The sequence below is a fragment of the Phocoena phocoena genome, chromosome 14 (genome assembly GCF_963924675.1).
Source record: "Phocoena phocoena chromosome 14, mPhoPho1.1, whole genome shotgun sequence".
In the NCBI taxonomy this organism is placed as follows: Eukaryota; Metazoa; Chordata; class Mammalia; order Artiodactyla; family Phocoenidae; genus Phocoena; species Phocoena phocoena.
In genome coordinates this window covers 59,080,533-59,224,711 of record NC_089232.1, presented here as the reverse complement: position 1 = coordinate 59,224,711, position 144,179 = coordinate 59,080,533, and the positions used below count along the sequence as shown (strand labels likewise).

Here is a 144,179-nt window from a genome sequence, read left to right as displayed (position 1 = left end):
CATTTTCACAATGTTGATTCTACCAATCCAAGAACATGGTATATCTCTCCATCTGTTTGTATCATCTTTAATTTCTTTCATCTGTGTCTTATAATTTTCTGCATACAGGTCTTTTGTCTCCTTAGGTAGGTTTATTCCTAGGTATTTTATTCTTTTTGTTGCAATGGTAAATGGGAGTGTTTCCTTAATTTCTCTTTCAGATGATTCATCATTAGTGTATAGGAATACAAGAGATTTCTGTGCATTTATTTTGTATCCTGCTACTTTACCAAATTCATTGTTAGCTCTAACAGTTTTCTGGTAGCATCTGTAGGATTCTCTATGTATAGTATCATGTCATCTGCAAACAGTGACAGTTTTACTTCTACTTTTCTGATTTGGATTCCTTTTATTTCTTTTTCTTCTCTGATTGCTGTGGCTAAAACTTCCAAAACTTTGTTGAATAATAGTGGTGAGAGTGGACAACCTTATCTTGGTCCTGATCTTAGTGGAAATGGTTTCAGTTTTTCACAATTGAGAACAATGTTGGCTATGGGTTTGTCATATATGGCCTTTGTTATGTTGAGGTAAGTTCCCTCTATGCCTACTTTCTGGAGAGTTTTTATCATAAATGGGTGTTGAATTTTGTCAAAAGCTTTTTCTGCACCTATTGAGATGATATATGGTTTTTATCCTTCAATTTATTAATGTGGTTATCACATCGATTGATATGCGTATATTGGAGAATCCTTGCATTCCTGGGATAAACCCCACTTGATCATGGTGTATGATCCTTTTAATGTGCTGCTGGATTCTGTTTGCTAGTATTTTGTTGAGGATTTTCACATCTGTGTTCATCAGTGATATTGGCCTGTAGTTTTCTTTTTTTGTGACATCTTTGTCTGGTTTTGGTATCAGGGTGATGGTGACATTGTAGAATGAGTTTGGGAGTGTTCCTCCCTCTGCTGTATTTTGGAAGAGTTTGAGAAGGATAGGTGTTAGCTCTTCTCTAAATGTTTGATAGAATTTGCCTGTGAATCCATCTGGTCCTGAGCTTTTGTTTGTTGGAAGATTTTTAATCACAGTTTCAATTTCAGTGCTTGTGATTGGTCTGTTTATATTTTCTGTTTCTTCCTGGTTCAGTCTTGGAAGGTTGTGCTTTTCTAAGAAATTGTCCATATCTTCCAGGTTGTCCATTTTATTGGCATAGAGTTGCTTGTAATAATCTCTCATGATTCTTTGTATTTCTGCAGTGTCATTTGTTGCTTCTCCTTTTTCATTTCTAATTCTGTTGATTTGAGTCTTCTCCCTTTTTTTCTTGATGAGTCTGTCTAATGGTTTATCAATTTTGTTTATCTTCTCAAAGAACCAGCTTTTAGTTTTGTTGATCTTTACTATTGTTTTCATTGTTCCTATTTCATTTATTTATGCTCTAATCTTTATGATTTCTTTTCTTCTACTAAGTTTGGGTTTTGTTTGTTTTTTTTCTGTAGTTCCTTTAGGTGTTAATGTTAGATTTTTTTATTTGAGATTTTTCTTGTTTCTTGAGGTAGGATTGCATTGCTATAAACTTCCCTCTTAAAACTGCTTTTGCTGCATCCATATGTTTTGGGCCATTGTGTTTTCATTGTCATTTGTTTATAGGTATTTTTTGATTCCTCTTTGATTTATTCAGTGATCTCTTGGTTATTTGGTAGTGTATTGTTTAGCCTCCATGTGTTTGTATTTTTTACAGTTTGTTTCCTGTAACTGATATCTAGTCCCATAGCGTTGTGGTCAGAAAAGATACTTGATACAATTTCAATTTTCTTAAATTTACCAAGGCTTGATTTGTGACCCTAGATATGATTTATCCTGGAGAATGTTCCATGAGCACTTGAGAAGGAAGTATATTCTGTTGTTTTTGGATGGAATTAGACCTCAGTTTTTTGACCTTTGTTGTCTTTAGCTTTCTTGGCCTGGCAATGTCTTTCATTCTAGACATGTTAGGGGATATTTTAATCAAAGAGAACAGGTTTTAAACAGAATTGTATAACTTTCTCTTGTTGCTATATACTTTTCCAAACCATTGCAGCACTTTCCCCACCCCCACCACTAAGACCAGAAAATTAATAGGCCACCTTTATTTTATGACAGAAGAAAATGGTCTTGCCCATGCATCTTATATTTATTTATTTTTTTGATAACCACAAGTTAGCTATTGGGTTTGGCCTAGACGTGTGCTCTCCATCACGGTGACCACTAGTCACACATGGCTATTTAAATTAATTTAAATGAAATAAAATGTAAAATTTAGATTCTGAGTCACACTAGCCACACTTGTGATCTATGGCCACATATACAACTGGCTGCTGCTTTGGACAGTGCTGGACTGAACTGTAACATAGGGGATGACTGTATCTCATTCATCTTGGTGTCTTCAAAACCTAAAACACTGCCTGGTACATAGGAGGCCCTAACTAGACACTTCTTGATCTAGATCAAGCTTCTCTTTTGCATAGCTCAGGAAAAAGAAGCGCATAAAATAAAGCATGTGAACATGGCAAATTATGACTACATAGGTGTCTCAAAGACTGAACTGTAATTTGATTTGCTCCTTACCCATATTTGAAATGAGATCATTTGTAAGATATAATTCTGTTTTTCACACAACTAAACAAATATAGCTCATTTTGTACACTGAATGTACCAAAATGTGTATTATTTAAATTTGTAAATCAACAATTGTATTAAATGTGAGAGAGAGGCACGTTTAATGAAAGATTTCCTACTGTGAATATTTTTCAAAAGTGAAAATTCCTTTCCCAAAGTGAGTAGTCACTCTCTGATTTATCTTTAAGAACACCTTTATATGAAAATCAGAATTTGCACTGAATTGAGAATTAGGCAAACAAAAATAGTTGTCTTTAAAGGTGCTATCATAAGCATCCAATGTTGAAAACTTTGTAGGATAAAGTTACTATTATTACTAATTATAAATAACCAGCACTGTGTAGCCCTGTACAATGTACAAAGCAGTTTCACATACTTTGCCTCATTTGATTCTCACAGAAACCTTATGAGGTAGGGTAGGTCCTTTCTGCCTTCATTTGTTAGACGAAGTTTGGAAAGACTAATCTTTTGTCTCTAAATTCTCATCATCTTTTCTTTCTTTCTTTTTTTTAATATTTATTTATTTATTTGGTTGTGTATGGTCTTAGTTGCGGCAGTCGGGCTCCTTAGTTGTGGCTCCTGGGCTCCTTAGTTGTGGCATGCGAACTCTTAGTTGCAGCATGCATGCGGGATCTCTAGTTCCCTGACCGGGGATCGAACCTGGGCCCCTGCATTGGGAGCGCAGAGTCTTATTCACTGTGCCACCAGGGAAGTCCCCCCATCATCTTTTCATTATACCAATGAGGACATATGAACTATCCATGGTGTTTAGATTGGAAACGGAACTTTTGATTTTTTTGCTCTATTTGGATGGAACTACTTTGCTGGAAATATAATTTTTAAAGCAGCATGTAATTTGTGTGAACTAAAACTATTGTTTTACACATCTGAAAAAATATATATATTTAATATGTATCTCAACACTTGTTCAGAGAAGGCCCTCAATAAATATTTGCTAAATAAATCAATGAAAAATGAGTGGTCCTGAAACCATATTGAGCAGACTATATCAGTCAAAGTTTGGTTGCAGAGAACAGAATATACTCCAGTTAGTTTTAGCTGGAAGTAAATTCTCAACACCACACCTCAGAACTAAGATACCAAAAGAGCTGTGCTCTTCCTCATTGAGAACCTGACATCTTCAGAACTATGGCACCACAGCCACTGTCTGGAAGCTACCAGAATCAAGAAGCTGCCACTTCCACAGCCAGCTCCAGAATCACACCTTACCAACTGGTAAAATGGATGCACCACCCATGCTTCTTGATGTCCACAAAGCTAATGACTGAACAATGAGAACTCTGTTATCTCTGATACAGAAAAAAAAATTTTCTCCACAGCTATGCCTATCAGAGAAACAGACTTCCAGATCTTACAGGAAAGTGTTTGTTTGTTGAAACCTACATACTTCCATAAAACTAGCTGCAACAGAGTCTGGAGAATGTGATTTTTGGCTTACCAGTCCTCTGCCCTACAGGAAGCGTACTTGAAGCTTGAAGGAGGATGAAGTGGCTGTTAGGTGCAAGCCTGTTTATGTTCCATACTCACCTAACAAAATGAATGTTTGGTTTAAGTAGAGCACGCATTTTGTGCTGCACATTTATAGAATACTGAAATTATACTTATATGTAATATATGTATATATAATTTATATACATATAAAGCTCCATGATGACAGCAAAGTTATATGATCAAATCTCAGATCCCAGGCAGGCCATTTTAGCACAACTTCTTGCAAGGGAAAAAACATTTTAATGATTGGCTATTTTGCCTCCCATCTATCTAGTATTATTACCCACTATTTTCTAGATCGGTGCTCTCAAACTTTAATGTGCACATAAATCACCTGGGGATCTTATGATAATGCAGATTCTGATTCAGTAAATTGGAATAGAGCCTGTGATTCTGCATTTCTAACAAGCTCCCAGGTGAAGCTGATGCTACTGATGTGAAGACCACATTTTGAATAGCATTTTATAAGCCCTCTCCAACCAGGTTGCCCAATGAATGGAGTATGCTGAGATAATGATTCCCTTCAACACTTGGGGCAGTTAGGTTAGGCCAGGTGCAGGCAGAGCCTCCAGACCAGATGGCTCCATCTTACATCAGTGTGCAATATTAATATTTTCTACCTGTGCTGTGATGTGGGAAGCGTTTGAATAAATATGTCCATTATTGAGTCTTGGTCAAGTATTGGCCAGTATATATGCTCTTTTTGGAATCTTTTATTAGTCACAGATTTTTTTTTAATATTAAGTATTCTTTCAACAAATTAAGAGAACTAAAAATAGGAATAATCAACTTACATATCACCAAATTAACTGTTGTGATAAAAATTTTTTTATTGAAGTATAGTTGATTTACATCTTGTAATAAAGATGTACAGTGAGAAAAGAAAGTACTAAGACAGTATGTTATCTCATTCTGAAAGCAAATCTTAAGATGGCTTCAGCTGTTCTGCCAATGACACCAGAATGACCATAGGAAGGGAGAAGAAAGTCAATCTGCTTGATTGTTTCCATAGTGCAATGCTTTTGAAAAGCAAAGTGAAAAGAAGTGAAAATTTACAAAAATGGTATTTGGAAATGTTTCTGCATAAATACCAATGTGTTCCTCTACAATTCAGACATCTTAATAGATAGATAAATAGATAGATGTGTGTTTGTGTATAAATATATGTTTGGGAGGGTTGTGGGGGTTTTTTGGTTTTGGTTTTTTGGTTTTGTTTTGGTTTTTATTTGGTTTTGTCCTGGAAACAGTAAGACAAACTCAAGTCATTTTAAACTAGGTAAGGCAACAGTTCTACCTAATCAAATTGAGTTCTTTTCACAAGTGGTGACATTTCGACCACTCCTTAAACCCCTTTTATACCCCCCATTTCTCAATACTATCAACCAGCTGGAGGTGGAATACTAAGGGGGTGATTGTCAGGTGAGCAAAGAAGAGAATTTTGTAACCACAGCCTTACATGGAGAGCAGTCTTGGATGTACTATGGTGTGGGGTTCTGAATGGTCATGGCACCTTGGGTATTGTATGTCAAGGGAAGGAGGGCAAGGAAAGCTAAGATCACCAGAGATAAATTTCACCTACTTCACAACTTTAAAAGATTAACTCTGCCAGGTGTTGTAGTGGAGAAGGAAGATTGGATTGCCAGTGACCTCTAGACTATCATGCCCCAGTCTTAGAGGTTCAAATATAAGAAAGAGAAGAATGGGTTAAAGAAGACAATCTAGAAATGAACTGTATTGAATCATCAAGTCTCTGTTGATTGCTGTTTACTTTATCTCCCGGTATTTTTGAGAGATATAGTTGTGACATGCCAGACTTCACAGTTCACTACTGGGACAGATTCAATGATTCATAATCCAGTTGACACCGTTGCCACATTATGAAAGGATTCTTATTTATAGACCCCCATATCTACAAATTAAGCTCTCTTCTGCATTTTCAGCTAGGCATACAGCCACCCAGCTAAAAACTTCATTCCCCAGCCTCCCTTGCAGTTGGCATGGCCATATAAAAAAGTTCTTGCCAATGGAATATAAGTAGAAATGACAGTGCAACTTCTGCACCATTTGCTTAAAAAGAAATTGTTTGATTTCCATGACCTTTCTTTCCCTTCCTGATCCTGGAGTACAGATGTGGCGCTGAGTTAGCTTCCACCATGTGCAACACTAAAAGGGAGAGCAGAATAGCAAGATTGAAGGCACCAGATCCTGGGATGATGTTTATGGAGCAGCGCCATCCCCATGTACTTCCAGACTGTTACATGAGAGATGAACTTCTATTTTGCCTGTGTGCCTTATTTGGGGACCTGTTGTTTATGGCAGTTTCTAGCCTATACCTAGCATATCCATGTTAGTCCCTCCAGAGAGGGAAACTAGATTGCTGGAAATCCCAGTTTGAAAAAAACTTGATACATTCTCTTATACTTTTCAGCTTTTGTGCCATGTGTATGTGTTCCCTAGTTATTAAAAATTCATCAGTCGGGCTTCCCTGGTGGTGCAGTGGTTGAGAGTCCGCCTGCCGATGCAGGAGACACGGGTTCGTGCCCCGGTAAGGGAGGATCCCATATACCGTGGAGTGGCTAGGCCCGTGAGCCATGGCCGCTGAGCCTGTGCGTCCGGAGCCTGTTCTCCGCAACGGGAGAGGCCACAACAGTGAGAGGCCCGCGTACCGCAAAAAAAAAAAAAATTCATCAATCAGTTCATTAATTTTTAATGCCTTGTGTCCCTGTTAAATTAAACAAAAACCAATATTATCTTGCTAGAGAGTGCTTTTTCATGCTGGCTGAGAGAAAGAGCCATGTGTCTGTTCCCAGACCTTTAATATCTTGGCTTCTACCACCACCCTTAGGAGATATTTCTAGGAGAGTATGATAGCAAGAGCAACAATTCTTAAATCATTAAGTATAATGATAACTATAAGAACCAGTCACAACATGAATGCTAATGGTTTTATGGGAACACAAAGCACAAGGATCTTAGTTCCCCAACCAGGGATCGAACCCACACCCCCTGCAGTGGAAGCGCGGAGTCTTAACCACTTGACCGCCAGGGAATTCCCTGTATTTATGTTTTAAAGGAGGCTAAGGCACATGGTTACCTTCCCCCCCCGACACACAGACTCAAGTGAGATTTCAAAAAATAGTGGGGAACATAAAAATGGATAAAGAGATATCCTCTGCTCCTGAAATCACATTGCCTATTCAAAAAGCTAAAACTGTCATACATAATCCTCCCCCAGCACCATTACTTCCCACTTACAAAGTTATAGCATTAGAAACAGTAATTAAAGGCAAACTTTATTTCTCTTTAATAAGCAATTAATAATGAATGTGTTTTGCCCAAGTTAATGTTTATAAGGTCCCTATACCAAGTTTGAGCAATAAAAGGATAATACCATTTATCAAAGTAATTTTGCTCATGAGAATTTAAGTTTAATTCAAACTAATTTAGAAGCTGTATGTATGAAGATGTTCATAACATTATCTACATCTGAGAGAGGGGAAATTATTAGATAAATTATGATTGTCAAATAGATAAAGTAAGGGATAATTACAAGAATCTTGTTATAAAAAAGGATGTATTAATAAAGTTTTAAAAAGCGTAAAAAAAGCGTAATACAAAAAAAAGCATAATACAAATGTGTGTGTATGAGGGTTTCTTAATCTTGGCACTGTTGACATTTTGGATTGGATAATTCTTTTTTTGAGAGGGGGCTATACATTGTAGTATGTTTAGCAGCATTCTTGGCTTCTACTCACAAGATGCCAGTAGTGCACTCCTGCCCCTATTAGGGACAATCAAAAATGTCTCCAGACGTTTCCAACTGTCTGGGGGGGGGGTGGCGGGGGGAATCACCCCTGTTTGAGAATCCTCATTAGATGAACTACATATATAGTGTATATTCTGTGATCACAGTTATATAAAATATATGCACGTATAGACAAAGCTGGAAGGAAATTTGGAAAAAATTTTAAAGGCTTTTCTTTTTCCTCTTTTTTTGGCCACGCTGTGCGACATGTGGGACCTTAGTTCCCCAACCAGGGATCGAACGCGTGCCTCCTGCAGTGGAAGCATGGAGCCCTAACCACAAGGGTTAAAATAAAATTAAGTACTGTTATGATTCACAAACTCTTCTAAGGAGTTTTAATCTTTAAAGATTATTATACATTTCATTATTAGAGATAATTTTAATCTCCCCACTATAAGCATATCATCAAAAGAAACTTTATTTAGGTGGTTACAAAATCATTTTTTAAAAACCCATAAAGCCAAATTGATATGTGATTCAGATAAGGAAGAAGGACAGGATGACTCATTAGTACTGGATGTGATTCTTATTCTGCAGAATGCTTCTTGGACTTAGCCCACATTCAGAATTGCCACTGATTTCAAAGGAAAGAAGCTTCATACAAGAAAAAAATGGATTCAGAATTATTTCATGACCAATCCCCATCACTGGATTTGAGTAAGAACTTATTGTATGTTTGGCTTCAATGGGAAAGTTACTGAAAACATTTTGACAATGCCCAATTTTGTTAAGAATGTATTAGGGATTACAGCATCTAACATTTGCAGGATACTTTACAGCATTCATTCTCTCATTTAATGGAAGTGAGCACAAGAAATAGAACTTCAGTTATGAACATGTGGTGAGTAACACAGCTAGTATAGAATATAGGACAAAGAAGAGTGTAGGCTACTCTACCACTGTAGGATTAAGAAAGAATAAAACCATTGTCAACATTTATATAGCCATTCTGTCCCCTGATCCATTAGTACAGATGATTAAAAGCTATTTTTTAAAGTTTTGATGACATTATTCTGAAAAGCAATCTATCTGAGAAGCAGATGATCCAGTGGATCAACTTTGTCAGAGAGGGCAATGGTTGACATACACGGTCTCCTGTTCTGGGGCCTATATTTGAATCTGTAAACAAACACAGGGGTGTTGACTCAGAGAGTTATGCATGGAGGCTTGGGGGATTTGAAAGCTGAGGAAGAAAGGAAAAGAGAGTTGACTGTGAACAAGAATCTAGAAAGAGTAGAGTGGAAGGCATGGCCTCTCACCCCTCCACCTCTACTCCACCCTGAGCCACTAGGTCCCTCAAAGAAGAGTCTGAATCTGAAACTGAAGAAACTTTCTGATGATATTTTGTCAGACTTGGCATGTACAGTATTATTTTGAGACCCAAGTAGTAAAGAACAGAGTGGGCTGGGGGTATCGTCTTCATTTCTGAATGGGTGGAGCAAAGCAAGTACAGCAAGTGCTATGTAGGATTCTGCAGCAGAAAAGCAGAACTTACCTGGTGGGTCCCAGCAACAGGGTTGGTGCCTCCTTCAAACAGATTTTGAACAAAGGACTTCTACCAGGACATTGGACCACCACAGGAACATGAGCGGGTTTGTTCCTAAGCACATGCAAGAAACCCACTCACAGCTCCCGAATTAACTGGTGAAGATTTTGTGAGCAGAAGTTATTGAAGTCTTTTAGGTGAGCATGTATTGTTGATGTGACATTTTCGGTTCCCACGGGCTAACTAGGTGTGAGAACATTCAGACTACATCTGATTTACAAAAAATACCTTGCCATTTCCCAGTTTTATATTTCCTAGGCAGTCCTCACGTTACAAAATATTTCAGAAAAGTTGACTATTTTCTGATAGGCAAAACTCTATTTTCTCATAGGTGGCCATTTTTGGGTATCATTTACATACACGGAACCATTACATTCTTTTCTAGTCAGGAAAAAATTGGATTAAAAACTTGATAAAGAAGAGCATTGAGGGACTCCCTGGTGGCACAATGGATAAGACTCCACGCTCCCAATGCATGGGGCCCAGGTTTGATCCCCGGTCAGGGAACTAGATCCCACATGCATGCTGCAACTAAGAATTCACGTGCCACAACTAAGGAGTCCTAGAGCCGCAGCTAAGGAGCCCGCCTGCCACAACTAAGACCAAATATTTTTTTTAAAAAAACAAGAGCTTTTTTTTTTATATCCTCAAGGTTTTCATTAATTAATTAATTAATTTTTGGCTGTGTTGAGTCTTCGTTGCTGCGTGCAGACTTTCTCTAGTTGAGGTGAGTGGGGGCTACTCTTCATTGCAGTGTGCGGGCTTCTCATCGCAGTGGCTTCTCTTTGTTGCAGAGTACGGGCTCTAGGAGCGTGGGCTTCAGTAGTTTTGGCTCGCAGGCTCTAGAGCGCAGGCTCAGTAGTTGTGGCTCACGGGCTTAGTTGCTCCGCGGCATGTGGGATCTTCCCGGACCAGGGCTCAAACCCGTGTCCCCTGCATTGGCAGGAGGATTCTTTTTTATAAATTTATTTATTTTATTTTACTTTTATTTTTTTATTTTTTTGGCTGTGTTGGGTCTTCGTTGTTTGTGCGGGTTTTCTCTAGCTGCGGTGAGTGGGGGCTACTCTTCGTTGCAGTTTGCGGGCTTCTCATTGCGGTGGCTTCTCTTGTTGCAGAGCACGGGCTCTAGGTGCACGCGCTTCAGTAGTTGTGGCTTACGGGCTCTAGAGGGCAGGCTCAGTAGTTGTGATGCATGGGATTAGTTGCTCCGCGGCATGTGGGATCTTCCCGGACCAGGGCTTGAATCCGTGTCCCCTGCATTGGCTGGCGGATTCCTAACCACTGTGCCACCAGGGAAGCCCTGGTAGGAGGATTCTTAACCACTGCACCACCAGGGAAGTCCCCAAAGAAGAGCATTAAGATGGAGGCTAGGTTGGAGAAGTCTGGGCATTGTCAAGCCAACAGGGACACATCCCCTACTCTGAAATTATTCCTCCACTGTTAGCCACTGCCATGGTCTCCATGTTCACAGCTACCAATTTTTTAAGCTCATACTTATGAAGCCTAAAGAATGAGGCTATCGCATCATTTCTGCAGGTACTATGATTGTCACACTAAATTAAAATTTACTTAATATTACTTAGAACAAGTTAATTCCCTATTTATTCTAAAAGCTTAGAACGTTTTATATCAAATGATGTAATCTCTGTTAGGGACCACACTGGCTAGCACACAGGATAAGATTCTACTCCATCAGTGACAAATGAACCTCTAAGGGACATATCTTGTTTTTAACAGTCTGGTTCCTCCCCCTTATAATAGAGCTCTTCTTTCCTGTGAGGAACCTAATCCGGGTATCTTAGTTGGGGCTGAACTTTCCCTCAGGGCCACATGATCATCATCACAAGAGCACACTAGTGGCCAGACCAGGCCAACCAGAGTTCCCCATTTCCTTAGTGTCATTGCTTGTTTCATAGATGTGTAGGTGACCTAGCAGAACATACCAGAATCACCTTCAGGAGTTTATTGTCAGAACTACTGGGAAAGGCTGCTCTTTTTGCTGGATTTTCTAAGCTGGGAGCATAAGCATCTGGGACTTGAGAAACCCAGAATGAAACTGCAAGAGAGAAGGAGAGCTAGGAGATAGGGAAACAGCCCTGATGACATCATTTGAGCCCCTGGATCCAGTTATTCCTAACTCCTTTTAACTCCATGTTAACTCATTTTTTCTCCTACCATCTGCTTTGGAGCAGTAGGCTCAATTCCTCCAGTCCCAGACTAATTTACTCAGCTCACCAGGAGTAGAAACTCCCACTATTTCCCAGTCCTGGATTCCTAGGGTTTCCTTCAGGCATTGGTGCCAATGAAACAACTGGTGAGACAATAAGAATATGCAAGCACATGATTTGTTGTCTTCGTTAACTTTGACCAAAGTCAGGGAGAAAAATAACAGGTTGGAAGTACCTAGAAGCTCTCTCAAGCCCACAGGGTCTAGATAATCCTTTTTACAAACAAATTATTTTCATGATATTACTCTTTTATCTGTGGTCAGATCACTTCCAAAAACTCCTCTCTAAATAGTCCCCCAAGGAGGCTTCCCTGGTGGCGCAGTGGTTGAGAGTCTGCCTGCCGATGCAGGGGACACGGGTTCGTGCCCTGGTCCGGGAAGATACCACATGCCGCGGAGCACCTGGGCCCATGAGCCATGGCCGCTGAGCCTGCGCGTCCAGAGCCCGTGCTCCGCAACGGGAGAGGCCACAACATTGAGAGGCCCGCGTACCGAAAAAAAAAAAATAATAATAATAAATAATAAATAGTCCCTCAAGGTTCAGTTAGCTGGACTACCTATGACTTGCCCCTACTAGTTATTTACTTCATTTGCATGTGGTCTTTTTCATTATTGTAAAGAGAATGTCCTATTGCCAGAACAACTGTGGGGAAAGAGCACGCATATCACAATTGAGTGAACCACACCAGATTCAATTTCCACTGTGTTCTTCACTGCCCTTGCTTTTGTGTTCACAAAAATATAGGCATTCTGCATTTCCTACCCATTTCTCTTCTCGTTTTGTCTCTTTCCAAAACTTCTAGCTGACATGTTCACTTTGTCCTGAATTTATTAATTTAACTTATTTTACTTACACTAATTAACATAGATAGCTTGTGTTCCTCCTACATAATAGATTATTTCTCTGAATTTCTCTTTTAGACCAAAGTTGTTCATTCAATCCTCTGAACCTCCCAACTTGCATGAGCCAATTAGTTCTCCTTTTGCTTGAGCCTGTTTGCACAGGGTTTCTTTCACTAAAAGGTGACTCAAAACCTTTCTCTGGGGACTTCCCCGGTGGTGCAGTGGATAGGACTCTGCACTCCCAATGCAGGGGGTGCAGGTTTGATCCCTGGTCAGGGAACTGGATCCCACATGCATGCCACAGCTAAGAGTTCACATGCCACAACTAGGGAGCCTGTGTGCCACAACTAAGGAGCCCACCTGCCGCAACTAAGGAGCCCACGTGCTGCAAGCAAGACCCGGAGCAACCAAATAAATAAAACCTTTCTCTGGGGTTTTTATTCCTACAGCCAATTATTGGGAACGCTCACTACCATAATTCCTGGGATTCAAAATCAAGTTAACTAGGTAAAGGAAGAAAGACTTGGCGGAGTGATCACATGTCTGTTCTTCCTCTCAAGCACCAATAAAATAAAAGTAAAGGAATATACAATAAAAAGGCACTACCCCCAACAACACTGGAAAGGAAACAGAAACAAAGAATATTCAACAGACTATGGAAGATGGAAAGTAAATGAAGTTATAACTAACTTAATAGAACAGAGGAAGGTGAAATCTAAGCATCTCAGAGGGGAATTCCAGTGAATGAGCCAGAAACTGAAAGTCTCAGTGTTTGGAGGCAGCAAGTACCACAAAAGGTAGAAATGAAGATGTGACTCTAAAATTAGTGGGATTGGTGACTATATGTGTGGAAAATGGTTGGACCTCTAGTCCTAGGTCCCCGTCTAACGCTAAGCAGCCAGATAAATATTCCCCTCTCTACTCACCACTGCACAGGAGAATGGAAGTTCAAACTCTGGAGAAATCAACCCAAAAGGCTCTGGACTTGGAGACTAAGCCACATGCAGGGCAAGGATAAGTCATAAAGTTGAAAACTGGTATATTATGTAAGAAGATATATACTGAACTATGGAAGCTCCAGGCATGTCCCTTTCCTGCTCCCAGAATGTCAGTAACCAAGCATATACCTAGCCCCAACCCTTGCCCAATCAGAGATTCTCCTGTAGGGGAAGTAGACAGTCCCAAAGAAGAGACCTCCAGACACTGACAGTAGAGGATCCCCCAATAATAAGACTAGTTCACTACCCAGTCATTCTACAGCAAAGTCTTTCAGGCAACAAATCTTGTCAATGTACCCAGACCTTGTATATTTCAGGGATTAATCCTTTGTCAGTTGCTTCATTTGCAAATATTTTCTACCATTCTGAGGGTTGTCTTTTCGTCTCGTTTATCGTTTCCTTTGCTGTGCAGAAGCTTTTAAGTTTCATTAGGTCCCATTTGTTTATTTTTGTTTTTATTTCCATTTCTCTAGGAGGTGGGTCAAAAAGGATCTTGCTGTGATTTATGTCATAGAGTGTTCTACCTATGTTTCCATCTAACAGTTTTATAGTGTCTGGCCTTATATTTCGGTGTTTAATCCATTTTGAGTTTATTTTTTGTGTAGGGTGTCAGGAAGTGTTCTAACTTCATTCTTTTACATGTAACTGTACAGTTTTCCCAGCACCACTTATTGAAGAGGCTGTCTTTTCTCCATTGTATTCTCTTGCCTCTTTTGTCATAGATTAGTTGACCATAGGTGTGCGGGTTTATCTCTGGGCTTTCTATCCTGTTCCATTGATCTATATTTCTGTTTTTGTGCCAGTACCGTATTGTCTTGATTACTGTAGCTTTGTAGTATAGTCTGAAGTCAGGGAGTCTGATTCCTCCAGCTCTGTTTTTTTCCCTCAAGATTGCTTTGGGTAAAATAGATAGCTAGTGGGAAGCAGCCACATAGCACAGGGAGACCAGCTCGGTGCTTTGCGACCACCTAGAGGGGTGGGATAGGGAGGGTGGGAGGGAGACGCAAGAGGGAGGAGATATGGGGATCTATGTATATGTATAGCTGATTCACTTTGTTATAAAGCAGAAACTAACACACCATTGTAAAACAATTATACTCCAATAAAGATATTTAAAAAAAAAAGATTGCTTTGGCTATTTGGGGTCTTTTGTGTCTCCATACAAATTTTAAGATTTTTTGTTCTAGTTCTGTAAAAAATGCCACTGGTAATTTGATAGGGATTGCATTGAATCTGTAGACTCTTTTGGGTAGTATAGTCATTTCCACAATATTGATTCTTCCAATCCAAGAACATGGTATATCTCTCCATCTGTTTGTCTCATCTTTGATTTCTTTCATCAGTGTCTTATAGTTTTTTGAGTACAGGTCTTTTACCTCCTTAGGTAGGTTTATTCCTAGGTATTTTATTCTTTTTGTTGAAATGGTGAATGTGATTGTTTCCTTAATTTCTCTTTCTGATCTTTCATTGTTAGTGTATAGGAATGCAAGAGATTTCTGTGCATTATTTTTTTTTTTTTTTTTTTTTTTATGGTACGCGGGCCTCTCACTGTTGTGGCCTCTCCCGTTGCGGAGCACAGGCTCCGGACGTGCAGGCTCAGCGGCCATGGCACATGGGCCCAGCTGCTCCGCAGCATGTGGGATCTTCCCGGACTGGGGTACGAACCCATGTCCCCTGCATCGACAGGCAGACTCTCAACCACTGCGCCACCAGGGAAGCCCTGTGCATTAATTTTGTATTCTGCAACTTTATTAAATCCATTGATTAGCGTAGTAGTTTTCAGGTGGCATCTTTAAGATTATCTATGTATAATATCATGTCATCTGCAAACAGTGACAGTTTTACTTCTTCTTTTCCAATTTGTATTCCTTTTGTTTCTTTTTCTTCTCTGATTGCCATGGCTAGGACTTCCAAAACTATGTTGAATAATAGTGGCAAGAGTGGACATCCTTGTCTTGTTCCTGATCTTAGAGGAAATGCTTTCAGTTTTTCACCATTGAGAATGATGTTTGCTGTGGGTTTGTCGTAGATGGCCTTTATTATGTTGAGGTAGGTTCCCTCTATGCCCACTTTCTGGAGAGTTTTTATTATAAATAAGTGCTGAATTTTGTCAAAAGCTTTTTCTGAATCTATTGAGATGATCATATGGTTTTTATTCTTCAATTTGTTAATATGGTGTATCACCTTGATTGATTTGCATATATTGAAGAATCCTTGCATTCCTGGGATAAATCCCACTTGATCATGGTGTATGATCCTTTTAGTGTGTTGTTGGATTCTGTTTGCTAGTATTTTGTTGAGGATTTTTACATCTATATTCATCAGTGATATTTGTCTGTAATTTTCTTTTTTTGTAGTATCTTTGTCTGGTTTTGGTATCAGGGTGATGGTGGCCTTGTAGAATGAGTTTGGAAGTGTTCCTTCATCTGCAATTTTTTGGAAGAGTTTGAGAAGGATGGGTGTTAGCTCTTCTGTAAATGTTTGATAGAATTCACCTGTGAAGCCGTCTGGTCCTGACTTTTGTCATAGAGTTGCTTGTAGTAGTCTCTTAGGATGCTTTGTATTTCTGCGGTGTCTGTTGTAACTTATCCTTTTTCATTTCTAATTTTGTTGATTTGAGTCCTCTCTCTCTTTTTCTTGATGAGTCTGGCTAAAGGTTTATCAATTTGGTTTATCTTCTCAATGAACCAGCTTTTAGTTTTGTTGATCTTTGCTATTGTTTTCTTTGTTTCTATTTCATTTATTTCTGCTGTGATCTTTATGATTTCTTTCCTTCTACTAACTTTGGGTTTGGTTTCCTTCTACTAACTTCTTCTTTCTCTAGTTCCTTTAGGCGGAAGGTTAGATTTTTTATTTGAGATTTTTCTTGTTTCTTGAGGAATGATTGTATTGCTATAAACTTCCCTCTTAGAACTGCTTTTGCTGCATGCCAAAGGTTTTGGGTCATCATGTTTTCATTGTCATTTGTCTCTAGATATTTTTTGATTTCCTCTTTGATTTCTTCAGTGATCTCTTGGTTATTTAATAAAGTATTGTTTAGCCTCCATGTGTTTGTGTTTTTTATGCTTTTTTCCTTATAATTGATTTGTAATCTTATAGTGTTGTGGTCGGAAAACATGCTTGATATGATTTCAATTTTCCTAAATTTACCAAGGCTTGATTTGTGACCCAAGATGTGATCTACCCTGGAGAATGTTCCATGTGCACTTGAGAAGAAAGTGTAATCTGCTGTTTTTGGATGGAATGTCCTATAAATATCAATTAAATCTATCTGGTCTATTGTGTTATTTAAAGCTTGTGTTTCCTTACTAATTTTCTGTCTGGATGATCTCTCCATTGGTGTAAGTGAGGTGTTAAAGTCCCCCACTATTATTGTGTTACTGTCAATTTCCTCTTTTATAGTTGTTAGCATTTGCCTTATGTATTGAGGGGCTCCTATGTTGGGTGCATATATATTTATAATTGTTATATCTTCTTCTTGGATAGATCCCTTGATCATTATGTAGTGTCCTTCCTTGTCTCTTGTAACAGTCTTTATTTTATTTTTTTTAATTTTTTTTTTTTTTTTGTGGTACGCAGGCCTTTCACTTTTGTGGCCTCTCCGGTTGCGGAGCACAGGCTCCGGACACGCAGGCTCAGCGGCCATGGCTCACGGGCCCAGCCGCTCCTTTAAGAACTCAACAGTAGAGTTCTTAAAGATTATTTTATTTAATGTTTTGTACCAGTATACAAATAATTGCACAATTATTAAAATTATGATATAATCTTTATTATTCTGACTTGTATTATTATTTTCATAAGGATTTACATTTGTTGACTCAATATAAATCTATTGTTCTTCCTACAACAATCTAGCAAATGCACTCTTAATAGTTATATTAAATGTCCATCTATTTCCCTATTTATTTAACTATTGAAAAGTTCTTAATAATTTTCATATAAAATTAACATATTTCATAATCATCAATTATTCTGGCATATTCCTCTTGCAATAATAAATACATATTTTTACTTCAGAGACTGATAGAATTTCAACATACAAAAGCATACATAGAGATTTTTCACTCCAACTTGTATCTAGAAAGCTAAATTATATTTGAAAAGGAATTTCCAGATATTAACAATAAATCCAAATTACACGTCTTGTTCAAGTAATTTGTTATAGCTGCACTGATTAGCTATAAAGTTAACTACAAGATCATGTGATCATTGGTCATGCCTTGATCCCTGAACTGGGTGCCAGAGATGATCTTGAAGCAGGATTCAGCTATCTGGCCTTCCCAAAGCCAAAGCTGCTGCCAGAATTATAGTGCTTCCTTCACTCTGAAAAGTTTAAAATATGCAGAAAACCTGATTTTGTTTAAGGATGTTAGAGAACAAAATTCAACTGAATAAATTTTAAGGATATTATTGGCTGTATTCAATGATTCATGAATCAGGCAGCATCCAATCTAGCAGATAGAAAAGAGCTCCAAGGAGTGGTACAAAATGAATGACTTTTATAGGTAGAAGGGAGCAGGTACAAGGAAGTTGTACTTGGCAAAAAGGCAGATTGGTTATTGCAAGGTTATTTTCCTTTAGGAGATGACAGGGGTTCTGTCAGGCAGATTACCTAACTAGTGCTGATTCCTAATTGACTGGTTTACGATTTCATTTCTGGGGGAGCCAAACTGTAGTTAAGTCTCAATTGAGAAACTGAGGGCTTAGCTTAAGTGACTCCATTTTGGGCCTATTGTCTTGTTTTTAACAAGGATTACATGGATATGTATCACAATTATAAAGGCGTGTCTGAGAGTAAAAACCAAATTCAGGTATGAATTTTCTTCTTTTGTGGGAAAAGTGAGGAATGCACTAGGTGAAGAATACACAGAAGGGCCGATTGTATTTGCAAAGTTTTATTTCTTAAGCAAGATTTGAAACTTGACTGTTTATTATATTTTTCTCTATTTTTTTTTGCATGCTTCAAAATTTTAAGCAGAGAATTAAAAACTGTGCTTATGAAGAAATCGTACTGTTCTAGAAACCAGAAATATTACTTTCCCATTTATGAACTTATTTTTGTTTTTTTTTTTGGCTGTGCCACGCAGCATGCGGGATCTTAGTTCCCCAACCAGGGATCAAACCCATGCCCCCTGCAGTGGAAGTGCAGAGTCTTAACAACTGGACCACCAGGGAAGTTCTATGAACTTTATAAATTGGAAAAAGATTTTAAAATAGGGATTTATCTTTTCTTCAGAGGTGAAATTATTGGTTATTAAAGCATCCACGCAGCTGTTGATTTATTTAAATCTCAAAAAAATAAGATAAAAATAAACAGAAAGCTAACTTAACTGTACACCATTTTTAATGGCAAACTGGTACAAAATGTCTTCCTGCTATAGTGATAGTAATTAAAGGCAAAGGAAAAATGTAGCTAAGAGGAAAAGAAACTCGATAGTTTGAGTGTATCTGAAACCAAATGAACAACATTCAAATCTGCAGTCTTCAGGGGTAAGATCTCTACCTTAAGTGGAATGTAACCCAATATCAAAATCTGTCTCATTGAAATGTTCCTTCACTTCTGTTTGGGCACAGTTTTTCTTTTCTCAATATTATCTGGCACAAATTTTCTGTTTCCAAAGTTCCTCAGACCTCTGGTCAGAAAGCCCTGGTTCTAGACCTCTCTGGTGATAGTTGTTTGCTCAGTACCTGCCTCATTTCCTGTTTTCTCTCTCATCTAGATACATACAACAGGTATGAAGTAGAGCAGGATATGACAGTTAGAGGGAATGCTGCAAACAATAATGAAAGTAATTACTCTGAGTCTTAGGCCCATTTGCTCATTTTCATTTCAGTAGATAAAAGATATTCTCTCTTGCAAATAACACAAAGAGGTACCAGGGGAGAAGAAAGGCACCTGGCTCAGTTATCACTTTCAATCAGCAAATGTTTGGCCCCTTCAGGCCTTAGGGTTTTTTTTTTTCTTTTCTTTTTTTTAATTAAAGGCTTCCCACTAATGAGATTTTGTATTTGAATTTTGAGTTTTGTAACTTTATATCTAATTTATGTCCTTATAAATCTCACTTACTTTTAAGAAAGGCTGAAATATAAGAGACAAGATTTAGAAAACAGCATGATTCTATAGGACAAAATGAGGAAAGAGATGAGGTGCTTAAAAGTTCTGCTTTCATTGGGTGCAGTACTGCATCATCAGTTCCTTCACACACACACACACACACACACACACACACACACACAACACACAAAACTCTACTACAGCAGATGAATTGCCTTCCATGATATATTTACATCCAATTACCTACCCACAAAGCTCATTTTTGTAGTGCTTCCTACTGACTTTCCAGCAGAAAATCACTCTTTTAAAAATGTGTGCTCAAAGTAAATTAGTGGTTGCCTAGGCTTGTGGGGCTAGGGGTGGGGATAAGAGTGACTGCTACTGGGTAGGGGGTTATTTTCTAGGATAGTAAAAAGGTTCTGAACTTAGATTTGGATGGTGGTTGCACAACTCTGTGACTATACTAACGCCATTGAATTGTACACTTTAAATGGATGAATTTTATGGTTTGCAGATTATTTCAATAGAGATTTTTTTAAAATCTGTTCTGCAGGAGGAATCTGAAAGAGAAGAGTGCCATAAAGAGAAGTCTCTTGGATTTGAGTAATCTCTTTGCCAAAGCTTTAAGGCCAGGAAACAAAGGTCAGACCTGAGGTTTTTGATTCAATATATCCTAATATTCCACCATTTTCTCTCCCTACCTTCCATCAAGATCCTTCTTTATAATTTATCACATGAATAATATAACCCAGTGGAGCCCTGTGATAGACTTCAGGGATTGGCAACCCAAAAGCCATTCACAATGTCCTCTTCTCCCACCCTTTTCCACTATAGGGGCTAGAGAGCAAAATACAGTTGGCCCTCTGTATTTATCCACGGATTTAGCATTCATGGATTCAACCAACCTCAGATTGAAAATATTCAAAGCAAAAAAAGAGTCTAGAAAGTTCCAAAGAGCAAAACTTGAATTTGCCACATGCTGGCAACTACTTACATAGCATTTACACTGTATGTACAGCTATTAGCATAGCATTTGCATTTATTAGGTATTATAAGTAATCTAGAGAGGATTTAAAGTATAAGGGAGCATATGAGTAGGTTATGTGCAAATACTACACCATTTTGTATAAGGGATTTGAGCATCCACAGTTTGGTATCTGAAGGGGTCCTGGAACCAATCCCCCAACGACTATATTTCTTTTTCCATTTTTGCTGCTGGAAGCAGCTGTATGACTTCATTCTGGTCAATAGAATGTAAGCAGAACTCTCTCAGATGAGATTTCCAGGGAAGTTTTATTTACAGATTAAAAGGGGTAATCACAACTGGCAGAGCCCTTTTGTTCCTTTGTCTCTTCCTCCTTTTTCCTGCCTAGAAAGCAGGCATGAGGCCTGGAGATGCAACAGCCAGCTGGTGACATGAGAGGACAAGCATGAGAATAAAAGCCCATAAGCTAATGAAGGTGGAGCAGAAAGACTTGGTCCTTGTCAGCATTTCTCAGCAGCTGTACCAGTGCTGGACTGCTCAGCTCTGGATTTCTCATTATGTGAGAAAAAGAAAACTCTTTTTTGTTAACCTACTATGACTTGCTGTTGCAAACAAGTATCCTATTACTTGCAACCACAAGCACTTTTAACAAGCCAATTATGAGACTTTTATATTTAAAAATTATCTAAATATGTCAATGTCAAAGTGGGTTTACTTTAATGTCCAGGGGCTGCTTGTTGTACACAGAAAAGACCATTTATAGTTAATCTGGGTTCAAATTGTTATATAATTTATTGAAGACACAAATTTTCCTTAAGCCTTTAAGTTTAATTTAAAATATTTTATCTTCCTTAAAGATCTAATAAGTGCCATAATAGAGATCTACTCAAAGGTGAAGAAAAAGAAAACGTTGTTTCACAGAAACACGTTTGAGCTAGGCCTTAAAGAATGTAGAGAAAGGAAAATTCCAGACAGAAGAATACATAAACTCAGAAGCATGAAAGGGCATGATGTGTTAAGTGGGCGTGGGAGGCTGGAGAAGGGGAGATGAGGCTGGAAAGCAAATTGAAGTCAAATTGTTCAGTCTTATATACCAGACTAAGCACACTAAAGTTTAAACTTTATCCTACAGCAAACTGGAAGCTCTTAGAAGTTTTGAAGGAAGGGAGTGACGTGATTATGTGGGTGTTTCAGAAAGAAAAAGAGATTGGAGGAGGCCATAGAGGCTATTTGGAGAATATTGCAGTAGAACTAATGAGAGAGGATAAAGGTCATTAAGAAAACCCCACTGCAGACGCTGCAGGGGACCCCCAGGGCAGCAGGCCAATGGAGGATGAAGCAGAGGCTCACAGTCAGAGGAAGCTGAGTGGAGGCCAAGTCTGCAAGGGAGAAGGGGGGTCAGCATTCCTAGGAAGCATTGCCAAGGCTGTTAAGAGCCACGTGTTAATTGCAGCAGGCTGCAGCTTTGGAAACCCATGAGGCCCATAGCAAACAAATGAATGTGGGGGCAGAGGAGGCAAGGGACCCCCAGCCGAGGACCCTGGCTCTTCCTGCTGTGACATGTACTCATAAGCGATACCCCTCCCTCTTCTCAACACCTGCTCAACAAGTTAGAAAAAGAAGCAGGGAGAGGGGCGGTTATCTGAGAGTTTGGATTTTTTTGTTGTTGCTTTTTTGGGGGGGAGGGGGATTTGTTTTCTGTTTTTTTAATGCAAGAGAAACTGAACATACCTGTTAAATTAATTCAACAAGGAGGCCATTAAACTGAGGTGGCTCTAATGCCATGGGGGCCTATGTAAGCAAACCAAAATCTAAGCCTGTCAATGCCTCAAGTTTAGGAAATTGAAACCTAAGGACAACGAGTCACAAATAGCCAACTGGGCTTTAAGATACAGCCAATCAGGAACTCCCTGGTGGTCCAGTGGTTAGGGCTCCTCACTGTCACTGTCAAGGGCCTGGGTTCGATCCCTGGTTGGGGAACTAAGATCCCACAGTCTGCACAGCACAGCCAAAAATATATATATATATATATCCAATCAATAATTTCCTTACTTTGCTTCCACTTTCTTTCTATAAAAGTGTCTCTCCAGGCTCCTGTTAGTGGAGAGCTCCTGACTACTTCCAGTTTGGTGGTGCCCTATGCCAATCCATTTTTGCTCAAACAAACTCTTAAAAAGTTTTAAATGCCTCACTGTATCTTTTAACATACTTAAAGGGCTCATTTCAATTATCAGCATTACCATGCTTTAAACCAGTTGGGACGTTTGGCTAATCATCACCACCACAAACAACTAACCAGTAGGTAGGAGCTCAAGAGAAGACCACATCAGTTATGGACAAAATAATAGGAAAATCCATTTTCTCTGCACAACAAAGTTGAGTTATACACTCTGAATCAGAAGCACACAAAAAAAGCCAAATCGAAAATACAAACATTGGCTGGTTATATGCCGCACCCACCATGGGAGGCACTGAATCGTGGGGCATCAGCAATCCAGTCATCAGAGACAACTCCCACTTACGAGCAAGTACATTTTGGGGGGCCTAGCCCTGGCCCAAACTCTCCAGCTTTCTGCTCCAATCCATGCTTATCAAATGGTCCTTGATTATTAATCCATCATCACTAGTTCTTCAATACTAGAGGCTGGCAGTGGAAAAGGATAACCTCCCTTTAAGGAAATAGAATGGGCTTTTATTTTATACATCAGTCTCATAAGAGTGTAGCTGGTATTAGTCGCCCTAAGCAGGACTCATCCTGGGGCTCTAACAAGACGGCGTTTCCTTAACACAACATCATAATTCAACTGTACTTCAATAGGGAGTTCCCTGGTGGCCTACTGGTTAGGATTCCAGGCTTTCACTACCGCGGCCTGGGTTCAATCCCTGGCTAGGGAACAGAGATCCCGCAAGCCGTGTGGCACAGCCAAAAAACTCCAAAAAGTACTTGAAAAAGTAAATTAAAAAAAAAAATGGACTGAGTTTCTTGCCTGAAAGGCCGAGGACTAGACTCTGGGCTCATGGGTGAATCCAAATCCTGGTAATCGCTTAGCCAGTTTCTCCTGGTGACACCAGTATTTCCCTGTCCTGCCCCTTCTATCAATGTCATGTCACACTGTGGACTCCAATTGAGAAGGAGAAGAACCTACATGGAAGCAGAACAGAATCTGGCCAGATCCACATATTTCTTCTAAGGTCCTATGCCTGCCCCATGACACACTCCAGGTGTGGTGGCCAAGCTGTCCACTCAGTGACTCATCCCTGAACCACTCCCCATCACCTGGTCTACTTCCTTCTGACTAACTAAAAAATTCTGGCTGCTGACTTTTATAGTCCTTCTCCTACTTATTTCCCCACTGCTCCCATTGGATTTGACCTTGGCTAACTCAAAAAGCCTTGGGTGACACCTTTCCTGTTTCAGCCTGTCTCCTTCTACCCCAGCCATGAACTGAAGGGCTACTCTCCCACTGGCCTGCCCTGGCCCTGCTGACAGAACTTAGATGCACAGAACTCTCCAGGGCACACTCCTCCTGTCAGAAGAGGAACAACTTAGACTCAACCACGCTGGACTCAACCAGATTCAGCCCAAGATGTGATGATCCCAGCAATTTCCAGAACCATTGGCTGGGCTCTCCTACCACAGGGATTTGAGTTCAGCAAAAAGACAGGAAAACATTCAGCAGGACTGGTGTTTTCCCAGGGAGGCTCTGAGAAAGTAGCTTTTCAGTAAGTAGCATTTGTAGGCCAAAGCTTTTCCTACTTGGCAGCCCAGTGCTGCCATGTCAGCGCTGCCATTTCCATAGCAGTGATTATGGAGTGACTGACATTCGGTACTGTGGCTGCAGCGACTCCAGCCCACAGTTAAGTCACACCAGCTCAGCATGTTCCCTTTTAATTACTTACCATTCTGAGGTAGGTATTGGAGCCAGGCAGGCCTGAGTTTGAATACCGGCCATACATAGTTGGCCACATCTTCTCTGAGTCTCGGTTTTCCCAGCCATGAAATAATAACAGCTATACCTTCCTCACAGATAAACCACATGAAAACGCCTAGCATGCACATCCCTGACACAGCAGACACTGACCAGTGTTAATTCTGATTCCTTTTGCTGAGATTCTGATTCCAACCTGAGGCAGAATCTCCAGGATCCTAAAGATCTGCTTCACCTGGGAGTCCTTTGTACTCAATTGTAATTCTTCCTCGTCTTTAAGTCAGGGGAAGGTGGTAACCTACAATCAGACTTGGAGCTCTGACTGGACAAGCTTATAGAAAGGAATAGTTTTGGGGTTGGGTGTAAGACTAAAGGAAATGCTCACTCCCTGGCTTTCAACCTTCAGCGAGCATGGGAATCATTTAGTGAGTTTACTAAAAATACAGGGACTTCCCCGGGTGTCCAGGGGCTAAGACTGTGTGCTTCCACTGCAGGGGGCACAGGTTCTTTCCCTGATTGGGGAACTAAGATTGTGCATGCCAAGCGGCCAAAAATAATAACAATTAATAAATAAAAATTTAAAAATAAATAAAAATACAGATACTCAGGTTCCTCTCTCAGTGACTGTCACTGAGTCACTGACAGTCAGACCCAAGAATCTACATTTTAAATAAGTTTCCGAGGGCTTCCCTGGTGGCGCAGTGGTTGAGAGTCCGCCTGCCGATGCAGGGGACATGGGATCGTGCCCCGGTCCGGGAAGATCCCACATGCCGCAAAGCAGCTGGGCCCGTGAGCCGTGGCCGCTGAGCCTGCGCGTCTGGAGCCTGTGCTCCGCAACAGGAGAGGCCACAACAGTGAGAGGCCTGCGTACCTCAAAAAAAATAAAAATAAGTTTCCAAGATTATTCTAATGTGCACCAAAGTATGAGAATCACTGCCCTGTCTGGAAGTTTCCCTCTTCTCCTCCTTGACCTGGTTATTCTGGTAGACAGAGTGGGTGGTGGGGCCCAGTTGAGGGCTGTGGTAATAATAAAAAATTATTTGGTCTTTGTCTCCAGTTCCTGGCACAAAGCTCCCAAATCCTTGGACTCTCTTGAGTGATGAGTGTCTTATGCTAATGTGGTAACCCTTAGGGGGGTTAAGTGGGGGGGACCCACACTAGATAGCTTCAGGATGGGGACTGGTCACAAGAAAAACCAACCAAGTGATGAAAGGGCTAGACTTTCAGCCCCAGTCCCTGACCTCCGCAGGGAGGGAGAGAGGTGGAGACTAAGTTCAATCACCAATGGCCAGTAATTTAATTAATCATGCCTAGCTAATAAACCCTTGATTAAAAACCTAAAAAATAAGTTCCATGGGCTTGCAAGTTGGTGAGCACATTCATGTGCTGGGAAGATGGCACGACAGGAGAGAGCATGGAAGCTCTGTGCCAATCCCCACTCCCCACCCCCATCCCCTATAACTGGCTCTATGCATCTGTAGGGGAGCAAAATTTGCCACCCCAAAATATCCCTTGACATGCAGATTATTCTGAACTGAAAACTATCAAGGCCCAAAAGACTTAGGAAGAACTTTTGACCTTCCCCCTAACTGCCTAAAGAATGTAGAGGCCCTGTTCTGGGAAGGGAGCTATCACCATAGATAACTATAGTATGAACTAAGTATGACTGGCAGAGAGGAACCTAGCAAAGTCTGTTTGTTAAAATTCCTCTCTGTGTCCCACTGTCTCTGCATGGCCCAGCAAACATTTGTTTACCAACAAACATTTGCTTTTCCACCTCATGTTAATTGCCTTCCTCCCCTTTAGAGTCCCAAACCACTACCCCCAACATCCTCTTTTGTCTCTAACTGAAGATGGTGTTTAAGGTGAGGGTTCTGGCCATTTTGGTGAGTTACTCAGTTTTCCTTGGCCTCTCCCATGTATACATGTTATTAAATTTTTGTTTGATTTTCTCTTGTTAATCTTTCTCATGTCAATTTAATTCTTAGACCAACCAGAAGAACCTAGAAGGGTAAGGGAAATTTCTTTTCTTCTCTGACACATGTCTTCCATTTGGTTGTTCCTGAGTTATATCCTTTATAAGGAACTGGTAGATGTAAGTAAAGTGTTTTTCCTGAGTTTTATGAGTCATTCTAGAATATTATCAAACCTGAGGGGATGGACACCAAGGGGGAAAAGTGGCGGGGGTGTTGGTGGTGGGATGAATTGGGAGATTGGGATTGACATGTATACACTAATATGTATAAGATAGATAACTAATAAGAGCCTGCTGTATAAAAAAATAAATAAATAAAATTCAAAAAAAAAAAAAACCTGAGGGGAGCTCGTGGGAACTCCCAAATCTGTAGTTAGCCAGGCAGAAGAGTGGGTAGCCTGCGTACCCCATTTGCAGCTGGTCTGAAGTAGGGGCAGTCATGTGGGAGTGAGCCCCTTAACTCATGGGACCTTACCCTAATTCTAGGTAGATAGTGTCAGAATTGAATTGAATTGTTGGGCACTCAATTAGTGTCATAGAATTGGTTGGTATGTGGAAAAACAGCACACATTTCGTATCAGAAGTGGTGTCAGAAAAAAAACACTACACAGGGGCCTGTCACATTCTGTCTCCTCTTGACTTCACCTGCCCCTTGTATAACCACACTTCTTTATAGAATGTGGTTGAGCCCAGAAGAAACAGCCAATTCCGCTGCAATTCTCTGACCTAAATTCAGTGTTGACCTTTTGAAGAGGAATAGAAGTAGGGCTAAAATTTTCCCTGTTCAAGCCTACCCAAAAGGAGGGCAGAATTTGCCTATAGGCTTCTGACTTGCTGACTGTAATCCACAGCACACCCAGAAGACAGTCTCCAACAAACCAAGGAGCAAAAGGCCTGCTTTACAGTAGGGTACAAGCTCATTTACTGGCATCATCTATGGACTAGCTGACTGCCTTGACTCTGGCTGGACCCTGCCTGAGCTGCCCGGTAACCTTTTGAGCCTGGTCATTAGTGTTTGCCAGGCCCCTTCCCTCTAGCTAGATTCTCTGCCTCTGTTCCTCTTGGCTATTTATCAGTGCCCCAAAGTTGCTGCAATAAACTCACATAGCAATTTCCACTGGAATGTGCCCCAGGAGTCCAGGTAAAGTCTTTTCTGATAAGCCTTCCTATCGTGGCCTCACATCTGATAGGCCTCCTGTGCCCCCAGCGTTTGCTGTTAAAATGCTATCCCCTCACTTCCTTGCCTTCTCTGCTCTCTCTCTCTTCCTAGAGAAGCCACATAGTTTCATCAATCAATGCCACGCATCTTGGTATATCTGCTGATGTACCTGAGACCATTCTAAAGGCCTCATTCTTAGTCTTTTTTTTTTTTTTTTTAATATGTGATAATTTTTGACAAGGATTTCTTCTGCCAGAACCCTGTTCAGGACAAAGTTAACCTGGTCGATAATTGTCTTACCCACCTTCAGGAAGAGAGACACAGTCAATTTGGTAAGAGATGGTACAAAATCAAGGGAGATGACTGAGGTAATGTGCTGAAGTCCAAGTAGAATGAACTCGCCAAATGCTTCTACTTTGAGCAGAGGCTCAAGTGTTCCATGAAGGAGAAGCTTCCCCGAGACTAGAAGGCCAGAGCCACCACTAACTAGTAGAGAACACCTGCCAACTACAAGGTCATCCCACGGACCTCAGCTGGGTACTACTTAGGGTAGTGCCCCAAGCAACTCCCAGTCAGCTGGCCTTGGGAAATTCCTTACTGTAACTATACTGGGTCAACACTGACGCTTGGAAATCCCTCCCTCCAACTGTGGTTTTGTCTCCTCTTCCATGACAGAAATAGCCCTTGTCCTGGGCTGACTGACTTGGAGTTCTCCACATCTTTTACAGGATCCACTTATGTGAGGGTTGGGGGGAAATCCTGTGTGGCTTGGGCTCTTGAAAATGGTTCCCAAGCTGCACCACCCACCTTCTGGGCATAATAAACTTCTCCAAGTAGAGCTCTTCCAGACCTTGCAACTTTGATCCTTGGAGTCTCTAGCACCATACTCACAAACACACCATCATCTGGAGTAAAATCTCTGTCATTTTCCAGATCCTTGGAAGTCATATGATTCCTCTGTGTTCTCACTTTGGGCAATGCCTGTAGAGTATCTGATACCTGTAGTCCCATCCCGAGTGTGTACTCATAGATATCCGGCTGCGACCAGTACCCACCCAAGCCACAGGATCAGATTCTCATTATGTACAAAGAATGGGAGGAACAAAGTGGTGATTAGCAACCCTCTAAGGTCCCTGGAAAGTATTTATTTAAATACCACCAACTTTTAGTAAAGAATGTGGCAGAGTGCCACTTATTCTCCAATGTCTTCTCCTTTATACTACATTAATAGAATATCTAGAATAAAGATTATACATTTCCCAACATACCCTGAACTTTGATATGGTTATGTGAATACACTGTGGCCAATGGGAGATGAAGGGAAGTGAAGTATAGAACTTTCAGGATGTGTTCTTAAAGGGAGGGGGGCTGCCCTTTCTCCAACAGTTCCTCTCCCTGTCTCCTCTCCTCCACCCGGTTCCTCTAATTGCAGACATGGTAGCATATCTCCTTGGCCAAGTGGACTTTAGGCCACACCCTACAGATGATGAAGCAACAAGTTAGAGGGAGCCTAGGTCCCAGATGACCATATTGAGCAGAGCTGCCATCCCAACCTCGGACCACCTGTTGAAACAAGCAGTGGTGAGCCTGAGCATCCCTGAACATCCCTTTTGGGTATGCCAGCAATGCAAGACCTTGACTGCTTTTAGCCAGTCATTTCTCAGAGTTGAGTTTGCAATCAACAGGCTCAAGAGATAATGTAACGTCTTCTCCCAGACAAAGAGCAGGCTTGCTTACCAGCCACTGTAAAAGTGGTAGATTTCAGTTGAAATGCAAACCCACTATATGTACAGTGTCCATCTTTGTCCCTCCATGGGTTTTTTTTTGGCTGCACCACGCAGCATGCGGGATCTTAATTCCCCGACCAGGGATTGAACCCGTGCCCCCTGCACTGGGAGCATGGAGTCTTAACCACTGGACCGCCAGGGAAGTACCCCTCCGTGGGTTTTGAAAGGCATGAGGAACCAGCACCAACATGATGCCCATGATGCTTGGATGCAGTGAGTAATAAAATTTTTTGTCTCAGACCTAGGAATCTTGTATCTTCAGCCAGCATCCGTGAAACAGCAATTTATTAGCTTGCAAGTAAAGTAAACCCCCAGAACTTCACATACCTACCACTGGACTGTTTTTAGGAAAGAAATCAACTTGTATCTCTTTTAAGCCACTATTATTTTGGATGTCTGTTACAGACAGCCAAATATAATTCTAACGAATCAAAGAGTAATTTTTTGAAGTTCTGATTTGGCAAAAAAAACTGCTTATTACATCTTGTCAGAAATTTATCATTCAAGCTGAGCCAAATGTTATCCATTCAAAAGCAGGAAATTATAAAAGTGTTGGGACCTCTTGAACAAGTGACATAGCATATAGGAATTAAGGAATTAAGATCACACTATGACTGGTTCCCATGGTTAGCAGATATGGAACGGACTGAATCAAAGCTTACTGAATCAGGCAGGCAAGATCATGAGAGCGAATGCTCCACATTTATTTGAGTAAGATATCTTAAAAAAAATTTTTTTTTTTGGTCCATGCAGCGTGGCATCTTAATTCCCCCCTATCAGGGATTGGGCCTGTGCCTCCTGCAGTGGAAGCGTGGAGTCTTAACCACTGGACCACCAGGGAAGTCCCTTAAAATGTTTTTTGAATGCTATTTTATGCCAAGAATTATATTCACCCATGATTTTTGATATGTTTCCATATTATGAGGGATGGAGTTCAGATAAACTTGGAGAGCAATTCCTTGATCCACCTTGTCTTCAGACAAGGCAAAGATTAATGTGCTTCAGACTAGACTGAAGCTAACATTCTTTCTAGAATGTTGGTGGCTCTTGTCCTTTGAAAAACCGAAGGGTAATTGAAAAATGTTGAGAAAGGTTTGAGCAAGTTTGCGTCAGTACCACATTAGTCAAGAGACCAAGGCAAAAGTAAAACAAGAATAGAAATGAGGATGTGGCAACACCTGCTACTGAAAGCACTGACAAAATGTTGAAAGCTCTTCATGAGACACAGGTATTCTGATGTGTCAAAATATTCTAAATGCTTGAACTCTCTATAAGAATTCCCTGTGTAGTTTTTTTTGGGTTTTTTTTTTTTTTTTTTTTGCGGTATGTGGGCCTCACACTGTTGTGGCCTCTCCCATTGCGGAGCACAGGCTCCGGACGCGCAGGCCCAACGGCCCTGGCTCACGGGCCCAGCTGCTCCGCGGCATGTGGGTTCTTCCCGGATCGGGGCACAAACCCATGTCCCCTGCATCGGCAGGCGGACTCTCAACCACTGCACCACCAGGGAAGCCCTGTAGTTATCTTTTTAAATTAATTTTTATTGGAGTATGGTTGCTTTACAATGTTGTGTTAGCTTCCACTGCACAACAAAATGAATCAGCCATATACATAAAGGATAGCCCCTCCCTTTTGGACTTCCCTCCCATTTAGGTTACTGCAGTGCACTAGGTGAGTTCCCTGTGCTATACAGCATGTTCCCATCAGTTGTCCATTTTATACATAGTATCAATAATGTATATGTGTCAGTCCCAGTCTCCCAATTCCTCCCACCCCACCCCTTTCCCCTTTGGTATCCATACATTTGTTCTCTACGTCTGCATCTCTATTTCTGCTTTGCAACTAAGATCATCTATACCATTTTTCTAGATTCCACATATGTGCGTTATTATACAATATTTGCTTTTCTCTTTCTGACTTACTTCACTCTGTATGACACTCTCCAAGTCCATCCACATCTCTGCAAATGACCCGATTACATTCCTTTTTATGACTGAGTAATATTCCATTGTATATATGTACCACATCTTCTTTATCCATTCCTCTGTCAATGGGCATTTAGGTTGCTTCCATGTCCTAGCTATTGTAAATAATGCTGCTATGAACACTGGAGTGCATATCCTTTTTTTTGAATTATGGTTTTCTCTGGGTATATGCCCAGTAGTGGGATTGCTGGGTCATATGCTAGTTCTACTTTTAGTTTTTTAAGGAACCTCCATACTGTTTTCCATAAGGGCTGTATCAATTTACATTCTTCCCTGTGTAGTTATTTTTTATTTCCAACTTCTAACACTCTAATGACATTACTCTTTTTGGTGGACACACATTGTTTTTGCCTGATCAGCATCCATTTTCTCTTTGGGAATAGCATTCAGATTTTTCCTTGGGGAATTACCTTCCCCCTCCCACCCCCGGACTTTCCTAGTCCATATTGTTGGGTCAGCCTGACTTCACCCTACCAAGCAGCAGGTAATTGGTTTAGAAGAGCACATGACCAAGTGAGATTCAGTACTGGGACTTTTATTGATATTATTGGGAATGTGAAGTTTGATTTATTTTAAGATTGCTATCATAGGATAATATAAGACTGGGGATGCTAGAAATCATATATAGAAAAAGCAGTCCTGGAAATAGGGCCAATGCAGTGGAAACAGAACCAAGAGGAAGAGAAATACCAAGTCCTACTGACATAGTTTTAACCCAGATCCAACCATGCCTGAACATGCCTGAACATCTCTAGACTTTTCGTTATCTTTAGCCAATAAATTCCCTTTTTTGCCTAAGCCAGGCTTGAGGTGGTTTATACCTTGAGAAATAAAAGAGTTTTGACTCTTGAAGGTATTGCTGTCACAAAAGCTACCTAGAAGTGGCTATCTAGTCTGTATAAAAGCAAAGAATGTGCTCAGGCTAGCTGTGGCTCCAGAATTTATATAAATAGGTGCTACAATCAAGCCAGAGGTAATGGATGAGGGACTTGTTCTAAAGCTGCTTTACATAATTTTGCTTAAACATCTATTATTCATATCAAAGAATGAGGAGAAGAAAATACCTCACCCTCCAGGCCAGTCGCTTGGCACCACAACTGACTCAAGCTAAGAAAAGATCAATCAGTAAGGTTGCCAGAGCTCTGTGAAGGTCTAATCCATATCTGCCTTTCAGTGTTTACCAGAAGCATTTTGATATAATGGAAAGTGCTCTGGGTTCAGATCCTAGCTGTACAACTTACCAAGCTAAATGACCCTGGACTAATGGCTCAGATTCTGGGAGATCTAGTTTGTTTTACAAATTTTTGTATTTGATATAAATGATATATCTGCATCCTTCTGCCAGTGATTTATTTCTCCCGTAACATCATAAATATGAAATTCATGCTTGAGGTCCTGTGGAGCCCTAGTGCATTCGTTTTCCTGTTATGTTATATTCCATTACATAGATCTACCGCAATATATTTTTTTTAATATTTATTTATTTATTTATTTACTTTGGCTGCGTCAGGTCTTAGTTGCAGCTCAGGTCTTTTGTTGCAGCGTGCGGGCTCTCAGTTGTGGTGCGCGGGCTTCTCTCTAGTTGTGGCTTGCAGGCTCCAGAGCACGTGGGCTCAGTAGTTGCGGCGAGTGAGGGCTTAGCTGCCCTGGGGCATGTGGGATCATAGTTCCCTGACCAGGGATCGAACCAGCGTCCCCTGCATTGCAAGACCTATTCTTAACCACTGGACCACCAGGGAAGTCCCCTACCACAATATTTTTTACTCACTTTTCAATTGATGGACCTTAGGTTGTTTCCAAATTTTTATTCTTTTTTTTTTTAACCAAATTTTCATTCTTATGCATACTACTGCCATAAATATTGTTGTTGTTGTTTTTGCGGTACGCCGGCCTCTCACTGTTGTGGCCTCTCCTGTTGTGGAGCACAGGCTCTGGACACGCAGGTTCAGCAGCCATGGCTCAAGGGCCTAGCTGCTGCGCGGCATGTGGGATCTTCCCAGACTGGGGCACGAACTCGTGTCCCCTGCATCAGCAGGTGGACTCTCAACCACTGCACCACCAGGGAAACCCTGCCATAAATATTCTTATGCCTATATGCAAAAGATCATCTACGGTATATTCCAAGGAATATAATTGCTTGGTTATGGACCATTGCTGAGTTATATGTACTTTGACTTTACTAGATATTGACAAGCTGTCCTCCAGAGTTTTATCACTTGAGACTTTCACCAGCTTTGTAAAAGAGATGCTTCACGTCCTTTCTAGCACTCAAACATTCACTAAACAAATAGTTTTTTAGTCATCTACTAATCTGTTCTAGGTACTGGGATGCAGCAGTGAAATTTCCAGCTCTCTTGGAGCTTCATTTTCTTGGCAGGAGACATAATAACAAATAAAAAATGAATATATAATAGGTCCAGAGGTGACGAGTGTCTAGTTTCCAGAGTCTTTGGGTGCCAAGGACTAGTTCTTCTCCTTGGGTCCTTTTTACCTACAGTAAGTGAATACAATGCCCTCTTGAACCCAATGTGACCTAATTCCAGAAACTGATTTTTTAAAACTTGCAGTTACCATAAAATTAGAAGATGTTTTAGTATTTTAGTGTGATGTTTTAGTATTCAGTTAGTGCTTTGGAATCCACGTTCTCAGTTGACCACAATTCTAGGCAGCATATAAGGAAGAGGTTAAATGATCCTATCTCTGCAGTCCAGCAGCCCGGGGTCAAATCTTGGTTTCCTGACTTACTAACCATGTGATTTTGAACAAGTTACTTAATCTCTCTAAGTCTCAATTTCTGTATAAGGTAATAGTGTCTGACTCATAGGGGTGCTTATCACGGTGCTCAGTAAATTTTTAGTACTTAATATTTACTAGTGATCAATTAACAATTGGATGGGTCAAACATGTGATATTATTCCCATTTCATAGATGAGGAAACTGAGGTCCAAAGTGGTTGAACAAATTGCCCAGACAGTAAGTTCTGTTGCCTCATGAACCTGGGTTTTCTGGCACCAGAACCAATTCTCCACTAGAAAATTGTATATATAAATGTGTGATGTATTTGTTGAATAATTATTTATTGAACATCTAAAATTGCCTGTCACTGTTCTTGGTGCTAGGGAATTCTAAAATATTCCCAATATGGCTGATCATCTTTGGGCAAGCCTGAAATTATAGCTATCTTGAGGCCAGTCCCAGTACTTTGTTTCATCTAGCATTGACTGTGAATTGAATTTTGAAGATTTTACTGAAGTTTTTATGGAGGATAGAGATGAACATTATATCACTTTAGACTGTAAACATCTTGAAGGCAAAGATCATGTTTTACCTACCAGTGTACAACCAGCACTTAGCACAGTGCCTGGCATATACTTATTGACTATTTGATAAATGAACATGTCATACAGCAAAACTTAATCTATCTTCCTCAGCAACTTCTCACCTGTCCCCATAATACCTTCCCCAGCAGCTCCTTCAAAACTGTTGATGAAATGGAGATGAACTGTGAAGAATCCTACCTCTCATGAACCTGATTGCATTCTCCCAAGTATGCCTGGCTTCCAGATACAAGTAGTTTTCATCTGAAACCAAATATAGTCTTGTTTGGGTTATAAAACATATATGTAAAAAAATTGAGTCAGGGAGCCAATAGTTGAATAAACAATAACAACAACAAAATGTATTCATGGAAAGATAAGGGATGATCTGAGACAGTGCATACTGAGCACCTGATAAAGAGAACTGACAGTAAACATCACTGGAGTTCTGAGCAAAGAGAAAGGAAACAGGAGGATGGTAATGTATCAACCTGACTGAAGAGAATCTATTCTAGGTCTCTTTATTGACAAACTGTGAGGTATTGTGAGTTGGTTTTATTATTATAGCTCAGAGAGTTTACTATTATTATATCTCAGAGAGTTTGCTCTGTGTAGCAGGCTGTCAATAGCTTAAGGTTTGGGAGACATCTTTATGGGCTTAGGGTCTAATGGGTCCTAGGAACAGCCCACCTGCAGTTTCTGTGTAGAAAGAGGAGGTGGAGCCCAGGGAGGAAGGGCCTTGATTCCTCATTCCTGACTCTCCTAGCATTCAGCTTTGGGGACTAACTTCCAGCTGAGAAGAAAAACAGACCTTATTCTTGACCTGTCCACCCTGATACCTCACTCTCTGGTTGAAAGAAAAGGTATCCACTTTAAGTAACTCCTCTTTGACTTAAATGTCACAGTTCCTACTCCCTTTGCCTCATAACCTTACCCTCAGCCCCTATCCCCCACATAAAAGTAAATACCCCCTAAAATTTGACAATGCTTCATTCTCATCATTCTCAAGATTACTACCTTGCTTTTAACCCAATCCAACATTTGGGATGGAGAATATTTCCTTAGATTTCAGCTTCTTCTCCTCCTCCTTCTTCCTCTCCTTTTTTTTTTTTTTTTTTTTTTGCGGTACGTGGGCCTCTCACCGTTGTGGCCTCTCCCATTTGCAGAGCACAGGCTCCGGACGCGCAGGCTCAGCGGCCATGACTCATGCTCTGCAGCATGTGGGATCTTCCCGGACCAGGGCACGAACCCACGTCCCCAGCATCGGCAGATGGACTCTCAACCACTGCGCCACCAGGGAAGCCCTCTTCTCCTTTTTAAGTGCACAGATATTCCTTTAAGTTAGCATTGTGAGATTAAGAAAATAAGATATTTTGGTAAGAAAAATCAAGATTTGTGCCTGACACCTGACTTAGCACAAAGTAGTCCTATTGGGGACAATATGTTAAACCCTTCAAAGCTAAAGGAAAATGAAATCAAGAAGTGTAGCTCTTAGAGAGACATCATGGTATGTTTCATTTTCCAACAAGCCAAGCTACAAGACACCCACTGGTGACACTTGGCTTTGGCCATCCAGATGCATTTATTTATTTCTGTGACAACATGAGCTTGGCAGAACATTGAAAACTGGTGGCCGAGAAAAGAAAATTCGGTCTTCCTGCTCACAGAAGAGATTCTAAGACATCCTTGCTAATACAGCATTGCAGAAAGGGCTTGTGTATGAGTCAGCATACACATAAATGTTAAGTGGGCTGAGGAGGGTGGCAGAGTTTATGGGAATTTCTGATGAAGCAGCACCAAGAGTGCCTACCCGTTATTGTATGAGTGCAGTGCAGTCTATAATTTGACTTGTTTGGGTCTTTTTGTTATTATATGTTATGCTTCACTGAAGCTTGCTGCAAGCTCTCTTTTTCCTTTGCTATCAGAATTCCCCTGATTCATGAATGAGAATTGAGGCTTTGTGGCAAGAATGTTAAGTATTCCTTCAAACTACACAGACAGGGCTGAGAGACTGTTATGTTTTATTAGCATCTGATTCCAGGAATGGGATCCCAATTCTCCTAATTTCCGTCATACACGCATTTTGGCGTTCACCACAGTCTAGCTGGATCCCCTCTGAAGTATCTAGTAACCAAATCAAAAGCAGTGTCAAGCAAAGTTGAGCTGAGTATACAGATGGTCAAGTAAAACATGTCGTCAGGCTTCCAGGATCCTCCCCCTTCCTAGGCCCAGTACTGTCTGGACAGATTTAGCAAAGAAATAACCCAGGCCCCTGTATTTTATCTGGCAATCCTATTAAGGCTTTTGATAGCTCTATCTTAGTCCTCTGCCATCAGAGGGGAAAAAAATCTGAGATTAGCCATCAAAACCTGGAGCAATATTTCTCAAAGTCTGGTCGCAGATAAACTGCATAAGAATAACCTGAGGAACCTGTGAAAAAAGCAGATTCCTGAGTTTCACCCTAGACTCACAGAATCCATAATTCCAGGTATGGGCCTGGGGATATGCATTTTAAAAAATCTCTGTGGATAATTCTGAGGCACATCAAAGCATAACTATTATTTATGACCTCTGTGTCTTTTCTCTTCTAGCAGTGCATACTTAAAGCCTTTTGTTGTTGTTGCTGTTGGCCACGCCCCACAGCATGCAGGATCTTAGTTCCCAGACCAGGGATCAAACCCACATCCCCTGCATTGGAAGCACAGAGTCTTAGCCACTGGACTGCCAGGGAAGTCCCACTTAAAGCCTTTTTCTGCTTATGGAAAGCAGATAATAAAAGTACAGTATATGACATTAATACATATTTATCCTTAATCCCTTCTTAAAGGAACTTTGGATTTCAGGAACAAGAAGGGGTATATACCCAAGGTCCTTTCCCGGTTCCCTGAAGAAAAGAAAGTCAGAGATTGCCTTCATATAAACTAGGCCCTAATCACCTACACGTGACCCTGTCCAGGCTGTTGGCAGTGGCTCCAGCAGAAACATGTTCAGAGTTGTTTGTGCGGGACAAACAGAATGGATCTTCAGTCAGTGTGCAGAGAAACCTGCAATTATTTACCCCTTCTCTAAATTACCTCCATACTTCTTTCCGGTCTGGATCAAAGAGTTAACTTAAAAACCAAAATTTCCCCCAATTTTTCCTTCCCTCACTATTCCTAATTCTGATCTCTTCATTAATCAGCGTTTTATCTGAAAGTTAGCCACCATTAATGAACAGATCATTGCATATTGAGAGCCTCGTGTCAGCGAAGGCAATAGAACCCTGCAGATTCAGGATTTGGGTTTAGAAAGACTACAAGCCCCAAGATGCAATTTCATCTTCCAAGGACTACCATTCCCAACATGCAATGCAGTCAGCGTTAGTAAAGGAAAGGAACTAGCTGGAAATTGCCAGGGTGGCTGGAAACTTTGCCTGCGTGCCAGCCTCAGGCAAAGGAATGATTTAGAAAGCTCCCAGAGGATATTTTTTGCAGGAGCGGTCACTCCCTAAATCCAGGCAAGAAAAGGGAGGAGTCTGAGCCGTGTCCCGCCCCTTCTCCAGTAAACTTCTGCCGTTCCAGGTTTGGCGGCGGGAGTTCGAAGGACCTGGAGAAGCTGCACACCCCTGGCTTTCCCCATGGTTTCGGTGACCAGAGCCGTTTTTGGAGACCTGCCCTTGGGGGCAGGGACGGTGGAGAAGTTCCAGCTGCAGTCAGACCAGCTGAGAGTAGACATCATCTCCTGGGGCTGCACCATCACGGCCCTGGAGGTTAAAGACAGGCAGGGCAGAGCCTCAGACTTGGTGCTCGGCTTTGCTGAGTTGGAAGGTGGGTTGAATTCCGCCCCGGGCTGCGGACGGGCCCCAGTTCCACCTGGCACACTGCCTCACACAGCCTGCCCGGGATGCAGGGATGCAGGGGAAGTACGGAGCTTGTGACCATCAGGAGTACTTGGATCCGGCTAACTCACTGTGTTGCCATCCAGTGTTTGGAAAAAGACAAAATGAATAGAAACTGACGTAGGACTGGGCCTCTGGTTATACATTTAGGCTTTGTCTTATTTAAAAAGTCAGTTGAGGGTAAGATAAACTCCAGCAACACTGGAGCGATCTTTGAGCTGCCGGATCTTTGTAAGGGGGGGAGGGGAAAGTGCAGGCCAGAGGGGGTGTGGCCCCCTGCTCTTCCTCCTGCCGTTTCTGAAGAAGGAAAATGATCAAAGACGTGCGTCTTCTACTTCCTTTCTCCTTGATTAGATTCTCTTTGAGGTCTGGTTGTTTCAGAAATGCTCCATAAGGTAAGCTTAGTGGGTGCAGAAGTTTATCCGCTTTGGTCTGTGATCACCCCCAGGCTGATCAATAACTATGTGCTGAAAGAATGAGGAAGACCAACTTACTGTCGAGAAACGAGTCTCCTTATAGCTAGGGTGGACTTTGTTCTGTGGGAATCCGTAGACAATTAAGAACATGTATTAATTCCTGCATTCAAACACTGTTGATCCAACTGTCTCATTCAATGAGACAGGTCCCCATCATTATGCAGCTTGCAGCGTAGATGTGGAGATAGACCTTAGCCAAATATTTGCGTAAATAAATAACTCACAGTGCAGTTTGATTGGGGCAAAAGAAAATGTACATAGTGCTTGCTATCTCTTGGCACACCCGAGTAGCTAGACAGAAAATGAGGTTGAAATAAAGTTAGCAGAAGGCAACTGCTTGAGAATTAATTCTCTCTGCTCAGTGGTAGGGGCATGGACAAAATCTGTTAAGAGGGGCTTCCCTGGTGGCGCAGTGGTTGAGAGTCCAACTGCCGATGCAGGGGACACGGGTTCGTGTCCCGGTCCGGGAAGATCCCACATGCCGCCGAGCGGCTGGGCCCGTGAGCCATGGCCACCGAGCCTGCGCATCCGGAGCCTGCGCATCCGGAGCCTGTGCTCCACAACGGGAGAAATCTGTTAAGAGGAGGCTTGAGGTTTTCCTTTAGGTGTCTGTTTTTCTGTCTGTTTGGTTCTTTAGATATGTAACATAGCTCATTGTTGGAGGTCAAGAAACCTGAGAGTATTGGTTTTCCCTTAGGAGGATAAAACTGGCTCATTTCCTTAGCAAAATGTATTATAAAAATATTTCTGAGGATCCTATTCCTTGCCCTCTGGTTGCTTGTCTTTAGCTCCTTTGGAGCCTCCACAGCTTGGCTCGGAGAAGGAGGTAGGTAACCCTCAGCAGAATTTCTTTGATGATTTCAGCGAGTCTATTATAGGAGACTCACTGGTAGGAAGGTGCAGGGGCTGGGGGAAATCAGCTCCACTTACCCTTGCTCTCCACGCCCCCTTCTACTTCAGGGGGTGGTGTTCCTATCTTCTGTCTTCAGAGTCAGAAAGCAAGAGAGTTGACAAGTGACAAAAGAGGATTCTTTAGAATCACTTTTGCTGAGCCACCTCTCTCTGTTAGTAGCATAACCATTTGCTAGGCTGAACCAGAATCACAAAGAGATAACTTGACTGGTGCAAAATTGCCCAGTGGAGTCCAAGGAGAATTGGATAGATGACCTAGAATTTCGGAGCCAGTAAAGCACTGGAGTTGATAAGCGGTGAGCATCTGCTTTAATCACCCCATTTCCATCTCTTCTTTCTCACCATTCAGGAGGTAACTACCCCCCCCTCCTCCCACTCATACACACACTCACTTCTTACTAATTTTAGTTCTCATATAAGAGTCACATGGACCTTAAAGCACAAGGCATCTTTATGGAATTCATAATGAAACGTGTGCCATGATGATGTGGCACCTGGGAAGCACCAGTTTCTTAGCAGGCATAGAAGTGCCTATTTTGTGAGGGCAATAATACAGTCATCTCTGTGAGTCTATGAATCTTGTGGGAGTCTAGGCGGAAGAAAGTATTATCCCCAAATGGTCTTAAAAGGGAGAAAAAAAATAGACCCCCCCCTTCAGATTACAATGATCTAGCTTGTATTGACTATTGTTCCCCATGTTATTAACATCTCTTGAGAAAGTTAAATAGCATTCTCTTATCAGGATGTGTCACAGGCACCACAAAATGCCAGGTCGAATCAAAGCATCTAAAGTATTCTAGGTGCTGGGAATTCCCTGGTGGTCCAGTGGTTAGGACTCCAAGCTTCCACTGCAGGGAGCACAGGTTCCATCCCTGGTCGTGGAACTAAGATCCGGCAAGCCGCGTAGTAGCGTGGCCAAAAAAAAAAAAAAAAAAAAAGTAAAATATTCTAGGTGCTAGATCAAGATAGACATTTTCAATCCTATGCTATAATTTAGATAATTTAATTACTTATTTAAAAAGGAGAGCAAGCTATTTTCAAAAGATAAAGAAGCATTTAGAATATCAAGTGAGGCTTTCTGATATGTTTAGCCATCTTCGAGGTTGAACTTCATATATGTCATTACAGGAAGCATAACTGCCTCAATCAGAATAGTGTGAAATGGCGGTCTGCTACTATTTTGATCAATTCTAGTGTATTAAAACCCATGTTAAGAAATTGGCGACAGAGGATGTCTTTAAGAAGGGACTCTGGGTAGCTGGGGTACAGAGACAGGAAGGAGGCTAGATTTTCACTGTACAGTCTTTTAGAACATCTGAGTATGTAAGTATTATATAAACAAACTGAGGCAAATAATTTAAAGCAATAAGATGTGACAGAGTGAGTAAGGGGTTATCCTCATATTACCATGTTCCAAAAATGTTTTGAGCCAGGGTGAAGAGCTAAGCATGGATAATTCCATGAGACACGGTCCTTTTGTAATTGCCAGGTTAGACGTGAACTACCTCTAATTTCCCAGATAGATTTTATAAGCTACTTGGCTGATGGCCATGACTGGAGGTCAGAATAGTTCAAATTCTCCCTCGGAAAATAAGATCTTTCTTCTGTAGAATTCTAAAGAGGTAAATCATATGATCTTTTAGTTATAGGCTAGAAAAATCAGTAATGCCTCCTGTGAAGTATTTTTTCTGCCATTTTTTGGATTAAAAATATTTTTTAATGTTTTTCATCTGCAACTCCCACCTGCAGTCATTATGACTTCTTTCAAAACCCGTGATGAGGATATTTCCTATAAGCCAGAGGTGTAAATAACCTACTCATGCAATCAATGCTATTCCTCCCCCTTCATCTTCCGCCCAGTTGCCACCAACACCCAGCTATTACTGCCATGAGAGCCATTATGGAAAGCTTAGAAAAAAATAAACTTAGTGCTCTTAGAAAACCTGCGTTTATAAGAGGGGGTGGGAGGAAAAGAGACCAGTTTAGAGGTTGCAGTTTAATATTACAGATGCCCAAGAGTGTCCTTGTAGGAGCTTTGAGGATTCCTAGTTTAAAATCTCTGCTTTGTCCCTTAAAGCTGTGTGACCTTGGGCAAGTTATTTAACCTCTCTAGATCTGTTTCCTCACTTGAACCAAGTGGATTAAAATGCTATTGGCTGTGATCATGTTTGACTATAGTGAACAATTAATCATTTTAATCTCCTCTCCTTCCTTTGCCCCCAAATATCTTCCCTCTTACTCCTTGAACTTTTTAATTTCACTTTGTTAACTGTGCACAAAATGGCATGGAGATTCCTCTGGGACAACCAGCAGCCATCTAAAAATATATAAAATATTTGGGATGCTAAAAGTGCTTGTCAATTAAACTAGTGTTTATTTTCCTTAGAAAGCGGAAAGAAAGTCACTCAGGTGTGGAGTTTTTGACTGAGAATCCTGAGTGATTTTATTTGAGATTTGGGGCACTCCTGCTGAAGTTTGGGCTGTCTGAGGTGGGTGTCATAGCTGGGATCCTTGGGATATTTGAGGAGTGGACAGGGCCATACCCCATGGTTAAGCATTTATTAATATATTCTGGCCAGTCCCTTGCCCAGAAAAAGGGACAAACTTTTTGTCTACCCTTTATCCTACATCAGCAACTGACGACTGAATCAGCATTCATGTCTTGACCTAGAAACTTTGCCCTTTTTCATGGAAAACAGTATTTTCTGCATTTCAAAAACAAGTTTTTTAGTCCTAATCAGAATTTGGGGACTGTCACGTTTTGTAATTCTGACTTGATTTAAAAGCTTAGTAACATGTGAAAATAGTATAAAATCCATGTGTTCTGAAGAGTTTCTCAGAGACAGTTGAGAGCAGTGGTTTCTGCTGTCCTTGTGGGTTAATCCTTAAAAACTCTTCATCTAAACCAAGGGCTTCTTACCTCCATTGGCTTAATAATTGTTGTCAGAAAGTGGTCCCTTCCTAGGGAATTCTTGCAAGCCCATGAGGCAGCAACCTTGCTGTTGAGTCCTTGTCTCTGATGCCAAGCATGGGGCTGGCAGAGAGTAGGGGCTTGGTGTACGCTTGTTGAATGGATCAATGTAGGAGTCAAAAAGAGATATAGCCAAACAATTTTTGGACAAAAATTCTGCTTTTCTTCACATTTTTGAGCTCCCGATTAGCAAATGAAATTATATGTCATCAGGGAAATGCAAATGAAAACAACATTGAGACCTATTATTATTATTAGTTAGTTAGTTTTTTTTTTTTTTTTTTTTTTGGCCGTGCTGCGCGGCTTGTGGGATCTTAGTTGCCTGACCAGGGATGGAACACGCCCCTCAGCAGGAAAAGTGTGGAGTCCTAGCCACTGGACCACCAGGGAAGTCCTAGAGACTCCTTTTTGTTACTCAATGTAAGGGGTTTTAAAGCTACAGCTTCAGAGAAGGTGGGGAGAGAGGTGGAAGCTGGTGGAGACTCAGCCTTGCCTGTGCTGAGAGATGGTGGTAAGGTCAATTAACCAGAAAGCCTTGTGCTCTCCAAATAATGTGATGCTTAAGAACATGTACTCAGGAGCCAGACTGCCTGGGTTCAAACCCTGATTCTGCCACTAACTAGCTGTGTGTTTTGGGCCAAGTTACTTAACCTTCTGTCGTCAATTTCCATGCCTGTAAAATGAGAGTAATAATACTGCCTACCTTATAGCAGTATTCTGAGGATGAAATGATTTAAATGTAGAGCACTTAGAAAGTGGCTGAGACTTAGGAAGCGGTCAATAACCGTTAGCTCTTGTGAGAGTCTATGGGCAGGACCCTGAGGACCTGCAGATTGGCAAGGAAGTGAACCAGGGAAGACCTGGAAGAGAGTGATTAATGTTTCACTTATGCCCAACCAGTTGAGTAATGGGAACGTGTGACCTATAACTGGCCCAGTAGGTTCAGGGCCCATATCCTGAGAGCCCCTCCAGCCATGGTAAAAAGAGTTCATACACTTGAATCACATACTCTTCTGACCCACAGTAGGTGTGATGGATACAGAGTACCACATGAAGGGGGGATGGAGTTCCAAGGACAACTGAGTGAAAAATAGAGCAGAAAGTAATCTTAGCAATAATACAAAAAAATGAACTACCTCCAAACCTTAATCTCTGCCATGATGATCTAAACTAAAAGATTATAGCATAGAGAAGCTTAAAGACAAGGAAGTTACTGTAATATGCCCACGCATACTGTTGTAAGTACAAGGACACTGGCTACACTACTCTTTATGTCCCCGCCCCCTTCCCCCCCAGAAAAGCCCAAAAACAGTTTATGCTCATCAGCATGCCATATAGCCATCAAAAGGGATATGGAGTCACATGGAATGATCTTAAGACATTTGATAAATGAAAAGTTGCAAAACAATATGTGTAGTTTGCCTCTTTATGTAGAATGTGTGTGTTCGTGTATTTGTTTGTGCTTATATGTAGTTAATTTAAAAAACAAAAACAAGCAATTGGAAGTGTATATCCCAGACTGTTAGCAGTGATTATCAGTGGGAAGGAGAGGAGTTGAGAAATGAAGGATGGTTTTCCATGTTTTACTCTTTATTAAGCTTGCCAGATTTAACAAATAAAAATGTAGGACACCCACCTAAATTTGAGTTTCAGATAAACAATAAATATGTTTTATGTGAATGTCCCATGTATTCTAATAATATGGACATACTTACACTAAAAAGTTATTCACTGTTTATCTGAAATTCAGATTTAACAGGTGTCCTGTGTTTCCTCCAGCAAGGCTACTCTATATACTTGGGTATTTAATGCTCATTAAAGGAAATTTTCATGTACTAATTGTATGATTTTTAAAAAAGAAAAAGAAGCATAAGATAGTTTCTTTTCAAGACTACACAAAAATATAATTTTTGGTTAAGAAAGTTGGCCTAGAAGCAAATTACAGAGCAGCATGTATATGAAGACCTCAGTTTTGTAAGAAGAAAAGCATATGCACACATATACTAAAAGATGGATAGGTATACATACCTAGATATACATAAGAATACTAACAGTCCTCTCTAGTGTTGAGATCAGGATGATTTAAGTTTCTTCTTTGTGCTTTAGAAAGCTCTTTTGTTTGTTTGTTTGTTTTGCGGTACGCGGGCCTCTCACTGTTGTGGCCTCTCCCGTTGCGGAACACAGGCTTCGGACGCACAGGCTCAGCAGCCATGGCTCACGGGCCCAGCCGCTCCGTGGCATGTGGGGTCTTCCCGGACCAGGGCACGAACCCGTGTCCCCTGAATCGGCAGGCGGGCTCTCAACCACAGCGCCACCAGGGAAGCCTTACAAAGCTCTTTGAAAATGTTTGGAAAGAACATGAATTGCTTTTGGAAAGGGAAAAGGTCATGTGTAAAGAACACCATTTTTCCTTGCTTCCCTGTGGACGCAGATATGCCCAAGTTGCAGCTGCCCTCAGAAGGAAGTGGTGGGCAGCGGTGTGAGCCTTGTCTTTGGTTTAAAGTTATAAAAAACTCTGTCATCCCATACCCTTGCAGGATACCTCCAAAAGCAGCCCTACTTTGGAGCAGTGGTTGGCAGGGTGGCCAACCGAATTGCCAAAGGAACATTCACGTTGGACGGGAAGGAGTATCAGCTGGCCATTAACAATGGGCCCAACAGCCTGCATGGAGGAGTCAGAGGGTTTGATAAGGTGAGTTGGGGGCATCGGACAGAGTCCTCACCTGGCACACTTCACTGAGTACCTTCAAGCATACCTTCTATTTGCCAGGCACAATCCTAGGCCCTAGAGCAAATGCATGATAAGGTGATACAGGAAAGAGGCTGCTCCTATGGTTTGGGGGAGCAGATGTGCCGGCTGTGTTCTAGGAACCACCCTTCACTAGCTCATCTGACTCTAATAGGCAGGAGAGCCCTGAGTGAAAGGATGGCAGCCCTTAGGAAAGACAGGGAGCACCTTTCTCACAGTTTTGGCATCAGAGTTGGTAGACCTTAGGCACAACAGAAAAGTGGATTAAAAATACTACCCACCACTTCTTGCACACGGCATTGGCATATATCATCTCCCACCCTCACTAGAACCCTGTACTGTCACCAAATGAGAAATCTGAGGCCCTGAAAGGCCACACAGCTCCTAAGTTGGGCTGCCTGACCCAAAGCCCTCATTCCTATACTACCACTGCTGGTGTCCACCACGGCTGCTGTGGGTGCCCCCAACCCAACACACCCCATGTATCTGTCTGTGAGCCCCCTCCCTATGCATTGTGGTGCCACATCCAGGCTGCGCTTCCAGTGAAATGCCTCACGCCTCAAAATGACCTCGATTCCCCCCGGTTCCCCCTTTCCGCGTTAAAACTCCCATCCCCTATGTGAATCCCTGGAAAACCAGGTTAGGAAAACAAATTGATCAAACAGCTTCTCCCTGAGGTAGGAATGCCTGCCCTCCTGTTTCCTAGCTGCGTGGGAGCCTGCAGGTGAACCCCAGTGATTCTGTTACTAGTCTAATTTCAGAGAGGTAATTTTGGTAGTTAGCTTTCCTTTAAATTATACCACCCAGGTTACTTCCTAGAAAAAAGCCAGAGAGGACAGGAACATGTATGGCAGTTAAGAATCACAGTTTTTTCTTTTCTACCTCTTACTGCCACCCATGCTGTTGAGGGAAGTTGGTCACTGTTTCCCCTGTCCTACCAGCTTCCTGTCTGTGGTTTAGAGCCGGACTGCCCGATCACTTCCCCTTTCCTCCATGATGGAACTCCTCACGCCAGGGAGCCATGAAGGCAGAGGGTATCCTCTGTCCTGGCAATATTAAGGCAGAGGGTCTCTGGAATATGCCAGGTGCATGGGCAAACCCCAACCAGAGGAAGTTAGGCCCAGCTCTGTTTGGCCAGGGATCTTCAAAGGAGCCTCAGCACCTTGTTCTAGCTTGTTCCTGCTCACATGGTTCCTGTTCCACATGGAATTTTCTGTGGTGTTGTGTAATGGGGCATGCCCTGTATGAACAAACGCAGAAGGATAGTATTCATGTCCTTCTATGCAGTGTGTCAGCTGAGCCCCTTCTGTGAACCAGGGGGATGGGGATTCCTGAGACTCCAGTATAGTGAGGGATTCTTACATAACTGTTGCAGGCAACAAGCCCCATAACACAGATGCCAGTGGTGTGCTACAGGAACTGGGTATGGACAAATTAATGGCAAGTAGGAAGGTTGGATTCAAGCTGTTCTTGAAGAAAAGATAGTATGTAATTTAATAAGTGGATATTGGAGAGTGGCTGTGCAACAGCCCACAGAGGGGTGGGGAAAGACTTGGAATGTAATCTTGGAGCCACTGAAAGTTTTAGGCCACTAGATTTTCATGTAGCAACATGAGCAGTATCACATGGACTTTGTTTTAAGTTGCATTTGGTTTCAACAATTACTGAATAATTGTTGGTTTGCAGGTACGTTTTTCTACTTATACCAACACAATTTTTAAAGATGAAATTTGAATAACCTGACAGGATTAGAAATGGTGTAAGTAGGCCTAGAGATGCAAATGCGGAAATTTTCAGGAAATTTGGAAACCATAGGGTCAGGGAAATCTTCCCGTGAATAGGAATTATACTTTCCACTTTATCTGATAATATTGCTTTACACAAAAATCTTTCCATTGTGTCCTTTCTCTAAAGGAAATAAACTAGGTAGCAAGTTAAGACGATTTTATTTCAAATATTTTATTCCTAAAATTTTCCGTTTGGGGGATTCCTTTTTCTTTATTGAATCACACATATACCAGGCAACATTTCCGGGAGATAATTAGGGTGTAAAATTAATTTTTTACTAAGGTCAGCGAATTTGTTTCAAATACCAGCTGCTTTCACTGTAGGTGAAGGCAGAGACCTCTGTTCCCACTGGGCTCCTCTTCCTGGTAAATGCAGTGTCAGCGAGAGAGATCCAGGCCATGCCAGAAGTGGGTGGGCAGAGCCTGGGCTCGTGGGCCATTCCTGTGACCCACAGAAGTTATTATCTTCCAACTCTATTTGCAATGACAGTGTTTGGCCTCAACTCTGCTGTTGGAAACCAGGATTGGAACAAAACATTGACTGAAAGTAAGATGTGGAATAGTGTAGACTGCCAAGCTAAGTTTGAATCCTAGCTCTGTCACTAATTACACGTATGACTTTAAACAAGATATTTCTCCCTTTAAACAATTGCATGAATTATGACAGGGTTCTACTCCATCCCCTGGAATGTGGGAGGTGGAAGTGGGCAAGTTAGCTCCCCTGAACTCAATTTGCTCATCTATAAAATGGGGGTAATAATATTAGTTGGAGCCAGGTGAAATTGCCAGTGCTCAACTGTTTTGACCTATAAAGATGGTAATTTCGCTTGGTTCAACTAAATCCTTACCTTAAAAAATGGTTTATGTAAAGCACCAGGTCAGTGACTGGCTGGTGAGCACCCAACAAATGGAGGTCTCATGTCTGCAAAGGGCCCCTTTCCTAGTGACCCCAGAGCTCCCCAAAGGGACTGGGGGGTCTCTGGCTACCTTGTCCTCTGATGGTGTAGAATAAGGAAGCAGGCTCAGGATTAGACAACTTGATTCAAATCCACTGTCTTATTGGCAGTGTGGCCTGGGACAAGCAGTTTATCCTTTCTGAGCCTCCATTCTCTCATCTTTAAATGAGGTTAATGGCACCTACTTTACGTCAGCCCTGAGACAGATAGTGTCTGCGAAGTTTCTAGCAAAGAGCCTAGGCTCATAATGGGCACTCGATAAGGCATATAAGATTACATATACATTTCAGGTGTACAACATAGTGATTCACAATTTTTAAAGATTATATTCCATTTAAATTTATTATAAAATATTGGTTATATTCCCCACGCTGTACAATATATCCTTGTAGCTTATTTATTTTATACATAGTAGTTTGTACCTTTAATCCCCTACCCCTATAGTAACCCCATTGGTAACCACTACTTTGTTCTCTGTGTCTGTGAGTCTGTTTCTGTTTTGTTATATTCACTACTTTGTTTTATTTTTCAGATTCCAAGTTGTCTTTAAATATTGAAATGTGGCATTTAGCTTGGGATTGGAGTGACTAAACAGCTTCAAAAACACTTTCTTCCAGGTCCTGTGGACCCCTCAGGTGCTGTCAAATGGAGTCGAGTTCTCACGGGTCAGTCCAGATGGTGAGGAAGGCTACCCTGGAGAGTTAAAAGTCTGGGTGACATACACACTGGATGGCGGGGAGCTCGTGATCAACTACCGAGCACAGGCCAGTCAGACCACTCCGGTCAATCTGACCAACCATTCTTACTTCAACCTGGCAGGCCAGGTAGGTGAACTTGCCTTTGATCACCTGCTGTAGTGTGAAGTGCCACTTCCCTCTTCTCTCCTGCATTGTGCTTTGTGGAATGACCTGGGGGAGTGACTGGAGAGACTAACCCAGTATGGAATTACCCTGGCAATGGGGTCGCCCCTGGGATGAGGAAAAGTGCCCAGCAAAGCATCTGACTCATAATAGGTGGTCCACAAATGGAAGTTATAGGGAAATGAGTACATTGTGCTGCCCCACACGCTCAGACAGGTAAAAAGCTATTTAAAGAACTCCCTGTCACCTAATTGTAACAAGTGCTTACATTAGCTTCCCCAGTTTCACTCCAGTTTCACCCCCCCCCCACCAAGATTACTTCCAATTAAGGCATTTTCCATCACTGGATCCTTGAAGATGTGCTTAGCCCAGCCCCTTTAGATAAATGCTGCCAATGTTTGTGTGCTCCCGCTGTACGGCCCACCCTAGGAGTGGTATGGAGACACTGACAGCCCCCCTTAGGTAATTCCCTCTAAACTACCTCATTCCCTCCTAATGATAATATTTTAGCTTGCTGAGGAGGCTATTACATGAGACAGAATAAAAAAAAGGCTTAGCTAAAATCTGTAGATTCTATCTATGACTTTCTCTTCATCTAAGAAGCTCATCATTGTATACTAGACTTGAATCGCTTTGGCATGATTTCCTACTACAAAATGATGTTCACAGCCAGCTAGTAATATATTGCATTTTTACACTTTTTAGGATTTTGTTGATGATATGCTGATTTCTTTTCTAGAATCTTTTCAAATAGCATGAGTTAATTGGTTCTTACATAATTTGAAAATAAGAAAGACGGTTCTTCACTTGCTTGTTCCTTATCTTCAGGAACTTCCACCATCCTTCTTTTTTTTTTTTTTAAGGGTCTTCGTTTCTGTGCGAGGGCTTTCTCCAGTTGCGGCGAGCAGGGACCACTCTTCATCGCGGTGCGCGGGCCTCTCACTATCGCGGCCTCCTTTGTTGCGGAGCACAGGCTCCAGACGCGCAGGCTCAGTAGTTGTGGCCCACGGGCCCAGCCGCTCCGCGGCATGTGGGGTATTCCCAGACCAGGGCCCGAACCCGTGTCCCCTGCATCGGCAGACAGACTCTCAACCACTGCGCCACCAGGGAAGCCCCACCACCATCCTTCTTGAGATCTTAAAGACAAACCAAAAACTAAGCACACACAAGCCATAAGAGACTTTGCAATCATGATCATAAAGACCCCACTTTTTTTTTTTTACATCTTTATTGGAGTATAATTGCTTTACAATGGTGTGTTAGTTTCTGCTTTATAACAAAGTGAATCAGTTATATGTATACATATGTTCCCATATCTCTTCCCTCTTGCATCTCCCTCCCTCCCACCCTCCCTATCCCACCCCTCTAGGTGGTCACAAAGCAACAAGCTGATCTCCCTGTGCTATGCGGCTGCTTCCCACTAGCTATCTACCTTACGTTTGGTAGTGTATATATGTCCATGCCACTCTCTCGCTTTGTCCCAGCTTACCCTTCCCCCTCCCCATATCCTCAAGTCCATTCTCTAGTAGGTCTGTGTCTTTATTCCTGTCTTACCCCTAGGTTCTTCATGACATTTTTTTTTCTTAGATTCCATATATATGTGTTAGCATATGGTATTTGTCTTTCTCTTTCTGACTTACTTCACTCTGTATGACTGACTCTAGGTCCATCCACCTCACTACAAATAAATCAGTTTCGTTTCTTTTTATGGTTGAATAATATTCCATTGTATATATGTACCACATCTTCTTTATCCATTCATCCGATGATGGACACTTAGGTTGTTTCCATCTACTGGCTGTTGTAAATAGAGCTGCAATGGACATTTTGGTACATGACTCTTTTTGAATTATGGTTTTCTCAAGGTATATGCTCAGTAGTGGGATTGCTGGGTCCTATGGTAGTTCTATTTGTAGTTTTTTAAAGAACCTCCATACTGTTCTCCATAGTGGCTGTACCAATTCACATTCCCACCAGCAGTGCAAGAGTGTTCCCTTTTCTCCACACCCTCTCCAACATTTATTGTTTCTAGATTTTTTGATGATGGCCATTCTGACAGGTGTGAGCTGATATCTCATTGTAGTTTTGATTTGCATTTCTCTAGTGATTAATGATGTTGAGCATTCTTTCTTGTGTTTGTTGGCAGTCTGTATATCTTCTTTGGAGAAATGCCTATTTAGGTCTTCTGCCCATTTTTGGATTGGGTTGTTTGTTTTTTTGTTATTGAGCTGCATGAGCTGCTTGTAAATTTTGGAGATTAATCCTTTGTCAGTTGCCTTTGTCATTTGCAAATATTTTCTCCCATTCTGAGGGTTGTCTTTTGGTCTTGTTTATGATTTCCTTTGCTGTGCAAAAGCTTTTAAGTTTCATTAGGTCCCACTTGTTTATTTTTGTTTTTATTTCCATTTCTCTAGGAGGTGGAAGACCTCACTTTTTAAAATAAGTTCAGAAAGAAACGTGACAGAAATAGAACAAAATATTAATGGTTTTATGTAGGTAATAGATCATGGTGATTTTTCACTATTTTCCACATTTTTGTAACTAAGGGGGTGATCTAAAGGAATAGATTCAGAAATAGAAAAAGAAATTAGGTGTGAAGTATTACTCTGCCAATGTGTTCCAATGTAGGTCGCAAAATGGGAACGTAAGGTTCACTAAGGCTCTTTCTGCTTATGTGAGAGGAGGACCCTCCTGACCAGAATTTTCTACCCTTCCAATCCTACAAGGACTTGGAGTGACTCCTAAAAATTTCTAAATTTTTTCCATAGGCTGAATAGTTTCCCAGATCACAGACCCCACACAGAAGGGCGGTCAGGGTCAACTCCCTCTGTGTGCTGTCTTAGCTCACATCCACAGCCTCTAGCTTCAGGGATGGGGTGGGTGAGGGCCACCAGCCTTTTGGAGCATCAGGTAAGGGTTGGTAGGCAGTTACCCGGCCTGGGGTCAAGGGGTCTCTCTGCATTTTCAGAACATCTCTTGCCCTACCTGGAAAAACATTATTGTGTTTCTTAAACCCTCCCCAGGTAAATAGCTCGAAACTTGATATTTACAATAGTCAGCTCATATATTTTCTTTTTGTTTGTTTTTTAAATTTAATAAGCAGTATTTTTGTCCTACTTGGGGGTCAAACTTTGACTCATCACTTCTGAGTTTGAGTGTTGGAGGCCTAGGGGGAGGAGAGCACTGTGTTTTTCAAAGAATGGAAAAGGTATGTAGGTTGCAGGTTGGTTGATTTTTTTTTTTTTTTTTTTTTTTGGCTGTTCCTTTCTTATCTAACACAAAACTGGGAGAACTTTTTTTTTTTTTAACTGAAACTTTATCTAAAGATCTATGAAAGCAGGCCTGGGGCAATTTGAGATGAAAAGCAATAGTTCTGGTTTTGGTATGACTGTGTAGGTATGTCATCAAGGACCCAAATTCTTCCATCGTTCCATTCTGCTTCTTCAGTGCTATGGTTTTTGTCTTCCAGCTTATCCCCTCATGGTCACAAGATGGTTGCCACAGCTCCATGAATCACCTCTTCATATAGTCACATCCAGAGATAAAAAAAGGAACTATTCTTTTTTTCATATCTCTAATGTTCCATTTTTAAGAAGAAGCAAAACTTTCTAGAAGCTCCTCAGCAGACTTTCCTCATGTTTTGTTGGCCAGAAGTGTGTCTTACGCTCTGCTTAACCCAATCACCAGCAAGGGAATTAGACTACAATGGTTGGCTTAGACAAATCAAAGTTTGCCCTCTGGGGCCTGGGTGGGGTTCCTTTCCCTGAATATATCCTCACATAGGGTAAATCAACAAGTCAGTGTTCTGCCAGGGGAAAGGGAGGGTGCTGATAATGGAGTTGAGATAGCTTTTGGGTAGTAACCAATAGTGTCTGTTACATCCTGCTAGTGGTGATGAGAGCTGAAGTAAGGAAGTGGTAGTGGCAGCGCACAAAAAGGTCTTTAAAGTCCCATCCAAGCCGCAGTGAGCTTTATAAATGGTTAATGTTACAAATAGTAGCAGCCAAAGTTAACCAAAGCAAACACTGAACTCAGAGATGGGCCTCAGTTCTGTTTGTGAATCGGCATTCCTTGCCAAGTTTTCATCAGCCTGAAAAGGAAAAGAATCCAACAGTAACATTCCACCAGAGTAGACATTGCATTATTCCAGGTCAGAAGAGTCATAAAATGAAAAGCATGCTTCCTTTACTGAAGGAGCGTTACTGCTGTTTAATGACCCAACAATTCAGAGAGTGGGTGCCTAGTCAGTGTTCCTTTCCTTCTCCTCCCAGGCTTCTTCCCAACATCTTGGACTCAATTTAGTGGTGTGTGATTTTCATACTGAATCATTTTCTTCCTGCCCTAGTGCTAAAAAACAAACAGAACAAGGAAATTTCTAAGAAGCTCTATTCATAATAATAAAAAAAACTCAAAACAACCCCAAAGTCTATCAGTAGGAGAACAGATAAGTTGTGATATATTTATACAATGGAATACTACTCAACCTTGAACTGAGCGTTGAACAATTAGAGCCAAAGAAAGAGTCCCAAATTCTCATTCCCTCACAGCTGCTACCCTCAGTCCCAGGGGCCTCTTCGGTACTGGCAGTAGCCTGAGGCCTGAGGTGACAGTAGGGAGAGCCACACAGGAGAGAGACCCCTCTAGGCTGGAACAGCTCTAGGCGGGGGTGCAGGCCACTCCCATTTTGGACCTGCCTTCCCAGGTCAGATCAGGGACCAAACAAGTGGCTAAGATAGTGTGGGCAGAAGCCTCTACCCCAGCCTTGTCTCCCACCCACTCCTACCCTTGACCACTGGGACAGTACAGGAGAATCATAGTTCATTAGAAACAGAGCTTCCTGGTAGTGTAAATAAACCAATTTCTGTCATGTTTAGACATCGATTCTCACAGCCTCTGAAATCTTGGCCTTTGTCCTCTGGATGACTCCATTTGATTGTGTGGCTGAGGCCTTCTGACACTAGAATATGTTTTCAGTTAACCCAGAGCACTCTGCCTCTCTCTGCTCACTTCTCAGGAACCCCTCGGAGCCTTCAGTTTAGCTGAGCTCAGGGTTTCTCAACCTCGGCACTGTTGACATTTGGGGCCAGATGACTCCTTGTTGCCGGGGTGCGGAGGCTGACCTGAGCATAGTAGGCTGTTTGGCAGAATCCCTGGCCTCTTCACACGACTGCATCCCCAGTAGCATTACCACCCCCAGCTGTGACAATCAAAAATGTCTCGAGACACCTGTGGGGCAAAATCATCCCTAGCTGAAAACCACTGGTTTCGTTTATTTTATTTTATTTTTAAATTTATTTATTTATTTGTTTTGGCTGTGTTGGGTCTTCGTTTCTGTGCGAGGACTTTCTCTAGTTGTGGCGAGCGGGGGCCACTCTTCATCGCGGTGCGCGGGCCTCTCACTGTTGTGGCCTCTCCCGTTGCGGAGCACAAGCTCCAGACGCGCAGGCTCAGCGGCCATGGCTCACGGGCCTAGCCGCTCCGCGGCATGTGGGATCTTCCTGGACTGGGGCACGAACCCGTGTCCCCTGCATCGGCAGGTGGACTCTCAACCACTGCACCACCAGGGAAGCCCTGGTTTCGTTTATTTTTGAGCATTCACTGAGCAAAAGCCCTCACTTGGTTTCCTTTCCACATCTTTTGCTGTGAAGCTTTAAAATACTGCTATTAAAATGTAATCCTTTTTATTAGAAACACATATGTGTATTTTCCAGTTTGTAAGCAACACAACACATCCTTACTGAACTGTTCCCCAAGAACCCTGGACAGAATGGGGACATCAGCCCGATTTTATACTGAAGGAAATAAGTCCAGAACTAGACCCCAGGCCTTTCTGACCACTGACCAGTGCTTCAGGGACCAGCCTTTGACTCTACCAGGAGGTGAGGCTGCATCTTTACAGGGGAGATGGGTCCCCAGTTCTGACTTCCAGGCTTCTGCCGTGGAGGAGGGAGTGGGTCCTCTGAGTGGGAACTAGGCCAGAGAAGGGGTGACATGGCCCACCCCTAGTGAGCCTAGAGGTTATGCTTTGGCTGTCCACCTGTGTGTTACAGGTCACTGACCTTGCTCTTTTGTTTGCCTGGCATGTGAGGACAGTAGAAGAAAACCCTCTGCTAATAAGTCAAAATCCAAAAGGCTTTCAAACCACTGTTGTTTCTCTGACTTTTCACTTTCATAATTCCATTCAGAAAAGAACATGCATGCTGGGGTCACACTCGAAAGTTTCTTCCAAATGTATCGGCTTCTGTGTTTGAGCCCCTATCTACCTAACTTAAATGAACGAATTAATCATCATCATAGGTCAAATGGGATTTCTAAAGTTTTCGTCAATACTTGAAAACATTTCTGCAAGAGAAGTTATAAAGCAAATATATAAAATAAGACTGAGCACTAAACCTTCTTTTCCTTCTCTACTTTTTCTCTCCCAGGGTTCCCCGAATATATACGACCATGAAGTCACTATAGAAGCTGATGCTTTTTTGCCTGTGGATGAAACCCTGATTCCTACAGGTTGGTGAATTTAAACCTCTTATGGGAATGCAGAGCTGCGGTGCAGTGTGAGAAACATTAAAACTTCATTTCCCTAAATATATTTCCCTTGTTGGCCTGACACAATGCCCATAATTACCATGATTAGTCATTTGTTTTGGTTATGGTTGGGTGACCATTTACTTAAACACCCAAACCAGGACACTCTTGAGAGGGTAAGGGGATGCTATTAATAATTTTGCCAGGGCAACAGGCATAAACTGAGATAATCCCAAAAAGCTGGGTCAGATGGTCATCCTAGCTGAGCCATAGACGCCAGAAGTTCCGCATTAAAATGTAAATCTGTTACTCCTTAGCATCTTAGCAGAGATAAATTTACCTAAGCATTACCTCACAAATGCAGGACGCTGATAGAACATGTCATGGTTTTTGACAGAAAAGGAAAGGGTTGGACGGGTTGTACCCTGAGGAAGACAAATACAGATACATCACCTCCGAGACACAGTTAGGGGGATGGGATGGAAGGAGGAGTTCTGCGTACCAAAAGGGAAGGCAAGGTGTTGGCAGAGTCAAATTCATGTGTGTGTGTGTGTGTGTGTGTGTGTGTTTGTGTGTGTCTCCTAGGTTTACTGGATTGAGATCATTTTGGTTATTGTTATTTGGGATCAAAAGTACCTTGGTTCAATAGGCAAATCCATAGAGATAGAGAGTAGATTAGTGAGTTGCCAGGTGCTGGGGACAGAGGAGAATGGTGAGTGACAGTGGGTACTAGATTTCTTTTTGGGGTGAAAGATTCTGGAATTAGACGGTGGTGATGGTTGCACAACCTTGTAAATATACTAAACATTGATGAATTTTGCACTTTAAAAGGGTATGTGAATTATATGTCAATTTAAAAAAGGAAAGAAAGAACCTTGGTTCATGTGTTATCTCCAGGATTGAGGGGTATAGTTTTGTACTAGATTGTACATGTACCCCCATCTGGCTCCAGGGGACAGATAGATGACAAGATGAACGGCAGGGGTGCTGTTATTTGTGGCAGTTTATAGAAATTAACTTGTAATAATTATCCCCAAAGCAGTAGATACATATTCTTATTGGGATTTTGTTAAAATCAGAGATCAGCTGAATGTAGAAGGCATCGTCAAAGAAAACTAAAGTAAACAAAAGTAGAGGATGAAGGGAAGGAAGAACAGAAATCTAGAAAGACACGAACACTTTCTGTATCAGTTCCCCTTCTGGAGGAAGGGCCACCTTCGTGCTGCCCTTGCCTGATCTAGATCTCTTACTTGTGTCTGACAGTGACTTGACTTCTCAGATGTGTTATCTCATAGCTCCTTTATCAGATGGCTTATGTCCTGTGATCTGTTCTCTCAGGCTTCTGTTTAGGGCCCCAGCCCTCCAGAAGCCCATTGCTATGGTAGCTACGTGTGAAAGGTCAGGAAGACCTGTCCCTTCTGTTCCCACCCTGTGTAAGGGGACTAGTACCTTAGTTGTCACCTCTGCTCCAATAAAGAGCTTAGGTGATATAATATGAGCAATTAGAAGCCAAGGGCACCATCTTTGTTAGTTACTTGGTTTACATCACAAGTAAGAAGACTTTTGACATTACATCCGCCTCATATGATGCACTGAAAAAAGTACATCACTTGTGTGGTTTTCTGTCAAAAATGCAGAACCTCAGTCCATTCAGGAGAAGCCATGACATGAACCCAATTGAGGGATCATGTACAAAATAATTGACCAGTACTCTTCAAAGATATCAAGATCGTGAAGGACAAAAAAAGACTGAGGAGCAGTCACAGAGGAGACTAAGGAGATACAATAATTAAATGCAACATGGGATCCTAGACTGGATCATGAGGCAGAAAAAGGGCAGAGAAAGGTGGGTGAAGGGTACACATAGATGTATTATTTTTGCAACATTTTTGTAAGTCTAAAATTATTTCAAATTTTCAAAGCTGGAAAAAAAGAAAGACCCAGGGATCCAAGTAAGATACTAAAGTTTACTGGGCACCTGCCTTACTTTAGATAAGGGCTTTTGTTTGAACATCTTTATTTCGGCATCTTTAAAACAATAGGGCTGTGTTTATGGCTGGTAGTTCAAAATTCTTAAGGGGAAAAAGAATGTGAGCCTGCATACTGAACAGCAACTTCAGTTAACAGCAGGAATTAGAAACTCCCATAAACAAGGCGACTACAAAACTATTTAGAATAATAATGAGGAATCAAGATACATGGATTAAAAATTTTGGCGTCACAGTGTTGAATATTTTTCTGGCTCCAGGGCTTTTATGTTTGTCTTGGTAATGTGTTATCTTCTGATATTGACATGGCTCAATAGATGGATGTGAATAAGCTGGCCCATCTTGTCCTAGATGCAGAATTATTGCATTAGAACTATGTGATGTGAACTGCAAGGGAAAAATGGTGGCAGCTCCTGTTTTGTGACTGATAAGGAAGAAAATGAACTAAGTAGCTTATAAATGGAGGTGATGAAATAAGGGCATATTTACTTCTGTATATTTATAAAATTTTATGCTATCCTGCTGAGTTTTGATCAGATGAAAATCACAAAAATGCATAACTCATACCAGGTAAAGATTATTTGTCATGATTGTAAGAGATAATTGTGGCAAAGCAAAGTACAGCTTAACATGCAATCTAATTGACTGCATAAAACTCATGTTCATCTCAGTTCTGCACTGTAAGTGGCTTTAGGATCAAATTCTACACTCTGTACTAATATTGAACACCTGTGAAGTTGAGTCGGCTGTGAGATCTCTGGACTTTCAGGGAGGCAAGAGCCCAGGTTCTAGTCTTGGCTTTGCTATTGACTAGCTAGGGGACCTTGGGTGCATGTATAATGCTTTAACATTTAACCTCTATAGACGCTTATTTCCTTTTCTGCAAATAGGAGGTTGAACTCAATCAGGGTTCATATATTTTCATAAATCAGACCCATAAATTTTATTTAAAAAACCGTTTGGGAAACTTATCTAGGGTTGCCCAACTTTTCATTTTGCCAAGCTAGAAAGCTATTACAAATACAGGGCTATTAAAATTAATTGGGAATATATGCATATTATATTTCAATTTTTAAAAATTTAACCAATTGGGATAGTAATAAGGAACAGAGATAAATAGGCTACATTTTTTTAAAAAAAGCTGAAACTACCATTCATAATCACCATGTTTCATAAAAGAAAGAATATATTAACACCATAAAAGTGGGGAAAACTTAATCTCAATAGAAAATGACCCTTTAAATTGAATTTTTCTTACTTTTTTTTTTTTAATTTACTTTTATTTTTGGCTGCGTTGGGTCTTTCTTGCTGCGCACGGGCTTTCTCTAGTTGCTGCAAGAGGGGGCTTCTCATTGCGGTGGCTTGTCTTGTTGCAGAGCACTGGGCTCCAGGCGTGTAGGCTTCAGTAGTTATGGCACATGGGCTCAGTAGTTATGGCTCACGGGCTCTAGAGCGGAGTCTCAGTAGTTGTGGCGCATGGGCTTAGTTGCTCCGCGGCATGTGGGATCTTCCCGGACCAGGGCTCGAACCTGTGTCTCCCGCATTGGCAGGGGGATTCTTAACCACTGCGCCACCAGGGAAGCCCAATTTTTCTTACTTTTTAAAGAAATGTGACAGCTGATTATCCAAATCTATCTCAGTTTTCTGTGGACCAGTGAAAATTTTATTATGCACTCATGATTAAGAACCAATAATTGGTCTGCAAGGTCAGTTGTAACTCTTACATTCTGTGATTCTACAAGGCTCTTAGTGTAACATTTTACGGCTATCTCCAGCACCCTTCAAGTTCATTAGAACTCTATTACAGAAGTAAATAAGTTGCAACAACTTCAGAGCTCATGAAAAATTTGTAATGATCTTTTACATATCCATACATTAGCTGGTCCCTCATAGATTGTATCTGTTTGCCCAATGACACAAACTGAAATTATAGAGTTTTTTTTCTTCCTCCTTTCTCAGAAATGCTTAAGAAACAAATAATTATATTATTCCTTTGTAACTTCCTCAAAAAGGGCAGTAACTTCTACTGTACCCTTCAGTGATGTAAGAATTCATATGTCTGGCCCACTTTCAGCAGAGAGGAAATCTCTAAGAGCTCAGATTTCATCTGACTCTTAACATTGACCAAAAGCCCACGAGCAAGTGGCTTAACTGAGACGAGTCCAAAGTCATTTAGTCATTCAGAAATGCCTCCCCAGCATATCTGGGCCTGCCAGGAGTTGACAGTCCAGTGGAGGAATCAACCAGAATATTATCCACTGACCTGGAAAATCACGTCAAAGCAGATGTAACTAAGAGACTTGGTACAGAAGGAAAGCACTGCCTGGGGGCTCCCAGGTAGAGGAGATGAGAATGAAATAAAACTTGGAAGGGCGAGTAGCGTTTTGCCAGGCAGTGAGGAGGAGAAATGTGTTTTCGACGGAGAAGAACAAGAATGGGCAGTGCAGGAAACAGCAGCATGGTCCCCAGGGAAGTGCTGGGCTTCTGAAGCATTCAGGGCATGCTTTTGGTGGCAGAAAATGGATGGGCCAATAAGCAGTTGGCTGGGGCCAGGTCACATCTGAACCAGACTCTGATATGGCTGCAATCCCTGGGGTGGCCCTGGATGACCCTAGGCTGGCCTGGAGTTCAAGGCCAATCCACACAGGGAAGACTCACAGGTGTACCAGATATTCAGCCAGAACTGGACTGGACTGAACTCCAAACCCACTTCCGTGAGACGTGCTGCAAGAAACCTGTTAGACCAGCCACACTTGTTAAGGGTTCTGGGAATTGATATGCAGTATCTAGAGACTGAGGTTGTGTTGAATTGAGAAAAAGGAAGATACTGTTTATCTGTGAGATGAGGTGAGGGTTTATGATAATAATAGCTGGTATTTCAGAGATACTTTATAAATAATCCACACCACAACCCTATAAGGTAGGTTCTGATCATTTTTCTTACTTAACGGATGTGGAAACTGTAGCACAAGGAGTTCAAGTAACTTACTGAGGACCACTCAGTTAAAGAGCAGTGGAAAGCTGGAATTCAAACCTAGGTAGTCTGGTGTTAAAACTCAGGCTCTTGGGCTTCCCTGGTGGCGCAGTGGTTGAGAGTCCGCCTGCCGATGCAGGGGACATGGGTTCATGCCCCAGTCCGGGAAGATCCCACATGCCGTGGAGCAGCTGGGCCCGTGAGCTATGGCCGCTGAGACTGCGCGTCCGGAGCCTGTGCTCCGCAACGAGAGAGGCCACAACAGTGAGAGGCCCGCGTACCGCAAAAAAAAAACCAAAAAAACCCACCTCAAGCTCTTAACTAGACCTGGTTATATGGGGGAGAGGGAAAGGAAGAAAAGAGAGAAAAAAAGAAAATTAAATGAATTTCTTTTTTTTTTTTTTTAATTTTATTTATTTTTGGTTGTGTTGGGTCTTCCTTGCTGCACGGGGGCTTTCTCTAGTTGCGGCGAGTGAGAGCTACTCTTTGTTGTGGTGCACAGGCTGCTCATTGTGGTGGCTTCTCTTGCTGCAGAGCACAGGCTCTAGGCGCACAGGCTTCAGTAGTTGCAGCATGTGGGCTCAGTAGTTGTGGTGCACGGGCTTATTTGCTCCACCGCATGTGGGATCTTCCCAGACCAGGGCTCGAATCCGTGTCCCCTGCATTGGCAGGCGGATTCTTAACCACTGCACCACCAGGGAAGCCCAAATGAATTTCTTGACTATAAAGATAGCCAAGATCACCATATAGCCAAGAAACAGGGAGCCAGAAACTAAATAAATAAATAGAGCTTTGGACAGTTGTCAGTTCTCATTCTTTTGCCACCTTTTATACAGGTGGCCTCCCAGCTTCTCTCACTGTTTTCCTTCCCATTTCTCCTTCTTCTCAATTTATTTCTGCTTTTTATTTTCTGCAAAGAAAACAGCAAACAAGTTTGTTCAAATTATATTTAAAAAGAGAAAAACAGGGCTTCCCTGGTGGTGCAGTGGTTGAGAGTCCGCCTGCCGATGCAGGGGATGCGGGTTCGTGCCCCAGTCCGGGAGGATCCCACATGCCGTGGAGCGGCTGGGCCCGTGAGCCATGGCCGCTGAGCCTGCGCGTCTGGAGCCTGTGCTCCACAACGGGAGAGGCCACAACAGTGAGAGGCCCGCATACCACAAAAAAAAAAAAAAAAGACAAAAACAAAAAAGAAAGACAAAGATAGAGGCCATGTCTCCATCTTTTGTGGCTGTTAACTTATACTTATATTTGTTTTTCACCTCCTTTTTGTTTGCCCTTCATGAAAGCTGTGACCTGAGTTCTTAAGGGAAATGCTAATGCAGATCTAAACTTTGGGGGTGTTTTCACCTTGGTTACAGACCCTCAGCAAATAATTTTTCAGGTGATGGGAAAACCCATTGTATGAGAAAGTAGCACCTCTTATCTTACAGTAGTTGTAATACTGTGGCCGAGGTACTCGGTGAAAAGGGACCTTTTCCCCATGTGTGTTTGGGGGGAGAGGTGAAGTCCTGTCCTCCATTTTGTTTACCACAGGCTTACTGACTGGGCATTATTACATAGAGAGGACAGGGATACCTTGACATAGAGTTTCAGGGAACCAAAGCAAGCACAATATGATGAGATCCCTTCGTCTTAAACTTATAGCTGCATTTAGACCTCTACCCAAGGCAGGCCACAGACCTCCAGCAGCCTTGGGCACCTGTTTCACTCCTGCCTTTCTTCCTCCTGACACTTCTGGGGAGAGCATATAAAATGTCGTCAGCCCTGTCTGCCAAAAAAGCCTGGAAGACAACAGCCTGTACTCTGTGGCTTCTTCATTCTTCCCCTTTCTCGGCTCTGGTAAAAGGCTGTCCTTTTCCCAAAGCCCATTTGAAACGCCTCAGCAAATGTGAGCTATGGTCCTTGCTCACAGGCACCTGTCTCCTGCACCAATAGAAGGTCTCTGCAAGGCTGAGAGCTCATTTCACCTGTAGACCAGGAGCAGAGTTGCAGCTAAGCTGTCAAAACTGGGTTTGCATGTCAGCAGTTAGTGTAGCTTTGTTTTTTCCGAGCAGTTGTTTTCCTCAACTTAAAAAAAAGTGCAGCCCTTATAGCGTTTGCTACTACTTAGGATGGGCGCATACTCTGTTATTGGGGCACCTTCAGGTCACCTTGAGTATGTTTTCTATGTTGTTGTCAGGGCTCTCCCTGTAGTTTCCCAGAGGTGGAACTCCTGGAAGCCGTTTACCAGGAAGGACAGGTAGACGTCCACAAAGAGAGAACACTCCAGTGCCCGGTCTCTGTGCTGACATGTCAGATATTTAGCTTCGAGGCCTGAGTCTGGTGTCCTGCCCTGTGGCAACAGGAGGAAACCAGTCCCTGGTACCCTGCTCAGGTACTAAGCCAGCTGAACGTGAGTAGGTGAGAAACAGAAAATCCCTGTCTCTCCAGGGATTAATTCATTCCCAGGGTTGTAAATATTACATTTCATCCTTTCGCCTTACAGAACTGTGAGACTTGGAGGCGATCTGGGCCACCAGCCCAGCAAGACTTTATGATGTATGCAGCACAGTGCAAAACTAAGCATGTGTCTTTATAGGCATTTACAGCACATAGGTGTTTTTTTTTTTTTCATTTTAATTGTGCTATTCTTTACTCGTAGTAGATAAGTAATTAAGACAGCAAAAGTGAATGATTTGATTGGGTCTTTTGTCTCTTAAAGTAACATTAGTAAAATCCCGTCTTATTCTCTTCCTTGAGATGAGATACCTTTTGTTTTTATAAAAATTTACCCAATCCACTTTGTCCCCCAGCCCATCTGTGTTCACTTGTGGAGAGCAGTTCTTGCTGCTTTTCATTTTTGAAAGGTCCTACTAAAATTACATGAAAGCAACCCCATTTTGACAAAATTAGAATTCTGGTAGGAAAGGCTTACCACGAGGCTGCGGAGAGAAGCTCAGCAAGACATTTGTATTTTATTTCAACCTGTCTGGGTTCAACCTACAATTCAGTTGCTTTTATAATTACTTCCCTAGGACAGGTCTAAGTCTCTGACCTGGAGAAATAACAAATTCCAAAGTAGTCTCCCAGTTCAAAGATGGTGCAGATGAAGACTGTTTTGATCTACGTGTTTTAATCTTTGCAGAGCTTCTTACAGAAAACTCCTTTAGACTTTATATAATTCTAAAATAGTGGATATAATATTAGTTTCAACCCTCCATCAATATGCTTCCTCTTTCCTTTTAATCCCACCTCCCCACCCTACTCAATATCATCGTCAGGTCCTGCTGATTTTTTGTAATAAGACTTAATTTTTTTTAGAGAAGTTTTAGGTTCACAGAAAAACTGAGCAGAAGTTACAGAGATTTTTCCATAACCCCCATTCCCACACATGACGGCCTCCCCCTTATCAACACCCACCACCAGGGTGGTGCATTTGTTATAATTGATAAACCTAAACTGAGGGGCTTCCCTGGTGGCGCAGTGGTTAAGAATCCGCCTGCCAATGCAGGGGACATAGGTTTGATCCCTGGTCTGGGAAGATCCCACATGCTGCAGGGCAACTAGGCCCGCGAGCCACAACTACTGAGTCCACGTGTCACAACTACTGAAGCCCGTGCGCCTAGAGCCCGTGCTCTGCAATAAGAGAAGCCACCGCAATGAGAAGCCCACACACTGCAACGAACAGTAGCCCCCGCGCACCGCAGCTAGAGAAAGCCCACGCACAGCAACGAAGATGCAACGCAGCCAAAAATAAACAGATAAAATAAATAAATTTATTAAAAACAAGAAACCCAACATTGACATGTTTTATCACCCAAAGTTCATAATTTTCATTAGGCTTCACTTTTTTTTGGAGGGGGTGGCCGTGCTACACAGCTTGAAGGATCTTAGGTCCCCGACCAGGGACTGAACCCACACCCCGTGCAGTGGAAGCACAGAGTCCTAACCACTGGACTGCCAGGGAAGTCCCTAGAGTTCACTCTTGGTGTGGTATACTCTGTGAGTTTGGACAAATGTATAATGACATGTATCCATCATTATGGTATCATACAGAGTATGCCCTAAAAACCCTCTGAATCTGTTTCAACCATCCGTCAATATGCTTCCTCTTTCCCTTTCAGTCCCTCCCCACACCCATCCCCATATTGTTAGTCATTAGCTCCTGACGATTTTTAACAACTAATATTTCTTGAATCTGTCTCTTCAATATGTATCATTGATTATATGGCTCCATCTCCATCGTCACTGTCCCAGTGTAGGTTGTCTTTTCTTCTCTAGATCAGCGCCAGGTTTATATTACAAGCTTCATAATTTGGGAATCAGTGAATGAACAAATGAATCTGGACAACAGCTCTCTTAACTAGGGGAAAAAAAATCTCTTTAGATCTATCCTCCATCTGGTTACTAAAGATATGTAACTAAAATGCAAATCTTACTTTGATACTCCCCAGTTTAAAAAAACTTTTAGATGGCTCCCAGGCCAGACACTAGCTGCCTCCCAGACCCATCCCCCAGCGTGCCTCACTCACACCTCACCCTGTTTCAGCATCCCCCTCCCACCCATAGGGACCACTCGATACTCCTTCCTTGCTGCATATACCCCTACTCTCCTCAAGGCTCATACTTTCTCCTTAGAAATGTTTCCCCCACTTCCTGGAAACAGTGGATTCTTTGTTGCTCTGGGGTTTTCGTAATGACATAATCCGTTTTAGAGTGTGCCCAGGCTCCCTTATCTTTCTCTCCATTAAGTCTACCTCAGATGTTCTATCAGGACTTACTAGTTACAGATCCAAAGTAGGAAGCTAGAAGGGAGCTTCAGGCCAGGTCTCTTCGTCTTGAAGCTAGAAAACTAATCTATGATAAACAGAAAAGTGAAACCAAGTAGCAGCCAGTCTGCACACGCTATGAACAACTACTCCTTCCTTTCCCCCTCCATCCCTTGTCAGTCTTTTTCCACTCTTCTCTCTTCTTTACACTTGTTTTAAACATAGTGTATTAAAGCAATACCATGTGATAACTGGAATTTAGCAAACCTGGATGCAGGTCTCAGTTCTGCTACCCACCATCTTTGCTCTCAAGTCAGCCATGAAAACCCTTTGGTCCTCATAACCTAATCTGTAAAATCTCATTAGATTACGGTTACATTAGTTGAACTCTGAGGTCCTGTTAGTTTCTAACAATGATTCGAAGACCACATGGAACTTCTAACCCAGATATTCTTAACCAGGGTCCATACCAGGGTCTAGGAAGATGATGAAAGAACTTCAAGGGATTCATGAGCCCCTGAAATTCTTTTTTTTTTTTTTTAAGACTCTTTTGATGTGGACCATTTTTTTAAAGTCCTTATTGAATTTGTTACAATATTGCTTCTGTTTTATGTTTTGGTTTTTTGGCCAGGAGGCATGTGGGATCTTAGCTCCCGACCAGGGATTGAACCCACACCCCCTGCACTGGCAGGCAAAGTCTTAACCACTGGACTGCCAGAGAAGTCCCCAGCCCCTGAAATTCTGTGTCAAACTCTGTGTGAGTTGGTCTCATCATCTTGGTCCACAGAGGGATTTTCTGGTCTTGTTTTCCCTTTTGAGGTAATGATAACTTATGGTTGCCCCATTATGTATTATTATACATAAAGATAGTCATATTTTTTTGGTTTTGTTTTGTTTTTTAATTGTTATATTGGAGTATAGTTGATTAACTGTTATATTAGTTTCAGGTGTACAGCAGAGTGATTCAGTTATACATATACATGTATCTGTTCTTTTTCAAATTCTTTTCCCATTTAGGTTATTATAGAGTATTGAGCAGAGTACCCTGTGCTATACTAGGTCCTTGTTGGTTACCTATTTTAAATAGATCAGTGTGTACATGTCAATCCCAAACTCCCAACCTATCCCTCCCCCTCCCTCTTCCCCCTGGTAACCACAAGTTCTTTCTCTAAATCTGTGAGTCTGTTTCTGTTTTATAGATAAGTTCGTTTGTACCATTTTTTTAAGATTCCACATATAAGCGGTATCATATAATATTTGTCTTTCTCTGTCTGACTTCACTTAGTATGATAATCTCCAGGTCCATCCATGTTGCTGCAAATGGCATTATTTCATTCTTTTTAATGGCTGAGTAATATTCCATTGTGTATATGTACCACCTCTTCTTTATCCATTCATCTGTTGATGGACATTTAGGTTGCTTCCATGTCTTGGCTATTGTAAACAGCACTGCAATGAACATTGGGGTGCATGTATCCTTTCGAACCATGTTTTTCTCTGGATATATGCCCAGGAGTGGGATTGCTTAATCATATGGTAACTCTATTTTTAATTTCTTAAGGAACCTCCATACTGTTCTCCATAGCGACTGTACTAATTTACATTCCCACCAATAGTGTAGAAGGGTTCCCTTTTCTCCACACCCTCTCCAGCATTTACTGTTTGTAGATTTTTTGATGATGGCCATTCTGACCAGTGTGAGGTGATACCTCCTTGTAGTTTTGATTTGCATTTCTCTAATAAATTAGCAATGTTGAGCATCTGTTCATGTGCCTCTTAGCCCTGTCTTCTTTGGAGAAATGTCTGTTTAGGTCTTCTGCCCATGTTTTGATTGGGTTGTTTGTAATTTTTATATTGAGCCACATGAGCTGTTTGTAAATTTTGGAGATTAATCCGTCGTCGTTTGCAAGATAGTCATCTTTTTTGAGACTAGCAATGGTGTATTTCCCTCTTTGTAATCTTCAGGGTGGTTTAAAAGTAAATTTTATTTTTTTAAATTCATCACCATTAAATTCCCTAAAGGGAGCTAGAAGGCTAGCTAGAGGAAGAAGGTGGCACACCAGAAAGAAGAGTAACTTCCCCAAGGTCCTACCCAGAGGAACTACAGCAGCCAGCACTCTGGGTTGGATGGCCAGAGTTTGTTTCTGCTTGATCAGATGAATGAAATTGTCTTCCATTACTCACCAGCCCTTGTGCAGTCAGGATTCCAGGCCTGGTCATCAGTCTGTGGAGTGTGGGAACGGGCAGACATGCTGGGGCCTCCCTGTACGTGGAAAGCCAGAGCATGGTGTTGTGTTTGTTACCCTCAGCTCTGCAGTTCTGGAGACTAGCCCCTCCAGGTCCAAGTCTATCCCCCAAGTTTCTTCTCCCATGCTCCATCACCTGCTGAGATCAAGTACCTACTATGCGCCAGGTACTATGCAGCCCTGGGGAAGCAATGTTGAGCAAACTAGGTACACCCAGGCAGCATGGAGAACATAAGCCACGTACATGGCACAGGTCCTGTCCTCAAAGAAATAAGGCTACAGTTAAGAAAATACTTGAATGACACTAAAGGAGTAAAACTGGTGATATTGGATCTTATAGACTGTTATTTACCCTAGAGCTGTCTCTTATATGACAGGTCCCTCCTAGACAGTGTCTAAGAAAGTTCAATACAGCAACTCCAAGGAACTCTTCTGGTAGCAACGATACCCTCCAAGGGGATGCATTACCGAATCCCACCTTATAAGACGGCCCCAAGAACAGCTTTATGGGACTCCAGAATACTCGCAAAGCTCCTCGTGTTCCCTCCTAGAAAATATCACTGCTACGAGATTGGCAAACATGAGCCAGCGCGGTGAAAATTTGGCAGGAAGAAAGCTCAGAAATTAGCACTTGGCCAGACATTGCATAATTCCTATGAACATTTCAGAGTTACAGCAAGTAAATTTGCCAGAAGGGGAGCTATTTGCTAGAACTCTGACTACCACCCTTTAAGAGCTTATGGCTTACCAACTCCCCTCCCCCACCCTAGGTCTGGACAGGGGCCTGGCTCTAGTTCATACGTGGTGCATAACAATCCTTAGAGGTCACCCCTTTCTGAAAGGGATGAGAGGTAACTGTGGGCTTTGTGCCATGGGCCTGAGGCTAACTCAAGCAAGTTCTCAGAGCAGACTTGCGTTCAGTTCAGCTAACATTTGTGGAACACCTAGTGATTGCTACATGCTCCCTGGGGCACTGGCCATAGAAACACTACCCGTGCCCTTGAGAGGCGCACAGGGAGTGAAGAATCTAATGTAGTCAGGGCAGTGGTAGAGGTGATGCCCGTGGGACTAAGGGAGCGTGGAGGCGAGGGTAGGAAGAGGCCTTCTCGATATCACCCTGAGCTTCGAGAAGCTTCCTAGTGTCTGTGAGGGTCTAGCAACAAGGAGGGTAAGAGTACTAATAAGCACGGAATGTGGGTGTGAGGGTAGGCTGTTAAGTCAAAAGCTACAGAGACAGTTTGGCAGGGTGGAGGCTAGGGTGAGGCAAGAGAGGTGCAGCACCTAGCGTGCAAAATTTAAGGCAGCACTCACTTTCAGGGTCATGCAGGCGCAGGGTCAGCACCTGAGAGCGAGTGTCTCGTTAAATTTTGCACCCTGGGTCCTAGATTGCCTCATCCTGGTCCCAGCTTTGTAGTTGAGTGTAGTCTTCATGGGCATTCTGGGCCATAGTAAGGAGCTAGGATTTTATCTTTAAATCATGTAAGACTTTGAAGGATTTTAAGTCAGGGGATTGACCTAGCAAGACTGGCATTTTACAGATACCACCCCAGCAAGTGTTTCTCTCAGCAGCTGGAGTCAGAAGCAGAGAAGGTGGATTGTGGGATGATCCCTAGTTGGGTTTTATCTGGAAGGAGGGGCAGGAGGAGAGGACAGGGTGTAAAGCAGGTCAGTAAGGGTGTTACTAACCAAGTGGCTCAGGTCACAGACAGTGGGCCCGGGGAAGGTAACAGAGGATGTGAGGGCCCTCGTGCACACCTGGAAGTCCAGGGGAGCGTGGCGGCACTCAGGAGGAGACCAGGTCTAGCGGGAAGGCTAGGAGGCTGCAGACAGTTGGGTGAATTTTACACTGGCGGCAAATCCCCAGATACCATCTCGATGAGAGTCAAGGATGGAAAAATTCCCCGCATGAAAATGCCTCACGTGGGCCCAACTGTGAAACGTAAAATTGTCTTCTCACCTGAAAACATCATGCAACAGTGTTTAGCATTTTATGCTTCCGATGGCATGTAATATGCAGAAGTAACGCCCTCCCCCACTGCAAGTCAAAACCAAAAAGTGCTCGGTGGGAAAAAATAAATAAATACATAGAAACCAGCAGTAGAATAAAGCCGCAAAATTGAAGCAGCGGCAGAGGAAAAGGAAAAAACTGCGGCAGAGACAAGCTTTGAGGTCGTGTGATCTACGAAAATTTATAGAAATGTTACCTTAAAAAAAAAGTCCCAAGGTACTTAACTTGCCAACCACTGGAATGAAGTCAAAATTCCCACCCAGGGTGTTACTTTTAATTATCATTCTCTTTATGTTGTTTCCTAAAATAATAACAGGCATTCTAGAGATGATTTACCAAGATGGCTTAATTAGGTGTCAGATGAGTGCCTGTGCCCACGAGCCCCATTACCGCTGGTTTCCTTATGCAAATTTGACTGACTGTTCTGAACCTGACTAAAGAAACAGACATAATTGGAGCAGCTGGGCTGGAAGCATAGCTGGGCCGTCCCCATAGAGACCAGACTCTTCCTTGTGCCCCAGCATTCCTCGCCTCCCCCCACCCCTTTTTTTTTTTGAGATGAAAGTACAGCACACTTGAGCCTAGGTCTCCCTTAGATGGTCTCCACATCACTGCCTTTCACCTTTAAAGTGCACACAAGTCACCTGGGGGACTTGTTGATACGCAGATTCTGACTTGGTGTGGGGTGGAGCCTGTTTCTAACAGGCACCGGGTGATGCCTGGGCTGATGGTCCCAGTTCGTGCTTTGAGCAGCTATTGAGAAGGCTCTAAAGAGCTCTGTGTAACCTCTAGTAACTTTGGTGCTTTCCCCCCACTTTTGACACCTATTTCTGCCCATTTGCTCCTCTCCCCAGCAACCCTGGGTCCTCCTGCTGCCCCTTAGCTACCTTTATTCCCCTTTCCGCTCCAACACTTCACGCTCTGACTCAGCCTCTCTTATCAAAAGCCATTCTTTACAGCTCATTCTGCAAAGAGCTGCTCTCAGCCAATGGCTTCCTTAGGTAAGACAAGCTGAAATTTTTATTTAAAAAAGAGAGAGAATTAACCAAATATCACAGTGTGCTCCCGAAGGGAACAACTTGCTTCACCGTGTTTGTCCCATGGGCCATTGGACCTATAGTCCTGGAATGTCACAGTTGGAAAGGACCTTATCTTTTCCAGCCACCACCCACCAGTCGAGTATTTGAATCTCAGAACCATGGGCTTTGCCGACACTCAGGTGCCTTCTGGCCAGGATGCTCACTGCCCATCCTGGGCCAGCACGTAGGAAAGGCCTTCCTGATATCGGGCTGAAATCCGTCTACCTAGAGCCGACCCCCACTTGGCTTAGTTCTGGGCCTCGGGTCCCTAAAGAGCAGGCTTATGACCTTAGAAGGCAGCTGTCATGTCGCCCCCGAGGCAGAGCATCCTCGGGTCGTCCTGTGATGCCTGTGCTGCAGACAGTAACCAGGAGCTGTCACCACCTCATTACAGCCTTTCTGTGACTTCCATCGCACTTGCTGCCAACCACATCCTTAAAGTCATTTTCATACAAGCTGTGGCTCAGCTACATCTCTCCCTAGTCGGTAATAATTGTAGTAACTAGACTTAACGTTTATGAGAGTAAATGTAACGTGACGGTTAAGAACAAAGGCTCTGGAACCAGACCGCCTGTGTGTGAAGCACTAGTACCTTTGTGCCTCGCATCACTGTGCTGGGTACTTTCCCTGTATCAACTGTCCTTAATCTTCATGACAACTTAATGAGGGAGGGGCTATAGTGTCCCAATTTCACAAGTAAGGAAATAGAACCTCAGAAGATTGTTTTGTACCTGGGGTTAGGGTTACAATCGAAACCTAGCTGGTGTCCTTTGGTTTGGGGATTTTTTTTTTTTTTTTCAGACACAGGTGCAGGACCCTATCTGTTCCTGTTATCCATAAATTTCATCTTGTAACCAGTGCTTTACCCCTGCTTTATACTTTCTTTTGAATTCCTGATTCTGTTATCCCAAGCGTATCTGCCTCCCAGCTTCATGCTGTCATAGTCTGAGGAGAATACCTTCTGTATCTTCATCTAGATTAGCCACAGATCAGAGGCCATTTGATAACTCCCTACAGAGCCTGCTCACTGAAGTCCGGATGCTTCATCTCCCCAGCTCATCTCCGTGAGCCACCAGCCTTGTGACCCAGTCTGAGAAGCCTAGGGGGTGGCCAGGAATGGTTTGTATTTGAATGCGTCTGTGTTTGGTTCCTGGGGAGCAGGCTTCCTCCTTCCTTTTCCGTCTCCATTCTGGAATTCTTCCCAGGACAGAGAACTGCTCCTAAATTCGTAGCGTGTGAAGTTGTTCTTGTGGGCAGCGCCTGATGCAAGGAGCAAATAGAACTCCGGGTCTGCAGCGCACACATTCCCAGAGAGGATACACGACCACATCCTGCACGTTAGTTAGTGAGATCGGGGAGGCCAGCCCCGCCTTTCCAGGCTGCCTGCCCTCCAGCTCCACTAGTACAAACACACAACTTCCGTGTCCAGACTAAACCAGAGGAGGCTGAGCAGCTGTGATGGGACCACTGTTTCTGTGTAGGAGGGCTTGGGGTGGCAGTCTCAGTATAAGGGTGTCTGGGGTATGCCTCGAAACTTAGATGGTGGTATGTTGGTTTGGGGTGATTTGTGAGAAGTGGCAGCACTGATGGAGATCAGAGGGGCTAAATTTCCCACATAAAGCCATTTCTTGACACTGCCACTGTGTCAACTGACCAGAAAGGCTGGACTGATTTCTCCTCTCTCTCCCTTACTGGTTCTGTTCTCTGACCCTAGGCCATTAACATAATTTGGCTATCTATGTTCAACTACTATCTTTTTCATGGTGTCAGGATATCAGCTGACCTGTCCCTGCTGCTCTTCTTGGCTTCCTGTGAACCGTCACTGTGGGAGCCTTGTGACTCTCGGGGAAGAGTGGAGGCCAGGGGTCTCCAATGAGCCTCCATTGTCGCTGGAGCCTGCCCGAGCTGCTCTGAAGCAGCATATGGGAAAATTGTTCTGCCCCAACGTGTTCCCCTTTTGAAATCATCAAGCAAACCCCGAACACTGGCAGAAGGGCTGCCCCTCTCACAGGAGAGCAGTTAACAGCCATTGGCAGACCGAGTCCTGTGGATCCAGGGGGATTTGGGAAGGAGGTCTTGGTTCTCATAGATCAACATCCGGCCCCAGCAATGCACTGCTCTTGGGCAGTGGGTCCCCCCGGGGTGCCATGAAAACTGATGGGGGCAGGCAAGCGAGTCCTGGCCAGAGAAGTGGAAAGCACCTCTGACCTTAGTGAAGTGAGTCCTTGGTATGACCTTGAATGGCTTTTTAAAAGGGCTGATTTTGACACATCATCATCAGGGAAACACAGTAGTTAAGGGCACGGACTCAAACCCTGACTGCTTAGGTTTAAATCCTCACCAGCTCTGTGATTTTGGACAACTTATTCTACCTCTGTGGGCCTCATGTGTAGAGTGGTGAGTGGAGACGGTAACTGGACCTACCTCATTAGTTGTGACGATTAAATGAGATAATACGTGTAAAGTGCTTAGAACACTTCCTGGCATTTAGTTAAGAGCTTTGTAAGTATTAACTATTATTATGACCATCATCATTATCATCATTGCCACCATTTTTACTGAGTGTTTAATATGTACCAGACACTGAGCTAAGCATATACGTGCATTAGCTCATTGAACTACCCTTTGAAGTAGGTGTTATGCTTCAGTTAAGCCTCATTTGAAGAAACGGGCATTTGGAGAGGTCAGGTAACCTGCACAAAGTTAAACGGGTAAGTCACTAGCAGAGTCAAGATTTGGAGCCAGTCTCCCCAACTCCAATGTCTATGCTGTTATTGTCCTCAGCGATTGTCCCTAATACAGCTGTATTACTAAGTATTTCCTATGTGCTGGGTAGGAGCACTTTGCATGCCTTATCTCACTTAATTTCCATAATCCTATGAGTAGACACTCTTGTTATCCCCGTTTTATAGATGAGGAGGTCAAGATTCAGAGAAGCTCAATGACCTCCACAATTTTTTTACAGCAAAGAAAGTCAGGATTTAAATCCAGGCCTGCCTGACCCTAAAATCCATTCTAATGTCTGTTGAGTTTAACTGCCCACCAGGTGGGCAGGATGCTCCTGAAGCTGATAACAGGAGTTGGGGATGGTGACTGCTGATATGTCCTGCAACCGGGGAACACAGTTTGCCTATCAGCCGCATTTTCTGAGCTGTCATTGGGGCGATTTCCACTTTCTCTGATACTTCATTTTCCTGCGGTTTCTCTGAGCTGTTGAATTGCTCAGATTAAGACAAGCTTCTGTACCCTTTCCTGTGTTAGTTTATTGTCCATGCTGCAAGAATATGGAGAAATCATAAACCGTCCAGAAGAAGGCCCTGAGGTATTATGCAAAGCCTTTGCCACACTGCTATAGGAGGAAACTCCCAGTCTGCATTTCTTGCCCAGACACCTCAGGTTATGTGACTGCAACATTCCAAATGTGCATTTCAGTATCAGGTCATGAGAGGGCAACTTGTTTTGTGACAAGTAGTGGTATAGGCAGAAAATACTTACCAGCCTATAGATCAGAGATTCTTATCCAGGCACGCATCACTGGACTTCAGAGGTTCTGGGAACATTGTGTGTGTGTGTGTGTGTGTGTGTGTAACAGAGTGAGCACTATGTGCCAGGTGCTGGTCTAGAGATACGACCTCCTTCATAGCATTCTCTCAATTAAACATCACAGTATCTGTATTAGGTAGATACCAATATTAGCTCCATTTTATAAGTGGGGAAGTTGAATCTTACAGAGGCATAGAAACTTACCAAGGTCAGTTAGCAAGTCTGTCGAAATCCTAAGACATCTTACATAGATTTGTAATCAACATATAGGACAAATCATAGAAAATAGTTTTCAAATAACATACTTAATATTTTAAAAAACATTTCTTTTTAAAAATAATTAATTATTTTTTTATGGCGGCATTGGGTCTTCCTTGCTGTGCCTGGGCTTTCTCTAGTTGCGGCGAGCGGGGGCTACTCTTCTCTTCATTGCGGTGCGCAGGCTTCTCATTGCGGGGGCCTCTCTTGTTGCGGAGCACGGGCTCTAGGCGCGTGGGCTTCAGTGGTTAGTTGTGGCACTTGGGCTTTGTTGCTCCGTGGCATGTGGGATCTTCCCAGACCAGGGCTTGAACCCGTGTCCCCTGCATTGGCAGGCGGATTCTTAACCACTGTGCCACCAGGGAAGTCCCAGAAACATTTCTTTTTTAAGGGAGAAAAAATTATTGGAGAAAATTTCTTCCCTCCACCAAACTTTTCTACAAAGTCTGTGCCAGATTTTCTTTTGCTTTCTTTTCTCTTTTCTCAAAATGATTTTTAATTGTAATTATAAACAGGAGTTACTGGTGCTGAGGACTGTCTGGAGGGACTCTGGTTCTCTTCCAATAACACTGTACTTGTGTTATTGGGTTGTGTGAAGATGAGCTAGAAAGGGGACCTGCCAGGAAAGAGGGGCTAAAAAATGAATAAACATGAAGATTCAGTGACTCTTGCAGTGACCATCTGTTCATCTTCTCAGAGAGTCAGGCACTAGGGCCACCAGGTAGGGAAAAGAGCTATTTCAGATGATGCGAAATTAAAAGCATTGAATTAAAATTCACCCCGGGTGAATTTTCTCAGTCAGATACTGAGAAGAGTGTTCATGTCCAGATGTTACACAGAAAACCATGTCAGTAGTCAGTGTTTGGTCAGGAGTGCATAAGGACTAATTTACCTTCTACTCTGTGTCTTAAGTCTTTTGCCCAAAAAATCAAGTCAGAGCTAGGAGCCCAGAGGACAAGTGTAATATAACTGTCTTGCCTTCACCCCAAATACGGACAACAAGAGTCCATTCCTGTGACAGATTTAATGCCTTGTGACAGAGATCTGGAATGTTAGAGAATCTAGTTTCCAATAATCAGGTCTACGTCATCTTCTTGCAAGAATGAGGCAGCTGTAGTTGCCAGAGTGATATTCACATGACCACTCTTGTCATTCACAGAGGACAGTAGTCCTACGCCTTGTCCAGTTAGCCAATCCTGACTTACCTTTCAAGGTTAGCCTCCTGTCACCACCTCTGGAAAACCTTTCCTGACCCTCCTGGCTGCATTAGGTAGGTGCTGCTGCTCCCTGCTCCATCGGAGCCCTTTGAATGCCATTCTCGTTGCATTTGTCATACTCTCCTGTAAGTTTTTATGTTTTTGTCTGTCTCTTTCATCAGATTCTAAGTTCCCTGGGGTCAGTTTAATGCCTGGTGCATAAAAGATACTCAAAAATGGGTGAACTAGCAAATTTATATTTGTTTTTCCCCCCATCCAAAAGTAATTGCAAGGATTAGTGTTCTTAAGGTAGAATCATCTAAAGGGACTTCTGTCAAAATTTGTCACCTCCTGTCTTGTCAAATCAAGTGCCAAGAGGTGAAAACATCCCAAGGCAGTATACTGGTTATCTATTGCTATGTGATAAGTTACTCCCACTTTATTACCTCTTACTGCTTCTGTGGTCAGGAATTTAGACAGGGCATATCTTGTCTCTATGTATGATGTCTAGGGCCTCTGTTGGAAGGTTAGAGCAGGTGCTGGAATCATCAGAAGGCTCATTCACCTGCATGTCTGGCAGTTGATGTTGGCTATTGGCTGGGTGCTGTCAGCCAGAAAACCTCACGCATGGCCTTTCGATGTGACTTGAGCTTCCTTACAACATGGCGGCCGGAACCAAGAGCAAATGTCCTGAGGCAGAGAGGGCCAGGCCAAAGCCACTTTGTATTTATAACCTGGCCTCAGAAATCACATAGCATCACTTGTACCACATTCTATTGGTTGAGGCAGTTACAAAGGTCCATCCAGGCTTAAGGGAGGGAAAAAAGACTTCACCTCTCACTGAAGGAGTGTCACCATCACATTGTAAGTAGAGCCTGTGGGATGAATATATCCGGGTGTGGCCATCTTTAAAAAATGCGGTATGCCACAAGCAGTCATGCGGAAAAGGTCAAGCGCCTGTAAGGCTCCTTCATGTGAGATAAGAGATGTGAATCAAAGCAGATGGATTTCATGAAGGCAGTGGGTTTTTCCTGTACTTCCAGAGGGCAGGTAATTATAACTCTGTCAGGAATGAGGAGCTAGAGGAAGATTTAAGGCCTTGTGACAGGCATCTGGAATGTCAGAGTCCTGTTTCCACTGCTCAGGTCTACATCATCTTCTTGCAAGAATGAGTCAGCTGTAGTTGCCAGGGTGACACTCACGTGAGCTCTCTTTGTTGAGGTCCTCTGTAGACTTGACCTTATTCCTGGCTCACTGTCACTCCAACATTACTCTTATCATAATTCTACATTATTTCATTATCCATATGGATGATACCCTGACCTTTTAGCTTCTTGACGTCCTCTCCCAATGATCTCGTCCTCCAAGGTTTCCAGCTACTCACTCCTATGATCTTTGAGTCATACCATTGACTTTGTCACTACCTCTTATTGCAGCCTTTTATGATCACTATTTAAGATGTCTGTTTCAGCTTCAATAATTCTTCAATGCCACAAGAACCTATAGTCACTTGATCCTACCACCCTTTCACTGTTCACCTCCTCCCCTACTAAGATCAAAAGTCCATCATTAGAATCACCCCTTTTCATATGCTCTCCACTCCCTTGCCCTCTCCTTTTTCTTTGTATTCTCCTAATAAAGCCCAGCCCTGACTAATCCTACCCCGCCAGACCCTCTACAGCTGCTGCCGTACACCTACAGGTCTCACTCAAAATTCATGACAGTAACCTCAGGTGGGTCCTTAGTACTTCTGCTTCCTGAAATGGGGAAGCAGAAGTACTGCCTCAGGCCACTCCCCCAGAGCTGTAACCCCACACCTTTGGGTCAGAGCCCGCCATCTGCCAGGCATTGCTGCTCAGACCTAAATGCACACCCAGCCAACCTTATTCAGGACAATAAGAAATCCTCATCTGAAAACGGCTTTTTCTCTGCTGACACCACAGCTTTCTGGTGGCTTCAAAACCAAAGTCTGGTGATGTGACATCCTCTCGGAAGGCACTCTTTCCATTTCGGCTTCATTTTCTGTACACTCAGCGCTGCTGAGACAGCTATTTTGACATCTCCTTCTATTCTTAGCACCAAAGCACAAACTCACATATAAACCGAAATTGAAAGAACTGCACGTTCATTCTCCAAAGTCTTAGAAAAATCAAGAGTACTTGAGGGCTGGGGGTGGGAGGGGCTGTACCCAAGTCACTCCAGGGTGAGGTGGAGAGTGCCTGAGTAGGGGCCTGGAGGCTGTGACACTATGCAGATGTGTCACCTTGGGCAAGTCCCTTTAGCCGTCTGGGTTCCAACCTCATCTGCAAAGCGAGGGTACTAGATGAGGTAATTCCTAAGGTCCTTTCTAGATCTTTCATTCTGACTTTGTCACAGGATGCTACAACATTCACAGTTGCCCTCTTTTTTTTCCCTCTACCTCATTCATTCATCAGGTTTTCAGTCAAGTAAAGGCTCTGTTTAATGCTCAGAGGGTCAAAAATCAGTAGGACACAATCCCTGCCCTCTAGGGGCTCATATTCCTTACAGATATAAAGCTTGATATAATCTTATAGCTATGCCTTAATGGGATGAATGTCTTGGGGAAAGTATGTTCAAAGTGGGATGAACAAAGTAGAAAAGAGGATTAGTTCTAGCTGTGGAGGATACAGTCCCTCACAGAGGAAGTAGCATTAGAGAATAAGCATTATTTATTTATTTATTTATTTTTGGCTGTGTTGGGTCTTCGTTGATACGCGCAGGCTTTCTCTAGTTGCAGCGAGCGGGGACTTCTCTTTGTTGCGGTGCTCGGGCTTCTCATTGCGGTGGCTTCTCTTGTGGAGCATGGGCTCTAGGCGTGCGGGCCTCAGCAGTTGTGGCACGTGGGCTCTAGAGCGCAGGCTCAGTAGTTGTGGCTCTCAGGCTCTAGAGCACAGGCTCAGTAGTTGTGGCACGCAGGCTTAGTTGCTCTGCAGCATGTGGGATCTTCCTGGACCAGGGATCGAACCCGTGTCCCCTGCATTGGCAGGCAGATTCCCATCCACTGTGCCACCAGGGAATCCCGAGAATAAGCATTCTTAAATGACCTGGTGGACTTTCCCGGAGTGGGGTAGAGGAGCCCAGAAACGTCATTCCAGTTACAAGAAAGGGTCTAAAGACATAGTGAATCTGGGAGACAAATTCTAAGTTTCCCATTTGCCTGACCAGTAAGTGCATGAGGGAGTGTGTCAGGGCATGAGACTGGAAAAGACAGATTGGAACCTTCTCTTTTTCTTCTCATTCAGCAAAAATCTCTTTTTACAATTTTCCCAAGTGTCTAAATTTTAAGTCACGGCTTCTCTGCTGTTCTTGAAGTCTTACCCTAAGCTCTGCTTTGTGTTATATATATATTTCCTGAAATTTAGCCCTTTTATTTATGCCATCCTCCTGAAAATGTTCAAACATATCATTTATCAAATATTTCCATGTAATGTATGGGGCGGCAAATAATAGCAGCTTTGTTTTACAGAGAGAAAAGCTAAAGTAAACATTGATTGCTTGATATCATAGATTGCTCAGTATCAGGTTAATAGACATGAAATATGCCCTGGGTCCTTCCTTCATGAAAATTCCATGACTTTCTTTAAAGTCAAGAAAAGTAAGTAATTGATTGACTGATCCGGGCAATCACATTGGGACTATTTTAAGGGTTCGATTTTGAGTCAAATATGGCTTTAAGAAAGAACTAAATATTCTGAACACCATTTAAAGTTAGTGAAGAAAGCATAACATAAATTACCACTGGGAATATGGGTTGGTAAGATTAAAATCTTCCTGAGCCCATGTTAACAGCTGCTTCTTTTTCCCAGTCTAATTGTTTCTTAAGGAAACACTGTTGTCTTTTTTAAAGTCAGTGTGGGAGATAGTTGGTCACCCAGACTTCACAGGACAGTAGCGCCCCGGTGGGTCACTACCATCCAGGATTTGGCCTTCGAGATCCAAAAAGTTCAGCCATCCTCCAGAACTGCTTGGGGTTTAGAGGACCGACTGGACTCAGACAAGGTGTATGTTTATAAAGCAAGCTCTTTACATTGTGTCTCTAGCACCATCTACTGGGAAACAAAAGTGCCTTTATTAGAATTACATTAGAATGTGTCAGAAACCCAGAGAAAAGGGGAGGAAGAAGTTCAGAAGATTCTAAGAAACAGAGAATTAAGTATATTATATTGAAGTGACTTGTATGTAGATGTAACCACTAAAACAAAACCACAAACTTTCTAAATTATCAGGAACATACACACAGACCATATTGTAAAAGATTTTTTTAAAAAGTGACTAGAATTCATCAACACAGAAAGCATGCCATAAAATATAATGACAAACTAAGAACAATTAGAACATACGTGTCATCTTAATGCCATAAAACGCCCCTATTAAACAGTCTCTCAGATTAAATCACAAAGCAAAACCCACAGGATGCTGTGTACAAACCAAGTGACTCACAAAGGTTGAAAATACAAGAATTCAAAAGCAAACCAAGCAAGTGAAAGCCAAAGTAGCAGGGGGTCTCAATCTGAACATCAGAAAAGGCTGATTTCATGACAGAAAACATTCTGTTTTCTAAAGGATGCAATTCACAATGGATGCAATTCACAGCGGAAGTTCACCAAAAAATGACTATATCTAAGACCATGAAGAAAATCTCAGGCAGTTTCACAAAATACAACACAGCCAATATTGACCTAGAAATGTTTTAACTGTCTCTTAATAATTCTTGGATCAAAAAGGAAGTCAAACCCCAAAACTAAGGATATTTAGAAAATAAATAATATAATTATTTATGTGGAAATATATACATAATATATAGGAATATATAGTAAGCAAATATTATATTACAGTTATCTATAATGGAAACTCCTACATGTGATATAGTTAAAGTAATACTCAGAAAATTTTAGCACTACTTATATTAATCAAAAATTGTGAAGTTAAATGAATTAGGCATCTAATGCAGATATTTGAAAAAGAATAATAAAATAAACCCAAGAGAACAAAAGAAAAATTAACAAAAATAAAAGAAATTATAATTTTGAAAAGAATCAGAAAAGGTAGTACTCATAAATCCAAGAGCTGCTTCATTGGAGGGAAAAAAAAAACCCCAATAAAATAGATACAGCATTAGCTAATCTATTCAGTCCACAGAATTAGATATGAGCATAGGCAAATAACCACAGACAGATGAAACTGAAAGGATCATATATTATTTCTTTCCTCAACTCTTTGCAAATAAACATGAGAGTAATATAGATGAAATGGATAATTTTCTAGGAAAATATATAAATTTGCAATTGTGACCTCAAAAAGACATTTTAAATAGATTATCATAGAAAAAATAGAGAAAAGTATGAGTGCATATGGAGTTGTCTAATGAAATACCTAGGAATAAACTTAGCAACAGCCTCCAAGATAAACTGAGTGAAAAGATCAAGGTGGAAACAGGCTGTGAGTTTGTGGATGTGCATGGACGTGCACTTAAATGCTTGGATATCCTTGTAGTATCTCTGGAAGGTGCATGAGAAACAAGTGACAATGGTTGCTTCTGTTGAAGGAAACTGCATCTGTAGGGAACGAAGACGAGAGAAATTCTTTTCACTGTAGAGTACAACTTTGTAACTTTTACATTTGATATCTTTTAAATTGATTACATGTGTAAATATTACCTACTCAAGAATTCTTTTTTGGAAAAGTAGAACCAAGACAAAGGAAATAGATGTTTTTAAAGGATGTTTCAAAAAGAATACCACTTAACCTTTCCTAAAGCTGACTCTGGTAAGAGGAGGATCCTCTTGGTTGAACAGTGGACACCAGACACTAGGATGGTCTTAGCCAGGCCTCCGTCTCTCCCTCAGGAGCTCTGGAACCCAGACACCCTCGCGGCTCTATGTGAACTCAAAGACCCCAGTCCTCACGTGCCAAAAAGACTACATTTCTGAGCAGAAGTTCTGAGTTAAGAAAAGGATACCCTGTTTTCACCCAAAGACAGGACATTCATGTTTCTTAGTATTTAGGAACTCAAAGAAGCAGAACCAAATGCTTTAAATGGCTAAAAGTCAGTTCTCTTCTTCCTATTTAATTTTTTAATGGTAAGGTACAAGTTCCTCATTTTTCTTAGCCTCCTAAGATTTCAGCCCCACTTTGCATGCTATATCTCTCCTCTAAAAATAGCAGGAACCAAGTTCCTAAAACATTATCCATCTGACCGCGTGAAAGGAAAAATAACTCTCACCCTGAAAGAGTATGTTAAACACCTAATGTCTGTACTTACCTTCAAAATATATGATTCAGTTCTGGGACAATACAAAAACTTTTAAATGTACTAAACTGTATCATTGTGTAAGGCTCTGAAACAGAGTCCCTTTCCTCTTTCCCCCTCAAGAAAGACTGGCCAGATTGCCTGGCCTGCTGCAGAAGAACCTGGGATTCTTTGTATTTGGGGAAGATCCTAGGACCAGGGGCTTCTCACTCCTAAGTGGGTCATACTTTTAGGGGGTGGGATGGGGTGCACCTCTGCTGTCATCTGTTCCTAGGGTTTTCTAGGTGAGCTGCTCAGAGCTTATACTGGCTTCACTCTGGCTTTTATATATATGTTTTTTATGTTGTATACAGTTGACCCTTGAACAGTGTGGAGGTTGGGGCACTAACCCTCCATGCAGTTGAAAATCCACCTATAACTTTACAGTTGGCCCTCCAGATCTGCAGATTCAACCAATCAAGGACAGTGTAGGGACGGACTTCCCTGGTGGCACAGTGGTTAAGAATCCGCCTGCCAATGCAGGGGACACGGGTTCGATCCCTGGTCCAGGAAGATCCCACATGCCGCAGAGCAACTAAGCCCATGCACCACAACTACCGAGCCTGCACGTCTAGAGCCCGTGAGCCACAACAAGAGAAGCCACCGCAATGAGAAGCCCGCGCACTGCAACGAAGAGTAGCTCCCGCTCTCCACACTAGACAAAAGCCCATGTGCAGCAATGCAGCCAAAAAAATAAAATTGAGAATTAAAAAAAAAAGGACAGTATAGTACTGTAGTATGTATTACTGAAAAAAAGTCCATGTATAAGTGGACCCGTGCATTTCAAAACCATGTTGTTCAAGGGTCAACGGTATATGTATATTTATTTTATGTGTGTGTGTGTGCACACTTGTATTTATTGAGCTTCCCTCTGAAATAACAAATTCTGCAGGAATGGGGTAGGGGGTGAAAGTCAGTGATTTAATCCAGCTTATTTGTTGTACTGATGAAAAACCCCAGGCTCAGAGAAGTGATTTCATCTAACTTTACTTAATCTCTTTCCTCATCTGAGGCATTCTACCCTACAACTGCTACTACTGCTGCTGCCGCTGCTACTATTGCAGTACACACACACACACACTACCACCTTGTACTTAAGCTGTTTCCTCCACATCGATTATTCTTCAACCTTCTTCACCCATTCAACCTACCATGACCTCACCTCAAGTCTCAGCTCAACTAATAAACTTTTATCCGTGAAATCTCCCCAGTCCGCCACATCTAAGCCAACCCAGTCATACTGCCTGTCTTCTTTCTTACAGCTGTGCCTCTGGGAGCACTCTTCACACTCTGTGGTTATGAGCGGCTTATGTGTCCTCTCCCTCCTTCAGACTGCGAGCGGCTTAAAAAGGCAGGTCATGTCTCATCTATGTATCAGCTCTGCCCAGCACAGTGCCTGGCATACAGTAGGTGTTTAGTGTGTTGATCGATCAGAAGAGTGACTGTGAGTAGGCTCCTAGTCCATTGCTCTGGCTCTGTCATATTCCAGGAACATGCCTATGAGGAGGAATTCTTCCGCACATTCCCTGGGCTTTCTTAACTGAGCTAAATTCAAAATATTTGTGTACGTTGTTTCAGGTGGCTCAGCCTAGCATCTAGGGAAGAACAGATCTGAAAGTTGGGAAGAGAATGAAAGGTGATAAAGCAAAATGGCACAATATTCAGAAGAATGTAAAACCCATGTTATAGCCTTTTGGCAAACATGTCTAGGGGACTGTCTGTTGAGAAGTTTGCTCTCTCCCTTGGACCTCCAGAGAAATTACTCACAAGATAACGCTGATTCCTCTTTTTCACCCTCAAAGCCCTGATTTTTTTTTTTTTTTTTTTTTTTTTGGCTGCACCACGTGGCTTGCAGGATTTTAGTTCCCCAACCAGAGGTCAAAACCCGGGCCCTTGGCAATGAGAGTGCGGAGCCCTAACCACTGGACCGCCAGGGAACTTCCTCAAAGCCCTGATTTCTTGTTCAGTGGTTTTAGTAGAGCAGAAGATGTGGCAAATTATTTTCACATATTTTATCAACTCTAAGATGCCATCAGTTGTAAAGTTCACCATTATTTTACATTCCATGAAGGAAAAGAACACCTCTGCCAGTTAAAGCATGACATGACATGATTTCAGAGATTTTAAAATATGAAAATGAGGGAATTCCCTGGCAGTCCAGTGGACTCTGCGCTTTCACTTTCGGGGCCCAGGTTCGATCCTGTGGGGGGAACTAAGATTCTGCAAGCCGAGTGGAATTACAATATATAAATATATATATATATATATATATATATATATATATATATATATATATGAGAAAATGAGTGTCTTAAATTGAGGAAATATGGTATATCAATATCACAGGTTGTTGTTTGATGATACCAAGTTGTGTGGGTCTCAGTCTTATCTGTTACATGAGCAGTTTGGACCAGATGAGCTCTGAGAACCCTTCTGGTCCCAACACCCTTGAGTTCTGTAACACCACGAAGGGATAGTCTTGACTGGGCAGCATTTGTTGTGTAATAACCACCAAGATGGGGCTCCCATCCAGATTCCTTCTGTGCTTTGCCCTTTAAGAGTTGAGGGTCTTCACACTGCAGTGTCCTCCCTCAGGACTGGTCACCCACCCACATCATTGAGAAGAGGCTTCAGAATGTCCCACCTTGATAAGAACAAATATACTTATTAGAGGTTGAGGAATCTGGCTTACAGATAGGAAGGGGGTGGTGCTTGCCAACTATAACTCCTCCAAGAAGCACTCCTAGAGACACAAAGCTTTCATTCAAAGGATTGACTCTGGGCTTCCCTGGTGGCGCAGTGGTTAAGAATCCACTTGCCAAGGCAGGTGACACGGGTTTGAGCCCTGGTCCGGGAAGATCCCACATACTGTGCACAGAGCAACAAAGCCCGTGTGCCACAACTACTGAGCCTATGCTCTAGAGCCCGCGAGCCACAACTACTGAGCCTGTGTGCCACAACTACTGAAACCTGCGAGCCTAGAGCCTGTGCTCTAGAAGCCACTGCAATGAGAAGACTGCACATTGCAACGAAGAGTAGCCCCTGCTCGCCGCAACTAGAGAAAGCCCGCATACAGCAAGGAAGACCCAATGCAGCCTAAATAAATAAATAAACAAACAAAGGATTGACTCTAAAATTGGCTAATAGTAGAGTGGCCATACATTCTAGTTTCCCCCCAACTGTCCCGGTTAACTCATTTGTCCCAGTGTTGTTATTAACAGTTCCCTCTATGTTTCAAGTCTACAGACTGATCAGGGAAGTGGTTGGGGAAGAGTGGCTACCAGTGTCACTTTGGCTAATAATGGCCCCAAATGGTTCGAAAATCACTAACCTCAGGGACACTGTTAGCATCTGGTTAGCCAGTACCAGGTATTAATGCTCAGTTATGAGCCCTGGGATATTTCAGCATTAAAGCAAGAAATGTCAACAAGGTGATTGACTCAATGGTTAGGACAACCATCACCCTTTATCCAACTTATTCCTTAACGGAAATTATGCGTTTCCTTGATTTTTGTACTTTTTTTACACTTGAATAATTCTGAGTGTTATAGCTACTACATCTTGCAGTCAGTGACATTTTACAATTAAGGAGATCCAATAATTTATTACTCTTAGGATCTGGACTCCTACCTCCTTTACAACTTGAAATGAAGGCTGGGAGTGTAGAACCAGTGGGTCTTTAGGATATAAAGATTTTATTTAGGCATTTGTCACTCTTTTTTCTGCCTCTTCCCACCAGGAGAAGTTGCTCCAGTGCAGGGAACTGCATTTGACCTGAGGAAGCCAGTGGAACTTAGAAAACACCTGCAGGAGTTCCACATGAATGGCTTTGACCACAATTTCTGTCTGAAGGGATCTAAAGAAAAGCGTTTTTGTGCACGGTAGGCACTTTTCATTTGCTGCCTGTACTTTTCATTTGCCTTTCATTTGTTGGGAAGAAAAGATACCAACTCCTATTTGAGGAGCTTTTCCTTTGCCATATTAATGCCATTTACTCTGCTACAGGGGACCAACTACCACATCCTATGTGCCTTTTCAAAGCTCCTATTCCATAGGTGAATACATCTCCCCCCTCCCCCTTCATACCGTTTTCCCTGTGCCCCTACCTGGCATCCTGTCTCTTTGCTTCCCCTCTCCCCATCTCTGCCTGTTCTCTAAGGCCTTTTTTTGTTAGAAACCCCAACTCCTCCTTACTGAAGTCACCTCTGCTTTCCAGGAACTTCCAGAGCCCTTCGTCCTTGACTTTTTTTTTTTTTTTTTTTTACGAACGAGGCAATTTATTAACCCAGCATCATTTGTTCTAATGCTTCTTGTTGGCAGCTGCCACCTGTCCAGCGATTCTGTCCAGATCTCTCTGTCCCTGAGGCGTTAGTTTGCGGCCCCCATCTTGGTCCTTTTCCACTATTTTCAGCCCCTCCAGGGCCTGGAGGACCCGCCGGGCCACGCTCTTGGAGCCTCTGCTGAAGTGGCTGGGCATGACACCATTCCTCTGACGCCCCCCCGTAGATCTTGGTCATGGAACCAACCCCAGCGCCGCCCCGGAGGTACAGGTGCCGTGCTGTGGAAGCAGCTCGTGTGTAGAACCAATTCTCATCATAGGGAGCGAGCTCTTTATGCTTGGCCAGCTTGACAGTGTCCACCCATTCAGGGACTTTCAGCTTCCCGGACTTTTTGAGGAAGGCTGCCAGAGCTGTGACGAACTCCTGCTGGTTCACGTCCTTTACAGTAACTCCAGGCATCGTGCGGCCTCCAAGCTGCCAGCCAGGGAAAAGCCGTCCTTGACTTTTGATGTATGATTTGCCTACTTCCATGACAAGCTGGAGGTTGCATTTCCCTTATAGCACTCACCACCTCCAGCCTCATCTGACAGGCATCTGTGTCCACACTCCTTCTCACTAAATTCCAAGTACCTCGTGCCGTCTTATCTTTGTGAATCTCTACCTTTACCCTAACACCCTAATATCATGCTCGGCACTAGCAAATAATCAATAGATGTTTGCAGAATGAACGGGTCTTAAATAAAGCAGAGAAAAGACTGCTTTTCTCCTCTGTCCCTCCTATTCACATTTCTCTTTCCATGGCCCCCACATGAGGAGACCCTCCGACCTCCCCGCCACTATTCAAATCCTGGCCTTTCTCTTTCCAAACATGTTTCCCCGAACCTCTTGGTTGACTACACATTGTGGGGATGTCTTACCTCGGTAAGTCTGTAAGACCCAGCCTTTCTTTATCTATATATCCCTTTGACCCCAAGTATAGGACCAGGTAGGTACTCTCCCATCTGTAGAGGCCAGGTTTTTTTAAAAAAGGAAACAATTTGGCAGAAACCCAGAACAGATCTATTCTCGGGGGAAAGAGCCCTGCCTGCTCTAGCCCCAAGGGTGGCGGGCAGTTTAATTTGGAGAAGCATCTATTCTCTTTCAGAAGACGTAGCTGTTTGTCTTGCCAAACCAAGCAGAGAGCTCCACCTCTTTACGAGAAAGTATCCCAGCCTAACTACCTGTCTCCAACCTGGCCGCCCCCGACACACACAAACATATCTGACTGGGGTGAGTCCCTTTTGCCCTTCCCCAGAGAAGCCAGGCTCAGAGCGAGAAGTTGCTATTGGGGATCCTCAACACCACCTACTCATGCCTCACCTGAGAGGCTGCCAGAAGTTCCCTCCATGCTCTTCTTACCTTTGTCTCCTCCATATATGTTGTCCCTGCTCTGTGACTGGGTCTAATTCCTGTCTCAGAGCTGCTTCCCAGCTTTTCCCTGTCTGCTTTTCCACCCTGGACCTATATATATGTGGTCTGGCTTTATCCCTAGGGTCCATCATGCTGGGAGCGGGCGGGTACTGGAAGTGTACACCACCCAGCCGGGGGTCCAGTTTTATACGGGCAACTTCCTGGATGGCACGCTGAAGGGCAAGCGTGGAGCAGTCTATCCCAAACACTCCGGTTTCTGCCTTGAGACCCAGAACTGGCCTGATGCAGTCAATCAGGTAAGTCTACAAGCCAGCTTGTTAGAGCGGTGGTGTGTCCAAGGTCACACTGGATGACAGAGATCATAACACTCAAGTCAGACCTGGTCTGTATGATTCAAAAGTCTGTGTGTGTTCTCTTCTCCAAGTCATGAACAACACAGGAAACTCTTAACCACATTACTAAAATGGCATTTACATGTTAAAAAAATCTATTATTTTCTGCAACCACAGTGCTAAGATGATCCTCCAAATCTTTTCATCCTGTTTACTTCCCCATAACTTTCTTTTCTAGCTATTGCGTAGAGTAATGCTCCCCAAAGCTCCAGCCCATAATAAGATGCTTGCAGCTTGCACCAGAATGTAAATCAACCCTGCTTCCTTAAGAAAGTCTTGCTGTGATAAAGTGTGTTTAGTGATGTGATTTTCATTCTGGTTCAAGTTCTTTATCTCATTGCAAACCAATAATAAACAGTTCTTACACTGGCAACTGGTTCACAGAACTGGTCTAGAGACCAGTCCAGAAGCCATCCTGAATGGTTAAGGGTGCAACCTGGGCTGGCAGGGTGTAACCTGTATTGTTTTCCCCTTCGCAGCCCCACTTCCCTCCTGTGTTGCTGAAGCCTGGTGAGGAGTATGACCACACCACTTGGTTCAAGTTTTCTGTGGCTTAAGGAAGTGTAAAGATATGACCTGCTCCAGGGCTAGGTTTGGGAGCCCCTTCAGCAGCCTGTCACCTATGCAGAGATGAAGATTTAGAGGCTTTAAAAGTGATCCTCTGAATTAAAATCATACAAATGGTAGCTGTCATGATAGTCTGAATAGATTTCCTTCCCAAAGACTGGCTCCAGGCCATGTCTAATGATCAGCTCTATTCTCCGTGCAGTGAAGAGGACCTAGCCGTCAATGTCATCTAAGCCTTGACCGTAGCCCAGAAGTGGTAACTGAGCTCCTTGTGTTGGCTCCATCTCTCCATTCTGCCTCTTTCTTTTCTACTTTTCACCCTTTTCTTTCTTTGATCCTACTCTCATTCCTTTTCTTTTTCCTCCTTCTCTACCTCACACCACCTTGCACTGTGCAGCACTTTGGAGTTTTCAGAGGTCACTTAGCTCATTCAACCTGCTGGCAGAGGGACCTCTCTGCCCCGATACAGCAACAGATGATGAAGTGAGCCAGCTGAGGCTTAGAGGGGATAAATGACCCATCTAAAGGCACAGAGCTAGGAAAAATTTTAGCCAGGACTCAAGGTCAGATCATGTGAATTCAGGTCCCCTTCTTTGCCTCCACTCGTCTTCCAGAGCATTCCGAGCATCACTGATGGGCAAAGGGCGATCTGACCCTTACTCTGTTAGAGCCATCCTTTCTTCCCAGATTCACTTTTATAAGAAGCTTTAGTCTGCCTCTGAGCCTTACAGATGGTGTGACTTAAAGTGCAAGATCAAAATGTCCAGAGAGAATGTTAATTTGATTCTCTGCCTTTGCGGTTAACTGAGAAAGCCCAGCCCAGCCAAGGCATGGGAAGGAAGCCATTGGAGACAGGAGCTGTGTTAGTGTGAGGAGGGCCTTGACTGAGGATTGCACATTGCACTGAGAACAGATGTTGTGTTATGTAGATGAGCCTGGGCTTCCCTCCTTTCCTGAATAACTGAATCATCAGTGATGGGTTTGGGTTGGTGGGTTTTAAAGAAATTTATCTTATACTATTATACACTAATAATCGGTTGAAATAAAATCAAAATCTGCATCTTCAGAAAACTCCCAGTTTCTTCACTTTAGATCTGTCAGGCATGGACCTTTGGGAAATGGACCAAATATAAATGGTGTTCTGGATTCTACCATACTCTCCAGTACAGCCCCAGCCATCTTCCTAGAGGAACACTACTTAAATGGCAGCCTATGGAAATTCCTATACTTCCCCTCTCTCTCAGCAACAAAAATAAACCAGTTTATTTTTTAATTCATTTCAGCATGGATTTTCTGAGTACCTATTGTGTACACGGTTCTCTCCTGGGTTTAAGGGGCTCAACAGGTAATGTCCAAGATGTAGTTATGTTCCTTAGAGATATCACAGTCTCTCTGGGGAAAACAAGACTAATAGTAACAACCAGATGATATAGAATTGCACCACGACAGAGCTGGGAGCCCTGAGCACTAACTTTGCTCCTGGCTTTTACTACATGGGCAAACAATCTAATTCATTTGGCCTGTTTTCTCACCTGTAAAGCAAAGGGATCTGACTGTAATTATCTGGAAGGTGAGTATATGTCTGCAGGCTGAAACTAAATTAGCCACTAGTGCAATTCATGTGAGGTGGTGAAAACAAACATGGTACCCAATAGGGAAAACACCATATATAACTACAGAATTATTAAAGCCTCGTTGAAATGCAAATATCCACTCAAATGCAACCCCCTCCCCCAAAGAGTAAGTCTCCAGGTCCTCAGGAGTCCATGCCTTCTTTGTAGAGTCCATACAACCCTCTACCTACAACCAGACTAGTGCTGTATTATTCTGAGTACTGATCTTTCACAGGTGAGCATATTATTGACTCCAGTTCAACGATCTATGGATTTCTGTTTGTTTCAAATTCATATGACACAAGTTCTTAACTGTGAGATTTTCATTTTTCCAGTTCCCACTCATTTTGCCTAACAAGGTAAGATGCGGTCAGTGGGTGCAGGTTCAGTCCCTGGTCGGGGAACTGAGATCCCACATGTGGGGAAAAAAAAAAAAAAGTAGAACTTGGAAAAAATACAGAACTACCAGCAGAAGAAAGGAGGGAAGCACAGCATATACCCTCTTCCCTAGCTAGTTCCCATTAGCAGTTATAACCATTTTAAACAACTGGATCACAAGTTTGCAATGGGCTTTTTGGATATTTTCGACAGGACTGCAGTCCTTTTCCAATTGAGGAATTTATCTTCCTTTAAGTTCCAACTTCTCCAATTACTCAAATCATAATTAAACTCTCAGATGGTCTGGGTAGCACTGCCAGCTATAGCTGGCAGTGTAAGGAAGTCAGCAAATCCTCTCTTCAAATGTAGAAGGAAATTGACAAAACAGTTCCCAGTGCTCTGGGAACTGACCCAAAACATACAACCACCCAAGACACGTTTATGTTTGAAAAACTGCTGAACTTTGAGTAGGAACAGTGGAAGACTGTGGCATCCTTGCCTGGGGCTGCTCCCATTCCCTTTATTCCCCCAGCTCAGTCACTGTGGAGCTTCTGCCAGAGCAAAACAGAACACGAAGACCAGGAGATTGCTATGGTCGGAAGGCGGGGGAGGTTCTCATTTTGGAGTGGTAGGTGATATCCATGCCCAGCTGCTTTGTCAATAAAAATAATCTTGGTGCTACGACAGCAGGGAGGGTTGATGGCTCTACTAGCTTGAGTTTGCAATTATGGTTGGAGCAAGCAGATTTCTGGGTGATCAGAGGCTACACACATACATAGCAGAGACCAGAGAGGGCCAAGCTATTCATACACTCCTAGCCAACCCTGAGGCTGCATGCATGTGCAGAGGAAATTAAAAGGGACTTAGCAAAAAGCTAAAACAGACTTGAGAACAGCCTAAACACTGAATCAACTCCCTACCTTCACACAGATCCATCAGCAGACGGCAGAAATCTGGTTGAGGTGTCTGAGCACGACTATCCAGTTGCTGACCACTAAGCAAGCTATGCAGACACAGGGCAACCCCTACAAAGCTGAGCTTAAAAATAAACACAGGGACTTCCCTGGTGGTCCAGTGGTTAAGACTCTGCACTTCCACTGCAGGGGGGAAGGGTTCAATCCCTGGTCAGGGAACCAAGATCCCGCATGCTGCTTGGCACGGCTAAAAGAAAAACTCTGAGGAGTCCTATCGGACAGGGGTCCCCAACCCCTGGGCTGCACAGCAGGTGGGCGAGCCAGCAAAGCTTCATCTGCCGCTCTCCACTGCTTGCATTCCGGCCTGAACCATCACCCCCCAACCCCCACCCCAGGTCCATGGAAAAGTTGTCTTCCACAAAACTGGTCCCTGGTGCCAAAAATATTGGGGACCACTGCTGTAGGAAATAAAACTTGTTTTTAAAGAAAAAGAAACTATTAAAAATAAACACAAGAATGTTTTCAGAAATAACAAAAAACACTGAAGAGATTGCAAAACCAAGCGAAATTCTGAGGTTGAAATGTACAGTAACAAGTGACAATTCCAACTAGAGAGGCTCAGAAGCAGATTAAAGATGGCAGAAAAAAAAGTGAACTTGAAGACAGATCAATAGCAATTACTCAATCTGAAAAACAGACTGAAGAAAATGGAAGAGAACCTCAGAGATCTGTGGCACAACAATAAGCACATCAACATATATGTAATGGAGGTCCCAAAAGTAAAGGGACAGAAAAATATTTCAAACATTAATGGCAAAAAACTCCCCAAATTTGATGAAAACCATTAATCTATACATCCAAGAAGTTCAATAACTCCAAGAAGGATAAATACAAAGAGATCCCCACCTAGATACATCATATTTGTTTATTTGGGCGGCGGGGGGCGCATTGGGTCTTCGTTGCTGCACGCGGGCTTTCTCTAGTTGTGGTGAGCAGGGGCTACTCTTCGTTGTGGTGCACGGGCTTCTCATTGCAGTGGATTTTCTTGTTGCAGAGCATGGGCTCTAGGCGCAAGAGCTTCAGTAATTGTGGCACGCAGGTTCAGTAGTTGTGGTGCACAGGCTTAGTTGCTCCGCAGCATGTGGGATCTTCCCGGACCAGGGATCGAACCCATGTCCCCTGCATTGGCAGCTGGATTCTTAACCACTGAGCCACCAGGGAAGTCCCAGATACGTCACATTTAAACTGTTAAATGACAAAAAGCAAAAAGAAAATTTGAAAGCAAGAGAAAGAAGTCCTGTCACTACAGAAGACCACCAGTACAATTAACATCTGACTTCTCATCTGAAACAATGGAGTCCAGGAGGCAGTAGAATGACATAGTCAATGTGCTTAAAAACCAAGGATTCTGTATCACCCGAAACTACCCTTCAAATGCAAAAGTGAAATAAAAATATTCCCAGATAGGGACTTCCCTGGTGGTCCAGTGGTTGAGACTTTGCCTTCCAATGCAGGTGGTGCGGGTTTGATCCCTGGTTGGGGAGGCTAAGATCCCACGTAGCTCAGGACCAAAAAACCAAAACATAAAACAGAAGCAATATTGTAACAAAGTCAATAAAGACTTTAAAAAAAATGGTCCACATCAAAAAAAATATTAAAGAAAAAAATTACAAGATAAACAATTAGAAAACTCATTGCTAACAGAGCTGTCTTACAAGAAATACTAGAGGAAGTCTTCCATGCTGAAACGAAATTAAGACAATAACTTGAATCCATGGAAAGAAATGAAGAATATCAGAAACAGTAAATCTTCTCATCTTTTCTTTAAAAGATATAAGGTTGTATAAGGCAATTAAACACTGTATCATTGAGTTTATAATATACAATACGGCACAGGGAAGGAAGTTCAAGAAAAGAAAATATACTGGAGCAAAATTTCTATATTTTACCAGAATATTAATCTGAAGTAGGGACTTCCCTGGTGGCGCAGTCGTTAAGAGTCCACCTGCCAATGCAGGGGACATGGGTTAGATCCCTGCTCCAGGAAGATCCCACATGCCACAGAGCAACTAAGCCTGTGTGCCACAACTACTGAGCCTGTGCTCTAGAGCCCAAGAGCTACAACTACTGAGCCTGCATGCTGCAACTACTGAAGCCCACAAGCCCATGCTCGGCAACAAGAGAAGCCACCTCAATGAGAAGCCCGCACACCGCAACGAAGAGTAGCCCCTGCTTGCCACAACCAGAGAAAGCCAGCGAGCAGCAACGAAGACCCAACGCAGCCAAAAAACAAATAAATAAATAATCTGAAGTAAATTATGATAAATTAAGAGCCAACTACTACGGAAATAACTCAAAAATACAGTAAAAAAAAAATTTAAATAGTTCATTAAAAAAATGTTTAATACAAAAGAAAGCCATAAAAGGAGGAAGAGAAAAAGACAAGAGACATATAGAAAACAACAAAATGGCAATTATAAATCCAACCATATCAATATTCTATATGTAGATGGTCTAAACAAACCAAAAGGTGGTTTGTCAGACTGAATTAAAAAGCAAGATCAAGCAACTGACTATAGTTGATCCTTGAAGTACCCCACCACCATGACCACCAAGTCAAAAACCTACATAACTACAGCCAGCCATCTGCATCTGTGGCTCTGCCTCTGCGGACCACGGAGGTATGTAGTCTATTGAAAAAATATCCACGTGTAAGTGGACCATGTTGGTCAAACCCACGCTGTTCAAGGGTCAACTGTATAGGCACCAATAAGCTGAAAGTAAATGGAAGGAAAAAACTGAAAGTAAATGGAAGGAAAAAACATACCACACAAACATTAATCATAAAATAGGTAGAGTGGCTATATTAATATCAGAAAAAATAGACTTAAAAACAAGAAATAGGGGCTTCCCTGGTGGCGCAGTGGTTGAGGGTCCGCCTGCCGATGCAGGGGACACGGGTTCGTGCCCTGGTCTGGGAAGATCCCACATGCCACGGAGCGGCTGGGCCCGTAAGCCATGGCCACTGAGCCTGCACTCCGCAACGGGAGAGGCCACAACAGTGAGAGGCCCGTGTACCGCAAAAAAAACAAAACAAAACAAAACAAAAAACAAACAAGAAATAGTACGAGAGATATTTTATAAGGATAAAAACATCAATATATCAGGAAGATATAACAACTATAAATGTATATAAATGTACGCATGCAATAGAGCCTTAGATGCTTTGAAGCAATTGTGACGAGAGGCCATGTCTGGAGTTGACTTAGTGTTCGATATAACCAAATAGTTCTGATAAATACTCCTTCAAATCTCTTGAACAGAATGCTAACTTTTTAAAAAATGAGTATTTCTTTGAGCACAGTGACCTCTATTGGTACTAATATAAACCCCTTTTTCATAGAAAGGTTCCATTCCCGCATAGGGTCATTTGGTTAGAGAAAGGATCAGAGAATCCTAGAGGATGTATTGTAGAATCCTCCTTTGAATCACATGTGAGTGCTGCTTTCTAATAGCAATAAGCTAGGCCAGTCTGTCTAACTAGTGAAGCTGGAGCTGGTTAGCACTAGTCTTTAAGCAGCAGTTTTCAATTTTGGTTGTATATTAGAATCACCAAGGGAGATATTTAGAATATTAATGCCCAAGCTTCACCCTCAGCAACTGATTTCATTAGAATGTTTTTAAAGCTCCCTGGGTGATCCTGATTTGTAACCAGGCCTGAGAACCACTGCCCTAGTGTAAAAGCTTTCCTCAGTATTGCCTCATAACATTCACCAGTATTTTAAGCGCATTAGTGTGTTTAGCTAGAATTTGCTCTCTAGCTTCAGGAAGTTACTTCCTCAAGAATAAGTCACAGAGAAACAATCTTCCCAGATCAAAAGTATGTCTTGGTAAGGCCCTGGCAACCCTACCAATAATCCTGGTACTCAAGATCTTCAGAGATAATTATTTTGAAGATTGTGAACAGTTAAAGAGAAACATGGGAATTCCCTGGTGGTCCAGTGGTTAGGACTCCAGGCTTTGACTGATGAGGGTGTGGGTTCAACCCCTGGTCAGGGAACTAAGATCCTGAGAGCCGTGCAGCGTGGCCAAAAAAAAAAAAAGAGAGAGAAAAGAGAAATGTCTAAACCAGGTGTTGGCAAACATTTTCTTTAAAGGTCAAGAGAGTAAATATTTTAAGCTTTGTGCCACTTACAGTCTGCAGTTACTCGACTCAGCCACTGTAACACAAAAAGTCACAGGGTACCCGTTCTTAGGCAAAGGGAATTCTTGTTATAGGGGCCCAGGAACTCTGGTGATAGTCCAACAATGTCAATGACCAAGATAAACAGACCCATCTACCTTTACCTCTGCCACAGAGATTATTTCTTTACAGCCAGATTTTTTATCCTTGGCAGCAAAAGGATTCATTTCCTAGAATCCAGATTTCTTAGAGATATATTATAAACCGAGATAAAAACAGGGTCTTTGTATGTAATCACATCCAGCCATCTTCAAGCTTCAGTCACTAAGAACCCAGGGAATCTAAAGAGGTGGATAGGACATAACCTTAGGCATCTGACAGTCGTAAGAAATGGATGACTTGACCTTCCTTATATAGGTTAGGCTGACTCACCTAGGCTCACCAGTTCTTGGGGTGTTAGTAAGTTTGTACCCTTTCTGCAGAGAACTTTCTGCACAGGAATTCCCCACACCCCTTCTGAGCAGAACTCTCAGCGTTAACCCAGGTGAGGGGATAAAAACCTTGCACTAGAGTTGCAGAGTAGAGCTGGGCATTGTAAATAGCAGCCTAAGGATCTAAATTCCCTGCAGGCAGATCAGACAGAGTCCGTCTTACAGGTAGCTAAACTGAAAATATGGACTTTTAATTGAAATGGTGATTAATTATAAGGGTCTCACAGAAGAGAGGAGGTTCCAATTTTCTGTTTGGTGTAACAGATTAGAATTCATTCACTCATCCATGAATTCACTTTTCATTCATCAGATATTTAAGTGTTAATAAGCACTAGGCAATGAAGAAACAGAACAAGGCCCGGTACCTGCTGTCACAACTTGTCTTGTGGTAGAATAGCGACGGAGAAGTAAACAGGCAATTACAGTCTCCTACTATAGACAGTGTGTTGAGAGCAAGGAAACCTAAACCAGACTTGAACACACGGCAATTTAGAGTGGGGGGAAAACATGTATTTTACCGCAATTAAAACAAGCTATGCTGAGACACCATTTTTCAACACAAGATTGGTAAAAATCAACAAGGTTGACAGCCCACCATGTGGTTACACCATGTGTACCAATTGGGCAATGTCAGAGAGAAATAGGCACTCCTATCCATTTCCACCAGGGCAAATAGTACCTAGCAAAAATATAAATGCACCGGAGCCTTTGACCCAGCAATTCAACTTCTAGGAATTATCCTAGATACAGGGTCACATGTGCAATGTATTGTACAAGGTTATCTACTGCAGCATTATAGTAGTAATTAGAAACTACCCTCATATCTATTTGTAGGGAACTGATTTAATTCCTGTCACTCTTTGCTCAAAAACTCTCCAAGGAAAACAGAGTCCCTCCCAAAGGACACAAAGTCCTCCATGATCTATATCTTACATCCCCTCCCTTCCTATGCCATCTCTTCCCACTCTCCCCTCTGTTCACTTCCTACGGGCTTCAGACTACTTTAGGGCCTTTGCATGAACTGTGCCCTCAGAAGCTGGTGTAACTTTCTCTCTGGCCCCAATGTTGCTGCTATCAGAGGCCTCCTTAGACCACCCTTTACACAACAGCAACCAATCCCCTATCCTTTGTTTCATCATCCTCCCTATCAGTTATTACCCACCTGATATTTGTTCATTTTGTCTCTCCAGAGCTCCAGCTCCATGAAGATAAACTTTGTTCACTTCTATATTCCAAAGCTAGTAGTACCTGGCACATTGAAGGGGCACAAAAGTTTAATGCGTAAATTATGCACCATCCAAGCAACTAAATAGTACGCAACTTAAAAAAAAAAAAGTGCCATTTTTACTTATATGAAAGATCTCCAAGATATTAAATGAGAAAAACAAGGTGTATGTATTTTGTGTTAAAAGAAAAAAGGAAAGTGGGAATTCCCTGGCAGTCCAGTGGTTAGGACTCGGAGCTTTCACTGCTGGGGTCCAGGTTCAATCCCTGGTCAGGGAACTGATATCCCACAAACCATGTGGTGTGGCTAAAAAAAAATTTTTTTTTAATATTAAAAAAGAGAGAAAATATCTATGTGTACTCAGGCTATATAACTGACAACAATGGTTGCCTTTGGGGAGGTAACTGGGCAGCTGAGAGTTAGGGGTTGGGAGCCTTCTCACTGTATACACATTGAGTATATTACCAAATCAAAAAATGGAAAATAGGTTGGGCCAGCAGCCTGTGGGAAAAGTAAAAAGCATTAGGTTTGAGAAGTGGCCTTGAGGGCTGTGCTCTAGAATTACCCTTCTATCTAGCATCTTTTCCCCATTAAGTCTGGAAAGAAAAGTTTATTAACTAAGACCAAGAGTTATTTTGTTCTTTTACTTCCTGACTTTTCCATAATGTGGTCTTATTTTAAGGGAGCAGTAAGGTGCTTTATTAAAAGTTAGGGCTTTGAAACCATTAAGTAGGAATCAAACTTTTCCTACCTTTTAGCTGGTTAATAGTACAGTATTGTTACCAATCTCTCTGAGCCCATTTCCTCTTGTATGAGATGGGGTTTTCAACAGTATTAATTTGTTGTGAGGATTAAGTGACAATATCCTTTGACATTTTTTACTAGAATGGTATCCGTAAACCTATTAAGTTGTGAAAAAAATTTACAGGCTTTGAAACCGCCTAAAGGTGCTTTTCTTCCCCACCTTTTAGATCTGGATATAACAGCTTTAATACTACCATACCTTAAACCTAGGCACCTTTGTCTCATTTATTCGGCTTGTCACCAGTTCTCACCACCCTCCGAACACTCCAATACCAGCCAGGCCCCGAGTATTTCTCGCTACTTTGACCTTCTTTGCCTTCGTGTCTTCCCAGCTATAAAATTATGCATACATCTTTTAGGCTATACTATACAGCACTCCCCTGCAAAGGTCTCCAAGCAATTGTTGCTCACTCAGAGCCAGATCTAATGAATTCTTTGCTCCTGTCCTTCACTGTTAACTCATTGCCAACATGTCAGTTTCAGAGCTTTCAATTCCTACTTAAGCTTAATATATCCTGGAAATCACTGTGTTCCTTTAGACTTTGAGATAGGCTACACAAAGACAAAAACCACAATCCCACACTACCATTCATTTAACCCAAAGTCACAAAATGATGGTATTTCAAGACCCCCTCAAATTTTATTTTGTCCTCAGGAGAGGGGACATGGTAAAATGGTAGGACCACACTTTAACTTGATACTTAGCTTAATTCAAAGCCCAAAGGAGAACTACCAAAGTGAAGTCATGAGTTATGCTTTACCTACCTCTATACCTAGGAGAGAGAACCAAGGTAAGGTTCATTGCCCAAAGCACTCAATGTCTGACGTGTTCAATTAGCTACCAATCAATGCCAGGTTAATAATTTAGAAGCAATGAGTTTAGACCAGCACTTATCAAGTCAATCACAATCAATTTAGCAGTCCCAACCTCTAAACAAAAAAAAGGTACACTGAACAAATGTATCATTTTAAGATGTATACTAAACACAGGGGTACGGACTTGCAGTCAAGGGTACAAAAGGTGTTGGTCTATACACCCAGTATTCTCTTTACCATAAGGGTAAATATAATTTTCTGTGCTTGTTTCTTAAAATCATTTTTTCCCCTAACCCCTCCTCCATATCATTTTTACCCTTTCACACTAATCTCTAGGATGCTGCTAGTAATCCATCCCAAAGCTACAGGATGTTTCCTACTCTTGGCTCAGAACTCCCACTTCCAAAAATTGAGTATCAGGACTGTTTATTCTCTGCAGATTTATTGTTGAGTAATCTTATCTTTATATAATACAGAACAATTAAAGCTGACCAAGTGCAACAAATAAGCCTGCTGATTACACACATAGCTTTATACCAACCATATAACGCAGCCAGTTGTCAAAATTCCAAAAACAGAACGTCCAAACTTCCAACATACTAATGATCATTCAGACCAGTAAATAAATTTGAGGCAGATCAGTATTCCCAAATTGTAAAGTTATCCAATAACTTTGTTTAAAAGCATAAGAAGCAAGGGCAGACAGCTGTGCCACCAGCATGAAATTTTTTTTGCACCAAAAGCTTGACCAGAAAACTCAAAATTGTTACTGTCCTACGATACTTAAGATATTTAAAGTCCAAATAAAGAATCTACTGGCTCTAACATTCTGAAGTTTACCAGATGCTACCAAAAAATAACTACATGAGGTGTTGCTAAATATAGGTTGGATTTACAAAACTACTTTAGTCTTTTTTAACATTTCTGATTGACATCTTTAATTACTTTGCACCAGCCTGGCAAAATAAGATAAAGTATGTTGGTGTTCGTGAACTGAAAAACCTAACTTGGGAATTAATAGATCTCTGCTCAGAATAAGGCAATCCATTTGAAGAGACAGAGGAGAATATCTGGGCTGGAAAATTTTGCAAAGCTGGTTTACATGAAGATGTTTTGTCCCAAATTCAGACAATTCTTCAAACATGCAAATATTTTGGCATAAAATTGATTAATGTTTGAAAACAAAGAAACAAAAGAACATTGAGTATAACTTCCTAGAATGGAGAACTCGAATTTGACACCATCCTATCTAATAGGCTGAAAACCTCAATTAGTTACTATACTTAAATAGGCTTCAGAAAAACCAGTTTCTCCAGCATTAAGTCCAGCTACTCTTGCTCAGTTCCTGTTGCACTCACTTTATAGCAAGTCAGTGGTCCCTACAGCCTGACAAAAGAGATCATTAGCCTGATAACATCTAATGACGCCAACTCCAACAGATTTAGGGACTTGTCATGATGCATTCATGCTAAGGGGGACTCCCTTGAGTTCTTACCATCTTACCCAAAACTCTTAAGTGTAGAAAGGAATCTTCCAAGTGTATATATACTATTCAGTGATGTTCAAGACTTAAATACCATTAAACTTTGAATGTAGGTCTGTATGAATATGGTTAATATCAAGGTTGACTCCTGAAGGCTACCAAATTGAGGAGCATTAATACTGAACACAAATCAAAAATCTAATTAGAAACATTTTATTTTAAATGTGCCAAATAAAAACCCACATTTTCAGACCATAGGATGTTAATACATTCAACAAAAATTTATATTACCTTACTGCTGTGAATTTACAGAGTAATAGTCCAGATCCGTTTTGATTAGATGGTTGAATTACCCTTCCCTAAGTTACACTTTACAAACATCACAAATCCCTTATAATAATGTAAACAAAATAACTTTTCCCTAAAAGGTGAACTTGAGAACTTCAGTCCACTCTTTCAGGACTTGCACTTCTTCGCGGACTTCCTGATGGGGAACGACTAAAAAGAAAAACATTAGGTTTGGAACCAATTAGTGTCTACTGAAACTCTTCTTGCATATATGTCAGGGCAAAACTCAAGTTTCAATAAATTCAAAGGTGGCCAAAAGTAGTAAATTCCTACAGCAGAAGTCTAAAAAATTACGTAAGGCTTAATATCACGAATATTACAAAATTTAAAGAGAACAACTACTTGAATTTTGGGTTTTTTTTTTTTTTTTTTTTTTTTGGATCACCTAAGAAACTCTGCATCTAGTATTTTAATATATAGCACCAATTCTCCAAAGAGCTCAAAGCCCGGAAAGCAGGCAGTAAGCAAACAAATTCTGCAGAGGCCACACCTGACAGTTAAGATCTGGCAACAAGTTATTTAGCTTACCTTCTTTTTGGAGATGGAGATCTGGACTTCGATCGGCTGTCAAAACAGGAGAAATTCTATTAATAAATTCTATTAAACAGAAATTCTATTAAGAAAAAATACTATCCAACCCCTTAAGTCACAATACCACGAAATGAACCCCCAAACTATCTTGACCTTAAATTGTCCTGCAGTTAAACTGAAAACGAACCTACCAATTTCTCACTAACAAAAGCTAATCTTATAACATCTGTTCTTCATAAAATAAGCGAACTGCTTTATTTTATCACAAATAATCTTTTACACTCTACTTTAAGCACCGTGAACTCAGAATGCTTCTCCATGCATCTATCAATTCTAACATAGGACTTACTATAACCCCAAATTCACCAACTTCTTTTTCACTGTAGCTTGACACACCCTTGTCCAGGAAGTCAGCCAGAAGAGGCCATGTATAAATGAAATACTAAAGTTTGGTTTATTAATAAGGTATTGTGTTCCTACTCAACACCTAAGCTTACTGCTAACACTTGAAATTTCAGCAATTCAAAAACACTTTGGATATTGGTGCCATGTAACTAGAAGAGCATCAATGAGATTTTTACCCTACCTGCTTCTTGGTCGTGAAAGAGACCTGGATCTTGATCTCGACCTGGACCGGGATCTTAATGAAAAACAGAAATACAATTATACCAATTAGTCCATAGGAGTAATTTCCTTCAGCAACTACTGAGTACCTTATTAGGTAGGCTAGGAATAGTGGCTAAAACAGAGCAAGATGTCATGTATCAGTCCAAGACTGGACAAGGAATTGCTTTCGGTAAGTTCTGTTATCAAATAAAGAACCACCTTTTCAATTATCTATCATGAGTTGGGTTGTCACAGTTCCTGTACAGAGGTATATTCTTAAACAGTGTAGAGTATCCAAAAGAAATATATGGTGTTCATTTGAAAAACTGGTATTTTATCTTAAAAGAATCAAAGCAACCCCCTGAACTGAAACCATTTCTTCAGGTGGTAAGCTCAGTGAAAAACCATGATTGGGTAAGGCTTTGTTCTTGGATCACCAACAAACTGTCATCGTTCAAGGGCCATCCATTTGTCACATAAACCAAATCAGGCCGACAAACACATCTTGAGGTCCTGCAACCAAGTTAAATGCATTTATAGAGTCCAGAGATTTTTCAATTGGACCACAGGTTTTTGAATCCCTGAATTTATAAAGACTGTGCTATTACTGAATAGTAATAACTCCCAGTAGCATTCCCTACCACTGACACGAGTAGCACTATCAACTCATTATCTAGAATTTTATCCATTTCCATCACCTTTTAAGGTCTTCTACAAAGGAAGTAAAAGATGCAGAGGTGCCTAATTTGATTTTTAACTTTTTAAATTTCAGTGTCTAACCCAAGTATCTGGTTAAACAGGCCATGTTCATCCATATGTATGTTACCCTAAACAAATTTTCCATGGTCTCAAACTCACCCCCACCATTCCAAAGAGAAACTTTGTTTTAACTTGCTTCTAACTCTAAATAAATCTCCTCCTGGTTCTAAAGGGTTTCTTACCAGGTATCTGGCAACTATCATCTTCTAGTGCTATTATCATTTACCTATACAACAGATACAAGCTGACTCCAGAAAAGTTTCCAACATGTTTACCCAGTGTTCACTGGAATGATGTGAGGATTTGTGCTTTGGACCCTCCTCTATCACCTCTGTAACAGCCCTTAAAGTCTTTAGTTGGGCTTTTCTTCATCTGGACGTGTACACATTCAACGTTTTCCTGAAGCATTCCATGTCAATTAGGTCCTTAAGATACTCCACTGCTGTCATTAAGACGTGACAATCCAAATACAAATAAGGGGAAAAAAAGGTGCTACATACTGGAAATACCTCGATCCTTTTATAGAACCAGACCTAGATCGTCTGAGTGAAGCTGATCTTGATCTACGAAGAGACACAGATCTTGATCGCCGAGGAGATGCTGATCTTGACCTAAAAATTAAATCAAAGTTGTTTAAGTCCACTTCCAATTAAAGTTTTTTTATCTCTTGTTAAAACTTGAATTAAGCAACATCTCTCACCTCCTTCCCCTGCTCCTGCTGCGAGAGCGAGAGTATCGCCTACCTCTGGATCTTGAATGTGATCTAGACCGTGACCTATTTTTCAAGTCAGAAAAAAGCAAAATGTTAGATGGCAACTCCTTTTTAGAGTTCGTGTGCCTCTGCTGAAATCAAATCTCAAAACTATTTAAACTTAGTGTCTCATTTGGAAATAAACTCTGGGCCTATTAGTTGTCTTTTTTTTTTTTAACTACCTAAAAAAAGATTTGTTAAAAGCTCAATTACATCTTAGAATTACATAATATAAAACACTGTAAGGTGTATTTAAAATAAACCTTGCAAGTTTGCAGGTCGACCCTCTTTGGCCCATGGTCTAGTAGATCTAGACGATCTAGAAGTATCTATAGCCGATCGCTGCATCTAGATGTTTTCTTCAATCTAACGACGATCAAACTGACAGCCAAATGAGCCAGGTGAGGCTTGATTGACGCAAGAAGATTTTTCTAGTTGGGAATGTGGTCAATCTGGTGTTCCTCTTTCTAAACCGGAGGGGGCCCCAATTGTAAGCCAAATTTACTGTTACGGCGATCACCGTCTCAAATTTTCTGCCCTTTAAAGAATAAGGTGAAGCTAGGTGTAGATGACTCGAGGGGATCTGGCCTCTTATGCTGATCACCTCAAGGTCTAGGAGGATCTTAATTGTCGGATTTGCAAGGCGCCTCAGCATGATATCATAAGGCTCGTGACATTCTGAATCAAGGCGACTGACTCAAACGAAGAAACCTGAAAGGTTTTGACCAGGTTGATTATTAATACATTAACATTTAATTAAACAAAAACTGTAAAATACACCTGTACAATTAACATTCAAGTTTATAGAAAAATACTAGTTTCTGCCTTGCTAATAAGAAAATTAACTTGATTAACCAGTACACCAACCACTCCTTTATTAAAATAAATACCTGCTTCTTCTTCGGCGGCTATAGCGATGACAATCATAAGCATAATGTCCCTTTTCGCCACACTCATAGCATCTATCATTGGGATCAAAGGGACGTCGGGCAGGTGGTCTATCAAAACGAGATCTCCGAGGCATGCCTGTTGATAGTTCAACTCTCACTCGGGAACCACAAATCACTCTATAAAAGAAAAACAACGAAATTCTAATGCTTAAAAAAAACAAAATAAAACACGTGACTCCTATATTTAGAACTTTCCAACCACTCTTTGCCCTCACAAGCTTCAGCTATACCTTTAGAAGCCTTTCAAACTCCCACCTTTGTTCCCCAGTTCCTGTCTTCATAAAATGACTATTTAAAATCTCCTCCAGACAACAGAATCCAAGCTTAGCACTGGAATATTCTCACAAACACTTAAGTTTCATAACCGACATGTTACTTACTTCCCATCCAGGCCTCGCACTGCATCTTCTGCATCTCTAGGATCTTCAAATTCCACAAAGGCAAATCCCGGAGGATTTCTGGCAATCCACACAGTTCTTAAGGGACCATAATAACTGAAAGCCCTTTCTAATTCTCCTTTGCCAGCACCAGTTCCCAGGTTACCAACATACACCTTGGTTTCTGTTTAAAAACGCAAATAGAAAAATGTATGTTATGAAAAAACGGGCTTAAATTTGAATTCTTTGCCTTACAAGAGTCCATCCTTAAGACTGCAAACCATGTTTAACGCTCTCTCAAGGATTGACTTTAGCCTTAAAACCAACAAGTCCGTACATTTCTGAAAAGCTAAGCGTACGACAAAGTTCTTAACGTTCAAATGGGGGCGGTGGAGGGGAACCTCCAAAAAACACAAGCACAGCCGCGTGGTAGGACAACTCCGAGGCATGGGGCGGGATCCGCCCCGGCCCCGCCCCCGCGGCCCGGCAGGCCCAGGCGCGCCAGGAGCGCGCGCGGGCCGGCGGCGGCAGCGGCGTCGGCGGCGAGCTGGCCCCGGCGGAAGCCAGACCGAGAGAGCGGGGCTGCCGGCTCTCATCATCCACGGCAACCGCCCCAGGCGCAGGCTCGCCCACGACTCCAGGTCCCCCGCCCCAGAGTATAAATCGCGCTCGACAGAGCTCCAAGAGAAAAAGACACCAGCCGCCAGACCTAAAGATCATGTTATGTCTCCATTCCCACTCAGCAGTCCGACCGACTGACGAGAACGCGCAGCTCGAAACTGCCACAGTTTTGTTCAGTCTTAAATTCACTCCTTTAACGGCTGCGACCACATCTGTCCGCCAAAGTGGCGGGAAAGCGCCAAGAAAATGCGCCACCATGGTCGTCAATGTGCGCAAAATGGCAGCCGAGGGCGGGGGGGCGTGAGGGACGGGCGGGCGGCTCGAAGAAGGGCAACAACAAAACAGGGATCGAGGGCTGGGCGAGGAGACGAAAATGCCCAAGAATACATATCAACCCTGGCACAGACCTAACCCAGCCACCTCCTGTCCTCCTTCGATACCCCGCCCCTGCCGTCTCCGGCTTCGTATGGTGTACGCCGAAGCCGCCATTACGCACGCGGAATAACAGTCTCCCAGCCGCCGCGCCAACCTCACGGCTCTAAAGACTCACTACACCCACAGCAACGTCCCTCACTGGCCCCTACCGTCTTACCTCCTCCGTACCGCCCGTAACGCGACATGATGACTGGCCTGCGAGCTCGGCTCTTTCAGCTCGCAGCGCCCAGAGATCGATTACTACAAAGCCTACAACGCAGTAACAGTCGCCAACGGTCCCGGCGGCACTACGAGGAAAAGCCTGGGTTCGCGCTTATATATGCGGCGGCTGGGTTTCTTTGCGCATGCGTCATCTCGACGTTCTGCGCGGCACAAAGGAGGAAGGAAACAGCCGAGAAGCGGCGCGGAGGGACCTGAAAAGGCTAAGACGCGAATCACTGGCGGAGGGATACGTTCCCATGGCAACGCCAAGGGCTCGCCTGTAAACCCGCCTCCTTCCCTTTCCCTGTGCCCTCCTTATTTTCCTCCCTTCTCCGTCCACGCTTTCGTTTTCCCCAATCTAGGAACCCTCAGCCCTGGTAATCTTACAGCAGGTGCACGAGACCGGGTTTATGAAAGGCTGTAAAATTTAACCGCTGATGTTGCAGCCGTCGCCGCCTTTCTGCTGGGGGACCTGGCCTAGACTGCTACTCATTGATCTTCGGGGCTCGTCAGAGGTAATCGGGAGTTTGGCCAGGGTGAGAACTCCATGAACCCCACCGTTGTGAGTAGTGGTCTCTGCACCACAGGCCTCTAAAGGGGTGACGCCCTCAAGGGACCGCCCGCCCTGCACCGACCATCCAGCCACTTCAGAACCAGCCACCAGTGTTCAGCAACACGGCCCGAGTTCTTGGAGTCAGGAAGACAAAGGAATAGAGGGTGTTTTTTCCCCGTGTTATATTGCCCTGAATCCTTAAATCTTTTTGGTAGTGGCAATTCTGAAATTATTTGCATTTGAAGCACAGAGTATTTGTGCTTCCTTTCTAGTGCTTTCTGCTTTGTATTGTAGTACCACATCTCATCCACTAATATTCAGATCCTGAGGACGAGGACTTTGTCTTCTCTGAGTAGCAGCCTTGCTGCTCAGCCACTCTATATATTCAATAAATGAAAATCTTTTCTTTGTTAGAATCGCTTAAAAATCCAGTTTCAACTTTATACAATGTCTTTATTTGCCAGATACCAACTTTATAAATGCACATTTAACTTCTTTTTTTACCATCCATTAAAAAAAAAAGACATTACACTATAAATACTTGGAATACACGAGTTGGAAATATTCCACAAAACAAGGGGAAATTCTTAGGTATTTTTATTTTTATCATCTGCTGTAACTTCACTTGGTAGGTATAGGTGTGGGATACAGAGTATAGGAGAAAGGGGGCTTAGTTAAATAAGCGTGTATTCAGGTAAAGTATGAACTCTCTCATAGTAATGCTGCGAATTTATATTTTTTTCCATAATTTTTCAAATTATGGAAGAAATTGGTCTATTTCAAGAAAACCTCTAGTAAGAAAATAGAAGTTTATAGTCTGTTATATTTGTTCTCCCTTATTTATTTTTTGTTGTTATCTGCTTAACAGGGTTTTTCTTAAAAGGATTAAAGAATAAACTTTTATATACTCCTTTATATATTCTTTATATAGAAAGTGCATAGGTACAAAGTGTAGGTAACTTATTAAAAGGTAGTGTTTATTATATACCGCATACCTCCTCATAGGCCTCAATAAATATTTTTTGGCTCTGAATACAAAGTCTATTGTACAAAAGAGAATTTTTAAGCAAATAATAGTGTAAACAATAAGAAGAGCAATTGTCCAACTTACAAGAAACTGATTTCAACACATTAAGCGGAAAAGGGTAAACCTCGACTGGTTTGCCTGCCTCTGTACCTAAGTATTATTTCTCTCTCATTAAAGGAGGGCCAGTTCTAGGCTGGACTTTACTAACCTTGTTGCCGTGAAAAAATAATAGTACTATATACTACTTTTGTACAGTGTTATACTGAAAACCCTTTCTCTAAGAACATGTAACCAGTTCTTTTCACTAAATGTCAATCCAATCAGGGAGATTTTTTTGTACAGAGTTCCTGTATTCCTGCTGATTCTTTTGAAATCAGTTTCACATACATAATTTTCTGCCTCTAGAATTTTGGGTTAAATTAATGTCACATTTCCAGATTCAGTTTGAATGTGAAAGTTACTTAATTCAATTCAACAAATATCCTAATATTTCCTAATATCCATTGAATAATTCTTAAGTTTCTGTTGTTAAATATTGATAATATTATTAGTTTATGAAGGGAGGGGTAATTCTTTTGAAAGCTGCAGCTTTCAAATTTTATCTGCATTTCCTAGATTCACTATTTCCAGAGAAGCATTAAAGAAATACTCACGTTTTATCTTACTTTATTTTTAGTTTCACTTTTAAGTCATTGTCTCCATTTTAGCTTGAATGTGAAAACTTTAAAACAAGAAAAACAAGTTTAGACCTTTTGCACATGTATTACTTTTTAGTATAAAAAACAGTCTTTATTAGAATAGTCTTTATTAGAATAGTATTACCAACAGTAGTTTTTTTTTGGTTCGTTTTTTTGCCTCAAGGCTTCTGGGATCTTAGTTCCCCAACCAGGGATTGAACCTAGGCCCTCAGCAGTGAAAGTGTGGCGTCCCAACCACTGGACTACCCGGGAATTCCCCCAACACTAGTCTTTTAATATGTATTTATGTATGTTCTGTGTATGTTTGTACTGTAGGTCAATCCAAACAGCTATGTTCAACCACAACTTCCTTTTCTTGTTTCAACATTTCATACTCTTCTATTCCCTCTAGAATACTTTTAAATTCTGGGCAGGAAAAATTATTAGAGGCATGTTTATAAGTCTTTCATATTGTGTAAAGAAATTAACTTCTCATTAGCCAAGTACTGGGCTGCAATCAGTACTGAAGTATATAGGAGGAAGAGGGGAGCAACAGTTAAAGAGCACCAGTGCTTTGACCAACTGCAAGGAGTAAACTAGGAAAAATTGTGATGCAAGAGTGATCCACTGATACAAATATTACCTAAATGGATGGTTTAGGCATGTAAAGCAATCCAGGAAGAGGGAGGCTTTCTGAGGAATGCCTGATTTTATTAAAAAGTGAGAAACTGTAACGTTATCAAGCCCTAAAACAATCACTTGTGTTGTTCCTTCTCTAAAGGAAGAGTATTAATGAAAGGGACTTGGTCAGCTTGGTGTCTTGATTAGAGAGAGCTAGACTACCTTAAACTTTGAGTTTAGCACTTAGCACTATCTTGGAAGGAGTGAATCTATGTTATTGACCACCTCTCAGCTGTACTTAGAGACTTTGTTTGATGTTTTGCCTAGTTGCTCCGCAGCATGTGGGATCTTCCCAGACCAGGGTTCAAACCCGTGTCCCCTGCATTGGCAGGCAAGTTCTCAACCACTGTGCCACCAGGGAAGCCCTCTTCTTTTTAAAATTTTCTTACTCTCTGATTTTTTCTCAATTTTTGGGGGGGGTTAAGTCATGCTTTGTTCTTTACTAGAGATTCTAGATTCTTGAATTTGGGGAGCTAGATAGATCTGAAAAAATTGGGGGGATGGAGGGGACAAACTTTTTCTATCAAGAAAACACGAGATTAAAAAAAAAATTATCCTCAGCATCCTTTCATTTAAAAAAAATTGGGGGGAGGAGCATTTTACCAGAAAAAAAAAGAAAGACATAGTCACAGAATAAAGGATGGTTTTTCCCAAGAAAGAGTGATTGGCAATAGTTTATATTTTTCTGAGATGGGAACAATTTTCATTGAAGCTCAGACAGACTGACAGGCTTTGTAGCAGGATTTGGGAACATTGCACTCATCATGCTGCAATTCTAGGTCTTAGTCTCATTTGAAAAATGAGGTTGTTAGACTAGTGATCTAACAAAAGTCCTCCTATCTCTGAATTTCAACCCATTTCTTTCATATGCAGTTTTAACTTAATTATCTATTTGAGTGTTACAGTGTATGTATCCATTTGTCATAAGATTTGAAGTAGATTTTATTTGCTTAAAAAAATTTTTTTTAATTTGTTTTATTTTTTTGGGCGTGCTGCTTTCGGGATCTTAGCTCCCCGACCAGGGATCGAACCCAGGCCCCAAGCAATGGAAGGACTGAGTCCTAACCACTGGACCTCCAGAGAAGTCCCTATTTGTTTTTCTGTTTTTTTTTTTTTAAGTATGCCTAATCTCATAGATATTAGCCTCCAAGACTAAATTTTGTAATAAAAGTGACAATTTCCACATTGCTCCTGAACACATATCTCCCTATTCCACAGGAAAATACCGTTGCACAGAACCCTTAAGAACGTTTCAGCATGTGATTTTGGGATTCCTGGGGGTTTACTTTTCATGAAGAAACTTTCTTTTTCTGAGTTTTTGTGTTATATGTGTCAGATTATTTTTCTCTGTGTGGACTCGGTCAAAGAAGAAAAGTGACAATTTCCCTTACTGAAGTCATTGAGTAAAGAGACAAAAACATCTTAGGAGTGGCCACTTAAGGCTGGTCACCACCACGTTCCGGAGTTTCTTCCCCAGCTTTGATGAAACTTCAATTTTGTCCATGCGCTGGATCATATCAAATTTTTAGCAAATGACAAAGATTAGTCAACCTACTGCTACTCCTCCTACTACTAACATTTATTGAACACTCAGTGTGCTAGACACCGTGCAATGTTATATACTTGGTTTACTTCATCCTATCCTAACAATGACTCTCTAAAATAGGTACTATTATTAAACCCCATTTTGCAGATAAGGAAGCTGAAGTATCAGGAGATAAAAAACGTGGTTAAGGGGCTTCCCTGGTGGCGCAGTGGTTGAGAGTCCACCTGTCAATGCAGGGGACACGGGTTCGTGCCCCGGTCCGGGAAGATCCCACATGCCGCGGAGCGGCTGGGCCCGTGAGCCATGGCCGCTGAGCCTGCGCGTCTGGAGCCTGAGGCCACAACAGTGAGAGGCCCGCGCACCGCGATGAAGAGTGGCCCCCGCTCGCCCCAACTAGAGAAAGTCCTCGCACAGAAACGAAGACCCAACACAGCCAAAACTAATAAATAAATAAATTAAAAAAAATTTTTTTTTAAAAAGAAAAAATGTCTAACCTTACCAAAAATGCAAATTAACACAACATGCTATTTTTGTCAGGAGTGCAGTGAAATTGGCACTTACACAGACTAATGGGAATGTGAAATAATACATTTGAGGGGGTCAATTTGACAATGTTTTAAAATTATTAAATTGTACGTATATTTTGGCCTAGCAATCTTATTTCCTAGAATTCATTCAAGAATTAATCATAGATATGCATAAATATTTATATGCAAAAATGTTGGTAGGATCTTATTTATAATGTCAAAAATTGGAAATAGCTTGAAAATCAAACATAAAGGGATTGGTTAAATGTTATGGCACATTAATTTGTTACATATATTATGGCCATTAAAAACCACATTGTAGGGGCTTCCCTGGTGGCCCAGTGGTTGGGAGTCCGCCTGCCAATGCAGGGGACAGGGGTTCGGGCCCTGGTCCCGGAGGATCCCACATGCCGCGGGGTAGCTAGGCCCGTGCGCCACAGCTGCTGGGCCTGCGCTCTGAGCCCGCGAGCCACAACTACTGGGGCCCGCACGCTTAGAGCCTGTGCTCTGCAGCAGGAGAGGCCACCACAATGAGAAGCCTGCACCCAGCAGCGAGGAGTGGCCCCCGCTCACTGCAGCTAGAGAAAGCCCGCGTGCAGCAGCGAAGACCCAATGCAGCCAAAAATTAAATAAATGAATAAATAAATAAATTTTTTAAAAATTTACTTAAAAAACCCACATTGTATAAGACTTTAATGTCAGAAAAATGTTAATGGTATATAGTTAAGTAGGAAAGCCGATTTCAAAACAGTGTGCATGCACAGAATAATTCTGGTTTTGTAAAAATAAATCATTAATAAAAGTAATTTAAGTTTTCTTATTTTATTTTTCTGTATTTTACAGTTTTCTATAATTTTTCTTTTTAAAGTGGGAGGCTTGGAGACAGACGAATTCCAAGTTTGAACTGAGAATCACTGTTTAGTAGTGTTAATTGGAACATGTGACTATACTTGTCATTCTAGGCTCAGGATTTCACAGAAGAAAATGGAGGTTTTAATGATGCTATCTGTGGGTGGGTGGTATTATGAATGTAGTTTACATGAGTTTTAGTTATTTAAAAATTTTTTTCTGTTATGACCTGTATTACTTATAATAAAAAATTAAATATAATCTTAAATATAAATATCTTAACTGGAAGTAGTAACGGGGAAATTAAACGGGATAGTTAACATGGGAAGAATCTAGCATTAATATGTATACTCCCAAACTGAACCGTGGTTGCCTCTGGGAAGTGGAATTTGGTTGAAGACAGAAAGGAACCTTCATCGTTTAACTGTACAGCGTAGTCTTCTGTATTGTTTGAAGATTTTGTGTTTTTTTAAGCAAATATAGTACTTTTGTAATAGTGCTTCGACATTATAATATGCGCTTCTCCCGCACTCTCTATACAGTTTACTCACCTTTACTTTCCTTCATAGCTCTTCTCACCTCTGACCTCTTCATTTATTCTGTGAGAGTCTCTCACAGTGTGAGATTCACAAGGGCAGGGACTTTGTTTTACTCACTGATACATTCCTACTGTCTGGCGCTGTGCGTGGCCTGTGGAGTACTAGTTTCTCAGTAATATTTGTAGCATTAATGAATTCTACTAAGAAACTATTTCACATGGTTGTTGATCGATTAATATTTACAAATTATTTTCCCAAGGTTATACAGCTATTTAGGTCCAAATCTGAACCTCTGATTCTCTCAGTCCATAGAGCTTTCTTTTGAGCCATACTGCCTCCCTAAAAGTAATTTGTTTTGACTTTTTATCAACTGAGAGTTGCAGTGAAACATTTGTTTTATGTTATAAAAATGTGCCTGTGAAACCTGCAGATGTACTACCATTTTTCTGTAGGACACCGTTGGTATTTAAAGCAACGACAAAAACTCTACTTTATCCTAGAATTTTTAAAATTATTTTTTAATTGAAGTATAGTTGATGTACAATATTATATAAGGTACAGATTACAATATAGTGATTCACAATTTTTAAAGGTTAAAATTCACTTATAGTTAATGTAAAACTATATTTATATTCCCCATGTTGTACAGTATATCCTTGTAGTTTATTTTATACCTCCCCCTTTTCTCTCCCCACTGGTAACCACTAGTTTGTTCTGTGTCTGTGAATCTGCTTCTTTTTTGTTGTGTTCACTAGTTTGTTGTTATTTTTTAGATTCCACATAAAAGTGAGAGCATACAGTACTTGTCTTTCTCTGTCTGACTTATTTCACTTAGCATAATGCCCTCCAACTCCATCCATGTTGCTGCAAATGACAACATTTCATTCTTTTTTGGCTGAGTAGCATTCCATTGTGTGTGTGCGTGTGGGTGTGTGTGTGTGTGTATCACATCACATCTTCCTTATCCATTCATGTGTTGATGGACACTTAGGTTGCTTCCATATCTTGGCAATTGTAAATCCTGCTGCTGTGAATATTGGGGTGCATGTGTCTTTTGAATTAGTGTTTTTGTTTTTTTCAAATATATAGCCAGGAGTGGAATTGCTGGATCATACGGTAGTTCTGTTTTTAGTTTTTTGAGAAACTGCCATACTGTTTTCCATAGTGGCTGCACCAATTTACATTCGCACCAATGATGTACCAGGCTTCCCTTTTCTCCTCATTCTTGCCAACATTTCTTATTTGTGTTCTTTTTGATGATGGCCATTCTGACATATGAGGTGATATCTCATTGTGATTTTGATTTGCATTTCCCCAATGATTAGCAATGTTGAGCATCTTTTCATGTGACTGCTGGCCATCTGCATTTCCTTTTTGGAAAAATGTCTATTCAGGTCTTCTGCCCATTTTTTAAATTGGGTTGTTTGGTTTTTTTGATGTTGAGTTGTATGAGCTGTTAATATATGTTGGATATTAACCCCTTATCCATCATATCACTTGCAGATATTTTCTCCCATTCAGTAGGTTGCCTTTTAGTTTTATCAGTGGTTTCCTTTGCTGTGCAAAATCTTTAAGTGTAATTAGGTCCCATTTGTTTATTTTTGCTTTTATTTCGTTTACTCCAGGAGGTAGCTCCAAAAAAATACTGCTGTGATCTATGTCAAAGAGTGTTCTGCCTATTTCTTTTCTTTTTTTTCTTGTGTGTGTGTGTCATCACTTCTTTTTTTTTAATTTTTTTTAATTTGGGTATAGTTGTTTTACAATATTGTGTTAGTTTCCACTGTACAGTGAAGTGAATCAGCCATATGTATACATATATCCCCTCTTTTTTGGATGTCCTTCCCATTTAGGTCACCACAGAGCACTAAGTAGCGTTCCCTGTGCTATACAGCAGGTTCTCATTAGTTATCTATTTTATACATATTACTGTATATATGTCAATCCCAATCTCCCAGTTCATCCCAGCCCCCTTCTTCCCCTTGGTGTCCATACGTTTGTTCTCTATGTCTGTGTCTCTATTTCTGCCTTGCAAACAGGTTCATCTGTACCATTTTTCTAGATTTGCCCATGTTTTCCTCTAGCAGTTTTATGGTATCTGGTCTTACATTTAGGTCTTTAATCCATTTTGAGTTTATTTTTTGTATATAATGTTAGAGAATGTTCTAATTTCATACTTTTACATGTAGCTGTCCTGTTTTCCCAGCACCACTTATTGAAGAGACTACTTTTTCTCCATTGTATAGTCTTCCTCCTTTGTTATAGATTAATTGACAATAAATGCATGGGATTATTTCTGGGTTCTCTATTCTGTTCCACTGATCTATATGTTTGTTTTTGTGCCAGTACCATACTGGGTTTTTTTGAGATTTTTTTTTTTTTTTTTTTTGCTGCATTGGGTCTGTGTTGCTGCGTGCGGGCTTTCTCTAGTTGCAGCAAGCAGGGGCTACTCTTCGTTGCGGTGCATGGGCTTCTCATTGCGGTGGCTTCTCTTGTTGCAGAACACGGGCTCTAGGCGCATGGTCTTCAGTAGTTGTGGCACGTGGGCTCAGTAGTTGTGGCTCGTGGGCTCTAGAGTGCAAGCTTAGTAGTTGTGGCACATGGGCTTAGTTGCTCCACAGCATGTGGGATCTTCCCAGACCAGGGCTTGAACTCGTGCCCTGTGCATTGGCAGACAGATTCTCAACCACTGCACCACTAGGGAAGTCCCTGGGTTTTTTTTTATTATTAATTAATTAATTAATTAAGTTATTTGGCTGTGTTGGGTCTTCATTGCTGCTTGTGGGCTTTCTCTAGTTGTGGTGAGCAGGGGCTACACTTTGTTGTGGTGCATGGGCTTCTCATTTTGCTGGCTTCTCTTGTTGCAGAGCATGGGCTCTAGGTACGTGGGCTTCAATAGTTGTGGCTCGTGGGCTCCAGAGCGCAGGCTCAGTAGTTGTGGCGCACGGGCTTAGTTGCTCCGTGGCATTTGGGATCTTCCTGGACCAGGGCTCGAACCCGTGTCCCCTGCATTGGCAGGCGGATTCTTAACCACTGCGCCACCAGGGAAGTCCCAGTACCATACTGTTTTGATGACTGTATCTTTGTAGTATAATCTGAAGTCAGGAAGTGTGATTCTTCCAGCTCTGTTCTTTTTTCTCAAGATTGTTTTGGCTGTTTGGGTCTTTTATGTTTCCATACAAATTTTAAAATTATTTGTTCCAGTTCTGTGAAAAATGCCACTGGTATTTTGATAAGGATAGAATTGAATCTGTAGATTGCCTTGGGTAGTATGATCATTTTTAACAATATTAATTCTTCCAATCCAAGAACATGGTGTATCTTACCATCAGTTTGTATCATCTCCAATTTATTTCATCAGTGTCTTCTAGTTTTCTGAGTACAGGTCTTTTGCCTCATTAGGTAGGTTTATTCCTAGATATTTTATTCTTCTTCATGCAATGGTAAATGGGATTCTTTTCTTAATTTCTCTTTCTGATAGTTCATTGTTACTGTTTAGAAATGTAGCAGATTTCTGTATATTAATTTTGCATCCTGCAACTTTACTGAATTCATTGATGAGATTTAGTAGTTTTCTGGTGGCATCTTTAGGACTTTCTATGTATAGTATTATGTCATCTGCAAACAGTGACAGTTTGATTTCTTCCTTTCCAATTTGGATTCCTTTTATTTCTTTTTCTTCTCTGATTGCTGTGGCTAGGACTTCCAAAACTATGTTGAATAAAAGTGGCAAGAGTGGGCATCCTTGTCTTGTTCCTGATCTTAGAGGAAATGCTTTCAGCTTTTCACCATTGAGTATGATGCTTGCTGTGGGTTTGTCATATATGGCCTTTATATGTTTACTATGCTGCCAGATATTTGCTATTGGTTTTGTTTCTCTGGAGAACCCTGACTAATATGGTATATTATACCATAAACAAGTTTCCAAGTCATTAAATATTCTACAACCTTATAATATTTGCATGGTATTCCATTGTATGGGTATCCTTTGTTGTAAGAAATTTAGATTGTTTTCATTTTTTATATTATAAATAATGCTGAAGTGTATACAACTTGTATAAATGCATATCCCTGATTATTTCTTTAGAATAATTCTATAAGTGAAATTACTGGATCAAACAGTATAAAAAAATACAAAAGCTTTAAAACATGTTGCCAAGTAGCTCTCCAAAAGGGTTATAGCCATTTATACACCCACCAAGTAACACACAAGGATATTTGGTTCTTTGCACCTTCATTAATATTGGATGTTATAAATTTTTTATCTGCCAAGTTTGATTTTTTAATGGATATTTTTTTCATTTGTATTTTGTTGATTTACAGTGAGACTGAACATTATGCTCACTGGCATTTTGTTTATATCACTTGCTGATTTTTCTGTTGGAGTGTTTCTTCTATCTTACTGATTCATAGGAACTCTTACCTTATTAAGGACTTCAATTGTTTGTGTTCACTGTCAAATTTTCCAGACTCTTATAGTTTTTTTCAGAAGCTTACATTTTTAATTGGTATGTAATTGACATATAACATTGTATAAGTTTAAGATTTATAAGTTGATTTGATATATTTACATATTGCAGTGTGATTACCACTGTAGTGTTAGCTAACATGTCTGTCATGTCACATAATTATCATTCCTATTTTGTGGTGAGAACAATTAAGATCTAGTCTCTCAGACATCTTGAAGTTTATAATACAATATTGTTGACTCTAATCATTATGCTGTGCATTAGATCTCCAGGATTTATTTATCTACCAGTTGCAAGTTTATACTCTTAAACAACATTTCTCCAATTCCCCTACCTCCCATCCTCTGGTAACCACCATTCTACCCTCTGTTGCTACAAGTTTAGCTTTTTCTTTCTTTTTTCAAATTTTTAAAAATTGAAGTATAGTTGATTTACAATATTGTGTTAATTTCTGCTGTACAGCAGAGTGATTCAGTTATACATATGTATAAATATATACATTCTTTTTTACATTATTTTCCATTATGGTTTATCTCAGGATATTCAATATAGTTCCCTGTGCTAAACAGTAGGACCTTGTTGTTTATCCATTCTATATGTAGTTATATCTGCTAATCCCAAACTCCCAATCCATTCCTCCCCCACCCCACCTCCCCCTGGGCATCCACAAGTCTCTTCTCTATATCTGTGCAGAATCTTACAGTTTTAACAGTTGATTGATTACTTCATCCTGAATTTATCTTAGTACATGTGAATTGAAAACTGTTATAGCCATGTGATAAATATTCATTTAGGTTAATGACTAAGTGCCAGTCATTGTACTCTGTGATGAAGACAGATATAAAAGATGCAGTCAGAAGACAGACACTTGAAAAAATATATATATCAAGTGCTGTGATAGAGGTAAGCACAGGGCATCATAGGAACACACAGGATGTTCACTTATCTTAGACTGAAAGAAGAAATCAAGAGACCCTCACATCTTCTACATCTCTGCTCAAATTTCACCTTATCAGGGAGACCTTTCCTGGCTCCCCACCATATACTAGCAAGTACCTCACACCTCATCCATCTCTAAACTCTTTATTCTGTCTTAACCTGTTTTATTCTGCTTCTAACATATGTCAACAGCTGACATGCTATTTTTTTTTAACATCTTTATTGGGGTATAATTGCTTTACAATGCTGTGTTAGTTTCTGCTTTATAACAAAGTGAATCAGTTATACATATACATATGTTCCCATATCTCTTCCCTCTTGCGACTCCCTCCCTCCCACCCTCCCTATCCCACCCCTCCAGGCAGTCACAAAGCACCAAGCTGATATCCCTGTGCTATGCAGCTGCTTCCCACTCGCTATCTACCTTACGTTTGGTAGTGTATATATGTCCATGCCTCTCTCTACCTTTGTCACAGCTCACCCTTCCCCCTCGCTATATCCTCAAGTCTGTTCTCCAGTAGGTCTGTGTCTTTATTCCTGTCTTACCCTAGGTTCTTCATGACATTTTTTTTTCTTAAATTCCATATATATGTGTTAGCATATGGTATTTGTCTTTTTCTTTCTGACTTACTTCACTCTGTATGACAGACTCTAGGTCTATCCACCTCATTACAAATAGCTCAATTTCATTTCTTTTTATGGCTGAGTAATATTCCATTGTATATATGTGCCACATCTTCTTTATCCATTCATCCGATGATGGGCACTAAGGTTGTTTCCATCTCCGGGCTATTGTAAATAGAGCTGCAATGAACATTTTGGTACATGACTCTTTTTGAATTTTGGTTTTCTCAGGGTATATGCCCAGTAGTGGGATTGCTGGGTCATATGGTAGTTCTATTTGTAATTTTTTAAAGAACCTCCATACTGTTCTCCATAGTGGCTGAACCAGTTCACATTCCCACCAGCAGTGCAAGAGTGTTCCCTTTTCTCCACACCCTCTCCAGCATTTATTGTTTCTAGATTTTTTGATGATGGCCATTCTGACTGGTGTGAGATGATATCTCATTGTAGTTTTGATTTGCATTTCTCTAATGATTAATGATGTTGAGCATTCTTTCACGTGTTTGTTGGCAGTCTGTATATCTTCTTTGGAGAAATGTCTATTTAGGTCTTCTGCTCATTTTTGGATTGGTTTGTTTTTTTGTTATTGAGCTGCATGAGCTGCTTGTAAATTTTGGAAATTAATCCTTTGTCATGTTGCTTCATTTGCAGATATTTTCTCCCATTCTGAGGGTTGTCTTTTTGTCTTGTTTATGGTTTCCTTTGCTGTGCAAAAGCATTGAAGTTTCATTAGGTCCCATTTATTTATTTTTGTTTTTATTTCCATTTCTCTAGGAGGTGGGTCAAAAAGGATCTTGCTGTGATTTATGTCATAGAGTGTTCTGCCTGTGTTTTCCTCTAAGAGTTTGATAGTTTCTGGCCTTACATTTAGGTCTTTAATCCATTTTGAACTTATTTTTGTGTATGGTGTTAGGGAGTGATCTAATCTCATACTTTTACATGTACCTGTCCAGTTTTCCCAGCACTACTTACTGAAGAGGCTGTCCTTTCTCCACTGTACATTCCTGCCTCCTTTATCAAAGATAAGGTGACCATATGTGCGTACGTTTATCTCTGGGCTTTCTATCCTGTTCCATTGATCTATCTTTCCGTTTTTGTGCCAGTACCATACTGTCTTGATTACTGTAGTTTTGTAGTATAGTCTGAAGTCAAGGAGCCTGATTCCTCCAGCTCCGTTTTTCGTTCTCAAGATTGCTTTGGGTATTCGGGGTCTTTTGTGTTTCCATACAAATTGTGAAATTTTTCATTCTAGTTCTATGAAAAATGCCAGTGGTAGTTTGATAGGGATTGCATTGAATCTGTATATTGCTTTGGGTAGTAGAGTCATTTTCACAATGTTGATTCTTCCAATCCAAGAACATGGTATATCTCTCCATCTGTTTGTATCATCTTTAATTTCTTTCATCAGTGTCTTATACTTTTCTGCATACAGGTCTTTTGTCTCCTTAGGTAGGTTTATTCCTAGATATTTTATTCTTTTTGTTGCAGTAGTAGATGGGAGTGTTTTCTTGATTTCACTTTCAGATTTTTCATCATTAGTGTATAGGAATGCCAGAGATTTCTGTGCATTAATTTTCTATCCTGCAACTTTACCAAATTCATTGATTAGCTCTAGTAGTTTTCTGGTAGCATCTTTAGGATTCTCTATGTATAGTATCATGTCATCTGCAAACAGTGACAGCTTTACTTCTTCTTTTCCGATTTGGATTCCTTTTATTTCCTTTTCTTCTCTGATTGCTGTGGCTAAAACTTCCAAAACTATGTTGAATAAGAGTGGTGAGAGTGGGCAACCTTGTCTTGTTCCTGATCTTCGTGGAAATGCTTTCAGTTTTTCACCATTGAGGATGATGTTGGCTGTGGGTTTGTCATATATGACCTTTATAATGTTGAGGAAAGTTCTCTCTATGCCTACTTTCTGCAGGGTTTTTATCATCAATGGGTGTTGAATTTTGTCAAAAGCTTTCTCTGCATCTATTGAGATGATCATATGGTTTTTCTCCTTCAGTTTGTTAATATGGTTTATCACATTGATTGATTTGCGTATATTGAAGAATCCTTGCATTCCTGGAATAAACCCCACCTTGATCACGGTGTATGATCCGTTTAATGTGCTGTTGGATTCTGTTTGCTAGTATTTTGTTGAGGATTTTTGCATCTATGTTCATCAGTGATATTGGCCTGTAGTTTTCTTTCTTTGTGACATCCTTGTCTGGTTTTGGTATCAAGGTGATGGTGGCCTCGTAGAATGAATTTGGGAGTGTTCCTCCCTCTGCTATATTTTGGAAGAGTTTGAGAAGGATAGGTGTTAGCTCTTCTCTAAATGTTTGATAGAATTCACCTGTGAAGCCATCTGGTCCTGGGCTTTTGTTTGTTGGAAGATTTTTAATCACAGTTTCAATTTCAGTGCTTGTGATTGGTCTGTTCATATTTTCTATTTCTTCCTGATTCAGTCTTGGCAGGTTGTGCATTTCTAAGAATTTGTCCATTTCTTCCAGGTTGTCCATTTTATTGGCATAGAATTGCTTGTAGTAATCTCTCATGATCTTTTGTATTTCTGCAGTGTCAGTTGTTACTTCTCCTTTTTCATTTCTAATTCTATTGATTTGGGTCTTCTTCCTTTTTTTCTTGATGTGTCTGGCTAATGGTTTATCTATTTTGTTTATCTTCTCAAAGAACCCAGCTGACATGCTATTTATTCATTTATTTATTGCTTTTCTCCCCCATCACGATGTCCCTCCCTCAAGCCTCTTCCTTAAGAAAATTAATTCCGTGACAGCAGGGTGTTTGTTTTTGTTTCTTTTTAAATAAATTTATTTATTTTTGGCTGCGTCGCATCTTCGTTGCTGTGCGCGGGCTTTCTCTAGTTGCGTGAGCGGGGGCTACTCTTCGTTGCGGTGCACAGGCTTCTCATTGCTCTTGTTGCGGAGCATGGGTTCTAGGCGCGCGGGCTTCAGTAAGTGTGGCACGTGGGCTCAGTAGTTGTGGCTCGCGGGGTCTAGAGTGCAGGCTCAGTAGTTGTGGTGCACAGGCTTAGCTTCTCCGTGGCATGTGGGATCTTCCTGGACCAGGGCTTGAACCTGCATTGGCAGGCAGATTCTTAACCACATCGCCACCAGGGAAGCCCAACAGCAGGGTCTTTGTTTTATCCACTGCTGTACCCATAGCACCAAGAATAGTGCTTAGCATGTGGAAAGAGCTCAGTTAAGTATGTACTAAATGAACGACTGGAAGGAAGACTCTTCTGTGTCAGTGGAAGAGATTTTTCTCATCTTATCCTCCCTTCAGCTGTGCTCTGTGCACCCCCAACTACCTCCATTTTATTGAATTGTTCCTTTCTGTATCTTCAGCCTTTCCTTCTCTACCTTACTCGAGCTCCCTAGCTGTCTGATCTTCCTGGCTCAGCATTAGCCTTTCCTAATCACTAGAGTGATCCTTCCAAACACAGACAAGCAGATAGAAGTAAAGAAGACACTTCAGATAGCGCATTTTAAGCAAAAGAATGATAGGAGTATGACTCTGCCTCTATCACCAAAAGCTTTGGGACTCCCAAACATAGCAGTCTGCATCCTAAATCCCATTTAAAAAATTCAGTAAGCGCCTACTATATTCCAGGCTATGGGGGGATGGGTATAGAATAATATATTGAGTATTTACTATATATGCCAGATATTATCCTGACTGCTTTTCAAGTATTAATTCACCTAATTCTCCCAACCACTTTTTGGTAGAAGTACTATTATTCCGTACTTGCAGATGAGAAAACAGAGGCCAAGCAAGTGGGAGAATCAGGATTTACACCTTAGCAGCCTAACTTCACAGTCTTTGCATTTTACCATCTTCTAACCTTAGGGATAAGCCTTGTTAAAGAAGTATGCCCAGGGTGATTTGGAGGACAAGAGAGAGGCACCTCATTCAGCAAAGTAAAATTGCCAGAGTTTGGTCACCGATGGATATGGGAGGAGAAAAAAAAGAGTCTACGGTGAATGATGGCGTCAACCATCCAGATAGGAAATACAAGAGAAGGAGGAGAAGGAGATGGTTTTGGGAGTCAGCAAATAACATCCCTTTTCCTTCCCTGGGTTCAGAACCAATGAGATACAGATGCAAGAGTGAGGCAGAAGGAAATCAAAACGTGACCTTTTTGACTAAGTTGATAGTTACTGTGACTTCAGATGTGCTGCCACGTGGGCTAACTTATGTGGCCACCCCTTAATTAAACAAATTTACCCACCTGGTCCCACATGTAGCTGGAGAGCAGAAAACAAACTTCCTGTTTTTTGGTCTCAGACTTTGCACAGGGTGTTTCCAAAAGAAGGAATTCAGAAGGCATAGAGGGACACTTCCCTAGTTCCTTCTATCAACTCCCAGCCAGAAGTAGGCCCACCAGCCAGGAGTATTTCTCTAACAGAAAAGTCTCCTCATGGGAACATTAAGAATAGGGAATAAGGGGGGGTGAGGGAAATAGGGAGAAGTTGGTAAAAGAGTACAAACTTTCAGTTATAAGATGAATAAGGTCCGAGGCTCTAATGCGTAACATGGTGACTCTGGGAGTAGCAAACTAGCAATTAGGTAGCAGAAAGATAAGTTCACAGCTCGCTTTCAAGAAACTCCTAGAAAGATGTGTGGGCACCCGAATCCGTTTAGCAACCATTTATTAATGCCTACTTTGTTCAAGGGATTGTACTAGAACTGGGATATAATGCTGAATAAAATACAAATCATGCCTTGAAGCTCCCAGGCCAGTGGTGAAAGCAGGTGTATAAATAATTACAGCGCAGTGAGATAAATACTAATAAATATATATACAGCATGCCATCAGAGAGAGTATGCTGACAGACTTAGGTAAGGTTTCAGAAAAAGTAAAATTTGAGCCGTCTTCTCTGGGGAATAGGGATTCTAGGGAATATAATTTGAAAGCATTAGGCCAGAGGAAAGGAGACTTTGTCCTTGAGTTAAATATGGCCCCCATCTAGGTTTCTCCAGCCAACCTTAATCTAGCCACTACTGCAGTCCCAAGAATAATTTTCCTCTTAATGGGCTTCAGAGCTTTTCCAGTCAGAGCTGAGCCTTTTAGTTAAATGTGTAATTAACTTAGCTTTTCAACGAATAGTGATTACAGTTGCTGATACTGAAACATAACTAAACCTTAAGGTGTAAAACCAAGCAATTTTATTAAAATAATATCTTCGAGGCTGTCCTCCCCCATTAATTTTTTCTCATATATAACTTATTTTCCCTCTGTTTTCTCTCTTCCCTCTGTGTAAAACCCTGCATCTCTTCTGCTTTTCTCTCTCTTTTCCTTTGAATGTTCTCCTCTGTTTTACTTTCCCCTCCTGTCTTTTAACATATAAAAATACAGAATTAAAGTACATTTTAAACTGTATTTGTAATTATTGTTAAACATTGTGAAATTTACTATTGAAGTATTTTGTCTGTGGTTTCTATTTTTTTTCTGTGGCTTCTATTTTTACAAATAGATTAATTGAACCTATTGTATTATTATGAATATATTAAGTAGCTTGCTAGTTGGAATTGGTTTTCCATTGTGCCCACCCTCACCCCACCTTCCCACCAAGATGCTATAGTAACGCTGTGATCAAAACTATTACATTTGAGTTCTTTTCCTAATTGCAGCAATGCAAGGAAATCTTTCTAGTTTACACAGCACTGTCCATGTCCGGAGTCCTATACAACTAACCGTAATATTTTATCAAGACCTAGTTTTCTACGAAAATATATACAAGCACAGCAGTGGTACTAAGAATAGCATGGGGTGGATTTTTAATTCCCATCATCTTTAGTCTTTGATCTGGACAACTTACCCCTTCCTCTAGTCTTAACTCGAGACCTATGCAAATACATTCTTCTTTCCCACCAGGTTCTTGCCCCCAAGGTCTTCCTGTAGAGAATTCACTCTCTTTGTACAGCTGTCATGGTACAGTTCTACAACACAAATACACAAAAGAATGGTCTATTGAAAATGGTAGTCTGGAGGGATGGTTAACAAAAGAGGTCTTCTGTTTACAAAGGATTTGCTTCCCAGTATTCTAAAAGAGCATGTTTTCTTTAGTACATTCCAGATGATTTGAACTTTTCAGAAATTCATCTTCTAGTTAAATAAAATTGTCCTTTTTCCCCCTTTGTCCGACAGAGATGAGAATACCCTAATGCTGCACCTCACAACTATTAGTTTGTTTGCCTCTGTTATAACAGCAACACTTCAGGCCGTGGAGGAAGTGACCCCAGTCAGGAGAGCAGGAGCTACCCTCATTGCATCACTCCACTTCAGATATTTCTCATTTCTAAAGGGGGGAAACAAATATGTCACCTCCTCTGAATAAAAGAGAAAATAATGAGGATGGCCTTACATCATTTAGTAAGGGATAAAATGATAAGGAGGACAAGTTCAAAGATGCCTATGAAAGTATCCCTGCAGCAACAACAATGGATCTAATATCTTCCCTGGAGGAATGCACAACTAGATTGTATTTATTTCTAAATAACAGATTCTCAGATGCCATACATCTCATTTATCCATGGTCGAAAAACAGCGTGTACCCTGCCCGAATTTATGGTATCCTTACGGTCATCAAGGCCTTCTTGACTTTTGATCCACAGGAGATAGAAATTGGGATGACTGTCACAAAGGAAGCTTTGAGAACCTGTAATAGTTTCCGAAGAAAATCTAGGATGATGAGTTTTTCTCGTCTAGTGAATAAGCAGGGAATAAATGCTATCAAAGAAGAGGAATTGCATGCAGAAGTCTGCTATGCTGAGTGTTTGATCTTGAAATCCACTGTAACGTTTATACAGGATGACAGTGTGCTTCGTTTTCTTAAAAGCGGGATCAACGTTGGGTTAAGTTGCCAAATATACAAAGACTCAGCGAGTATTAACACAGATACCTAATTACCAAAGTAAAACTTACAGACACCTGGTTGGAGGCATAAAATTTGGACTTGAAGTATTCAATTTGATATTATCACTTGTGCCACCAAAGACACTTAAACTACTCAATGTTGTTGGATATTCCGGCAATAGAGAGGTAGACTTGACTTTGCTTCATGACAGAGCATCTGAATCCCATACAAATAATATCTTGAGTGTTTTGACTCTATTCTTTTATTATAATTATATCTCTGTAGCTTTTGGTGTTGAAAAGAGCCACAGTTCTGCTGCAGAGAATCTCTCCCTAATCTACCTCCAGAAATTTCCAAACTCTGTCATACTTCAATTTTTTCATGCACGTTTTAGTATGTTGAAAGGATATTTTAAACATGCCCAATTAACATTAGAGGAGTGCATTTTTATTCAGAACGAATGGAAGCAGGTTCATCACCTCTGTTACTGGGAACTCATGTGGTGCCACATTTTTCTGCTGCATTGGAAGCAGGCTTACCGCTCTGCAGAGCTACGGTTTCAACACAGCAGGTGGTCCAAGGCAATGTATTCGTTCGCTAAAGCTTCCCTACTGGCCGTGCTTCCTTCTGATTTTGTGAAATCGGTAAGTGAGGACATGAGCTCTCTCTTCTTAAACGTGGATAACCTGAGAATCAGAATTTTAGGAACTTCTGTGCCAATAGAAAAGTTTGTTGCTGAGAAGGGTCAGCGCTATGCGACCACTGCAGGCTGGTTTACAGCACAGCCCATTTTGGAACTCATGTATGCCTGGAGTGGTTTCCGAGTAATGAGCAAAAACCTAGAGCTTATTTCAACGTGGCTATCAATAATTGACAAAGGAGGAGAACTTTTACAAGAAAATCCAAGTAAAGAGTATGGCACAGATGACATAAATTTCTTAAATTTACTGAAAGGTCTGTGCCTGAAATACTTAGGCAAATATTCGATGGCCGAGCACTACTTTAATCATGTCATTCAAAAGGAGAAATTATTAAAACATGACCACTATTTGGTGCCGTATTCATACCATGAACTGGGAATTCTATACTATCTAAAAGGAGATTATGCCAGTGCAATAAAAAACCTAGAAAACATAAAAAACTACAAAGACTATTCCGTGGAAGCCCGATTACAGTTTAGGGCTCACATAGCCCTTGAACAAATAGCTAAAGAAAAGTGATTTAGACACAGAGTGTGGTTTTGTTTTTTAATGGGTGAAGTATCTACAGTCAGCAAGGTAATTAACAGGTAGAAAAATAATTTCTTTGTGGAAGAAATCCAAGAAGAGGCAGCTGCTAAGAATCTGACCAGTAACCAGGAAGAAATGAATCGGCCATTACTTTTCCCTCTTTCCTTCTGCATACCTATAAAATGGAATGTCTTAGACTGGCAAATGGAGTGATGCGCATTTCTGAAAAAGAGAAGGCAAATGATGTACATTATAAAATGTACTGGCTCTCTTATCTGTTATGAATTTATCGATTAAGTTAGACAACATTTTTAAAAACAAAAAATATTTTTTGACGTCTCACTAGATAATGTATACAGCTCACAAATAAAATAGGGAGAGTAGCTATACTAGGAATCCCAGTGCCCTATGAATGTTTTTATTTAATCGTTAAAGAAAGAAGAAAGACTTTAAGGTCTTACATTTCAAAACGATGCACTGAATAGCATAGACTCTGAATGGGTTTTCCCTTGTACACAATGCTTTTCATTGGCTTTTTATACCAGAGAAGATATCTTCCCCTGTGTGATCAGTGGTATATTTTACCCTTTTTCATTAGGAAGCTCAAATATGGGCCTATAATTTGCCACAGAATAGAGAAGAAGGAGGCCTCCCTTCCACACACACATAAACCTTTTGAAGATAATTGGAGGAGGACAAGAGAACAGATTTCACTGGGTAGATAAGAAGAAAAGATTAGGTTGTAGGCAGGAGAGTTTAGTTACCGCATAGCGCTCTCTTTAGTTGCCCTCCGTAAGGTGTAATTCCTCTTAAGGTCAGCTCTTCCGCATCATTGAACTGCTTGCATCTACCCTGTTGCCATTGTTCATGGGCTTAACTGAGAGTTAACAGCAGCTGTAGGAATGGGGCTTTGTATGGCTTTACCTGCTTTAGGGATAAAATCAGTCCCTAATTTCCAGACCATTAATTCTGGCTGTGTGTATCCTCCTTGCAGTCACGCTTGGAGGTAGAAGTTGCTGGGAGAGTTTGCTTTGCCAGAACACATGGGTGAAACACATTAACTTAATGCTTTTGGTGTCCAGACAACCAACTGGAGCACAATGAAGAGCTGGTATTTCGGAGTTAGAAACTCTTACTTTGGAAAAACGTGTTCCTCACTAACTAAAAATAGACTTTTAGGCTTTGGCCTGATTGCCTGGGTTTGTATCCTAGCTCTGTCACTAACTAGCTATGTGGCGTTGGACTTCTGTGCCTCAGTTTCCTTAGATGTAAACTAAGGGTAATAATAGTTCTGATCTCATGGCTTTTCTATGTTCATTAAGGTTGAGTTAATATGTATTTATTATTACTACTACTACTAGTAAGGATAGTAATACATTGTAATCTTCAGTGCAGAGGATTTAAATTACTTTCTTGAAAAAAGCAAAAGTCCGTTTGTTACCTGCTTTGCCAATCTAAAATTTGACCTGTCAATTTGCTTATCCTGTTCTTAGTTTATCTTGTTCACTTATGAAATAAGTAACTCTCTGCTTAAATTATGGTTTTCTGTTTGTCCCAGCTTGTCCCAAAAAATAGCAAATTTATTAATTGGCTAAACAAATCTATGTTGACTGCCTACTATATGCGGTTATTGAACAGGGTACTGAGGATATAAAGATAAAGCATGGTCTCTCTCCTGAGGACTTTATTAGGGAGATAAATTAGAAAAGCAACTTGAAACAGTTGCTTAAACAGAGAGGAGTTTATTTGTCCCAAACAAAATAAATACAAAGGTAGGCAGTTCAGGTCTGCTGTGTCTCTTTCTCCTTCTTTTATTTTTCCGTGTGGCATATAGGCCTTCTCATGTATCTCTCCTTGTGGTGGAAAGAGGCTACCTCACCTCCAGGCAGGCTGGAGGAGAAATGGTTAAAGGACCAAAAAGGCTTTCTCCTTCTTAGGAGACTTTGCCTTTTTATTTCAGAAGGGACAGCCTTCTTAGGGACGTCCATGTATATCTCACTGGCCAGAAGCATTCATATGGTCACTTCTACCAGCAAGGGAAGCTGGAGATTAAGTTTTAGCTGTCAAGCCTCATTAGAAGGTTGTAGGAAAGGACTGTTAAATGAACCAATCTACAGTAACTGCCACAGCACACATGTGAATAACAATAAGCTACAAAATGGTATCAGAGGGGCACAGTTGAAAAGGGGGCAAGGCGACAATGAGATCAAGAAATCAGCTGGAGAAGTCTGTATGGAGATCTAACAGGAAATCCTGCAACTGGCACTTCCTTGAAGTTGCTACCCACAGCTCAGGTTCTGGCCTTTAACTGGCCCAAGAGTTGACTAGACACATTGAGGCTGATTCTCACCAAACTCACCAGAGATTAAGTTATAATTTACTCTGCTAATTTATTCATTTGTAGTAGGGACTATTCCAGAGTTGAAAACTCAATTTCCTGTAGGAATCAGGCAAGTAATGTAAATATATGAATCAGCCAAGTGTAAAACAATAAAAGTGGTGGAAACGAGTTGTGAAGAAGAGAGAGGAAACCTATTTAAAGGCTTTCAAACTGAAAGACAAAATTAAACACTGTGCAGATATTAAACCTATCTGCACTTCCTGATAAGACTTTTTGGCCCTAGTTTGTGAATTCTGGTCTATTCCTTTCTATTGACTAGAAAGTGTTCATGTTTCTTTTTTTTTTTTTTTTAACATCTTTATTGGAGTATAATTGCTTTACAATGGTGTGTTAGTTTCTGCTTTACAACAAAATGAATCAGTTATATATATACATATGTTCCCATATCTCTTCCCTCTTGCGTCTCCCTCCCTCCCACCCTCCCTATAGTGTTCATGTTTCTGTCTCGAGAACCATCTCTCCTGATAAACTGTGTACCTAGAAAACCAGTAGAGGAGTCACAAGGCAGTCTGGTGGGCACGGAATCTGAGTATAAGGAGGCAGATAGTTTTAGAAACATCTATTCCAGGCCAGGGTGAGACTTGATGAATCATCCATTCCCCACAATATGCATACGTCTCTGGAAAGCCCCTGCCTTCCAGATTCAGGGTCTCTAAGAAATACCTCCCAGCGTTTTGCTTGCTGACGTTCCTTCTTCTATGCCTTCTGCCAACCCTGGGTTACTCAGTCCAAGTAGGATACAATATAATTGTTTCCATTTACTAAAATATAGTCCTGCTTCCAGAGGGTACAACAAACTCACTTAGTTTGGAATTTGGACATTTCCACATTCTTGGTTACCCAGATAATGGATGGTCTCCTTGTGCAAATGTATCAGATCTAATCACACCCATTTTATTTAATCTTGAGGGTTAGTTTATAAGAGCTTGGAGGAGGTACCTCACTGTTGCCTTCCTGTGTCATAAACACAGATATAGGCCTATTGAAGCATTTTTAATTTAATGATAAAATTTTCTTATCTAATTTAGTAGATAACTATTTGGAGGCCTGAGATACTTGAAAAATAAAAAGGAAGAGGAAGTTATGAATGAATAAAAGAACAAAGAGAATTTCTGTTAAAGGCCTAGTGTCAAAGTTCTCAACATGTCCTTGCCCCCAAACAGTCACTAAATCCTTTGATTTCTCCTTTGAAATATTTGTTGAAGCTATTCTTTTTTTTCTCTCTTTTTTCATTTCCACTGCTATCAACTTACGCTAGGACTTTATTATTTCCTGTCTGGACTACTGCAGTAGTTCTTAGGAACTCAGAACCGAACATCCTTTTTTGTTCCAAGGCAATTCAAGGGAAAAATTTAAATGGTTAACTCCACTTCTTTTTTCAAATAAAAATAAAATCTCGGGACTTCCCTGGTGGTCCAGTGGTTAAGACTCTGCACTTCCACTGCAGGGGGCGCAGGCTGGACCCCTGGTCGGGGAATGAAGATCCCACATGCTGTACAGTGCAGCCAAAAAATAATAAAAATTAAAAAAAAAAATCTGTGTAAAACATGTACATCTTACCATTTAGATTGATTACTTGGTTAAATAAGAGGAACTCAATGGAAAAAAAAAAGGCACTGATTTTTAGCCATAAAGTTATTATCTGGGCATATTTGAGATACAACAGTACAGAAGCAGTTTTCTAAACTTTTATGCCTTACATTTGTTTAGTTCTTTAGAGTCCCCAGAGTCTGTTCAAGTCGTTTTTATCCTAGGAAAAAATTCTATCTTCACCCTACTGCTAGGAAAACAGATCTGCCCTCTTTGTGGTAGACAGGTCTGGGTAGGGCTAGGCTGGGCTGGGCTAGTCAGATAATGAATCAACTTGGAGACGCTGCCTCCCAAAAACTGACTTTCCATTTGGACACTGGTTCTGGAATTTTTTCCACCTAATACCACTGCTTTGTTTTAGTAGAAAGGCTACATTTTACATAAAGTTGTATGCTGTATATGCTCTATACCTCCCTATTTTCCCCACATCCAATTTCTCTGCATCCTTTTTAATATACCAATTTAACCATATCATTCCATTACTCACATATCTTCCATTGTCTTTGGTCTGTTTATTCACTCATAAAAATGAGTTAATATTTGAAAGTTCTTAGAATAGTGCATGGCACATATTAGGTGCTATATAACAATAAAATATAATTTTTATTAAGAAAAATTCAATTCAAATTGAGCATCTTACTATATACCAAGCAATCTGCTAGAGGTGGTGTATATGGCAGTGAATAAAACAGACATGGCCCCTGCCCTGAGAGTTTACAGGGCTTTCCTAAGTGACTGTGTATGTCTCAATCATGAAAATTTAGTGCTGAGAGGATCTTGAATCATCTAATTCCATGTTTTCATTTATGGATGAGGAAACTGAAATTTAAGAAGGCAAATGACTTTCAAAATCATACAGCTGGTAAGAGCACAGTCAGTGGTATGCAGGAGCCAGGACACTACAGGATTTAACCAAATTGAAACCAGTGTTGCTAAAACCCCCTGTCCACTGTTCTTCAATCCAACCCACAACTCCCTTGATCAGGTTCTGTGTCCCATAGACACAGAATTTTTTGTGGGTGTTTCTCATTGCCTATAAATCAAGTCCAAGGGGTATGTGTTTGTTGGGTTTTTTTGTTTTGTTTTGTTTTGGTTTTTTGCAGTACGCGGGCCCCTCACTGTTGTGGCCTCTCCCGTTGCAGAGCACAGGCTCCGGACGCGCAGGCTCAGCGGCCATGGCTCACGGGCCCAGCCGCTCCGCGGCATGTGGGATCTTCCTTGACTGGGGCACAAACCCACGTCCCCTGCATCGGCAGGCGGACTCTCAACCACTGTGCCACCAGGGAAGCCCTAGACTGAATTTTTATGAGTTCAAATGTTTTACTTCACAGTACCATAAGAATGATAACTGCTATTTATATTAGCTCTTTGTAGATCTATAGAGGACTTTAACTGATAAATTAGATTTTGTAGATTAGATGTCAAAATCTAATCTATGAAAGCCACATTAATATCATAAGCCAATCATTCAATGAGTGAAGGTTTGGGGAAGGATTATTTGAAACGATGACATTAAGAAACAAAAACTTCAAGGATTATAATGCAACTCAAATCCCAAGTAGCAAGGGGAAAGTGGATTAACTGTCGGTGTTTTCTCTACCATGGTTTGACAGTCCTCTAACTCAGTTTTTGTAAATCTCCCTTGGTGTTCACATTTGCAGGAATTCAATCAACATTTACCACCTTGTACCATTTTTCAGGATCATAGTCCGGAAAAAATTCTGGACCATGCCAGAAGCCAACAAAGTACTCCCAGTGACCAGAAATCTGTGGTGGAAGCGAGTCTCTTGCACTTTTCCACTCCTGCGTTTTTTCAACCCAATCCTACGCTTTTCTTTCCAGCTCCTACACACCCTCAGGACTGTACCAAAGGCACATCCCAAAAGAGTAGGCATCTCAATTGCCTTACACAGGCCAAAGAAGAAATACATTGGTTCTGTGGCTCTTCTCCAAGGCACTGTCACCTCACACTTCTAGAGCTTTAGGATTTACCTGGAAGGTTCATGGCAAAAGTGGAATTACACTTCCACTCTCAAGGAAGAGGTGGCACGAAACTTCCCTCTTAAAATTTTTATCTTGAAATGTCCAATGTGGCAGTGAAAGGCGGACCCTGGCGAACAAGAAATATTATTATTATTACAAAAAAATCTTAGCCCCGCTCCACACCCTGAACCCCAATTTCATCACCCCAGGCCTCGGGACTCTCCGACCTCGAGGTGTGACCAACGCCACGGACTACAAAACAGAGAATTCTGGGGGAAGGAAGTGACGACACGGCGCAAAGCACGCTGGACTCCGGCAGGCTCGGCTCAAGAGACTCCTTCCTTCCAACGCGGCTGCTGAGGACCTGGCGGTGCTAGGAGATTTAACTGGTATTTTTCTCATTTGTCAGGATTACACGTTAAGTATTACCTGGCTTGAGTACAGCTCAAAGTATCATGCGGCTTCGGGTTACGCCAGGGCATCAGCTCTAGAGCCTTAGCTGCTGCCCCTTCGTTTACGCATCCTCCAAACAAATTTTAAGATGAAAAGTGTCACAGATCCGGGGGCCTCTCCCTGGCGGGATCCAGCGGAGACACAGAGCCAGAGAGGGAGTGGGTGGATATCAGAGGAGTTTTCTTTTTCATTTTTGGCTAAGAGTCGTGTGGCGTGAGCTCCTTTGATGGAAGGAGAGCAGAGTTCAAGGATTTGAGCATCTGCAGACTGGAGATCAAAGCCAGCGTGAAGGCGATCTGGAATGGGATTGGGAGGTGAAATAGGAGTGTGCCAGATAAGTTACCCCAGACTGGGACCCGCGGCAACTCGATGTCCCCGTGGCTTTCAGACTGAATAGTAAAATTTAACTGTCTTTCTGATATGGAACTTGAGGCAAATTGCAGGTGTCCTCTACCTCTAGAATGGAGATTGGAGTAAGACATTTGCCTGGGTGGAACATATATATTAATCCGAACTGGTGGTTGTTTTAGATCTAGCCAGCTGGCAACCATGAATGAATGGATGAAGAAAGGCCCCTTAGAATGGCAAGATTACACTTACAAAGAAGTCAGAGTGACAGCCAGTGAGAAGGAGTATAAAGGATGGGTTTTAACCATAGACCCAGTCTCTACCAAGTGAGTATGGGTCCTGCTTCCCAGATATCACCCCTTTGCACTGTTACATCCATACTAAGAAAGCAGATAAATGAAAGGCTAATTATTCCCACCTAAGAATTTAATTTCCTTTGAAGCTAAGTATTGTTCTAATTATAGATTTGTGTCAGACCAACCAAGTTCGTAGAAACGGGACACTCCTTTTATATTACATTTTATTGGAAAATTTCAAATATACACAAATGTGAAGAGTAGTATAATGAACACTAATCTTATTCCCCCTTCCAAATATTTTAAAGCCAATTACAGACATAATTTTGTTCATAAATCCTTCAATATATCTCTTAGCAGATTCGGACTCTCTAATAAATGTAACCACAATACCATTATAACACCTAGCAAAAGTAATAATAGCTTTAATATTAGCTAATTCCTAGTTTGAGTTCAGATTTTCCTGTTTGTCTCCAATGTATCTTTTTAAGCATATCAATTTGTTGATATGTCTCTGAAGAATCTTAATCTATAACTGTACTTTCTCTCTCTTTGGTTTTCCATGTCATTTATTTGTTGAAGAAATGGAATCATTTGTCTGTAGAATTCAACACACTCTGGATTTAGCTCATTGCATTTATCATGGCATAGTTTAACATGTTCTTTTATCCTTTGTATTTCCTATAAACTGGTATTCATAACTAGAGGTTTGATTAGGATCAGATTTATTTTTTGCAAGGCAACTTTAAAGGTGGTGATCCACACACTTTATTTTGGAATGATTTTAGATTTACAGAAAAATTGCAAAGAAAGTACAGAGAGTACCTATATACCCAGCTTCCCTTAATGTTAACAGTTTACACAACTGTCAAACATTTGTCGGAATTAAAAATTTATACTCACTAAACTACAATCATTTGGATTTTATCAGTTTTTCCACTAACGGCCTTTTTCTGTTCTGGAATCCAGTCCAAGGTCCTACATTACATTTAGGCATCCTGTCTCCTTAGTCTTCTCTGATATGTGACAGTTTTTCAGTCTTCACTTGATTTTCATGACCCTGACACTTTTGAAGTGTCCTGGTGAGGTATTTTATAGAATGTGTCTCAGTTTGGGTTTGTGTGATGACTTCTTTTTTTTTTTGGCTGCGTCGTATGGCTTGCGGGATCTTAGTTCCCTAACGAGGGAATGAATGCGGGCCCTCGGCAGTGAAAGTGCAGAGTCCTAACCACTGGCCTGCCAGGAAATTCCCTGTGATGTTTTCTCATAGACTGGGGTTATAGGTTTTTGGAAAAAGTACCACAGAAATGAAATTCACATCACGTCACATTGCATCACATCATGTCATACAGCATATCATATCATATTTTAGTTAGGATTTTTCCATTTGTATTCATGAGTGAGATTAGCTTATAGTTTTATTTTTTAATTCTGTTCTTCTCTGCTTTTGGTCTCAAGGTTATATTAGCCTCATTAAATGAGTTAAGGCATAGTCTCCCTTTTATAGTCCATAGGAGAATTTGGTTGGATTAGAAATGTTTGGTCCTTGAAAATTTTATAGAACTTCCTGGTAAAATTGTCTGGGCCTTTTTTTCCCCCTCCATGGGAAGATTTTAAACTGGTTATTTCAGGTTTTTTAAAAAAGATTATAGGACTATTTACATTCTCTCTCTTTTTTTTTTTTTTTTGTCAGTAGTAGAAATTTATATTTTCTAGGAAGTTTTCTGTTTTCAGTTTCAAAATTATTTACCTAAATTTGTTCTTAATATTTTATACTATTAATTTTCGCTACCTTATTCCTAATATTATTTATATGTGCCTTCTTTCTCTTTTTATTACTCTTGCCTGAGTTTTGTGAAATTTATATATCCTTTTCAAAGAACCAGCTTTTGGCTTTGATGATCCTCTTATTGACTTTTTAAAATTGAAGCATAGTTGATTTACATTGTTGTGTCAATCTCTGCTGTACAACAAGGTGACTCAGTTATACACACATATACATTCCTTTTTATATTCTTTTTCATTATGGTTTATCACAGGATATTGAATATAGTTCCCTGTGCTATACCTTAGGACCTTGTTGTTTATCCATTCTAAATGTAATAGTTTGCATCTACCAACCCCAAACTCCCAGTCCATCCCTGTCCCTCTCCCCCTCTGCCTTGGCAACCACATCTGTTCTTTATGGCTATGAGTCTGTTTCTGTGTTTTTTTGTTTTCCTGTTTGTTTGGGGTTTTTTTGGCCACGCTGGGTGGCTTACGGATCTTAGTTCCCCAGCCAGGGATTGAACCCATGTGCTTGGCAGTGAAAGCACCGAGTCCTAACCACTGGACCACCAGGGAATTCCCTGTTTCTGTGTTGTAGATAGGTTCATTTGTGCCATATTTTAGATTCCACATAAAAGTGATATCATACGGTATTTGTCTTTCTCTTTCTGAACTTCCTTCACTTAGTATGACAGTCTCTAGTTGCATACTCTTTTGTTTTCTCTCTCATTAATTTTGTGCTGTGTTATTTTCTTTGGTCTGCTCTGAAGGAGAGTTATTCAGTTGCTTTTTAACTCCAAAAGTTAAATCTGTACCCTGTCCTCTTTCCTAAAACACATTTAAAGCATTCATAACTCTAAGTAATGCTTTAATGACATCCCACAATGATTAGCTTTAGGCTGGACAAAAGCCTTAGATGTTTAGGACCATCAGAGAATTCGTATTGAACAAATTAAAACATTTGGTGGTGAGAGGAGTAATTTAAAACGGGGAAGAGCATTCCCTGTTGTTCTAGTGACCTGTTGGGGGTTGATGCTGACTCTCATTTCACTGCTTCTTCCATAGTTTTATAGGCCTTTTGGTTTTTCTTTTGCAACTGTGCTCTGAACTTACTTTTCCTCCAAAGTATTGTCCTTGTGAACTTCCTTGAAGATGGCAGCATGTCTGTGACCGGAATTATGGGACATGCTGTGCAGACTGTTGAAATTTTGAATGAAGGGGACCATAGCGTGAGAGAGAAGCTGATGGATTTGTTCATGTCTGGAGACTGTAAGGCGTACAGCCCTGAGGATCTGGAAAAGAGAAAGAACAGCCTGAAGAAATGGTTGGAGAAGAACCACATCCCCATCACTGAAGAGGGAGATTCACGAAGGACCCTCTGTGTGGCTGGGGTCTTGACTATAGATCCACCATATGGTCCAGAAAATTGCAACAGTTCTAATGAAATTATTTTGTCCCGTGTTCAGGATCTTATTCAAGGACACCTTGCAGCTTCTCAGTGAGAGGCCAGGAACTATGGATGCACTGATTGAAATAAGACTTCATTTTTTGAAAATTCTTTGTTGTTTTTGGTAAAATCAAAGATGGGGATTATCAGTGCTAATAAGTGAACTGGGCAAGGATGACATCACAAACAAATAAAATTAACATAGGGACATCAGAATTATAAGAGCCTTTCCTTTTGATGGGGATACACCTCCATTTCTTTTTTTTTTTTTTTTTTTTTTTGCGGTGCGTGGGCCTCTCACTGTTGTGGCCTCTCCCGTTGCGGAACACAGGCTCCGGACGCGCAGGCTCAGTGGTCATGGCTCACGGGCCCAGCCACTCCGCGGCACGTGGGATCTTCCCAGACAGGGGCATGAACCCGTGTCCCCCGCATCGGCAGGCAGACTCTCAACCGCTGCGCCACCAGGGAAGCCCACACCTCCATTTCTGTTAGGCAAGAAATGTATGTGAAAAAGATGCAACATGTTAGATTCAATATAAATGCTAAGGTAAAATCACAGTCTTGTTACATCTCTTGTACTAACTAGATGTGTCTGTTTTAAAACGTTTATTTAAAAATTTTTTTTGGTGTAATGATGTAATAGCATTTGAATCAGAATATATGCTTTTTTTGGTTGAAACTTGAACGTTTTGGTAGAATCTTAACACATAAACCTTATAAACTGTCAAAGCCTTAAAAAGTGAGCACTGGCTGATATCTCTGAGGAAAGAGGTAAGTGTGACAGGTATTCTGCAGCTGAGCTCAACCCAGCTCTTTTGCCTGATGGGTTCAGCCCAGGCTTCCGGGTCACAGTGCTTTCTTCCTACAGTCTCTACTCCCCTTGTCAGGCTTCACTGAGGGGAGACAGTGCAGGAAGTACACTTAACTACATCTGATTCTACCCCTTGGAAGCCAGTCAGGGAGGTTTCTGGCCTACAAAAGCACCTCAGGTTGTTAGTTTAGGGGTTGTATGGTCAGGCCACTCAAGATGGCTGTTCTCTTGCTCTTGGCGTGACCAGTCCCTCCTGCGCCTACACCCTACTCACGTGAATGTGCTTGCCCCCTGCCCCAGCCAGTGATTGTTATAGTCCTTAGGCCAGAACAGCTCCACCTGCTAGTTTATTAAAGGAAAACACCTGCCCCCATGATGATCGTTAACCTGAGGGGCTGTAAGGGTTGGGTCTCATCTGCTGGTTTCCCCGGTAACTGATGAGCCACCCTGACGTCAGTTCCCCCTGTAAAAGGTAGCTTCCTGCTCCTCCCAGTAGTGAAGGCTGCTGCGTCTCGCTTGCGGTGTGCCCCGCACGGTGGAGGTGTTTCTCCAGGATCTTGCTTCGGACGTGTAAGGTGCCCTGTCCAATAAACTGGCGCTGTCACTGGGCTCTTTCTTCGGCCTCAAGGCTGGTCGTCCACAAGGCTTGCAGACCTGTGAGGTGCTGCCCAACAATTCACAAGCCAGCTAGGAGGCCTAGGGAACTCCCGTGAGTGCCAAGATGTAGCGAAGGAAGGACGGGGACGGAAAGTTGCGGGAGGCAGTGGGGAGTCGGGGGGAGAGCCCAAGGTGGCCGCCCACTAACATGTGGAGCCCTGTGGCAGCTGACTACCATGAAAGGTGTTTTTTCTCTTCCATTGTATTGATGATATCCTGTTAAACTCAGTCTGTTTTTTGTTTTTTTGTGTTTTTTTTGCGGTACGCGGGCCTCTCACTGTTGTGGCCTCTCCCGTTGCGGAGCACAGGCTCCGGACGCGCAGGCTCAGCGGCCATGGCTCACGGGCCCCGCCGCTCCGCGGCATGGGATCTTCTCAGACCGGGCACGAGCCCGTGTCCCATGCATCGGCAGGCGGACTCTCAACCACTGCGCCACCAGTCTCAGCCCACTCATTCTCTTTTGAGTTTAAAAGTAGCAGCGCTATGCTCGTGGCTCATCTGACTGCACGGGGATGGCTGGTGAATACAGACAAAACGTCAGGACCTGAATTATCCACAAAGGGCAAGTACACCCCCAACCTACCACCCTTAAACAACTACAGACAGGCTTTAGGGGTATTAACTTAGGGACAGGTTTGTGAATTGGACATGGCCAGTTACCTGGAAGGGTTTGGTTCAGGCCTATGGCAACGGCAAAATAATAAGAGTACCCTTGGGCTTCTGTTCCCAGCTATGGAAGGGGGCAAAGCAGTGATGCAGTGTGATGGAACAGTAGCTATACGCAGTCTACAGAGAGTTATAACAGGTGGAAGACATTATAAAAGGCCTACTCGAGTCCTGGAGCAATGTAAAAACCACTATTCAGGGTCTAGAACAGCTGTGTGTGACATATAGGACCCCTGTGGACATGGATAGCAACCAAGGAATCCACTTTACTGGCCACGAAATTCAGAAATGGGCCAATGAAAATGACACACTGTCATTTCTACCTACCCTGCGCCCCCACTGCTAGCGGGCTAGTTGAAAGGATGAGTGGACTACAGCTGAGACGGGAAACCCGCTCTCTGTGTGGACCAGGAAGCTAACTCAGGCCCTACGAACTATAACTGAAGATCCCAGGAGCAGTCGTCTCAGTGCTTACTCCATGTTAACCCAGAATCAACTAATCAGCACCATCGGAGTTCACCTGTTAACCACTGCAGGGACCATTGCCAACTACTGGTCAGGGTGATAATTCACATTTGCCCCCGCCACAGGATCTACCTCCAGGGGAACACATTATAAAATAAATGACTCTGGGGCTTCCCTGGTGGCGCAGTGGTTGAGAGTCCGCCTGCAAATGCAGGAGACACGGGTTCATGCCCCGGTCCGGGAAGATCCCACATGCCGCGGAGCAGCTAGGCCCGTGAGCCATGGCCGCTGAGCCTGCGCGTCCGGAGCCTGTGCTCCGCAACAGGAGAGGCCACAGCAGTGAGAGGCCCGCGTACTGCAAAAAAAATTTTTTTTTAATAAATAAAAGAAATGGCTCTAGGACTGGCAGGTAAGTCCCCTATGGTTTGGGTTTGCTGCCCTGTGGGGAATAGGATTAGAAAGGGACTTACAGATTTCACCTGTCTTCTACCTGCCCCACCTACCACTACTAGAGTAATTAATCCAGGCCCCTACTGGAGGAAGGCCCCATTATATTAACCTCGAGGTCTGTTGTTCTACCACCTTGCCTGTATTTGGCACTGGCTATGGATACTGAGGGTGGACAGGTGGAATGGTACTGCAGGCCAGGACAAAAATCACAGGCAGGGGTGGTATTACCTGAGAATGCTGTTACTGCTTGTATTTTGGTTAATGGTCATGATCGCTTGTGCCTGTTAAACATTTATTACATTTTGTCCATGATGCGAGCAGAGGTGATCTGTTCGCGGACTGGGTGATAACAGTGGCCTCACTGTGAAATGAGTTTGATTGCTGGATCTACAGCAAAGTGTCCTCCTCGGGACTTCCATGAAAAATTGACCGGATAAAGTGCCTGGCCTCAAAGTTTGCCCACGTCTTGCACTCTTGATACTCTTCGGCTGCTATTGTGTGTACTGCATGTGTGGTATTTGGGTTGCAGTGCCCCTCTAGATACCTGCCCCCAGGGATATCGCATAAGAGGGGCTGACCCAGATGGTAAGGGTCGTGCAGGGTGTGTAGGGGTGGAGTGTGTGGTCAGATGGCTCAAGGTGGCTGTTCTCTTGCCCTCTGTACGTGCCCTGCGTGACCAGTCCCTGCTGCGCCTACACCCTGCTCACCTGGACGTGCTCGCCCCCTGCCCCTGCCAGTGATTGTTCTAAGCCTTAGGCCAGAATGGCTCCACCTGCTAGTTTATTAAAGGGAAACATCTGCCCTCCTGTTGGTCATTAACCTGAGGGGCTGCAAGGGATGTGTCTCAGCTGCTGGTTTCCCTGGTAACTGATGAGCCACCCTGACGTCAATTCCCCCTATAAACGGTAGCCTCCTCCCCTGTGTAACAAAGACTGCTTACCATGTCCTGCTCGCCGTCTGCCATGCACAGTGAGGGTGTCGCTCCAGGACTTTGCTTCAGATGTGTAAGATCCCCATCTATTAAACCATTGATGTCTCTGTCGCTGTTTCTGGGTTCTCTCTTTGGACTCAAAGCTGGGCAACTACAAGGCTTGCATGCCTGTGGGGTCTTTTCAGGGGAATGTCTACATTGACCCCAGGGTTCATCAGATTAGAACCCCAAGCAGCTTACTCCCTAGGACAGGGGTAGCAAACTTCAGGCCATGGGGACAAATCCAGGCTACTGCCTCCATTTATTAAAATGTTATTGGAACACAGTCATACCCACTGGTTTGTGTATTGTCTGTGGCTGCTTTTGAGCCATAGGGGCAGAGTTGAATATTGACAGAAACGATATGGCTTGTATTTACAGAAAGATATGGCTCTTTACAGAAAGGTTTTCCCTAGGAGATCCTTGAACTAACCTGGTCTGCCAGGGGTCAAGGTGGACTTATGTCCCCTGTCATCCACACAAAAAGAATCTTGTGGTATTTTTGGAAGAAATACTTTAAAATATTCAGGTTTTAGGGGTGCTTTGAAAGCAGTTTGATAACATAGCTGTTACTTTCCTGCATAGTTGTCTAATAACAGGATGTAACCCAGTGATTCTTGCACTTTTGCAAGCATCAGAATCAGCTGGAGGGCTTGTTTAACACATATTGGGAGTAGGGCTCAGCAATTGCTTCTGATTCAGTAAGGGGCCAGGAGCTTGTGTTTATAACAAACTCCCAGATAACGGTAGTGCTACCAGTTCCAGATCACACTTACAAAATCAGTTTAGAAGCTTTGGGGAACAGAAAGGCCTTCCCTCACAACTTTGTAAAGTTCCATAATCTTAAAAGTGAAATTTAGCTCATAGCCTTTCCCCTCAAACCCTGGAATGTCCTTGGACAGCGGATAGGGGATGGGGAGTAAAAACAAATTTCTTTATCTATTTATTTATTTTTATTTTTTGCGATACGCGGGCCTCTTACTGTTGTGGCCTCTCCCGTTGCGGAGCACAGGCTCCAGACGCGCAGGCTCAGCGGCCATGGCTCACGGGCCTAGCTGCTCCGCAGCATGTGGGATCTTCCCGGACCGGGACATGAACCCGTGTCCCCTGCCTTGGCAGGCGGACTCTCAACCACTGCGCCACCAGGGAAGCCCCTAAAAACAAATTCAAATGGCAAGGATTCCGGCAAAATGAGGGAGGCCTTGAAAGAAGACCTGTAGGAAATTATCCAGTGTTTGGTCAGGAGTGAACCTTGACCTAGGGACAGGTGCACTGGTGTTGGTGGATTTATTTGCTGTCAGACTAGTGAGCTGGGGACAGAGACTTTCGTGGCAACTGAGTCATCTGATTTGTTTAAAAATTTGCCTTGCGAACAAAACCTGAGTGCTAAAGAGGGTATATGATCTGGCTCTGCTATGGAAACCTGCCTGCTTAGGGAGCTGGGCCAGCCAGTCCCTCGGCTCAGATTCTCCCTAGGAGTTAACTCACCTGTTTCTGATCCCTCCTCTGGTTCCAGATTCCCAGAGGGAGATCCTTCCCCAAAGCTGGCTCTGCCAGCTGGGGGCGGTAGCCAGGGCAGTCCTTGAACACAGCTGGTGTGAATGATACTTCTCAGAACAAAAGGTGGTTAGGACTTTCACTGAGTATCTTTTGATCTTGGAGCAAACTTTCCAGCCTCTGTGGTGTATCTTGCTATCCCATTGTTCATCTGATTTCCTAAAACTCTCCACCTTCTTCCAAATGTTATGGCTGAAATTGATTTTTTCCATGAATTGTTTTCAATAAAATGAATGAAATTTAAAGCATTTGCAGTTTTACTTGAGAACTGGTGGAGTTTTCATGATGCTTCTTGAAGTAGACTCTAGAATACTAGGGTCAAGGCTACGGATTACTAGACATTTTGGGAGAAATCGGAACAGTGAAGGACTATAATTAAACATACTTAATTGCTTCCACTACCAAATACAATTTTTTTTTAAACCACTGAGGTAAGAATAACATACAAAAGCTACCTATTTAGTGTATATAACTTGATGAGTTGGAGATAGGCATACACCCATGAAACCATTCCCACAATCTATGCCGTAAACATATCCATTACCTCCAACAGCTTTTCCTGCCTTTATTATTATACAACTGGTTTTGATTTTTCAGACATTAAAGGATTTCTATTAAAAAATTATACCATTACCCAAACATGCTTTTTACTTTTGCGTGTTACTGTAGAATCCTTTAAAAGTCTACATAACTGTAATCAATGTATACAGTTTAGTTTTCTGTTTCTGTAGTTTTCATAATTTTAATATTTAAGACAATATTGTGTTGATGGACTGCAACTTACTAAAACATTTCCTTAAATTTTTGACATTTGTTCTTTTTAAAAATAAAAATTGGTTGTACCAGGTCTTAGTTGCGGCAGGCAGGCTCCTTAGTTGTGGCATGCAAACTCTTAGTTGCAGCATGCATGTGGGATCTAGTTCCCTGACCAGGGATTGAACCCGGGCTCCCTGTATTGGGAGCACGGAGTTTTAACCACTGTGCCACCAGGGTTGTCCCAACATTTGTTCATTTTGCTATCATAGATTATGGTGCTAAAGAATATCTTCATGAATATGTCTTTATTGCTATTATCGAAAGCTAGTGCTTAGAAATGAAAGTACTGTGTGAAAGAGTATGAACACACGTAGGTTTTTCTTCTTTAAATATTTTGTGCTGCTTTACATCAACAAGAGCAATAATGTGTATACAAATTTCATTACACCCTTAGAGTTAATATTTTGTTTAATTTTTACAACTGAACATAAAATGGTGTTTTAAAGTTGCTTTAATTTGTATTTATTAGCATTTTTCCATGTGTTTCCAGTATGGGAACTGTTTGATTCACATCTTTATTTTTTTTTTAATCTTCGTTTTCAAAAAGTTATTTCCCCCATACTTATCTTGTCATCAGTTTGTGTTTCTAATTTTTACTACATGGCTATATGTGTTAATGAGCAACTGTAATTATAC

At 41.7% G+C, this 144,179-nt stretch overlaps 3 protein-coding genes and 1 pseudogene across 5 annotated transcripts; 2 read left to right on the top strand and 2 right to left on the bottom strand.

Annotated features, from left to right (window-relative positions):
• The first annotated feature begins 38,152 nt into the window (after positions 1 to 38,152).
• Positions 38,153 to 89,923, top strand: GALM (galactose mutarotase). Its single transcript, XM_065890978.1, has 7 exons — positions 38,153 to 38,557; positions 45,525 to 45,679; positions 49,097 to 49,303; positions 55,765 to 55,846; positions 85,954 to 86,095; positions 88,026 to 88,200; positions 88,776 to 89,923. Exons 1-7 carry the CDS (start codon positions 38,368 to 38,370, stop codon positions 88,851 to 88,853), a joined length of 1,029 nt encoding a protein of 342 aa, XP_065747050.1. The 5' UTR covers positions 38,153 to 38,367; the 3' UTR covers positions 88,854 to 89,923.
• On the bottom strand, positions 86,515 to 86,953 carry LOC136134174 (small ribosomal subunit protein eS19 pseudogene; annotated as a pseudogene).
• Positions 89,924 to 100,967: 11,044 nt separating the features above from the next.
• Positions 100,968 to 106,478, bottom strand: SRSF7 (serine and arginine rich splicing factor 7). Of its 3 annotated transcripts, none has more exons than XM_065891069.1 (8): positions 106,306 to 106,478; positions 105,096 to 105,276; positions 104,656 to 104,832; positions 103,715 to 103,789; positions 103,515 to 103,625; positions 102,236 to 102,289; positions 101,647 to 101,682; positions 100,968 to 101,268 (listed from the first exon to the last, which is right to left on the bottom strand). In XM_065891069.1, exons 1-8 carry the CDS (start codon positions 106,331 to 106,333, stop codon positions 101,214 to 101,216), a joined length of 717 nt encoding a protein of 238 aa, XP_065747141.1. In that variant the 5' UTR covers positions 106,334 to 106,478; the 3' UTR covers positions 100,968 to 101,213. The 3 variants fall into 3 exon arrangements, with proteins under 3 accessions (XP_065747141.1, XP_065747142.1, XP_065747143.1); XM_065891070.1 differs by having other exon boundaries at positions 103,524 to 103,625; positions 106,306 to 106,439; XM_065891071.1 differs by lacking the exon at positions 101,647 to 101,682 and having other exon boundaries at positions 101,214 to 101,268; positions 106,306 to 106,333.
• Positions 106,479 to 133,842: 27,364 nt separating this feature from the next.
• On the top strand, positions 133,843 to 137,206 carry GEMIN6 (gem nuclear organelle associated protein 6). The gene is made up of 2 exons (XM_065891654.1): positions 133,843 to 133,967; positions 136,831 to 137,206. The coding sequence occupies exons 1-2, from the start codon at positions 133,843 to 133,845 to the stop codon at positions 137,204 to 137,206; spliced, it is 501 nt and encodes a 166-aa protein (XP_065747726.1).
• The last annotated feature ends 6,973 nt before the right edge of the window (positions 137,207 to 144,179 follow it).

Bases quoted from the DNA above. Each gene is read 5' to 3' on its own strand.
- GALM (XM_065890978.1), top strand. From the start codon at position 38,368: ATGGTTTCGGTGACCAGAGCCGTTTTTGGAGACCTGCCCTTGGGGGCA. The intron at 38,558-45,524 runs GTGGGTTGAATT...ATACCCTTGCAG, and splicing joins CGGCTTTGCTGAGTTGGAAG to GATACCTCCAAAAGCAGCCC. The intron at 88,201-88,775 runs GTAAGTCTACAA...TCCCCTTCGCAG, and splicing joins GGCCTGATGCAGTCAATCAG to CCCCACTTCCCTCCTGTGTT.
- SRSF7 (XM_065891069.1), bottom strand. From the start codon at position 106,333: ATGTCGCGTTACGGGCGGTACGGAGGAG. The intron at 104,833-105,095 runs GTAAGTAACATG...TTTCTTTTATAG, and splicing joins GTGCGAGGCCTGGATGGGAA to AGTGATTTGTGGTTCCCGAG. The intron at 102,290-103,514 runs GTATGTAGCACC...TTTTTCATTAAG, and splicing joins AAAGGATCGAGGTATTTCCA to ATCCCGGTCCAGGTCGAGAT.
- GEMIN6 (XM_065891654.1), top strand. From the start codon at position 133,843: ATGAATGAATGGATGAAGAAAGGCCCCTTAGAATGGCAAGATTACACT. The intron at 133,968-136,830 runs GTGAGTATGGGT...TTTCCTCCAAAG, and splicing joins ATAGACCCAGTCTCTACCAA to TATTGTCCTTGTGAACTTCC.